Source organism: Leptosomus discolor, chromosome 23 (genome assembly GCF_034619465.1).
Source record: "Leptosomus discolor isolate bLepDis1 chromosome 23, bLepDis1.hap2, whole genome shotgun sequence".
NCBI lineage: Eukaryota > Metazoa > Chordata > Aves > Leptosomiformes > Leptosomidae > Leptosomus > Leptosomus discolor.
The window spans coordinates 3845950-3990128 of NC_141413.1; the positions used below are offsets into that span (position 1 = coordinate 3845950).

At 45.0% G+C, this 144179-nt stretch overlaps 1 protein-coding gene across 1 annotated transcript; it reads right to left on the bottom strand.

The window, feature by feature from the left end:
• Positions 1-4457: 4457 nt before the first annotated feature.
• ANTXR1 (ANTXR cell adhesion molecule 1) lies at positions 4458-109927 on the bottom strand. The gene is made up of 18 exons (XM_086477108.1): positions 109776-109927; positions 99486-99557; positions 98722-98793; positions 96070-96151; positions 94787-94820; positions 92784-92863; positions 90968-91036; positions 88811-88891; positions 81637-81697; positions 78193-78291; positions 67620-67689; positions 67250-67328; positions 49964-50059; positions 39776-39817; positions 31559-31654; positions 30884-31051; positions 23116-23196; positions 4458-4730 (listed from the first exon to the last, which is right to left on the bottom strand). The coding sequence occupies exons 1-18, from the start codon at positions 109925-109927 to the stop codon at positions 4458-4460; spliced, it is 1707 nt and encodes a 568-aa protein (XP_086333234.1).
• Between the last annotated feature and the right edge of the window lie 34252 nt (positions 109928-144179).

Genomic DNA, 144179 nt, shown 5'->3' on the forward strand with positions numbered 1-144179 from the left:
GGAAGAAAGAAGGACTGTCAGTGAACGTGAGAGGAAACATGCTTAGTTATTTCTAGTAGTCGTTAAAGGATTTCTTTGTAAAGGTGGCTGAGTTAGCTGCGCAAATTGAGAAGTTACCCTGTGTTTGGAAGGCGAGGCTCCGGGTATCAGCGGAGGAGCAGACAGTTTAGCCTTTGTCACCTCTGAATATAAATAGCTTTTGTGTCAGGCAGAGGTGCTCTGGGCTGTCGGGAAGAAAACCACCAAGTCTGAATTCTCCAGGATGTTGGAAAGCCAGTTTTATGAGAAAACTTGTTGACCAGGATTCTCCCGCTTCCTTCACTTTGCCTAGTCAATGAATCTTATAGAGCCCAACACAAATTTGTGTAGTTCTTTAATAGTAACATCAAGGTCAGCAAGAATAATGACTGAATTTAACAAATGACACATGCAACAAACAGGGGGAGTAAAAACATCATTGCACAGCACTGGCTGAACTGACAGAATGTAATTCAACATCAAAACAGAAGGCTTGTTTCTTCTCCTTTGCTGCATCAGCACCACATAGAAGGCAATGTTACCGACTGGGTACCCTCAAATCTTGCCAGAGCTCTCAGAAGCCAGACACTCCCCCGCTTCCCCAAAATAAACAGTGACAGAAGATGCCTTCACACACCAAGGAGTAGAGAGAGAATTCGGATGACCGCTTGCGGGTGAGTGCTTCAAAACACAGCCAGCAACAATTTGTAACATCTTAGCAATTAAAAAGAAAAAAAAAAAAAAAAATCTGAATCTTTGTCGAATGCAGCTGCTTAGTCCTGTGAGGCTGCAAGACAAGCTGACAGTTTTGGAGGAATGAAAAACAACGGGAGTAATCAAGGTGACCTATTTCGAGCAAATGAAACAACTGTTTATTTAATGCCATCAGACATGTGTTTATTGCTGTTTAGACCAGCCTATACAGGAGCACGTGCAACCAGTGAATGGTGAGACCTGCTGAAGTGTTTTGGAACTGCAGAGCAGGTGTAGTGCCACTCAACTCCTTTCGAGCTATAACAAATGTTTCCTTACAAACTGGCTAGTGTGGATTGATAGCCTGTGTAATGTGTTTCTAGGAAAGTTTTATAGACAGAGAATACATAGGGTACCATATATCAGTACATGGTACACCAGCTAATTCAACCTCATTTACATAGCATTAATTGTCAGTGGAAGCTGATTTAAATTCAGGACCAAATTTGCACTCTTGATTGCCGTACGTTACGTCCCTAAGTTAATCTTCAGGGACCGGCGTAAAGGCGTACGATACCCAAAAGCACGTGCGGGACTGCCGGGGAGCCGTGCTAGCAGCCACTTTCGGGTCGATCCTAAATACAAGACCAGGTACAACGTCTGCCACCGAGGGTGCGCTCGTTTTCCTGTGAACGTGAGCAGGAGTTGACCAAAACCGATGCACTGGCCGCAGGCGGGTGCCCTGCTTCGGCGTCCCGTTACCCCACACCCGCTTCGTTTGTCTCTGGCCATGTCCCGCCCCGGATCGATGTGCCAAACTCCTTGACAAGGGATGAAGGGAGGAGCCTGGAGCTCTAGGGCTTCAGTTAATGCTATGTAAAACAGGTGTTCGTCACTACAGGAAATATTTGTACATTTATAAAAAAGCAATACAACCATAAAGAAAAAAATACAACAAGCACAGCTTGATACGATAACATGCCATGAAATGTCATTGGCTTTATAATAATTTACTACAACTTGAAAAATGTTCTTTTATCCACACTGGATAGGAAATGCTTCCATCTAACATATGGTAAGCATGCAGTAACAATATGTACAACAAAAAATTTGGAGCTTGTTTTTTATGCATAAACTGGATGATTACGTAGGGGGTATTTTAAAATCACGATTTTTCTAGCCTGATCAGGGTTTTACTTTGCTTGCTTAATATCGTAGGGGTTTTCCCCCTTAGTTTGAGGAGAATGAAAATTTCTATGTACATCTGCAAGAAGTTAGCTTTAGTCACGGAGTATCCACTGCTTTTATTTTTTCCCCAGCAGTAGGTTTAGATTTATTAGGTAATTGACCCTTAAAAAAAATAAAATTCTCAATGCCGTATTGCTGAAAATCAATCTCCTTTCCAAACTTTTTGAAATAGTCTCTGTTAAGAGAAATATCTATTGGTCCTGTATTACACTATTCCCAGTTTTTACACCTTTCATCATGAAACCAAATCAAACAGCTATTGAACTAGATCCCATCCATCACAAGAGGGAGTCCAACCAAACTTGTGTCAGGGCGTTAAAAGCTCCCCGCTCCCACCTGCCAATCACAAAGTCATCTTGCTGAACTAACCACGGCCTGTAGCTGATACCATCTGACACGGCGAGTAGCAAAATGGTCGGTTTTGCTCCTAATTGGGGACTGCTCTGTGCTGCCTGCAGACAAAACAGTGTTGTGGGTGAATCAATCAGGCTTTTTGCAGAACAGCCAGCCTTGGCTGTAGATTTGAGTCTTCAGATCCGTCGTGACTGACGCATTTAGCTCATCTAATAGATGACAGACATACTGACCTAGCGGTGGGTAAGGCTGGTGAATGACAGTTAGACTGACTCTGAGTCTCATGGTAAGGGTTCATTCACAAACGTCCTTACCAAAAGGGTCCCAGGTCAAGTCTCCACTGAGCCTTTTTCGTCTGTTTCCTTTCCTCCTTGAGCATTTTTTTTCTTTTTCCTTTTTTCTTTTTTGCTAGAAAAGCTAGAATTAGTATTTCCAACAGCACTGAAGTAAGTACTTGGCAAAGCATTTCTTTATCTGGTAAAAAATTACATGATTATGAGAACCCTTAGATATTCATAGAACTGCAGCTACAAAGACGGTTTACCTCTTATGACTTCGCAATTTCCAGAGAGAGAGTCATTTTGTGAGAACTGATCCTGAGAGTAAATTAGAGAGCCAGAGGTCTGATGGAAGTGCTGAGTGACCTCACCTACTTCTAGCACTGTGTGGCAAAGGCAGGTGCTCAGAAGGTTTGCTATAGGATAAGAGATGTGCGTACGCAATATTGTGGAATACGGTGGGGGTCCCACGAAGGCGAGGAGAAAGCATGGAGAAATGCAGCCAGTGCATTTCTTGGACGACCGATCCCCATCTTGCATGTCCGCTGGGTTGGTTTTTGCCTTAGTTAACAACTGCTAATAGAAGTGATGTTGTTGAGAGTCGACAAGAGTGACTAAGCACACTGGCTCTTCTTCACTACGAGTTTGGAAGGCATCTGCTACTTATCCAGGAATGGAAAACAAAAAATAAAAATCCACGTGGAAACATTTCTAGGACGAAAGAATGCAATTTACAGAAAAAACAGAAACGCATCAGTGGTAACCATTTCAAACTGACAATAACAAGGAGCCCAAGCAGACTGGATTTAGAGGAATCGATACACCTAACCTCGTTTATACTCAGAAACTTTCCTTTTAAAATGGAAACCAGCATTAAATTACACTGCTGAACTGCAGAGCTATTAACTAGATGGACGTAATTAGTCTAAACTGAATGCAAAGACTCTTCTGTCAACCATACCTTTCCCAGATTCCTTTGCTCAATTTTTGTGAACTCTGTCCCACTGGGAGCACTGAAGGCCGACCTGTCATCAGTTATTCCTCGTCCTCAGGGGATGGGGTCAAAGCCTTGTGAGATACGGACTGGTTTCTTTTTCCATGTAATTTGTTTTCCTAGTGGCACTCCATTTTCATTCACCTGCACTTCCACGTACCAACATACGCAAATCCAGACACCAGAGACCTACCCCTTCTCCTTTCCGGACCCTCCGAGATGACAATACCTTCCCTTCTCCAATTCATGGTCCATGGGAACAGCTGCCTGCCATCAATTCTTTTCAGGTTTACATGGGTTTCTGTACTTGCAGACCTGCTGTTGTCATTATTTGCTTGGCAGCTGGCATGTGAGTGAGACGTGATCAGCTTTCTGTCATACCTTGAGTCTTGTACCATGAAGTTTGTGCAGATGTCTGCAGGTAGCTAGCCGGGATGTCTGCACTTGGAAGAGTCTTTTGCAGTTCTTCCCTGGGAGAAGTGCCTTTCTGGAGAGCTCACTCCTGTTATTCATTCATTTTTTTAAAACGTATCCTGGAATCACCACGGTAAGGCACAGGGAAGTGTCAGGGACAAAGAGGGGGGAGAGCCTTGCTGAAATGGAACTCAGGTTATTCGCCTTGTTCTTGCAGTCTCTTGGCTTTTCTTGCTTCGATAGTTTGGCGGCACTGATGCACAAGGGATTTTAAACATAAAAGAAAACGAAAGGAGAAAGACGACTACAAAGTCGCTCGTTCTGTTGTCACCCATTTCGAAAACGGTCCGGCTTCCTCTAGCCCCCCCACCCCCACCCCCCCGCAGATGGATGTGATACAGTACTGCTGAAAAAGCCTCTCGAACGCTTGTGGCAGAGACGGGAGCAAGGCTGACCCCCTAGACTGTCGGGCGAGGTGGGGGCCGAGATGGAGGGGGGGCCCGGTTGGGTGGTGGGGCTTGGGGCGGTGGGGGGAGTGGGGGGAGTGTGGAGGATGGGGATGGGGTGTGGGGTGTGGATGAGCTGGGTGGAGGTGGGGTATAGATCGGAGCCGGGGGTGGGGGGTTGTAGATGGGTGCTGGAGGTGGAGATGACGGAGGGTATGCATTGTTGAGCGGGTATTTGGGTGGGGCCTCTGTGTTCTTCACTCTGGTGAAATTGATGCAACGGCCCTAAAACGAAAGAGAACAAAGTGGAAAAGCAGAGTTACTGATCGAGGCAATGGCATCACGGCTGAGATACCTTCCTGGCTGCGCGCAAACCTGACGTCAGCTTAAGCGAGCCTGGGCACACCGCGTTGTTCCCTCTCTTTCTCAGAGACAGATGTTATAAGAGCAAGTCCTGTGCCGAGCAACCAAGAGGTTAAACCCTAACAACAGCTTCTGCAGTGAAGGAGGATGGAACCCTCTCATACTCTTTTCTGACTTCAGGATGTTTAAATAGAGCATCGAGTACTTCAAGTCATACTGAAGCTGCAAGAGCTGGCAAGAGCTGTTCCTGTTCTTCAGAGCTGGTGTCTGATGAATGACCTGTGGTCCCTGCCTCTACAGATGCCTCTTCCCAGACCTCAGTCTTAAACTCCCAACAGCATGAAATCTGGACTTGGCACCTTGGGAGGCTCTCTCCCCTTCAAATACCTGGCTTTTGTGTCCTGTTTCCAGCCATTTACCAATGAGGCAAAAGGGAAGATTTGTTTAACTATGACAGTTTCTTGCTCAGAATTTTTCCTGAAATACACCCATTCTTCATTAGGATGTCTTGATATTCTAGTGCTTGTGAGGAGCCAATAAACTGCTTTTCTCACTCTTTGGTGCTAAGCTACAGTTTGTTGTACATTTTCAAACAAAACCTTTGCCCTCGGAGCTGTTGTGTTTTTTGGTTTTTTTTCTCCTAAGTTCCACCTGTGAAAGATCCCACTGTAAATACTCAAATGTCAGAATCAGCACTATTGTGTTATGGATTCATTCTTTTAGATATGAAATCATCCAAAAGGGCACTAGAGGATTTCTAAGTCCATACTTTGTTTTTGGATTTGTGAGCATGAGCTTATTTTCTGGTTTCCTATCCCAAAGTAAATGTTTTTTCTGGTGAAAAAATGCCAAATGGAGCATTGAGCCCATGCAGGCTGGAGTCGATGTGATGGGGTAACAACATCAGCTATTTTAATCCTCTGCACAGCTCTGTCTTCTCCCTGCTGTACCCAGCCTACAGAGAAATGCTTTGCAGAAGAGGGACCCAAAGTGAAGCAAGGGAGATGTTGGTAGAAAGGCAGAAGGGTGCTGGAGAAGGATTTGACAGGGACGAGAGGAGCTGGCGTGGAAGGGGCTGACGCTTAAAGAGATACAGACAGCTCCTCTCTGAGAGCTCTGCCAATTATCTCATCATGCTCTGTGGATATGAAGAAACATCTGCCTGAGCCTTAGCCGTTCAGAGGAGGAAAGTGGATTCCTTGCTGAAGTGATGAAGCACGCGGAGCAGCCCACAGCTGAGCGCAGCCTGTCTTGTGCAAGCCACGGTCGTTTAAGGAAAACAAAGATTTCACAGCGCCTTGAACTGCATCGAGTTCAAGATGAGAGCATCACCTCGGGGTCGCTCTGAGCACAGCAGCAGCTCAACCCTCTCTGCATGGCTCAGCCCTGGCCTTCTGTCAGCAGAAAGAACCTCTGGCTTCAACTCAGGCTCTCCTTGAGGAATCAGGCTCCGGGGCAGAGCAGAGACCCACGTAACGGTCATGAATATGCCCATGGTAGTGCCCCTCCTTGAGGATTAATGCTCTCTCAGTTGAGGCTTGTTCTTACAGCACGACAACGCAGAGGGGAAAAGGGAGGAGAAGGCTGACCGCGGCTGTGCGCGCTGCGCTGCCGTTAGCGTCCCTGCAGCGGGGACGTGTTCTCCGTCCCTCGCACAGGACAAAACGCCAATACAAAATGAAGTGCCAGCGTGGGTGACACCCCTCACCAGAAACACTACGCTCCGTCCACAGCACCCCAGCATCTCGGCTGCTGGCCAGAAAAGGGGGCACCACCTGACAGGCAGAGGAAAGCCTGAAATAAGCACGTTGTGGTCTCAGCTCTGAACGTCCCTGGTTCTATTTGCTCTTTGTAGGCTGTGTCTCTGGTTTAATGTTGCTTTAGTGCACTTTGCTGTGATTTGAAGTAAATACTGCAGGGCAGGCCTGCGAGTGAGTAAAAGTCTGAACCCAAGATTAATCAATTCTACTCAGAACCCCCCCCGTATGAGAATGTTTTCCTTGTTCTAGTTCCATGTCTCCTGCAATGCAACTTTAGTAGTTTCAGACTATTATTTGCACTAGTTTTGTTTTCTTTATTTATGTTAAGAATAAAATAAACCTGAACAAAAAGCAGCAGTCCAGAAATCCCAGCCAGAGAACAAAAAGTTGCAATTGTTTTTGTGTGGAGAGATACTCTGTCTGGATGCTCCGAGGGTGAGGTTATGGTGCTGCTGATCCAAATGGAACTGAGCACCGCCCTAAAAGCATTCAAGAGGATGCAATGAGGCTCACAAATCTTTGGGTTTGGGCCGGGGCAGGGCTTGAGGGCTAAAAGCCATCTGGTGCTCATGGCAATGCCCAAGGCACGGTCCGAAAGGGTAAGGGAGTACCTCCCACGCACTGGTAAAGATTTGACTTCGCACTGATCAAAACTGGCATGGGGAAATCAGCAGTGCCATTATCACAAGGCAGGGGCTAGCAATCCATACCAACAGCTAGCCATGCTGTGCTTACACTTGTTTTTGTAGTCAGCTACAACCTAGAGAGGCTGGGTTTGTGACATTAGTCCATGACAGTAGCTTACATCCATGACTAATCATAACTCTTTTTCTCCAGCAACAGGGTTGCTTTGAAATTAGAGAGCTCTTTTTGCAAAAGTGATTAAGTCTCCACTGTCCTTGATAACTATGTTTTAACATGGGCTTGTTGGACATGCTGTCTGGTTTGAACAAGTGGTTGGACTGGAGTCCGAGCCTAAGCCGCTGAGACACAGACCAGAGAACAGACGGCACGGGAGCGCAGACATGAGAGCCAGACTTGACCCAGAGCTAGCACAGCATGCAGCTGTACTCATCAGATAGCTCTTCCCCATTCCCTTGGGCGTTACGCTGGTCTAACTTCAGAGTTCAAACCTTCTTCCCCTTAAGACAGCACACAGTGTGCCTTTTTCTCAGCTCAAGCATGCCATTCCCTATCTCCACCTATTTCCTTTGCTGCCTGGGTCAGCTGCTCTACAGCAAATTGACAGTGACCTGTTTGGCAACACTTTCTACTACTGTGCAATGGGTAATTCTGCAGGGCATCCAACACGTGTGAAGGGCAGATACACACTTCAGGCTTCCTCCTCCTTTCACGTGAACTGACAGACCAAGGGAGTTCTTGTGTTTCATTGCTTGACATTTCTCTCACCCATGCAGATGCGGGGAGGGGAGGAGAATGCCAGATAGGAGTTTTCAGTCCAGATGGACTGAGACGGACTTTGGCAGCTACACTGCCTCGGAGGAGATGGAGAAGCCAACATCTCCTAGGGGAGGAAAATTGTCAGATTGAATGACAAGGAGATATCCAGGAAACAAATTACTACGCCGTTGCACATGAGAAGCAGGAGGTGTTTTACTAGTGCCCTGGGTACAAATACAAAGCAGACCCAGGAGGAAGAGCGCGACTTCAAGCAAAAAGCTGAGATGCTCTCATCTTGTATCTAGCCCTATGATAACAGACACAAAAGCGCAGGGGTTGTGCTAGCCAGAGTGTGACCACAAACAAGTAATCCTAGAGCTGCGGAAGAGCCAGCTTTCTCTGAAATGAGTGGCAAGGGATGTGTTTTCCCACCTGCACTTACCGGAAGGGGGCCCCGATTCACAGCTGGGCTTTGTACCATGCAATTGCAATAGAAAAATAAAACATCAGCATCACTGACCTACTCCATGGTTCAGAGCTGTTTTATCTGGAAAACTATCTGGATGAAGATTAAGGTGGCTGGCTCATCATCCATCCATTCAAGCTTTTACAGGGCTCTCCACTGTCAGCACAGTTTAGTTCATCCCACAGATAACAGAAATGATGGATATTCTGATTCTAAGTCAACGTGAGCAGTAACAGACCCTCTAAATAAATGGGCCCAAATGTCTTGTTCAGCCTTGGGATCTGGATGCAAAACCAGAGGGAGTGCCCGAGGTACTACAGGTGAGTGCAGGATCTCTCTACAATCAGTGGAAACATAAGCACCTTCACATGACTGTGATTTTAGGAGGGTCTCAATGGCCACCAGTTAGCAGCCCCTCTTGGCTATCCCCCAAGGTTTATCACCTCATTTAGGTGTCCAAATGTAGATGGCGTGGGTGGGAAGATGGTGACAGAACATCCAGGAGGCAGGAAATGAACCCATTTCCACTAAACGCTACTTTGCATCCTTAAACAGAAGTCACCTTTCACCCCAGGAGAAAAAAATTCCTTAACCAGATTATATCCCAGCCTGGAGAACAAGAGGAGCCAACTCTACTAGTCTTTCTAGCAGGGAGACAGTAGTCGGAAATCTAAAATGTAGGAACGTAGGGAACAGACTATATGCTAAAAGGCTGCTGTGTTGAACTCCTTGGTTTTATTTCCCTTTCTGCAGCCACAACGCTTCAGGGGGGAGAGTCACTGCTGTGCCTCAGAAGAGACAATTGAAGCAATATGGAGACATTATTAGATCTGAAATTTAGTGGAATCAGCAAAATCAGTGAGGGCAATTCACTCTTGAATTTTATGTTGTTTTCCTAGAGAGCACTGCTCGCAGGCATATGCATAATGAATTCTGCTCGGAGTGGCCATGCTCTTTCACCTTCAACAGCTAATTGTCTCAGGGATGAAGGCAGGCAGCACTGCCTTTAGGACAACAAAGAACTCAGCCGTGGGAGGCTCATCTCCTCTGACCATGGGCCTCGCCCTGTGAGCTCTTTGCATGTGGAGTGCCCTGGGGTTGCACACTTGATCCAAGCTTTTCCTTTTGTTCTTCACATCTGGTTGACTGAGGAACACTGCCAGGGTTGAAAGAGAAGGGTGGGATGTGGGGTGAGGGGGGCATTAGGCTACTGAGGTTGTAGCCACAGGGTGGTGGTTGCTGAGCGTTCAAGAGAGTGAGCTGAAGCATTTGTGTCTTGGACACGGATCTGGCAAGCAGGGGGGCAAGGAGCAGCAGACGCCTCAGCCAAGTTGTGGTATTTCCTAGGAACTCCACAGCCTTGTCCAAGCCACTACCCACCTCCTCTTGCCTCTCTTTCTCCATTTATCTGAGTCTGGAAACTAACTGAGAGAGGGACTGTCACTTAGAGCAGCGCACAATGAATGCACAGAGCATTGACTGGGACTCGGCACGTTGAATCCAGCTGCGGGGAGAATGGACTTTCCTCTGGGGACACTGCAGTATCTCTTTCTTTCTCAACCCAGCTAGCTCTCGGGCCCCCATCACAGCAAGACTCAAACTAGAAGGAAGCTTTTTTCCTTGTTTCATTTCAGCCCTGCTCTCTGTGGTTCCAGCTGTCCAGGGTGAGGCTCACACACGCACAGCGGAATGGTAATTTAGACAGGGAAGTCAGTCGCATGCCCTCCACGGTAGTTGTCTCTAACAGAGAAAGATGGAGCACATTTTTCTGAAGTGAAGATGAAAAATGTTTCTGTTTCTCTTGGTTTGCTATCAAGCTGGAATTAATCCTTGGAAATATATCAACATTTTAAGATCATAAAACACTCGGACTGGCTTCTGCGCTCCTGGGTTTAAAAAGAGGCATTGGAAAAGATATGATCCTTAATGCTGTTTTGTATGGGTCATTAGTAATTCAGACTTTCCATAAACAATATCCTGGTTTACCCTGTTGTTACGAGAAAGAGAAGAGAGAAATAAAAAGAAATACAGAAATAAAGAGAAGACGAAGAGAAAAAAGAGAAAAAGGAAAAGAGAGAGAGGGCAAAAAGAAATGTAAAAGTTAACCTGTGATTTGATACCTGATTCTGAATCAAGCCTGCACAAAAACTTGTAGAAGATACTGGCCAAACGAGTAGCAGGCAAACATTAAATACATGTGAGAGTTACCACTAGTCTCTGCAAAGAGATGATTTACTAAACTGTAGCTACTTTAAAAGCAAAGCACATACATGGATGTGAGAAACTAACACTAAACTCTCCAAGCCAAACCCTCCCTACCACGGATCCCGGGTGCTTGACTTGAACCCAGTCCAGGCCTGAAACTTCCACAAACATCTGTGAGAGTGACGAGTGGGGAGAGAAGGAGGAATAGAGAGTGGAGAGCCACGGTGGATCCGATAGCAGCTCTGAGCCCCACGGGGAGAGGAAGGCGGTGAACTGGCAGTTTGCCTGTCCGCAGCCTGCAAGAGCCAAATGGCACAGCCAGCTCACGCTGCCCCTTCTGTGCTACAGAGAAAAACTGCCTGTAGTCACGGTGGTGTGGGTCCCCTCTTTTGAAAGTGGTCTTTGCACAGGATACTTTACAAAACGTCTCTCCAAAACTGCATGCCTTTGTGCCTGGACAAAGGTGATACTGGGAGAAGACCAGGGTGAGAACAATCAGTACCTGCTTCCCACCAATATTTTATCACTTGGGAACAGCACTGGTCAGGGAGCCCTTGGGTTCCCAGGGGGTTTTGCGGCTCTAAACCCCCATCAAGATAACCCCTCAAATCCCAGGCAGCTTCTGTGAGCTTGAAATATTCCTGCTTGCATGACCTGAGCTGGCAGCGTGCTGCCTTTTAAATCACACAAGGGTGTCCGGAGAGTTTTAGGAAACTGTTAACCAGCTCCTGGGCTTTGCTAGCCAGGCTCTCTCAGTGAGATCAGTCTGCGTTGAGCGTGCTTGGTAACGCCAGGAAACACTGCCTCCTGCAGCAAGCACGCTAATTATGCGGCTACCTCTGTTAGTCACCAAACAACTATTAAAACTGTCTCATTTCGTGATAAAACATCACCGCAACAAAACCATTCCCATCTGTGTCTCATTACTAAATACAGAGCCTAGAACTCAGTCTTGCTCGTAAAACCTACCATTTCCAAGGCATTCCTGCCACCTTGGCCCCTCAATAAATAATAAATTGGAGGCTTGACCTATTTTCTCCCAAAGTTAAGAGGAAGACTTCCATTGATAAGATCATCACTCCAAGAGGTTTCTAATAACCTGCTCTCTTATTGCAGAGGCATTTTCAGCATTGAAAACTATGGACCGCTACAGTTTACCTTAAAAGACCTGGCGAAAATACTGCAAAGTGATAAAGCTTGGAACAAGATCCAGAGTTTTCTGTCAGGTCTCGGTACTACATGCTATGCTACATTTGACTCTAACTCCCAGGAACAGCGTGGTACAAAATGGTGTGTCCTTTTTAAGCCAGTAAGGAGGTGGGATTTACCCCAAAGGAGAATGATTAACACATCATCAAAACTAGGGACACCTAATCGTCCCTGTGGTCACTGACCTCCAGTTATGTCAGAGGCAGTTTCCTACACTGCAGACAAGCATCCTGTCTACATTCAGAAGGAAAAAAGAAGCAGAAAACCGTAATTTTTTGATGCTTTGATACGGTTTGGTCGATTCAGATGTTAAAGCAATGGTTTGTATTTCTATTTCTATGACCCTGTTCTGTTCAAGCAACCCAAAAGCAGTATATATTGAAGAACAGAGGAAACTCCTTTAAACACCATGAAGTATTGCAACTTTCACAGATCTTTCACAGAGTTTGAAATAAGTAAGAGCTTATTTAACCAGATCAGTAATGCTGGCTTATGACTAAAGCTCACATCTACCTATGTATACAGCCCTGTGCATCTGAGGGCCCCACAGCACGAGGAGTGGTTCTGCCAATTCAACCTCCAGTTGAAATCTTACTCATGAGCTTACTCATAACTTCTCATCTGTGCCTGGCTCTTCAGACCTACCACAACCCTGATAATACCCGTTGCTCTGGCAGCTTCTGGTTCTTGATATCCATAACTACGTTACTCAGGACTGAACCAGCTGGGGAACCTACTGAAAAGAAAATACTCAGAGCAAACTCCTCCAAAAAGTGAAACAACATGATACAGGCTTCTACCTTGCCAAATTTGAGCGTGGGAATGAGCTTAATAGCCTCAATCTTTGGCTCGTGCCAGAGTCCGGGAGCGTGGCTCTTTCAGTGATGAGTGGGCATTCGTATGTCAGCAAACAGGCCTGATTACTTTTGCAGGAGCTAGTTTTGGCTTATTTACGCAGTGGGACGGGTGTCATTTCCAGGAAGATCTGGTCATTCTTCCCATTGTCTTTCTGGAAAGAGGTAGCTAGTCTTGGAGAAACGCTGAGTGACACATCAAAGACGCTGTCTCACACAGGACTGTAATCTTTCATCTGGAGGTTGAATAACAAAACCTACTGGGTATGAGGAAAAGAGAGAAAAATTCAAATGAAAAATGAAACACATTCTTTTGGCAGCGATAACTGGAACAACTAATCGAGGGCCGTGGTAAACATCCCTCTGGAGAGGAAGAGCGAGCCTGCAGGATCTTGCAGCCTGCCGGAATCAGTGATCTGGGGAGGATCTCTCTGGGTGCAAGTTGTCTTTGAGCAAAGAAGACAAGGCATGGTTCAGGGCAGGATCTTCCACAATGTGAACATGAGAAGAACACAACTCAATGGCTGTTTTCATGTCACACGATTCAGGAAAATCACCCTGTGCAGGGCAGCGCTAATGGCTCGAGGAAACGGGAATTACTGTCTGCTGAATATCGTCCTACCAGTACTGAGTGAGAAATAATTCCCTCCCTGCAGTCCCGGTTTCCTAGATTTGCCTTGGCTTCTGGGGCAGATCTCTGACCATCGCTGTTAAAGGCATAACCTTGTAATTCTGTCTAGGGGAAATTTTGCCCTGGATCAAGTATGACTGGGATGCTCCCCTTTATGAGCAGGCTACTCCCTGCTTCAGAAACGGAGGTCCCGCACTTCAAGAGCCAGCTCTGCACTTTGTTTGTACAGTAACAAGCACTCTGCTTTGCAGGAGTCCTGCAAGCTGATGAGCGGATCACCAGGCTTTTGGCTTTGGAGCTGTTAGTTCCAGGAAAAAGAGCTAATGTTTAGGTTAACTTTTCCACAGCTATTAACGGAAAACCACACTGCAATAGTATGTGCGGAAAGATGACAAGTTTGTTCTCAAGCTCTGCAGCCTATCAGCAGAAATCTGCGAGCTTAGACTCAACGATGGGTTAAACAATAGCTCCTTATTGGTGCCTGGGCATTTTTGAGTCTGCAGGAAGAAGAATGATCAAGCAAGCAGCAACATAGCAACGTACAGGTGTGTGTGTAGGTGACTTGGGAGTCCACACAGCTGGTTTTATTCTCAGGTCTCAAAAGGGAACTTGGTCTGGTGTTTACAGCAGAGGAATCTGAAATCTTACCCTCCTGGTTTCTGTTCTTTGTTTCAGGAGGAGGTTTCTATTCACGATGCTGTGAAACAGCATGGTGTGAAATCAGACAATTACCTTAAATCTGAACTTCCTCATCTCTAAAACAGACTTGTAATTCAAAATCAGAAAGGACCCAGGGGACTTCCCAGGATGATAGATTTTGCTCATGTGCTTTTTGATGTTCATAGTTAATTAGCAATACCTACCCTTCCCCATATTACCATTCCTCGTGGCTACTCTATGATTAAACTGATTTCCTGACTCTCAATGAACTCGCTGGAGGTTTGTTGGCACTCCTTCCTCTTCCCACACTCCTCTTCGAAAGAGACTGGGCTTTGCATATCCACTTGCCTGGGGCAAGGGGCAGCACACACAGCACAGCACCCGCGGGCTTCCCTGGGACACCGATTACAGCAGGGGTAAGAGGGAGAGCTGAAGTCCTGGCAGCAGAACAGCGTTACAAGGAGCAGCACGAGGCCAGCTGCAGCTACACTAGTCACTGCACCACCGCGTCCCTTTACAGCTCTTCAGAAACACCAATTCCACGTTTGGAATTTGTGCATGCGTTAACAAAACCAGACCAGGAAGCAGGGCTCTGCAGTTACAGAGTCACACGGCTGTAATGCCAGGAGGGCTGACCAGGGAGGCGTACCCTACCACCACCAACGCCAGGCTTCAGCCTCCCTGTGTGACATGCTGACACAGCGTGAGCCACTCTACTGACTGTCCCACTCCTAGATCCACTGTGCCTTTGTCTTCACCACTTTCATCCCAACTCATTGGGATGCCAGTGGTGAAGGCATCTGACTTCATGCGGGATATTTGTCCAGGGTCCTGCAGGTACCTCACGCTTTCACATCCAGGATGGGGCCTGACCAGGGAGAGCCAAGACTGAATTAAGCTGTAGTTTCAGTCACCCCTTTCTGTGCCTTGGACTACAGGTAAAACATCTGCTGTCGGTGCTTTTGTTTCTGGGTGGCTTTGCGTGCCTAGCAAGTCCCTGAGGGCCCTCTGCTGATGTAAGACCTAGGGTTCCCCTCAGAAGTTCTCAGTGCAGATGGATCCAGACACAGTCCAAATTTTTCAGCTGGGGCTGCTGCTTATTTTTAGGAATTTACTGCAATCCCACAGGAAAGAATGACCTCGCTTTCCCATAAGGGTAAAATCCAGCCCACTGCTGGAAGCTGCATGAGGGAAACAAGACACAAATGCACCATCAACTCAGCAAGAAACATGCATGGGACAGATGGGTTTTCTAGACATCTGTCACAAGGTGATTCTCTCTGCAGCAAAATCCTATTCTTTCTGTTACAGGAATTTCACTTCCTATGTTTTTACTGATTTCTAAGAACCTAAACACCTACTGAACAAATTAGCAATGTTTTGCGTGAGAATTTACATACGTAGACACTTCTCTGCATCTGGTCTCCTGGGTTCTGCAATTCTACCCCTCTTGCACAGCACATAAACATTGCACTGCTCCAGTAAGGGTTTTACTCCAAGAATTATTTCATTTACCCCACAGCTGCAGAACTACTCACACCATGAAGAGGAAAGTTTGAACTGTGCTGTTCCACTGGCTTGTTTTGCCCTCTGCTCTTTGAAACAAACTAGGAACCCCTTTCGTTTCTCAGCTCATTATATGAAGGCTGTCCTTTCCATGAGCCCCACACAGAAATATCCTCTGAGCAGAGAGTCTGCCCAGTCCCTCACTGCTCTGGAAATCTCAAGTCAACACTTAAGTAGGGTAATTTCTTGTCTCAGTTCAAATCTACGGTGAAGCTCAGCACTTGTGATGGTTTCAGTGCTGTACTAAATCTGGACAAACCCTCTTTCATATAGTTTCTCAGAGGAGCAAAATGCCGTCGTGTGCCTGGGGCTAGGGAGAATGGGAGGGGAAGAGGAACTGGAGCGGAAACACAAGCACCTGCCTTTGGATCAAGACGTGAAGTGGTACCGAGTGAGATGGAGAAAGCCCCATTACCATCTAAGTGCTTGCACCCAGATGTCTGTCCTCTGGCAAACAAATAAATAGTCTGAAAGTTTTGCACAGTCAGACACACCTGACGGTCTAATTCCCTGTCCCACTAGTCCAGAAGAGTAACACTCTGACCCAGCAAGAGTTTTGCATTCTCCCCCTCCTCTGGCCTGATCTCCAGAGGCAGTGTCTGCTCCAGGCTCTGACACCCCTGCAGGCACACACATGTACTCAGTTTTGGCTGGAAACTCTGCACTTGCTCCTTCTTCAGAAGCTGCATGGGAGATGTGCTGAGGGAGAACAAACTAGCAAGAAAAGTTGTTCCTTGTGGACACCATTAACAGATTATCCCAGCTGGTGTTCAGCATTCAGATAAATCAGTACTGCCACATTCCCTCAGTGTTTCTCACTGTATCTGTCTGTACCTGCTCTCTCCCCTTGCCTCAGACAAGGGTGAGATTGTGGCTTTATTTTACACCCATGCAGCACATGGCACAACGGGTTTGATTTAAGCTGATACCTGGACACATGAACACACCACTATAATGAGCAAGGAACAAGGCCCCAGGCTGTGTGGGAGCACTGTCCTTCTCTCTTTAGTTTAGATTTAATTTCCTTCCCTTTCAGCACTGTATGGGGAGTGAGAGATGACTAGTTATTTCCCAGACAGGTCTTTGCAAGTACACAGCTTCCTCCATGAGACAGGGGAAGTCTTGGAAAGGAGACTGTTTCCTGAGAATTTGAATTTGCCAGAAATAAAGACACTCACACTCCTCAAACGGCACACAGCCAATGCTAATCTCTGTGAACACCCAATTACGTGCAGCAGATGAAAAGTTTTTCAGGTTTTTCGAAGCATAAGAATGGACAAGAAGGAGGAATGTGGTAATGATTCAGGCTGCTTTTTTCTTCCTCTGCATTTTTTAGGCACAATGATGATTGCCCGCCCAGCTAGGAGTGCTCAGGAGGGCTGTCCCATGAGAATCATGGTCTGCTGATACAGGTCAACTCCTGACCCAGGTGCCAAAGACAGTGTGTGGACAGACCTGGCAAAGCTACCTCCTGGTTCCCACTGAGTTTCCTCTCGTAACACCTCAGCTTGCAAAAGAAAAACGAACCCTAGCGCACCATGGAAGAAACACTGCTGGACTTCTACTTTAAACTACTTGAGCATCATACAGGTCTAAAGTGTACAAACCTTTGAGCCCTGAATCTCTGTACTCTCAGCATCATTTTGTAACCACACGAACCCACGGGCCCCTGTGCAAACTTACACGCATACCTGCAAATACAGTTCTCCCTGCCCACAGCCGTGACTGTGCCAATCCTTGAAATTTATTACCGAGTTCCAGCCATTTTCACAAATGCTTTGGGAAAGAAAATACGTTGGATTAGCCTCATTTAGAGGACAGAAAAAGCCTCTGAGAAATGGAAGATGATTTGGTCAAGGTCACTCTGTGTTTGACAGAGACTGGAGCGACTCCAGGCTTTGCCTCCCAGTGCCCAAACCTGAGATCTCCCTGCTGCTGTGTGAGAATAGCCCAGAAACCTCCAACTCAGTTGGACATCTGAGATCTAGAACTATAATAGCAGGATGCACATTAAAGGAGCTCTCCATCTCTAGGCTCAAGACTTTCAGACCATTATTGCCCCGGGTTGGACAGCTCTTTGCTGTCCCCTGTGGCACGGCTGTGTAGAGGTGGGCTCGCCATCAGCAGCGCTGGAGCTCACGCTCCAGTGATTCTCCAGAAATGCAGTGGGACTTCACATGCAGGAGCAAGTCCTCGCTTTGCAGAATTGGGCCCTTCACAAAAACAAGGGTCACTGGGGACAAATGGCTGATACAACCCGGAGTGGTCATCTGAACTCCTTAGGCTGCACAAAACATTCATAGTGGAGCCTGAAATCAAGTTAATTTGAGGTTTTGACATTCCACTGTAATATAAAAACATTAGGGAGCTTTGTAAGCTTTCGTTGAAAAACTGCTTTTCTGTAGTGAAGATTCATGCAATTTGGCTGTAAATTTGTCTTGTTTCATACTCTGACAGTTCTGTTTATATTAAGATCAATTCTTCATGTCAGCACATGAACACACACACATTCTTCCTTTCATAGTAAAAAGAACAATTGTGATTACTTTAATGGGGACATTTTCATGTCGTTCATAGCCTTGTCCTCTCGTCATAACTAACCACAATTTGTACCAGAGCCGTTATCACTGAGATCTAACAAAATACGAGCTTATGTGATTTCACCAGTAAACTTGCAAAACCATACTAGTTCTGGAAAAAGCTCCTCTCCCTGCATCTTTGTTAATTTGGGCAGGATACATCTTCACACATAATTACACATGGGTTTGTTATATCTTTTCGCCATATTGATACCCATCTATATTTTCCTATACACACACAAAATGAAACACAATTAACGCAATGCAATAAAAATTTAAAATGTAATTTGCTCCCAGATTGAGATGTTCCAAGGCTGAGCTTGAAGCACATTTTAATAATCTCCCTGAACTCCTGACAGAACAATGTTTAGCGAGGAAATGCAACTGATGCTTCAAAGAGACACTAAGCATTTGGATCCTGTGCATAAGCATTCCCTTACTCCATTACAAAAGCGATAAAGTTTTCTAAAAAATATATATATTTTTACATCCCCTATCTGATGATGTTTCAAATGTAAAAATAACCTCATTAATGCTGACAAGAATGCAAACCTAGTCTCTCGAAAATGTGAGAAGACCACAGGAATCCCATGTGACTCTGACTTCCTTGCCTTATTGGAAACATCTGTGTTTGTTGGTAACCTCAGACCATTTCCAGGTTTGACTCCAAAAAAAGAATTTCACAACCTTTTTGTGCATCTCAGCCTCTCTGGGTGCCCCTTCAAAACAGGTCCCGAACATCCCTCTCTTTTCCTTTTGCTTTGAGATAAAAGCTGCATTTTTAAAAGCCTGCTGCAGACCAGACCAAAGATTGCTTCACGGTTTGCTCTTGCAAACACAGACCGACATGTGGCCAGTTGTTGCGGGTATAACAACATGCTGATCAGGACTGGTTGCTGGTATCAAAAGCTATCGCTTTCACAGACCTATAGTGGGAAAAGCCAGGTAAAACTCTGGCTCAGGCCGCTGCCACGCGATGGGTCGGCGTCTCTGGCAGTCCTCCTTGCAGAGGTCTCAGCTCTCTGTTGCCCAGAAACATCTAACCCTGTATCCAGCACTTACTAGTCAGTTATGTCTGTAACTGCACCTTTTGCAGGGAAGAAACAGTCCTAGTACGAGGCATCTCAACCTTGATCAAAGGGTTCCAGGCACGAACAGACACGAGGCAAAGAGAAGGGATTGTCTGAGGTCACACAGAGGAGGATGACTGGAATCTAAGTTTCAGTCCCCACATTAGCCACTGCAAATTTATTAGTCACAACCCTTGAACCAATGTCTTGTAAAAGACTAATGTGAACTTCAGGGCAGGTGATGTCTTCCTTGACAACTTGTCTGGTCCCTCGGAAGCTGCGTGGGCTACAGCAGATAAATCAACAATTAATCAACACCGTGTTTGAAGCTGAATCCATGTCTCATTCTACGCAACTGATCTTTCTGAACAGCTCGGCTAATGTGCTGGCAGCAGATAAAGTAACTGATTATAGCAAGGGATTGCTTATACATGAAAATGATGTAACCCTGGGATTAAGTCCAATTCCTTTTCAGGTTCCAAAGCAAACAGAGATGCCTTTCCGTTATTTTGCATCTGCCTTCACTTTTTTATGTTGACCAGTGGGTGAATTAAGGTGCCTACTTGACAACACCAAGAGTTTGAATCTGCTTCCTTTGCGTCTTCAGGGAAGAGGAGGAGGGACGTACAACTTGCTTTTAGAACAGCTCCTCCTTGTAGCTTTTAGGAACATCACATGGCCAAAGGCTCTTGTCCGCAAATTTCAGGCTACTCTTTACCAGCCGTAAACTTTGCCTGCAAGGGTTTGAATATTCGTCTAGCCTGAGAATGCACCATGTGGTGGGGTTTTAACCTGGTGGCTACGTTTGAGGCTGCTGGCTACCACAGGATGCTTTGCTAATCACAGGGTCTCTCATTCCCAGGTCATGTCTGTGCTGTGAAGACTGCTCGGCTGGCAGCGTGGGCATGCTAGTTTGCTGCTAAGCAACTCCGGAGTATTTATTCAGCTTGTGTTGTGAAGATACACTGAGCAGCTGCATGGTATGACTGGAGCTGAGCTAGGCTGAAACTCCTCTGGGTGACTGCCAGACAGACAAAGCGGAGCCCCCATCGCCTAGCGCTCCTGCAGAGGCCCTGGGTTAGGAGCGACGGGTGGCCTGGTCCCCTGCGGCACAGCAGAGAGCACACACCGCAGCACCCCGTGAAAGGGTGGTACCGGGATGAAGTCAGGCAGTCAGGAAAATGCTGGAAAGCTGAAGGTGCCCGGCCTTGCGCAGCAATACCTCAAAGCCCTGCGGCCGACTGCCTGAAGCTGCCGGGCTTCTGCCCCTGGCAAGGCTGGGTTCACACCAGTGCATCGGGGCTGAAGTTTCAAACCATCTGTGCCTCCACTTGAAAACCACACGACTGGCTTGGAGCTGCCAATACCAGCTCTGATGGGCCCCCTTTGCTGCCCAGCTGGGGAGAGCACTCCTTCACCTACACTTCCCATAGAACAGGATCAAATCCGAATTTGCCAGTGGACAGCTATGAAAGCTCACAGATTTGCCGCTGAAGATTTTGGAACCGGGTGAGGACCAAGTCTGTCCTTGCAGTGCCCCTGGTTCACCCTGCCTGGCCCAAAGCCCAGCTCTGGTAAGATCACTGTCTACTCCTACAAAGGAGAAAGTGAGGTATGAGACTAAAACCAGCATCCAAATCACGGGGAATGTCTATAGTAAGATGGGAGATGACTCCGAAATCTCAAAGCTGAACCCAGTGCTTGAAAGCTAGATTCTTCTTCCTACTTCAACCTGAAGTAGGGAAACGACCCCAACGTTTTTGCTGAATAGGGCAAAGGAAAACCCTGCCTCATTCTGCCATTTCAGCTGTGTAAGCTAATGAATGTCATTTTAGCGTTTTACAGCGAGTTCTCATGCTGGTTTTGCCTGCACTGTTGGGAGTGACATCACCCGGTAGTTATGTCACTACTGTACAGGAATAAACATTAACTGCTCATTTAAGCGATTAAAAACATCAAGAGGGTCACACATGGTTATTCTAAGAAGACAAACACCCAGGGACATAGTTTTGTTTACATGAAGGAAAACAAATGTTCTTAGAGCAGTCTACCCTCCCAAAGTCCGAGAAGCACTTCAGAGCTACACAGGAAAGTGCCCAAACATTTGCAAGTCTTCCAGGAGTCAGCTGGAGAGAAACCATGATTTTAGCAGCTATAAGCCTGGTGCATTTTCAGCCAGCTCCTCTTTCACACTAACTTATACTTGCACCCAAGTTAGAGACCCTTTATAGCACAGCTGAATCATAAAGAGCTTAATTTACTTGGAGGCTGGATCATATAACAGCTCCACGGGCTAATTCTGCTGTTGTTTATGCTGACAGGACGCAGAACTGCATGTCTAGGAGATACCTCACCAAAAAGGGATGGAGCCTGCTGTCAGTTGCTGCTAACTGTACAGGCTTCAGTTAAACTGCTCTGGATTTTCCCCAGCGTAAATGGAAGTGGCATCTTTCATGCAAATAATCAAAAAAAAATTATTCATGGAACAGGCATTCTTCAAACCTCAATTTCTGTGGGAAACTTGCCAGGGATTACCAATCTGTATGTCACAACCCCTCCTCCCAGAAATCAGTACCACTCTCAGTGAAGATATTTTAGCAAATCTTCCCCCAAAGGAATGAAATATTAAGCCTTTTTATTCACAAAAGTTCATTGGTCCTGCATTCAATGGGAAACCTCTGAGGGAGACCAGTGTAACAGAACTATGATTCTCCACCATAAAATGACATTATTGTTTCACATGCAGCTGAGTTTCTTGAAGCCTTCACAATGCTACAGGGTTACTCACGCTTTGGGCCAAGCATATTCCTGAAGCAACTCCAAGCTCCTTTGTTGATTTAGCTCAGAGGTGCTGACTCTGACCAACTGCCTAAGACATTAATATAACTGACATTCTTCCCCATGTGGTGAATATGGACAAGGACTCGGAGATGTTGAATCCCCTGTTGGACTGGGAACAGCCCTGGGTGTCTGGGTGTAACCGTCTAAATTGCAAGGAGTCAGGGGATGTCTTATGGCCACCACGGGGACCTCAATTCACCCACGTTGTGTACCTTGAACACAGACTAAATTTGCCAAGCCCAGGTGCAGCTCCCACTCTCCTTCCCAGCTGACGTCTCTGCATGTCGCCTGCTGGGTGCTCAGTGCTGAACACAACACGGGTGCGTGCTGGCCGCTTCAGTGCTCAGCTAGGTACCTCCAGAGACAGCTGGGGATGACTGTCCTGAAATGGTTTAGGAAGGACCCAGACACTTAACTCCACTGAAAAGGAGGAAATTGGTACCTTGGAGGCGAAAGGTAGCTCTATAGTATCCTGCTGTCATAAATAGTATCATTCTTGTGAAGTGATCTTAGTTCATTCTCTTCAGTGGCTTCTGTTTCCACCCATAAGCACACATTAACGCATAGACATTTGCAGGAGCTCAGTTTTCACTAGAAATATGTAGGAATACTTCCTCTCTCCCACAGAACGGTCCAAACCTCATTCTGCAAACTTTGCTTTGTAAAAGTGCCTGTGAAGTTTAAAATTATGTAGCAAAAAAATATATATATCTATGTATGTTCAGAGTTTTATTCCAGAATGTAAGATTTTTATGAATGAAAATATGTAGAAATATTCTTTACTATTCATAAGAATTACTTATGTAATTAATTGAAAGCAGCTATATTCTCTAAGAGCAAGACTGTACTGGGCTCTTCGATGGGTATTTCTGTCACTGCACCTGGACAGTTTTCATACAGTATCAGTCGAACTGCAGCTGCAAACAAAGCCGGCAGATGTGACCGGGTTTTTGTTTCTAAGCTGCCACGAGTATCTGCCTTCAGTCCCACACGTAGAGGCAGTCAGTGACTTTAGAGGGATTTTCTTTTTCTCTAGCTGTAAAATAATGTTTTGAGGCACGTTACCTTGTCTCCTGGCTGTGGGCGCATCACAGATACACGGTCGTAACCCTTCCGCAGCAAGACCCAGAGAGCATCCAATTTCCCCTGCAATCACAGAAACACAGCGTTAGCTTCTGCGCAAGAACAAGCGCGCTGTGCAAAGGGCGGTGTGGGGACAATGCAGCTGAGACCTACATGTTTCTTAATTAATCATGTCCTGTGCTTGGACAAGATGCTGGGAAGTAATGTTTTCTCTCACAGAAACTTGCTCCAAACTTGCTGCAAGTGCAAAGGAAAAGGCTTTCAAATGAGCAAAAAGCAGGTATGTCTGACAGTCAACAGTACCCACGTGCCCAGCCTTCACGTTTTCTTCTGAAAATCTCCAAAGGTAACACGTGACTTAGATACCTCCTGGGCTGAGAGAGAGTCCAACACCTCCTCAGCTCCTGACATTGTTGCTAGCAAACCACTAAATCAATGCAGAAAGCGATCAGGTGAATGGATACGATGCGTTCCCCAACTATTCTGCCTCCTCCTCTGGCTGGCCGAGTGCCGCGCCTCTAGCTCTAGGTGACCACTGTGACATAGTAGAAATAATTTTGATTTAGATCTCAAAACAATCTGCTGGGGAGAACTGACTGAAATCTCTCCACACAGCCAAGACAGCTGAGTCACAGCCAGGCGCAACGACCCACTTAATCTTTCAGGTCAGCTACACGCTAGCAGGAGAGCCTCAGGTTTCTGCGTCTCACACAAGCTCCCCAGTCCCACCCCATACGTCAGTTAATATTTGCATCTTTTCCAGGCAATTACACACATCTTTCAAAGTCCTCCATTCCTATGAGCTCAGTGGCAGCTGCCCTGCAGACGCCACCCTCAACACATTGCGCTGGTTTTGACAAGCTGCTCACCTCACTGTGTGGTCTCAAACCCAACAGCCCCTACCCCAAGGCACACGTGCGCACATGCACAGACCCAGATGAGTTTTGCTGAAAACCCAACGTGTTGAAATCTCTCGTTGACAGAAAGTTTGGTTGAGATGTGGGGTCGGGCCCTCCCTGCCATTCCTGCAATGCAGAAAGACAGTTGATTCCTGACTGAAATTCAACAGCGACACAAACTGCCAAACCTGCGGTTATTTTCCAAATGAGCTGCACGAGGCCAGAAGGAGCAGCACAGGGCTCTGCAATGTGGAAATACCCACTGAACCGTCTGCTCCAAAACATATGAAGGGCAACGGAGCTGGTGAGGGGTCTGGAAAATATGTCTTTATGAGGAGCACCTGAGGGAACTGGGGTTGTTTGGCCTAGTGAAGAGGAGGCTGAGGGGAGACCTTATTGCTCTCTACAACTACCCCAAAGGAAGCTGTAGTGAGGCTGGTGTTGGTCTCTTCTCCAAGTAACTAACGACAGGACAGGAGGTAATGGCCTCAAGCTGCACCAGGGGAGATTTAGATTGGATATTAGGAAAAATTTCTTTACTGAAAGAGTGGTTGGCCATTGGAACAGGCTGCCCCGGGCGGTGGTGGAGTCACCATCCCTGGAGGTGTTGAAAAGACGTACACGTGTGGTGCTTAGGGACCTGGTTTAGTGGTGGGCTTGATAGTGTTAGGTTAATGGTTGGACATGATGATCTTTAAGGTCTTTTCCAACCAAAATGATTCTGTGATTCTATACATCTGCTGCTGAAGGATTCCCTGCTATATCCCTATTCTAATAGGCCAGGGTTTCACTTTCAAAATGGATTCAGCTTCTGGGAAATCTGCAGAAGGGTTTACATGAGTGCAGCAGGTTGGCTGGCTCAGTGGAAGGCTACAGACACATTACAAGCTGAAGATTAATTTATCAAACTCTCTTCACGTTAACTTCATTTGAGCCTTGGTCTGTTAAGAGTACAATACCCACAGACTTTTCTTGAGAGGGTTAACAACAGACAGTATTTATTAAGCTTTCCATTAGTATTGTTCTGAAAGCTACAAATGCTCTGATGTTAGAGCAGGCACCGTGAGTGAAACCCCTTACCAGTAATAGTCAGAAAACTTTACTGTATCTGCAGAGACAGAGACAAGCCACTCAGAGTGTACAAAGTTGTCCCTTGGTACAAAACTATTTCCTGTGGTTGAGAGGATCAAACCCAAAGACCTCTGACTGGACTCAGAAAATCATGTATGATTGCTACATGTTTCCTGGAAATAAAGACTACAAAAAAATTTATTATAGCAGATTGCCTCATATATACAAATATATGAGGGACAAATATAAAGCAAATGGAAATGTAAGCTGAATATTGCAGGGGTGGTGGGAAAGAGCAAGTAGCTTCATTAACAGTAAGGAAGCGTGTTTTCCTGAGAGCCTGGCTCCCATGGCTGGGAGTAAGCTTCAGGGTCTGTGAAGGTGAGACCTTCCTGACAGCCACAGCATTTATAAGGTCCTGCTGCAACCCTGGTTCTCCGGTATCTAATTAAAGACTCAATGCACCTTCCTTCCATGGGGACAGAGTCCTTCTCTTCCCTCTTCAAGAAACCACTAGGACTGTAATCCTCTTTGAGACCCATATTCCTCAACCAGTGTGTGGAGCCAACAGTTCAGAGCATGCTTGGGAGTTGGAAGGATACATGGGTGGAGACAGACATACATACAGAATGACTATATAGATCTTGTTTCCGTAGGATACTGGGGAAAAGACTTCCTGAGGTGAGAGCCAGGAAAGTCTGTTATTCTCAAAGGAAGAAGCAAGAAACTCCTCTGTCAGACTCTCCTGCATTTGGACAGCACCACCTCTTAGACCTGAGGGAAGCCACCCCTGTCTACCCCAATCCATCTTCCCCCTACATCAGAGCTGGTTGAAGCTCTTGATCTCCTGTCCCCTCTGACAGCTTAAGAAATGAGTACCCTTTTCTTCCATTTCTCCTTCAGGAAACCAGAATAAATTACAACTTTCCATGGAACGACAAAGTCCCTTTTACTCTACAGTCCTAATTTCCAAGAGCCTACCAAGATTTCTTGGGAAAAGCCAAGAGCTCCATCTTTGAGAGTCTGAATGGAGCTTCAGGGTCTGCTTGAGACATCTGGGTGGAAGAGAGGGAGAGTGGATCATGGAAAGGATGATGTTGGCTGAAGAAATGAAAATGGCAATGCATTCATATGGAAACATAAACACTTCTGTGCTCTGTAGTGGATGGGCTGTGTCTCTGTGTTTGGGAACTCCTTTGGAACTGAAGCACAAGGTTGCTTGGAGAAAAAAAAAAAAAAAAGATCTGAAGGCAAATAAAGCTTTGCGTCCTACTAGATATGAAGTCCAGAAAGAAGAAACAATCAGGGCAGATGACAAATGTAGGAGGGCATAGTTTCAGGCACTGCTTTAACATGAATTAATGGTTAATTCAGCACTGTATTGACCTGGTCTAGTGAATGACCTGATACCTACTATGCTCCTGAGATCTGGTATCTGGTGGTGTCAGAAAGAGTTTTATAAGCTGCTAATAAATCCAAGCTGCCCTTGTTCTCTTCTAGCAAGGAAGCAGTCCCACGTCAGCTTTGTAAATAGGGATAGGAGGGACAAAGGCTAGAAAATGTGCCAGGGACAGTGTAAAATCTTAAGTAGCCTCCACTTAGGATTCACTGGGGTTTCTTTTTGAGGGCACCAGTTGTTGCTTCAACCTCAGCCTTGAGGCAAGTCCTGCTCATGAGTTTTTGTGGATGAACAGTGAGTTTACCCTTGTCTTGTGGTCCTTTCTGCATTGTTTCTTAGAGATGGACAGTGGTCCTTTTGAAGTCAAACAAGTACTACAAATGCTTTGAGGAGGAGGAAGAAAGAAGAGGTACTAGGTAGAGAGGTAGATAAAAGCAGAGGTAGCAATAGAGGTAGGAGGAAAGCTGCTAACCAAAGCATACAGAGCTGCATGGCTGTAGCAGGGAGCATGACCTGAACCAAATTAAAACTAAAGGCATGGTCCTTTGCAATCCTTCACTTGCACTGATGTTTTGTGCTGCCCCTCCCTCTGTCAGAAGAGCCAAGGATTTGGCAAGTTTCTTAAGAAGTTTTCAGACTTGGCATTCTCCTTGGCTTATTTGCACTGACTTTTCAAACTGTTGAAATGATATTTTAAAAGTGGGATAATCCAGTTGGCATCATGCTAAGAAGTAGCAGCAAATAAGAATAACAACAACAACAATAATAACCACAATCTGTTAAGTGTCAGTAGCCACATTTGGTAGCAAATAAATCTCTGGAGCATTTCAAAAAGCAATCTATCCACTCTCAGCTGTCTACCTACCTTACAGGCATTACTCTGGGAAGGGTAACAAAGAGAGGGAAGAAAAACACCATCAGATAAACTGGCAAAAGGCAGAACACTCTCAGTAAAAGCTGGCACTTGTGCCGTGTGGAGAAAAGGAGGCCTGTTGGCCAGCAAGATGACTGGCCCTGAAATGTGAATTTCCTGGCTCTTTGTCAGATTCAAGCTACCTTGGTTTGCTGTTGCTGAGATTTAGCTCCTTGCCCTCCTCTTTTACCAATGATTTTTTTTAAGTAGCTTGTTACATGCATGTTTATCCACCTTCCGAAGAGGTGTTTCAACCAGTCCAGTGGAGCGGGTGGAAATTTAACATCTGTGTAACCAAAAGGGCTGAGTGCACTTGGAGCATGGGGATGAGGGAAAATTTAAGCCGAGTATCAGGAGACATTTCCTACGGGTGAGGTCTGGTAGTCTGTGAAATATTCCCCCCTGAGAAGCAGTGGAAGCCTCTGTTATTTTAAAAACCAGACTGGAAAAAAGCAATGAAGGATAGATTCAAGTTAGCAGTCCTGCTTCGGCTGAGAATACAGACCCCATGACCTAACAGGCTATCCCTCCTCGCCTCCCTCTGCCTGTTAGGACTCTGCACAAGGCAAATTCACCTTCATCTGCTCACATCTTCAGGACACGAGCTTCTGCTAAGAACGCTGATGAATTTTGCCAATGTTGCTAATTCCTTACTGCACAGGGAGACCCTTGCTTCACAGAAATGATCCCCTCTGGTTTTGACGAGCGCTCGTGATTGTACACAGGTAAAGTGTTGGAAACAGTCATCCCGTCTGCATACACTGTCTTTTCGGGTGCAGTTCAACAAGGGGTGTGGTAGCAATTAATAATTAGGTAAATTATTGTCCACAGACAGACTCAGGCTCCTAAACACTATCCAGATGTGGAACATCCCAAAGTTATGGCAGTATTTGGATATGGCGTCTTGGATTGGAACTGTGTACTGTACACAATTTGAATGGCGGATAGGAGAGCTATTTCTAAAGGAATTAAGAATACGTATCACCCACGAGATACTCCTAATATTTGTAGGCTCCACTACAACTGAATTCTTGCTGTTACAAAGCAAAGGCTGTTCCTAGTCAGTCAGAACTGAACTTGAACCCTACATACATTGAATCTTTTCTCCAAACCTCTCTTGAACTTTGGAGAATTTCCAGCTGGGACAAAGCTCTGCAACCAACTTGACTCCTCTGTTCAGAACTCATTTCTTACTGTGCAGAAGAAATTCTGAAAAGTAACTGAAAGTCTCCTGAGGCTGTAATCCAACAGCGTGAACTGGTGAAGGAAGAGGGGAGAAACTCAGTAGTGTCTATGGGAAAGGACCCAGCTCTCAAGTAATGATCTCAGGTAGTTGTACCCACATGGATTCCAGCTGCCTAAGCATTTATTCAGGGCTCTTTGTGCTAAAATCAGTATTTCTGCCAGCTCCTCAGTGGTTAGAGTACAGCTTTGTGTGCTGTGAACCCTTCTGACTGCAGCATGCAAAAAGCAACTGAGCTGCATCTCTCAGCTAGATGAGGTCACTTCCACGAGCACGCAGGAGGAGTGAAAATCTCCCAGATGGGACGAGTGTGTTTTACAAATGCTTTGCACTGATGCAAAATGACAATGCAATGCGTTTAGGAACAAAGGAGCAGCTACATGGGATGGTGCTTACTGCATTCCCCACTCTGAACCGAACACAGCTGACTTTCTAACCTGTCCCAGTGTGGGAATGAATAACCTTCATGAGCATATGTTGAAGTCATTATAACACAATTGCAAATGTTGGTAGGCTATGTTTATCAGATGATAATCTTCAAGGGGGAAAAGAGAGAAGGCATTGGACCAAATTTTCAGAGGCTCACATTTCCGTATCCTCCAGAAACCATCCTTACTCCCTTGTGCATCCTTGCCATTGCCATCACTGGATTTGAACCAGCTGCAAGATCAATGACTGAGGAAAGCCAAAACATGTGACTTGCCCCAATTCCTATGGGCACTGCTTGGAGCTGACCAGTAACAAGACACAAAGCAGGGAAACCTGAGTGTACTGCAGTGTAGTATATCTGCATTGCAATAACTGGGCTAATAGAGTACGCCTGGCTAGATTGACTGGTACTGGGGAGGAAGAAAACAGGAGAATAAAATCTCTATTTTCCAGCAGTGAGGCACTTCTGCATTCCCCAGCATAAAGTTCAAGGTGAGCTCTATACACCAAAAGGTTTACTACATGTTACATACACCTTCTTTGCAGACTACTTGCAGGTAAATTGCCTGTAGAGGGTTTTTAAGACCCTAACCAGCATCTCCACCCTTCAAAATGAGATCCAAGCTCCAGTGGTGTGAGGTTTGCACTGGGACATGAATTGGGCATTTTCAGTCTTTTCTAAGACCGATAACTACAGTGCTGCTACAAATAGCCCCAGACTGAAAAGAGAGGAGAAGGGTATTAGCATTTCCCAAAAGAGGTAAACCTGAGAAATAGGAGTGTGGAATTACTTCTTTTTCTTTTCATTAGAGTAGTTATACAGTCGTTAAGATGTCCTTCTTTCCTGAGGACAGCGTAATTTGTCCTGAATGCAAAAGACCAGCTTTCTGTCATCAGAGTGCCCTGGTACCACGCCCTGGATGATGCAGCTAGTATCTGTTTTGTGTGGCTTGTTTCTCTTCATCCACAAGAAGCATTCACATGTGCAACGAAGAGTTCTGCTTCAGTGAAGTACTCAGTTGCTTGTTTCCGTTTTGTACGCTGCCAACCATTTGTACTAGCGAAGACAAACTCAACAACAGCTGCCTGCCCTTGGGACAGATGGCAGAGAAGGAGAGTCCTCCCAGTTCCTGTGGGTGACTGTTGTGCAGCTTTGCGTTGCATGTGACCCCCTATCAGCGTGAATTGGACCTTCCACATCTGAGGCGCTCTTGTTCAGCCAAACACTTCTTGCAGGGCATTCTCTCCTTGTGAGGCAAGCATGCTGCCCCGCAGCCAGCCCGGCCCTGTGACCCACGCCTGCTGGCAGGCATCCATCTGCTGCACTGCAATCCTTGATCTGCTCGGGACAACCCTCCCTGATGACATTTAGCAGCAATTTTCTTCCTATTTTCTCCCCTCTTTCTAAGGAAAGAGGATGCTATTTATTCCCCACATCTCAGGCAATACGCAGCGTGGACTAAAGGATCTGCCCTTGGAAGTGCAGTCGAGTCTGTAAGCACTTTAAAGAAGCTAGCTACGCCATCAGAAGAGATCAGGATCCTGTTTTGGTCTAAGAAGGCAATGTAATCCCCAAACCTAATCAACCTGGTGGGAAATTCCCATTGCCCCACATGGCTCCTTGCTACACCTCCCTAGGCACACGTTCAGGGGGATTCCCTCTTGCACAGCTACTCTAGCAGCATCTTGAGATCACACGTTTGTGGGCAGTTCTACATCTTAGCCTTGGATGTGAAAACACTTAATGCAGATCTCCCAGAAACACCCCGCACAGTACAACGCTGGACTGGACTTACCTTGATCGGAGAGTACCACTTCCGAGGAGAGGAGGGCCTGCGCATGTTGTTCGCAAGGTTCCTGGGTTCGGGGAACTCGTATTCCTGTTCTGGCATCTTGACCCTGGCATTCTTGGCTTTCTCTAACTTAGCACCTTCTTCTGTGGAGCCCTTTTCTCCCCAGCGCACCTGAAAAGATGCCATCAGGGCATATTACAATAGTAGCTGCTGCAGAGAGTTACATCCCTGCTGTAGTCACTGGATCCTTGTCCATATTTTCCCAGTGTCCAAATGCAAGGTGAAGAACAGTATTGGCACGGGCTGTGAAGCTTGTTTCTAGACTAGAGCCCAAACTTTGAACTTCTTCCTTGTGATTTATGACAAACATAAGAGTGGGGAAGGTTATCAGAAAAACTAAAAATATTCCCTTGTAATTTGTATGGCAACCCTGCCACTGTATCCCAGGGGTGGACCAGGATCTTACTGTACTAGAGGAAAAAGATGGCCCCAAACATCATGAATCTATATTCGGCTCCTAAATATTCCTGCATAAAAATGATGTGGGCTCAGATGTACAAAAAAAGCTTAAAGAAGTTTGTGCTATCTCCTGAGTTTCTTTCTGGGTAAATTGCAAGGGGATATCACAGCTCAGTTCACAAATAACATCTTCTGATACATGAACTGCTATCTAATTACCTCCATTCGTTTGATACCACCAACTCCTCGTCCACCATAATAAGAGGCATCTACTGTTGGCCACTTCTTCTTTGGAAGGCCATCATCGTCTTCCTCCTCCAAAACAGAAGGAAAGGGTTGCACTGTTAGGAAGGCATGACTAGAGATGGAAAAGAATAAACAGTCACAGGCTGTGTGGTCCTTTGAGTCTGCTAGACCCAGTGCAGTCCAGGTCCTGGTCTCCCACTGGTTATTTTCCAGAGGATGTACACTCATGAAAAAAAAAAAAAAGTTTCATGATATAAACACCACTGCCACTTGAAAGGTACAGTCCGGCTCCAGCAAGAACGTGATTTTTGCCTTTTTTTAATTTTTTTTTTTTTTTTAAAGAGATTGTCTTTCATCATCTTTTAATTCAGGGAAGTAAATTGTTTCCAAGTTGCAAAATCATTGAAGCAGCCACCAAAACAGCACTCAGCATAGCTCAGGAGTGGGTTCTTTTGGTTGCCAGTCTGGTTGATAAGCTAGCCACGAGTGATGGCAGCAGGGACTCACCTCTTCGCCATCCCTTCCCTTACGCCCATGATTAGGGAGAGAACAGCTACTGCTCTGAGGAGTGTTCCCAGACTCATGTCTCCCCATGCTGGAGGAACCCTCCAGGGCCCAGACAGTCATGGGATTGGTGTTCAGATTTGACAGAATGGGGGAGGAAAGCAAGCAGGTCAGATTTGCTCCTGCGTGATGGCAAATTAGGAGTACCTTTGTAAACAACCCCAGCCTGAATGCCCGCCACGGAGAAGAGGGTTTTTTTGAGATGAGCTGGCCAAGTGTAGTAGGCTGCAAAAGTCTAATGGAAGAGTTACAAGAAAGGAATTAGTTCTTGTAATGAACTTCTGCCTCTGCTCGGGAGACCGCCCATGGAAGCCCATGTGGCTTCAGTGATTTTCATGGGCTTAAGTCAGCAGCAAGTCAGGCCCTGTGTGAAAGGTGAGACTTAATTCTGTACAAATTTGAACGTGTTCTCCCCTTACATGCTGCAGGCAGAAGCCTACGGTACATCACCATACGCCAGTTAAACATGATCAGGACCCTGGCCTTAACCGCATTCAGTTACGGCCAAACACAAACCAAGAAAATCTCCTTAACTTATTTAAAATGAGTCTAGCTAAAGTTCTAGCCAGTGTATTCTATATATTCTATATTTGTTGTGCACTATGTAACAACTCCACATATGCTCTGACCTATATAGTGCCTTTCCCTTTAATTTCTAGGGTTCAGGCTGTGAACTGGCAAAGCAGAAAAGCAGAGTTCATCAAAAACGTGAAGTATTTCCTGTGAAAAATGTGGAGAGAAATGAAAAATGGTCCCACTCTCTCTCTTTTTTTTTTTTTTTCTTTCTTTAATTTTTCACAGGGATTTGGCAAAACTCCAAAACTCAGGAGCCTTCCAAAACTGGAAAAGCCAAAAATACTTTGAAATTGAACTCCCCAGTAGGAAAACTGAGAAACTGGGGGAAAAAATCCAAGACAAACTATGCTTTTCATGTCAAACAAAAACACTTCTGTTTTTCAAAATACACATAAATTTGGCTGCAAAATTTGTCCTGATCTAAAGGAAGAGTGAACAATTGAGTTATAAATACAAGGTTCCTCTCCTTCATAGTTGACCTCTTTCTCTCGCTCTCGTTAGAGCTGCTGAGGCTCTCTGCTGCAACCAAAGAACTTAATATCTCCGCATGAAGTTTTCCATGAGGACTTTTTAAAAAAATTGGAATCAAAGCCACCTAAATATTTTCCTTCAGCAATTCTCTTTCTCTCTCTTCAGTTTAGCACAGACTGGACTTCTCACAACAGGAAATACCAAGGTTTAGGAAATCTTCCCCACAAGCCCTTAAAAGCCCTGCAAGTCACTTCAATCTAAGATAGGAGCGTTTCTGCCAGAACAATAACAGAACCAGCACACGCACAAAAAGACAACAGTGGATGCTTGAAAAACAAAGGAGTCACAAGCTTCCTTCAGGATGAGTCTGTTTACATGTTTTGAAGGGCATGGGAGGTTTTGCAATACAAGCAAAAAAAAAAACCCCACAACACAAACCAAAACAGCACCAGGGATGTCCTACACACTTGGCCAATATGCTCACACCACACGTGAGCAGCTAAAGGAAAGCAGCTGGAAACTTGGGGGTCAGGGTAGGGAGACAGCAGGGAAACGAGAAGGAAGAAGCACACAATCCCCACAGCCAGCATCCTAGCTCACTGCCCCATTCACAAGATCGGAGCGAATAAACCAGCCTGAATTCTCACATCCTGGCTCAGTTTTGCCCACATTTTACTACACTTCGCTACAATGGGGTTTTTGCCTGAGGAAGAACTGCATAAGGAACTTCAGCTCTGACCCAGCAGCAGTATAAAAAACAGCCCCGGAAAATTCAAGTGCATTTAAGGATGCTGGAAACTGACTGTACAGAACTTGGCATCTTTCCACCCCCAAAATCTGCTTTAGATGGAGCTAGAGTTTCTTTTAAAAAATAAGAAGCAGGAGGACAGAGCTACGTTTCATAGTCAGAGATCCAGATTCATAACTGCTGGATTTCAGAAAACAAAGATCTGTGTTTATCTCAGTCCATGCTGAGCTCTGTATACTTTGACCCTGACCTGAGGGAACCTCATCTGTGGGTAACACAAGGATAATTCAGTCTCCACTAGGGACATCTCAACCACTCCGGGTAAGCATTCAAACTAAATTTGGCCAGATATAAAAAAAGTTTGGACAACTTACCCCTCTCCCTGCCCTGATAATTATTTTCACAGTTGTCTCTGCAATGCCTGAATATTGTCAGAATTTAGCATTTATAGAGAGCTCTGCCTCCAAGACACGACAGGACAACCATTCCTCTGAGTAAGAGATGTTATCATCTAGTTTTACAGCTGAGGAAACACGGAGGTGAATACGCTGTCCTCAAGGCTTTTGGATCCTTACTGCCTTTTTCTCCCAATGCCAGACTCATTTCCAAATTGCACGGCCACCTCCCGGACGCAGAGGCATTATTACACTTCAAGGACACCTTGCTTGGTTCTCAAGAAACATTTCCTCCCTGCTGTGGAAGGTTTTGCTTGTTACATTATGCTCTGCCAGGCATCTAAATTGCAACTGCATAAACTCATCGCTTTGGTTTTTCTCGTATCTTTGCCTGTCACTGGCCCAAGCCTACAAAGTATTGTCAGAAAGCACTCACAGGTCACAAGAACGTCTGAGAGGACATGTTCTACTGGTGCTCTACTAAGGAGCAGGCTGAAGAAAGACCTCAACTGTCATGAGGCACCAAAAAATCCACATGTAAGCTTATCCTTGAGACACAAATGCTTAGGAAACCAGCCTTTGTTGGTCTTACTGACCACAGAAACTCCTAGTTTATCTATGGTACAGATTCTTAAAGCTCCTGCCTGAAGCTACATCCCCCAAGTGCACAGCACCGCATGTGCAGAGTTAGGAGAACCCCCATTTTGATGAAGATGAAGAAGAAAGGCTGTTGAGTTACTCTCACTCTATAGCTCAGACACTGAGCTACAGGAAGGTGCAATAAGGTCTTATGAGGTCAAGGGAATTAACACTGGTGCTCCCATTGCAACTGTGATGTGATCAAACCCAACTTTCACAGCCTCTACACTAACCAAGTTTGCTGTGCTGGGCCTGCCTAGATATTTCACATGAAATTTGACTATAAAACCCCACACCTTCGTGGTGTAATACCTACGCCTTATCTGTCGCCAATAACATCCCAAATCTTTCTCTTTCAAACACCTATTTCTTGAAAGGCTCCTTTTCTCCTCCTCCCATATTTTCACAACTCACTGTAAAAGGGGAAGGAAAAGAGCTGGCGTACCACTGTGACCTGGCTTTATTTCAGGAATAACAGAATACATTTCCTGCCTTGGTGTCTACAAAAAATTCCTATCAGATCCTTTCTCTGGAGCTTATTCTGCTATCTCCCCAGCAAGGCTTTTCAGAAGAGAAAGGAAAACAATTTGGAAAAGAGTAATAAACACCAACAAGTGAGGGTGAAAGCAGCCCCCCAGGCAGATGAATCCCTTTTAGCCATTCTCTGGCCTTGTGAATGTTCAGTTGTGGGAGAAAGAGATTAGTTCACAGAGATCAGAGTGGTTCAAGCTGAACAGGTGGTTTCATCCATCGGCTTAGCAATAGCTGCCACGCAGTGAGTTAAATTCCTCCTTTTCAGGCTGGCCTCCCATGACAGTGGTAATTACCTTCAGCATCTCATGACTGTGCTGCTGAATGGTCCTTTCTCTTGTGTGTGTTTGCTTTGGTGTATGTGGGTAAGATGACAACAGACATAAGAATTATCCAATTACGGGCTGGTTGGTGGCTTGGCTCTGGTGCCATGCTAGGGGTGGCTGTGGAGCTTGGGTGATAGAGCAGGATGGAAAAAATGGGTCTGAGCGATGAGGAAAGGGCATGCTCTGGTCATCCGGTAGATCTCCCGCCTGGTTTTGCCAGACTTCAGGGAACTTTGTGTCCCTGAATCCCTTCCGTGGGAGAAAGCGCTGCCATGACAGAAAATGAAGACCCAGCAGTGTATTTTAACATTGCCTGGTCTCTGTTTACAGGGCAAGGAGAACAGAGTGTGTGTCTTGGGGATACTTTGGAGGGCTCCAGTTCATGCACCCTCTGACTGCAGTCAGTGCAGTCCTGTGGGACTGACTACCAGCAGATCTCTGGCATGGGGCAGGTAGTGAACAGGACATTGCTGGAAGCTGCAGAGCCCGGCAGGTCGGGTTTTTCTGATGTAGAAGATGGGTTGCTATAGCAAGAACCAGCTTCAGCCTCATGGTAAAGCTTCTGGTCTGAGGTAAGTAAGAGTTGTTCCAATAAGCCCAGCCTGAAGGTAATGGGACACACGAATAAAAGCAGCTGTGTCTTCCTCCAACAAGGCTAGAAAAAACCTTCCTGTTCACTGGAGGTAGGAGAATGTGGTTTTGATCCACCATCAATGACTAATCACAGGCCAGAAAGGTGCTCACTGGCTCCTCGAGGCATTCACCTCTTCCGACTGGCATTAACTCAATCTTTCCTGGCTGTAAGTAAAACCATCTGTCCTTCATCTGGCCTTAACCTCCTTCAGTATCCTGCATTGTCTGAGGAGCACAGCAGCAAGCTGACGACATTTGCAATTTCTGAATGAATTAATTGGAAGTTTCTAGCCAATAATGATTTCCTTCACCAACAGTGAGCGTGTCTCCAATATGTCTCAAAAGGCCTTTAAAGTAGAGTTCAATAAAACCTTGGGCGGGTTTGACAGCAATGCAACTTTCCCTTCACTGTTACAGTGTAATGCATTTTCCTTGCAGTGCGAAGACATATGGGCCTCAGCTCCCAAATCTGCTGATGCAAGAATTCCTCTTGTCCTTTTTTTGCCAAGATTTTTGGGAGAACCAAAAAAAAAAAAAAAAAAAAATCTTACTGTAACTGTAATGCTGCTGTTGAAGGGATCAGCACTCTTTCATGCCAGAGACGAGCAGTTGCTAGGCTTTCTGCAAGGGAGAAAGCGATCTCCAACACGTAAGAAAACCTGGATTGTAGCAAATCAACTCCATCTTCCATTTGTTTTGAGCAAAGCAGAAATCTGGAGTATCCAGACTTCTGTGAAAGCACCATACTACTGCCAGTCCCATTCTGTGGACCAGGCTCTGTAAGAGTGAGTGAGACCAGTGAAATGGATCTTTTCAGAGCTTCTGCTATTTTCCCACTAGCGGGAAGCTCCTCTGTCTGGGAACAAGTGCATAGCGCAAGCCACAGCTTCAAGCCTTACTAAATTTTTGAGCACTGCTCTGATGATATCCAGTTTTTAATACAGTATAAAGTACATTTTGCCTTTTAAGAAATCTTTAGCTGCTAATTGTATAAGATGGCTATAGGATAACTGAGTATTGAGCTTCGGGGGCGTGCTCTGGTGGGAAGTATGTGTGAAATTATACCATCAGACTAGTCCCTACAATGTTGGCACATTGTTGTAACCAAAGCCCCCCATCCCAGCAACCCAAAACAGTAAGAATAACAGCCAAAAAATTGTACAAATCTCCTCTGGTATTAACGAGGAAGCAGGTAAACTACAGGTAGGAGTTAATGCAATTTTTCAGGCACTGTGCAGTGCCCTACTGTGGGTACAACCAAAGCCTGGACAAGTCTGCATTTAAAGCCATCACCTACAGGGAGCAAGCCTGAGAGCAAGCAGAACAACATTCTGCTTCTATACAAAGAGGATTTGCCCCACATTCTCCACAGTACAAGACCGGGTTAGTTTAAAATAAAAAGCCAGTGGCAAGCTCATTGCCAACGGAAAGCTGTGAAACAGATGAACTGAGGACTGTTTCATCCAAAGTGCTGCACAGACTGTTCCTCTCTGTCAGATTCAGAGCAGAGAGAAAATATAACGTGCCCAGAAATATCTTTACTCCAGCTTACCTAAACTTAACCTGAGGCAAACATAACTGGTAAGCTGCAACCAGTTTATTTTGCAGCAAGTGGTCTGCTTCTGCTGCACTTACTGGTTTGATAAAAGGCTTCCTTATACGTGAAGCACGCCTTCCCTCTTAGCACAGAGATGTAATTTCCCCTTCCAGTCCTTGGCCAGCGAGCCAGCATTCCAGAATGATGTATTTTAATTAATTTCTGCAATTGAATCCCTTGGCTTGGAGGCATGCGCGATGCAGAACAGAGCATGTGCAATTTTAGTTAGTATTTTCCTTTTCATTCAGAGGATAGCAGGTAACAAAGCTAGTGGGTTTACATACAGCCCAAACAGAAATGTTGACTTGGGAAAACAAGCCAGCTGCCCACTTACAGAGGCATGGGGAGCGCTGGATCCAAACACAAATCTCCCTTGGGTCCAGCAGTGTTCAGATTGGGAATTTTCCTTCAGGCCTGTTTTGAAGGGGACGATTGCCACCAAGATGGAGGTGCTAGTATTGGCCTTGGCTCCAGCTGCCCTGAACTATTTCTCTGTGCTCAGTGCAGGCAGAAGCTAGGTTGGTTGGATTCCACCTCTGTAGTGTTGCAGAGGACCGAGGTTTAAGGGTGTCTGTCTGCCTTGGCACAGAGCACGCTCACTGGGCCAGACTTTATGGAGAGCACAAAATGGATCATTTCAGCAAGCTTTTCCACTTGCAAGCTGAAGCAGGCAGTGAATTTGTCTCCAGATGCAAAATGCAAGGCAAATAACCAACCAAATCACTCTGAGCACAGATCTAAGTCTTCTCTTGCTTGCATAGTTAAGAGGAACTGATCCAAACCCCGGTGAAGTCAATGGAAAAACTCCCATTGACATCAATGCACCCTGAACACAGCCCAGTGACTTTTCAATGAAACCCCAAGTGCAAACCAGTGAAAGCAAAGAGACTCATTGTGTGCTGAAAGCAGAAGGACACAGAAAGAGGCAGATGCAAAACCGGGCATGTTTCTGGGCAGAGTCTACTAATTAAGTACTGGTGACATAGCTTTAAATCATGTGTGGCTAGACTCATCTAAAAAGCGTAAGCAGGATTAAGAGGAAAGTTTTAATGTTTCTCTGCCTTAGAACTTCCCTGGCTAGTGCAGCTCTTCTGATGTCAAGACCATTTTACTGGGGTTTGACATCTGCTCAGAATCTGGTCCACTGTTTTCAGACACATTGCGAAGACTGTGGCTGCCTTTACTCACAGCAACCGTAGTCCAAGGGATCAGCCTTGCAAGCTACCGCTCAGGTGCCAAGAGCAGTTATATACGCTAAGCTATCAAAATCATCACCGTGCCATTCCAGGGAGGCAGTTAAGCGTATGTTTAGGTTCCATTAACTTCAAAGTTAAACATACACGGAGGGGTTGTCCTTTGTGTGAATCACAGCCTAACTCTACAGGGCTGTTCCAGCCACGAGGCAGTATTGTCTGCCTCTGTCCTCCTTTCCTACCCGCTCCTGGGGGTGCTGTATATATAGAACTACAGTCACTCAAATAAATAAACACCACATCTCTACCTCTGTAGAAAGCAGAGTGAAAAACACGTAGCAGACATCAGCTGAAAAGCCCCTAGGTTAGCTAAGCCACTGTTTAAGGCTACAGAGCTGAGCACAAAGGTTTAAATGGTCCATACGCTGCCATGCAGCAGAATCACAACCTCTTGTGAGGCGACTGAACAAAAGCTTGTCCTAAACATTGAAGAAATCGGGTTGTCAGTGTTACTCACCTCACTGTCTTCTGCAGGAGGTGGAGGGGGCTCTTTGATGATCTAGAAGGATGAAAGAGAAACAAAACAGTAAATTCAGACTTTGTCCTTCAGCACAATTCAAATGTGAACATCTTGGAACTTAGCTGCAACACCACATGATTACCAGGGGCTATGGGCTGTCACAGTCACTGGGGGTAAAAGGGGAAACAGGAGGCGTCCCAAAGCCCTGCCATATAGACATTTCCTAATTACACCTCCAGGCTCATACTGCTCATTAGGTGACCCCTGCCCTAGGTGACGTAACAGCAAATTCAAAGCCATATATCCTTGATTCTCCAGTCTCCTAATCCCAGTAGGGGCCACCGTCAGTGCTGGCTCTAAGCAACAGATAGCAATCGCTATTTCACCTGAACAGCCATGCTAAAAATCAGCATCTCCTTTGCTAGCCACTGCACACGTGTACAAATCCTGTCTCAAATAATTTACAGCCTGAACAAAGCCTGGAAAGCGAAACCAAGGTGAAGTAAAATGCCCTGGAGACACTGCAAAGCAATAATAAACCCCCAGCCTCTGTCTCCCAGGCCTGTACTTCATATTCCAGAAGGCTGTGCCACCTCATGCTCTCATGAAAAATGCTTTTCCCATTATCAGGCTAATATAGTTCACTTTCATAAGCTTTAAAAAAATATTTAAAAATATATACATTTGAGGCTCTCACAGGGCTTCTAATAAAGCAAGCAGGGTGAGGTTTTAAACCGGTCCAGGATATTCTCCATAGAAACAATTTAAGTTTATGTGGGCGTGAGGCTATTATTTCATGCAAAAAGTTTGCATCTAGGGCTCGGCAGGCAGTTGGCTATTATCACAGCCCTCCCCTCCAAGAGCAACAGAGAGCCTTCCAAAGGGAAAGCAGTTGCATACAGGCACGTCAAATATCTCTCCCTTACACGAGACGCACCCCAACGCACAGCCACTGCAGTCAACGGATTGAATCCAGCCAGCCATGTCAGTGCAACTGCCCCAGGGATGGATTTTCTCCAGTAGTTTTAAGTCCATCTGGATGAGGCAGTTCTTTCTTTACAGACCAGGCCACGAGTCAGATGCTGTCAGGGTGCTGAGCGCCTGTGGAGATAGGACTGCGCGTCCTCAGCTCCTCTCAGGACAGGGTATTAGGTGTAGAGGCTGCCTAAGCATGGGGCACAGATGTGTAGCCTTAAAAATCACCCCTCAAAAAAAAATCATCATAGTCCCAAACAATAGCAGCATGGCTGTTTAAATGCAGAAAGGGAAAATGACAATCACATTAAAGGTCCTGAAGATCTAAATATTTACAACAATTCCTCTCACTCGTGTTTTTCCTTCTCTGATGAGCTCACTGTTTTTATTTTCCTCTGCAAACCCCAAGTCATGCAATGTGGCCATTAATGAAGAGCATGTGCCTCTGGCTAGGGAGGAGATGGGGGCTGGATCAGTCCTTTGTATCTCAGCCCAGAGCAACCAGGGTTGTAGAGCTCTGCCACTACCTGTTCCTGGGCAGCAGCGATTTTTTTGACAGGCCTACGGTGCCCTCAGGGAACCCCTGCTGAAGAGTCCTTGTGCTTAGGAATCAACATTCAATCTCTGTTTATACTCATGGAGGCACAAAGCATATGTGGAAGCATGAAGGGACATTTGAGGAGCGTGGTAGGTGCACCCGCTGCCCTGCTCACAACATGGCTCATCCTGACGCCGCAGGACTGTGGGCCAGGCGGTGGCTGTAGAGCCACTGCCCACGTTAGGGAGAAAGGAGGAGTGATGCCCCAGAGGAGCTCAGGCTGACTAGCCTGAAGAGCTGGTGAGCATCTGCGACAGCATCCCTCTGTCTGCCCTGCGATTCCTAGCTTGTGCTTGGAGCTCTGGGGGTACCAGCTCTTTCCCCGATGGAAAGCAAACGCTGAAAAGTGGATGAAAAGTTGTCTGCACCAGAGCACCGCTCTGCGGAAAGGAAATCTGGGTGTATCAGCACTGTTTACTCAAAGTGCTGCCCCTTGGTTTAAGATGGAGACAGTGTAATCTCTTACATGTCTCTTGACACAACAAATACGACGTGTACAATGCATCAAAACACACAGAACACTTTTCTAGCCATGTTTTCCACGCGTTTTGGTCAGCGTGAGGGGTGGCACTTGTCAACAGACCTCTTTTTGAGCCAAACCCCCCTGGATGCTGAGAAACTTCAGATATCTGACCCAAAATCTACCTACTGGAAGTGGCCTCATTCCCTCTCTAACATTATTCTGGTGGAACATCATGGGTTTCAGTGGAGTTTCTCTCATTTGCATTGGCATGAAACATCAGGATAATCCGTCCAACATATTTGGTCCAGCTAAGCATTCAAACACAACTTCTCAGCCAGTAGTACTAGAAACTCTCGAGATTACAGACTTGGAAACGAAGAGATGACTGTGTTCTTCATACATTTGCATTCCTTCTCATAACATACACGTATACACAAACTAACTGATTTCTATAAACAGATCAAGCTTTTTTCTATTGCAGTCCAAGGGGGAACAAAAAGAGATTCCTTCCATTTTTAAGTGCTAAGCAATTCTAAGAACACCCCGTAAGTTGGCAACATAGATTGGTTAGTTTGGACAGGTCCAGAGACGGGGAAAGTTTAGTCTTCTCTACCTTTGAGCCTATACGAACCTTCAAAGTTCAAACCTTACAAAAAAAATATATTTTCTGTCTCACTGCCCAGGTCTGGAAAGGCTTTTGGTCTACAAACAGTAAAAATCTTTTCCTTCTCCCTTCTGGATTCTTCCAGTTACAGCTGTATATGCATGAGACGTACTCTGGAGTACTGAAGGCAGTGAGGCAAAAGGGATCTTTGTGCCACCTCACACAAGTGAGCAAAGCAAGCACCAAGTGGGAATAACAAGGTCCCAGAGGCAGAGGGCAATGCCTCACACCTGCTCGTTCTGCACCAACAGGAACTATTACTCAAGCGCAAGAAAGAAAATGCCATTACAGGGAACCGAGTGAGGACACAGCCCCCACCGGCCACCACGTTCTGTTCTGGGCTGGACCTCGCGCCTTCCCTCTCCTCGCCAGATGACACACATGGACCTGCCGAACGCGATCAGCTGGGAGCGTGCTGGGCCAAGCAAAATGCTTCGGCTAGTTTAGCTTGGCAAGGCTGAAGTGTTTGTTCATGTGTGCTGCAATTGTTTTGATAACCCCAACTCATTTCTGTGATTGCTGCTGCAACTGTATCTCCTGTCCCTGTGCTTGTAAGAGGACAAATATGATAGTTCAGCAACCACATTCGCTCGCTAGGTGAGGAATACCTGCGGGTTTCTAAATCACTGCCATGCTATAAAACCCCTACAATGCGGTCTTTTGTTGGCAAGTGGTAAAGGCCTGTGGGATGGAGAGGTGGCCACTGGCTTTCCTTGGCAGAGGAAGGAACTTCAAGAGCAGTTGTCAGCACTTCTACACACTTAGCTGTGAAAATTCAGGATAGCAAAGTCATTCTTCGCCTTTCTATCGCCTTTCATGACAGATCTCAACATGCATGTGATTGACACAGGTCTCTGTTAGCTGACCCACCCTGATGTCACAGATGCACGGAGAAGCAGCTGCTTCTGATGAATAACCCAGAGTAAAAGCAGAGGAATGCTATTAGCCACCCCCTAGAAGTTTAAAAGCATTGGAGAAGACCGGTTTTCTGTAGCCATTCAGGCATAAGAGAGCACATGTTGAATCCAAATTTTGCATATTCCAGGAATGTGTCTACAATTTTTTCCATCTTGGGAGACCAGAAAACTCCATCAGTTTACAGTGTCCAGCAAGCCCATACTCAGTAACTGTCCCTGGAGTTTTATATGATAAATTGGGGCAATATGTTTCTTGTCAGTGAAGTGTATCTGCTTTAAGACAGAACAGACCATCATTTAAAATGAAGGCTACACAAGAAAACAGTACAAAACAAGAAATAAAGGACTTTGCCTCTAATTAGGACTAAAATTTGGGAAGGGAGCATGCAGTTAACTGAGCAGATTTTTTTTCCTTATTTACCTTCACTCTTCTGGAAAATACAGAATAAGCAGGGGTTTTAATAGCATAAACTATGACCCATGTGACTCATCTCTTTTTTTTTTTCCTTACATATTTATAGCTTTGACCTCCTCTAAGTCCTGTGACAGAGTTTCATAGTTTAGTTATGAGTTGGGTAAAGGAACATTTCCTTTTTATTTGTTTCATATCTGCCCTGTCTTCTATGTACCCAGTGAATCCTCGGAGATTTGGTCTACACTTCAAAGTTTCTAATACAAGCAGGAGCCTGTCCCTGTCTCTTCATCTGCAATACAACACATTCTTCTTCCTAGACATACTAGTAAAAAGTAAATGCTCATCCTTTTAAGTTAACCTCTCTTGTCAGCCTGGAATCAGATCCAAGAATCTCAATTTTAACTCATTAAAACTAGAAGACAAGGCCGTTTCACACCTAAGACTTCAAGCTGACATGCACAAACCACATTCAGTACAGATCACAGCACATGTCAAAATCATCCACTTATGAAAGCCATGACATCATGGAGGAAAAAAAACCCCTCCATTTAATTAACCCTGGTACAGTTTGCAACTGAAGGGGGCTGGCATGCAGCTCTCCAAGCAATGCATGAAAAAAACGTAGCATCTGCAAAGGTCATTCCTTTTCCTAGGCTATTCCACTTATGCAGACAAACAAGGCCAGAATCAGTGGGGTTTGCTCCAAGTGTCTGACCCACTTTCTTTGGAAGACTATAGAAATGAAATTCATTTTCTGGACTAAAGAAAAACATCATAGCTACTTTCAGCTATATGCAGAAACCCTTGCCCTCACTCACTGATTGCTAGTGAATTTTCTGGTTAAGTAAGACTATGCCCTAAAGATCAGTTTCTCCTTAGCTGAGCTGAGCCAACTTTCTTTGGAAGAGGTAGCCAGGGAAAAAACAAAGGAAGAAGTCCTTTTCATTGAGTTAATGACTTCTCATGCAAGACTGGGGCAAAGAACAAGAGCCTCCCTTGCCTTAAGTATCTGTTGTGGTCTGAAACAAGGGGTGCTGAACCTGGGCAAGATTAATATAACTGGCCTTTGGATTTACATTTGCAAGTTTGGGAATCTTTAAGTCTAGGTGTATCATCCAAAGGCAAACGGCTACCTTCCTAACTTTCGGAAGGCAACGCTTAGCGCTTTCCAAAAGAGGAACTTCATGAAGATCCTCCCGTTTGGACACCCCAGAACTGATGGACACTTTGGCGAATTTGGCTCTAACTTTTCGGTAATGACACATCACAGCAGCACAGCAAAGCACCCCAGCTCAGTGCCTGGCACACGCGCTGTTCTACAAGCCCACCTCACTACCTGGGCTGCTGTAGAGCTGACGGTATTAACCCAGGCAAAATGCCTCTGCTATGCTATTCCCAGGATCCATGCTAGCCTGTTCAAAGACAGCCAGTTACAGAGCATTATATCCATATCTAATCTGACTGCCAGGAGGCTGAGAGGAGCAGTGAACTGCTGTGGGTACTCTGGATGATTAATAAGACTGTCTTTATCCTCCTGCTGCCCTTTGTGCACAGCAACTGCAAAATGAGGTTCTGTTATTTACACTACTTTAAACCTACAATAACAGCACTACCTCCAACTGTTTTGGATTCACTGTGCCATAAACGAAGACACTCATTTGTGCCAGCACGCACGGATTCAGAGCTTGAATGTTACACACCACATTAAGCTCCGATAAATTCAGTGAAACTACCACATTCTATTAGGCGAGTTCTTGCCTCGATAGCTCAGACCCGAACCTAAGGCAGGGACTGTGGGGTCCACCAGCAAATCCTGCCTGCACATTTCTGTCTCCTTCTCTTTTTCTCTTGGTTTGTCTCAACAACTTTTCAGATGATTAATGATCCTGTGCTCCCTTCTCCCAAAATCATCATAACTGCAGAAAAACTGTGCCTCACGCACATGGGAGCGGGTGGGAATCAGAATACGTGGACCCTTGCAAGTAATCTCCATCGAGCCAAGATGCACCATGTAATTTTACGACTCTTCAGGGTTGCTGTAGAGCCTATGCATTTCCTCCCCACCTCTTCCTCCAGTTTAGCCATGATTTTTCATGTGGTTTTAATATATATTTTCTGTATTTTCTCCATCCAGCTTTTTGTTTCCAAAACTCCTGGTCAGCTGCAGCGCAGACTGAGCGCCAAACAAATTGCTGGGTTCTTCCATGCTTCCTTCCAGAAAATAGCTTTAAAGTTAAGACTGGTGTTAGATGCTTAAATACCAACACCTCATTTATATGCCAGCCACACCCCTGTATTTAAAAAAGCTGTAGTATAAAAACGAGTAAGATGGTGTATATATTCTAAGTGGGCAATTAACACAGAGCAGCTCCTCACGCCCTCCCCCCTCAGGCCGCTGTATGGATGCAGAAGGCAGGCAAGGGCTCATGTTTACTTCATAAAACTGTAAGGAGATGGGATGCACGAGCATGTGGGGAAATGCTTTGAGTCTCTGTCTCAGCTGCACCAGGGGGATATTTCCACTCATATCCTCTGCGTTTTATCCCCTGGACTGCCGTAGCGTAGATTCAGCCCAAAGCTCGGGGCAGGCTGAGTGTAGCCACCACTTCAGCCATGCCAGGGCTAATCTTTCACGCAGGTCCTGTTCAGGTGCAAAGCCTGGCCCAAGCAGAACTCACTCAGCCTGCCAATTTTTAGCGTCTATGGGAGACACTTGCTCAGCGTGGTGCTGCACATTGGCACAGGGAAAGTGTCCCAGCACAGACAAGCCTTCCAACTATTGTATTAATTATGCCTCCACTACACAACCAAAACTTTATCCAGCTCCATTTCCAAGCCAATTTAACAACATGCCTGTAAAATCTTCCTTAAGACAGTTCTGGAGGCTTATTATCTATTTGGCTCACATCAATATTAAAATCTATTTGGTTTACATCAGTATTAAACCAAAGCCTTATGTTGGCCTCCTACCCGGAACAATTTCACCCTTGGGCACCTAAACAGCCTCTTGCACACACAGTTACTGCTATGGTCGCTCAGACTCCTTCAGGTTACACTGTGTTCAGGAAAGAGGAGAAATGGGAAGACAACAACAAAATGCCCACTAACATTGACGAGGCCAGGATCTGGCATCCGCTGTCTTGCTGATATGCTCTGCTCAGGAAAAATGGGGTCATCCTGTTACAGACATCTTTGTATTTGCCACCATTCTTCTAATGTGTTGAGGTTGGCAGCTTAGCAGAATTATCTTCCTTTGTTTTCCGTTGTTGTTGAATAAACATCCTTGAAACCTTTTGAAAGGTTAGCACCTGGCTCCCAAGCTTTTCTAATGTTCCCCCACAGATATCAAGGGAAATGTTGCCTGTGCTGGTATTAGGCACAGCAAAGACCTCATTATTGTTCTGATCCACTAAGCAACAATTGTATCTACTGTAAACTGAGTGGTAAATTCCTGACTTCATCCCAGAATACTTCGGAGACCAATAAACTTGGATACACTTGGAAACAGCATTTCTTTATGGGTGCATGCCAAGGAGATAGTGGGTTCCAGATAAATCTCCAGAGTAAGTCTATTGACTTCAGTCCATTTACTCCAGGGATGAAGCTGGCTTGGTGTCTTTCCTGAAGAACTGCTGGATAATAATGATTCCTATTTAATTAAAAAGCATGCCAAGAGGAATTTCAAGGTTTAGAAATGTGCTTGTCACTCAAACAAATTTATCCTTGGTAAGAAAAAAGTTTGTTGGTTTTTTTTTTTTTTTCTTTTTTTTCCCCTGGACACATACACAATTATCTCTGAAACGTCCCTGGGCTTCAATCCACAGCAGTGTCTCTGGGTCTGCGGTTTGATTATTAGAGGTTATTGCTTGCCTGCCTCTCTTGTTTGTTGTGCAAGCCAGTTCCTCTGCCCTTAATTCACTCGGTGCTTCTGACAACACCGCATTCCTTAATGTGCCATTACCAAACTAGTAAACAAGCACTGCTCTGCTCTCTTTCTCCCTACCCTAAGCCAAACAGACCCAGTGCTCCTCTGTGGACTCATCTTTAATTTTACAGAATCTTTGGGGAAGCAGTGAGGTACTTTAGCTGCAGATCTACTGCCAAATATACCTGACTGCCAGCCTGGAGAGATGGAAGAGATTATGTACAGGCTCTTGAATGAAAATATTCCCAGCAAGTAGCAGGATGTGTTTGACTTACATTTGGAAAATATCAGTGAGATAGTCCTCACTTGGAGACCTTGCTAAAAGGGAATGTGGGAGGTAGACGAGAGAGGGTGAGGAAAAGCTTTTATCTACAAGAAATTTTTTAAGTACAGAATTTAAATCTGGAAAATATTAAGCTTATACTTTTTTTTTTTTTTTTCATGTGGACAAGAGACTTTCTACCTCTGCTGCACCCGCCTTGCTTATCTGGACTGCATTTCTCACACTTCAAGAATGCTGTTATATGACCACTTTCCTCAGGTCATTCCGCTGGAGCACTCCCATACTACCCTCTCAATGCATAGCTCCATATTCCCTTTACTCCATGCCCTGATGCTTTAATTTACACCTTTTTCCTATCAGCTTCATCTCTCTCTTGTAAGAGAACCTTAAAACAGCAGCATCACTTAGAGCCTTTCCTCTCTATCACCCCAATTCTCCACCAAATCCCAGTGTAAACAACTGTACAGGGCACATCTCCCTTGACTTCTGAGCAGATGTGCCAACAAAGAACTTGGACCAGCTTCTCTGGGAACGTGCCATCTAGTTTAGACAAATAACTCTAAGCAACCTACCACACTGCTAAATCCTTTGTCCATTTTTAGAACTGACTTTTTTATTATTCTCAAAAGTCCAAATAAATATTTTTTCCCTTCTGGTTTTCAGGTCAGGACAGAGGTGCCAAACTACTGTGAAAAGAAGCATTTTGCCCCCCTAGCATTTCCAGCTAGAAACAGAAATAGACAACAAAGACTCTTCCTGTGAGACCTCCATCCTTGTTCGGGATACAGAAATACAGCCCTACAAAAGGCTCATCCTCAAACGTGACAGCTCCTGCAGTTTGCAGCTCCAAAGCTCTCAGCACTGGGTTTGGTTTGGTACAACATGGTGCAAATTTACAACACTGGGTAAATGACTTAAAATCAGGAATAACGATAGTGACCCAGAAACTGGAGCCAGCTTGGACAGTCTTAAAAGAAGCATCTGAAATATTACACGCAGCCAGTCACCAAAACCAGACTCCAATTCTGCTGACATTTGTACATCCCTAATTCTTGTTCTATATTGGCAGCACAAACAAGACCCTAAGCAAGAGCAGAGCCTCACTGTATTGTATGGTCCACAACAACCGGCCTTTGCCCTGATCTTCATTGGAAAAGGCAGCCCTAGGGGGTGATCAGCAGGGGTATTGACAGGTCCTTGCAGACAAACAGTGTCATGTGTGACAGAAAAGCTTGTCTCAAGTCCTCTGATTTCCCTTCTTGCCTGCCCTGACTTCTTCCTTCTCACCTGTTTTCTCCTGATTTCTGTCTGCCTTTCTAAATTATTAACTCTGTGACTGTGCCTTTTAACTCCACAGAACATTTTCTGAAAAAGCATGGAGGAAAGATATTGCTCAGTCAAGCATAGTCATACTTCTAGTGAAACTGTCATTCGGATATTTCAAAGTGTTTCTCAGACATGGTGAGCAAGGGAAAAAAAGTTAATCTTGCAAAAATTTGCACGCTTAGAAATGTCTTTTCCTTGTACCTGAGGCAGAACAAGGACTCCAGCCTGGGTTCAGCATGCCTGCCCTTCTACAGGACCCCTCTGGCACTGGGACACTGACACAGGAATTAGAAAATCCAGAAAAGCCATTCCTTCCTAAAAAGGCATGGCAACTAATATGCTTCTGCAAACCATTTCCATTCTGTGACCAACGAGTAAGACTGAAAGGCTCCTGACAAGGTCTGTATGATAGCAACATTGCTATTTCATGGGTATAATCCAAAGGTCAGGCAGATGAAACAGAAGCACAAAACAGTGCCAGCAATGGAAGAAACTCCATCTTGTTCCATGACCAGTCCTACGCTCTTTCTTACTGGAGAACTTTGCCTCCTTTCCACTCATCTCTTACATTCAGGCAACACTGAATTGCTGGTTTGTGCTAAAGATCTCTGTCACTTACCACCGTGCAGCAAAGAGGCCAGAACCACCAGAGAAGAACCAACGCCAGCAAGAGGAACAGGATCAACAAAGCAATAGCCAGGATGGTCCCATCTGACTGGAAGAGAAACACAGAGAGTGTGTGAGCACCACTAACACCAAACTCCCCCCTCCACGGTACCTCGCCCGTGCATCCTGCTTCCAGGCAAGTACATGGCCCAGGCTATTGCCACACTCCATTTATTTTTCAGACAAGATGTAGTTTTCCTCCCTCCTCATAGATCCAAATGTGGCACCCACCTCACCCCCACCTCACTGGAAAGAGGCTGAAACCTCTAGTTCAGTTCCCAGAGAATCAGAAGTTTTGTCTCAGTTTTCTGAACCTCAGTTACATAAAGCACTTCTTTCACTTCTGATCACAATTAATGTAACATTCCTGAGAGTATTGTGAAGACTGAAAAACACATTTTAAAAAGAGCTCACAACACAATGTTTCATTGCAGCTTAAGCATTCTCCTTCCTTTGCAACTCTTTTCCTCTCTTGCAGTATAAACTTGAAAGCGATGTTAGAACTTAAGTTTACTCCCAACAGAAAACTTGAAGGTCTCCACGGGCCCATGACTCGGGTCATCCTGCTCCTCTTAGCAGTGCTGAGGCAGGGTAGCTCTGCCGTGATCTTTTCAAGGACTTTCGAACATACACACCACCGCAACAATACACAGGGATTTTCTACATCAGAAGCCATTGACTCTAGCAGATCCCTTCCCCTCTACCTGGGATACCTGCCCCATTTAAAAAGGCATTTGCAGTTCTCCGTTATCAATTAACAATGCAAACTGCCGCCCAAGCCAGCTCAATATAGCAACCAAAACCGAATGCGAGTTATTTCTTGTGGCTTAGATTTAACCCAAATCAGATGTCCTTAGCTTCCCAAGGCATGCCAAGCTCCCTACACCACTCCTCCCCAGTATCATCCTATTCCGAGCTAAGCAAGCAGGCAGTCCTGACTTAAGCCTGTTTGAGACAACGTTGATGTAAGAGCCAGACATTTAAAACACCCCACCCAAGTGTCAAGATCACAACATCAGATTAAGGATGCATTCAAGAGCAGACTGACCTGTAGGACTGGAAAACTGGGTGCCTGCTTAAGTCACTGTAATTCAATGGCCAGATGATCTCCCATCATACCATAATGGGAAGAGTAATGGAAAAAACAATCAGGTTGACTGCATTTTCCAAACTCTCTTCTGGTGCAGAAGGAATTTCTGGAGAACTTGGATCAAGACAACCTGATCTTTGACACTTGGAAACACAAGAGAGGTTGTCCACACAGGAGAAGAATTCACCCGAGACATCTCTGGAAATAGAACTTGGACCCCAACACAAAATAAAAGCGCATTGAGAAGACAGAGCTGTAGTTTTGGTGCTGTTCCTCTAGAGAGTCAGCATAAAGTCACATCCATCATCTGCAAATGGAACCTGTTGATATTCAATGCTTTAGAAAATGTGATCCTGACTCTTTGCTGCCATGAAACTGTAGAAGAAATAAGGCTTTTTATGTCTAATTGTTGTCTGCCCCTTTTGCCTCTATATTGAAACAAATATTTTTGTCATCAAGAATATTCTAAAATCAATTTGCAAAAAATACCAAACAAATTAAATGGCCTTTTAACTGTTTTGTTCTGGAGATTTTGTGGTTTGCCTGTTTGCTTTTAAAAAGCAAATTTATTTTTATACCCCCCCAAGACAATCTGTACAGACCAATTTACGTTACCCTCACACACCTGTTTCCCTGCAAGGCAGCTGATGTGGCCAGCTGATATTCTGTGTATCACAGCAGCAAAACAGTCCGGAGGACACAGAAGGGTTTGATGTGCCAAATCTTACTTTTCTCACTCAGGTAACGCCTCTTACTAAAGCCATCGCTGCCTGGCAAGTCTGCAGGAATAAGCCCTCTTCAGATATCAAAACCAGAACACTCCTCCTGCAGCCCCCCCCCCAAAAAAAATTCTGGTTGGATTCTTTCTCTTGTATTTGAACAAACCTCAAAATATTCCAGACAAATACGAACTCGATTTTCTGGGCTCAGCCATAGGTCCAAAGTGTCAAACAGAGACCCCCTAATCAGGAACTGCAGATCCTGTCCTCATCTGCTCTGACTGTGCTGCCACTGGTGCATACGAGGCTTTGAGGAAACCCTAGCAAGTCAGACCAGGACAAAGCATATACACACAATAAATCCTACTATAATAACCTGAAGTGCCCTGAACCCTGCTTTTGGTTTGGCTTCTATCTTTATTTTGTCAGTTTCTGCTGGAATTTAGCTATCATTCTGTAATAGCTATGGTTTTAAACAGCTATGACTATGCTTAGATAGCAACTGCCACTTATCCAAGCTGAAGAATAAACAAGAAAGAAAATGTGCCTGCTAAAATAGTTTGCAAAAGTTCCACTGACATTTTGAAATCTTCCTCTCAGTCTTATAGCTGGTTAAAAAGGGCTGAAGCATTTTAAATGTCTGCTTTCATTCCATTATATTTTTTAATCAAAATTTGGAAGAACAATACAAATGCTCATGGAAACACTGAACCACGGAATAACTCAATGAGCTGTGTTTAACACTTACTGAGTAAAGGCTGTCATTTCAGAGGAGGAAAACAACTTTCATTTTAAAGACAAAGAGAATTTTAACACTAAACTAGTGGATTTTCCATTTAAAAAAATCCCAAACCTGGGGGAGACAAAGTGTGGCTACCCCCTAAATACACACGGTTACCTGAAATCAGCCCTACTTTCCCATAGGGATTCATCTTGACTATTCACACAGAGATAAAACCGTGGTGCTTATACCCCTAGTGAGGCCAACAGCCTAAAACTCCAGTTTACCTGAACGGCTCGGAACAGTCAGCCAGCCAAGGTACTTGCCAGAGCTTCTGCCAAATGCTAAGTGTAAACATGGGCAACTTGCTTCTTGACAACTGCTGAAGACCTAGGCGACGCTTGGAGTCCTTGTTTTGAAATGCCTTGCTATTGTATCAAGAAATGGTAATACGAAAAAGAGCAGGCTCTTTAGGTGACCTGCCAAAGTGCTACACACTTGACGTGCTAAAACTCCACTGTGTAGACTTTAAAACAAATAAACTGGTAGAGAAAGCAAGGCAGCTGTGCCTTGAAGCCTCCTTTTCCCTGCCAGAGTCTAACAAGGCCAAGAAAATTCTACAAGTATTGCTGGCCATTGAAGTACGCTGGAAAACAACATCTGGAAGATACTGTAAAATACGAAGATATCAAGAAATCTGAAGCAGGACACATTAGAGGCATTTCCTCATACATAGGGGGGTGTGTGTATATAAACATACAGACGCATATGCTTTCACTCAGCAGTTACTGTGGACTTGTTACAGACTATGAGAAGCTAGACCGTACCTGGGGGAATCCTTTTGTCACAAGATGGAAATCTGGCCCACCTCTTGGCCTGCAGGTACTCCTAGAGAGGAGGGGAGGGATGGCCAAGTCTCACCCAGCAAATGGCACAGGCTACTTCCTTCAATCAACCCACAAACATTCAAGTATGTGCCGTCCTACAAAGGAACCCACTCCTCTAAGGCTCCTGCAACCCCTGGGAAGATCCTGTCTGAGAAAAAGGTCAGTATAAACCAGGTGCATGCACGTCCCTTTAACAGTCAGCAAACTGGGATGACCACTCCAGTGGTGGTTGTGACACCGAGGAAATGACTCATCCTCCAGAGTTCTTTTGCTACTGCCTACCGAGATTGCTGCCTAAGACCAAGCTCCTAAAATTTTGCCCCAGGAAGCATGCAGGCGACCACGCAGAGAGACAAAGCTAAGACAGCATCTGTGATTTTAAGCCCCCCATTTCATCTCAGGCGTCCTTAAGGCTTCTAACACAGAAACAAACGTAAATCAGTTCATAAACAAACCAGTTCATTGGAATTTCAGTGGAACTATGGCTTATTTCTCAGGGTTTTCCCAAAACTGCTACTATGCACCAGACGGGCATTTTTTGTTGTGTTTGGTTTCGGTTTTGTCTGTTTTTTCCAATCGTCTTATTTTTGTTTAAGATTTTATTTCCTAGTTTCTCACTTTACGGCACTGGCATTTGCAGCACACGTTAGCTATTCCAGAAAGGTAACCTGGAATAACAATCCCAAAGTGCACAGACCCTCAAAAGTTTTGACTACTGACGTTCAGAGTGATGAATGAAGTACTAGGTGCGTCTAATAAATGTGCTCTGTGGCTGACGAATTAATGCTCTGTTGATTTATAGGGAGAGGGAGGTGGGTAGCATGCATGCTTGTTACCACAGCAGTAAATGGATTTAACTTTAAGCATGTGTTTAAATGTGCTGACCTCATGCTGTGCCTAAGAGGGATGGACTTCTGTTAAATACATGCATCAAGCACTTGGCTTCGGTAGACCTTGAAAGCTGGGTTCAGCAAAAGGATTTAATCCTAACTGCTACAGACCTCACTGGAAAGTAAGAAGCCTAAATATTCTGTTTAATCTGCTTCTGCTCTCAAGATTACAGGCGGTCTGTCCATCCCCGGTGCTATGCAGAAGAACTTGGGGGAGCCTTTCCAGCTGTTAACTGCAGCAGAGGACCTAAGGCTCCGTGCAGCCCCGTGATGTCTCCTCCTGGGCAGGCTGGAAAGCGGCCGTCGTTACTGCTTCAGGGCTAGGGGTGCAGAACCGTCCGCACTGCTACCGGGAACTGGGAAGAGCAGCCTGAAGGCAGCCATACAACCAAGTCTGGCTTCAGACTGGCTCCGCGGCAACAACAAATACCACTTGTCACTGCTAAACCATAGGTGCTTTACAAAGAGGAGAAACACGGTTAATCTCATGCCAGAGACAGGGAAGACATGAATGGCCCCTGTATCCCAGTCCTTTTTTACATTTTCCAAGCAGGAAGAGCAATAATATGCTGAAAGCCTTCAGAGGTGTTAGTAGGAAAAGAATGAAGTGCTTTTAAAAACCTTTATGAAAATCTTGAGTACGGTTTTGAATGAGCATCCAAAATAAGACAGAAGTTTTCTGCCTGGAAAGAAAGGAGAAACAGTTTTAATGTCCTCTAGTCAATAGGGGAGGGGAAGACTAAGGGTGCCTCTGCCTTTTCACACCAGAGAGACTCAGACAGCTTTTATTGTGAAGGAAACTATTTCTGCCCTACTCTCTTGGGGACTCTCCCATCACAGCAACAGAAACTGATGTCTATTATTTATTTTATCACACGCAGGAATTTTTTTAATATAACAGAAACAATCTGGCCTAATTTCTAAAAGGAAATGAAAACTCACTGGAGGCACTGTTCTGCAATGCTAGCCTCTGATCGGTGTCTAACGTGAAGCTGCTTGAGAGGGAGCCAAGCTCAGCAGGGCATGCGAGCAAGAAACACCTGCTCTAGGTCACCCAGTATAGGTGTTCTCAGCTCCCTTCTTCCAAGTTTTTTTACTGTGCTGTGAAATGAGATGCCCCTCTGGCAATGATACGCGTTTCCCTCTCCTTCCAGAGCCGAAAGGCGATGAGGGCCTGTTTACAAAAGACTTTTCCAGCATCCTACACCATTTGCTTTACAGCCCAGTATAAACACCAGCGAAGTCTCACTTCACCACATGCTGTATAAACCCAGAGCAAGAGACAACCCTTGTCCTGAAGAGTTCACACTCCAAATAGAGCGGGCAAACACATGGTGGGAAGGAGGAGTAATCATTACTCCCTCTGTTACCAGGAAAAATCTTCGGTCAGGGAAAACAATTCTCTAATCTTTGATCGCTGTGTTTACACTTACAAAAACAAGCTGAACTTTTCCTTCAGAAGAAATACTCAAAAATTTCCAGAAACAGAAGTGTTAGAAGTGTACTTCTGAAAGGCAGATATGGCAGAACTGACGGCAGAATTCGAGTTTGTCCAGTCCTGGGGATTTCACCTGGGATCCGGCATTGAATAAAATACAGCCTGGTGGGACAGTTTACGACCAAATCCTGCAGATTGATGAGCTTTCCCTCTTCAACTGTATACACTTGCCATCAGCACCGCGATTCAGTAGACTTCAGACGACAGGCAGCTCCCCACTCAGAGGTGCTGAGGTCCAAAGGCCTTTGGTTTTCTAGCTCACTCACACATCCCACCTGGTTTGGTAAAACGCTCCAAATTCTGTTACTGTTCCTGGTACCAAACTCCTGACCCCTGAATTGCCCCACCAAGAGACCTGTTCTGAACCAAAGGCTGAAACGAGTGGCAAGACTTCGTGCCACTGCACATCGTCTCGGGTCTCTACTAGTCAGGCCATTACTTGTTAATCGTCAAACTTCAGGTGTCACAATTTTAACAGCCTCACGGCAGGAAGCAGCGGAGATCAAAGGGAGCAGGGCCTCTTAGCTGCAAGCCTTCAGCCCCCTGACTCCAGATGAGCATCTTGACAATCACACCCTACAGCTACAGGCAGAGGTCACAGCACCTTGTCAGGCTTCAGGCTTTGTCCTGGAGCCTTGGCTTCGTGTCTGGGACATCACGGGCCTGAAATCAGCCAGCACAAAGACTTGAGTGCTCGTTTTAGGCTCCGTCTGCACATGTACTTGCACTGAAAAAAATGCCAGCAGCTCGAGCGCTCCCCGTGACAGCAGCGCACACTTGGTTGTAGATGTTTCTGTTTTGAGCGGGGAAGTACTGAGGAGCTCCTATTCTGAAACAGCCATCTCTTGTCCCCCAGCGCTTGTAGCTAAACAACAAAACCTTTGAGGTGAAACCTAAGCAGTTATTTTGGTTTCCATTTGTGCCCAAAGGCAGTCCTTAACAAGAAGTATGTTAAATCCATTTCAAGAGGCGAATAGCAACTGGAATAATAGCAGACAAAATTCTGTGGAATTAGACTCTGTCATAACAGCAACCATTTACGGCTTGACTTGGGTTTACTTCTTTGTGAGGCAGGAAAGGAAGGAAAACAGCATGCTACAGCTCTGGAATGTCTTCCCTTTGTGCATGTCTATGAGATTTGTAGCATTTAAGCAGCACTTTAAAAAAAATATATATCAGAAGCACCTTCCTTGAGCTAACACTCATGTCTGTCCCCCTCCAAGCTGAACAGAAGTTCCTCACAGGCCATTACAGGTGGCTTGCCATGAGCCTGACAAGGTGAAGAGCACGCCAGCATGAACTGAACCCACACAGCCAGACACGTTTGGGATAACTTGCCTTCTGAAACTCAGTTTAAATTGAAATCAGATTTTCAATAGAAAAACATTTCAATAAAATAAAACGTTTTGTTTCAAGCACGCTGTTTCAAAGTGCTCTGTTTCAACTTGAATGTTAAATGGGATTTCACTATTAGAGGTGTACACGCGTGCAGAGATTATAACAAGTATTTTCTAGCTAATTTTGGCATTGTCACAGGAAAATAGCCTGTATATCCACAAACCATTTTCATACTTCCAAATTAAAACTTTTCAAAACTTTCATTCTGTGATTCTACCCCCACACCCCCAATTTACTGGTCTTTTTTGTGACTTCCTGCTTTCCAAACCATAGGAGCATGCTGTTTGTAATATGCCTACCACACTTCAGGGTATTATAAAACAGCCCATGTAGCAATATTCGAGGGAAATAAACCTACACATTTAACTCTTAGGTTGACCTCTGTTAGCAAAAACATTCACTGCCTATTATACTTGCAGCATAAAGCATTTAAGAGCAATTTCTTTTAGAAACAAACCTGAAATCGTATGCCCCAGAGTTCCCACAGAGCAATACCTCAGCTAATAATATACAGGTCAAGGGCCTAGGAAAGTGCTCATTAAATGTACTCTGCAGTTTCATAAAGCCTCTATTGATACAATAGTGAAGGCACTTTAATTGCCTGCAGACTTAGGAACACTGATAACCAGTAGAGCCTTAATTGTGCAGCCCAGAACAAAGTCACAATTGAAAAAACCCAACTTTAGCACTGAATTACATTCCTTTTCAATAAAAAAAAAAAAAAAATAAAGAACCCACCAACCTTCAGTGAAGGGCATCATTAGTTTCTAATACAAGCCTGCAGTGCTTTCTTGATTTTCTAACTTTCTTTCTCCACAATTAAAGACCAAATCCATCCACTATTCTTTAACTCAAAGGTGCAAATTCCTTCAGTCTTGTAAACAGCCCCAGGAAGAAAACCAGGATACCCAGATGTAGCAAAGCTGTGCCAGTATCCACCTTCTTTTGTCACATGCAAAACCTGTCAAGGTTAAGAGACCGAGTCCTCCTTTTTAGCTGACTTCAATGGCTCCTGCACCCTTGCAACTGGAAATGTGAGACTATTTCTCTCCAGAACGGTAGGCCTGTTCCCCACCTGTCACCTCACCGACTATCCCAAGCCATTTATTAATGGTTTGCCACCAAGATAACTGCTTTATCATAAGATAACCAGTTCTCTGATCTGCCTATGCAAGACCTTCTCTTGCCCCAAGTTGCTGTCAGGCGCAATAAGCCACCGCGTCCGTTCACTTCCACACGTATCGTTTCAACACTTTTTCCACAGCCAAGGACTGGCTTGGCCCAACTGCTAGCCAGCAGCTCTCCTCTGGTTTCCAAAATCCGAAATCCTATCCGGGACTGTGGAAGGGCTAACTGCCTGGCAGCATGCTTAACCACCTTGAGATCTTCCCATCCAGGAGGGGTTTTGGAGCACCAGCATCTGGGGTAAGGAGGGGCTGGTATCTGCTGGCACTGGATAGGACGCTAGCTGACAAGGGCAAGCCCAGTTTAGCATCCTCCAAAGTGCCCTGACCCAACAGGTCCCTTCGGGCACTCCTTGCAAGCGTAACTCCCCTAGCCGTCCTGACGGAGCAGGGCGTGACCTGGGAAGACATCCATTATGAACTGGATACACATGGCAAGCAGAAAGGAGTTTCAATCAATGCTAGTCTAAGGCAGGTCTCATCCTGCCACAGAGACGTCCTCCCAGCCCACGCGTGGGTCCCTCCGTCTTGCCTTCTTACCAGGAAGCCCTGCATGTTCCCACTGGGCGATACGGGGAGCACAGCAGTATCACCCAGTGATGCTCCTGGCTCTTGCAGTCGAGAGCTGCCCAGGAAGACGTTTTACACTGTCACTGCAGCCCTGCAGTTTTCACCTCCCTTCCAGTTTTGAGTCTGAGAGTTACTAGTGCAAGAAGCCATTAGTGGTTTTTCCTCTTCTGGGAGCATTTTAGAAAATGAACAAAGACTTATTTTAATTCCCATCCTGGCTTCTCTCCGAGATGCTCTCTTTTTGCACCGAAGAACTTGGCAGTCAGCAGAGCAGGGCTGACTTCCTGCCTCTAAAGGCTGCCTTGTAAATTATTTCCTCTATTGCACATTCCCTTTCCTGACAGCGCTGGGTGTGCAACCTGCTCTGTGCCCAGCTGCATGCGTGCACGTTCGTAAAGCAGCATTTAATACTTTCTCCCTCTTTCAGTTTTTCAAACTCCTAACACGGGAACAGGAGTAAATCCTTTTTTTAAGAGCTTCCCAACTCCACCAGCCATTAATTGCCAATTCTTTCTCAAGCAGTGGCAAAACCGCTGCAGCGCAGGCTCCCTGGGCATCAGCAGGTGTGAACAAAAGCAACGCACACTCTGTTCACACTGCCGAACCCCGATGCGGGGCAACTTTGCATCAGAAATTGGTGGCATGCTGAGCCTAACAGCTAAGGAAGAAGAGAAGAAGAAATAATTATTTCTTTTTTTTTTTTTTTTTTTTAGTCTTAGCACTTGTGGAAGCTGAGGCTGCTCAGTTCTCATCACATTTGTGGTCCTATGGTTTATATTATTGCTGTTACAAGATGGGGTTTTTATGTTTAGCAGAGAGTAAACCATAGTTCTTGGTGCCTTCAACTATCAAAGGTCCACTGATGTCAGCGGTAAAAATGAAACTACCTTTTAAACTCTCACCATTAATTATCTGTCACCCAGTGAAGATATTCCAGTCTGTCAGACAAAAGGTAGAAAGTGTGCAACCACACGATAACACCTGTAGCAACGTAAGTCATCAACTTCCAGACGGGGACTGAAGACTACATTAATCTTTATTTTCTGCCTTAATGTCTCTTTTGTAAATGCAGGCACATTAAAAAAATTCTAGTATTAAAAGCCAAGAGAGAGGAAACCGATCACAGCAACAAGAATTCAGTCTTTCCTGGTATGTGAAAATACACTGTTGAGGCACTGTAAAGTCACACCTAAATGCATCCAATTGTTTTCTGAAGCCCTTACTGCAATCGCTGACAGCTTTATTCAGTTCCTGGGTACTTTTGGCCTCTGCTAAGCAGAAGAGTCCAGCCCAGCCCACCCTGGGAGACTAAGAGCACTTGGCTGACAGCAAGAGCACTGTAACATCTGAAGTAAATAGCCTTGCTGCCAGGGGTTAGACAGTAGCATTTGGGGGCAGGAGCTGTCTTTGTCTTCTGTGGGTACACAGCACCTGGAGCAAGTCCGATCTGTCCTGTGACTGCAGTACAAAGGCCACGTAAGAAAGAATTATCAGCAGAAGGGGGTGGTGGTGGGGAGGTGTCTAGGCCCCCAGAAGGGGCCTCTGTCTAATTCAGGTCAAGCAAGAGAGTGGCAAATTCTGGTATAAACATTATTTATAACCAAAATACCTCCTTGACCTTCAGAACTGGAGGCCCAGTTGCTAACCAGATGCCCCGGATACATCCACAAGCCTCCTAAAGAATGCTTTCAAGGGCAGCCTCCTCCTGAAATCTCAGTCCAAGCAGTCACAACTGATTCCAAGGGTTAGAGAGAGGAAGGGTTTTAAATCCACAATGGATTCTAGAGAGAAGAGATGACCTTGTCCAAAAGAACACAGGGGAACAAGCCCAGCTTCTCTCTTAGACAGTGTGATGCCACAGTCTTAAGGACATTTCTTTAGAAGCAATGCCCTACCCCTAATATGTGCCTGGCCTTTGCAGGCTTCAGTATTCAGGGCTGCCATTCAGCACCTTCTGCCAGCAGCAGAGGTCACCGGGGTGGCCCTGTATGGTTTTGCTCAGGTAATGCAGTAACAACGCAGCCTCGTTGCCCTCTGTATGGAAGGGGGGATTCCTTCCCTGCTGGGGAACTTTCAAGTGAAAGGAAAATATTATGTAAAAGGTACAGATATTGAAAAGCAAACTTCAGAGAAATAAACTAGTAACTCTCCAAGACACGCAAGCCAAGAGACAAATTCATCAAATACTTCCAGCCAGCTGAGCTTTGTCATACTGGAGATGCTGGCATTTTATCCCCCAGCTAAGCATATAAACAGCACGCTGTCTCCTAACCTTAAGAACATTCATTCCAGCCATTCCCCTGCTCTGTTGGGGTAGTTGCCAGTGGTCACATAGCCCAGGCCAAATAACACCCTAAGCTGCACTCAGGACTTAGTTTAACTGGGTAATATATAAGTTAGGGGGGAGCAGGATTAAACTTCTGTCTGCAGCTCCTGATTTACAGTGTTACCCTTTTGCTTCTGAAATAAACCCAGCCACTGCTAGCAGCTTTACCAGAAGCCAGCCGGTAACGGTCAGTCCAGGGTGTGCAGCCAGCAGAACCTTTGAATGAAAAATAGCACTGGCCATCCCCAGAGAGGGCACAAGCAAGCTTGATACTGAGATGCAGCATCATTCTGCGCTAAGCTAGAGGGTTTCATCTGCACTCCGTAATTTAATAAAACAAATGCTTTGCGCAAGCACAACAGCTCCCGTGTCTGGGCCATTTTTGACAGAAATGGAAAGCCCTGCATTCCTTCAACAAGCAAAAGCCCTTTTTGTCCACAGAGCTCCCCACTGACTTACGGGCCCCTGCCCACGGAGCCCAGCTGCACCCTGCGAGGCTGAGCAGGGCACAGCCCTCCCAGTTTCCTCCCCTCTGAAGTACTTGCCTCTTCTTGCCCTGCACCACTTGGGGGTCTGCGAGAATGTGTGGTGCAGCCCCAAACCACCTGTACGGATGGGATTAAGTGGGGTAGGCTTGCTTCAGCATCTCAAAGCAGTGGGTGCAGTACCCTGGTCTCTCTCCAGCGTGCCTTTATTTTCTTCTCCTGACAGGCAGATAACATGCTCTGACACTGTCATCGTGAGGCCATCTGGCCTTGTCCAGGCATGTTTCCCATTAGACTTCAGAGCCACCAAAACCAGCAGAAAAGTCAAGACAGTAACAAACCACAACAAAAGCGCTACTCCCGAGGAACTAACATAAGGGTGGGAGAGGAAAGCACATCCACCAAAACAAAAGAATTCTCCTCTACTAACCTGGTTCTATCTTTTTTCTGTCTTTCACTCTCCTTTGAGGTTAACATGCACTCTGAAATCTGAGCAGTCCCATGCAATTCCACAATCAACACTTTTTACCATCTCTGGAAAATAACAACTCCACCTTTAACTAAAGGCCACCCCTGTGTGAGATCGGGGAGTCACACTTTGCTCTGACTAATACTTCTTTACACATCAGACAGACCTTGCATTTGGAGTTTCATTTTTGGGCTAATGCGCCTCGGCAAATTCCAGACTGATACTTATCACAGGGGATTTAAAAGGTTTTCCTATGTGTAATCAACTCTCCTGCCTCTAAAAACTCATATTGAAAATCCTGAGGAAGAAAAACAAAATAAATTCCCCAAAGACCTCCTATGGACTGTTTCATACCTCAGGCTTGAAAATAACTGGGCCAACCGAGAAGAATTTTGATTCTTTTTGAAATGGAGATTTCGTTCCACCTGATCCAGCTGAGATCACTTTTATGTGACTACAAGTCTTCCCAAAATGCACTTTAAAAATGGAAATGCTGAAAGATCCTCTGCAACAAAAGCGTCTTTACAAGTCTCTCCCACATCTTCTTCTGTTTTCTTTTGTTAAATGAAAAATCAGTTATCTTTCAACAGAGAGAGAACTGCAGTGAAGTACCAGGAAAGCCTGAAGCCTTACTTTAAAAAACAAAATTTAAGTACTTTGGCAATTTTATTTTGGGAACCTAAGCCAGCAATTCCTTGAGTCCCATGGAAAAGGAGGTACCAAAGCATGTACAGTCATGCCTGTAACTCCGATATTGGAAAGCACGGGCAGCACAGGCTGGGATCTACGTGGCTGAGGAGCAGCTCTGTGGAAAGGGACCGGCAGATCCTCGTGGACAAGCAGCTCCATATGAGCCAACGGTGTGCTGCTGCAGCAAAGCAAGCCAATGGGATGCCTGTTGCATCAACAAGGACATCACCAGCAGAGAGGAAGAAGTCATTATCCCACTCTACTCAGCACTTGTCAGGCCACACCTGAAATACTGTGTCCAGTTTTGGTCCCCGCTACACAAAACAAGACGTGGACAAGCTGGAGAGGGTCCAGAGAAGGGTCACAAAGATGATCCAAGGACTGGGAAGCTCGCCGTATGAGGAAAGGCTGAGAGAACTGGGTTTGTTCAGCCTTGAAAAAAGAAGGCTCAGGGGACACCTTAACACCATGTTCCAGTATTTAAACGGTGGCTACAAAGAAGATGGACACTGCCTTTTTGCAAGGGGTCACATGGAAAAGAGTAGGGGTGATGGGTACAAGTTACCTCAGGGGAGATTCCAATTGGACACAAGAGGAATTTTTTCACAACAAGAACAATCAACCACTGGAATAATCTCCCCAGGGAAGGGGTGGAGTCCCCAGCATGGGACACTTTCAAGATTCAGCTGGACAGGGTGCCGGGCCATCTTGTCTAGACTGTGCTTTTCACAAGGTTGGACCAGACAATCCTTGAGGTCCCTTCCAACCTGGTATTCTGTGCTTCAATTAGGCAAAAGGCAGAATACCACAGAACCCATGCAGTTTCACTTCTGACACCCCTTGCACTTTTTTGGGGGCTGCAAACTTTGAAGCCTGCCACATTTCAGAAAGCAGAAAGCTAAGGAAAACAAGAAGTCCCTCAAAGCACAGCAGACCACCTGCAGTCCAGGAAGTGGATTCCAAAGTACCCAGATTTGAAAGCACAGGTAGAAGCTCTGAGGCTGTTTTAGCTGCATGTATGACTCCTTCAAACAACACAAAAATCCCAAAACCCCAACCAGTGCTCAAATAGTGAGGTCTAATTTGGTGTTGACATATTTGACAAGTAGTATCACTTAATGCTGGAAACAGAGATGTGTTTAAGAGTCTCAGACTAAGGAGGAGACAAAAATCGGCCATTACATATGTCTTCATTCCTAACCTTCCCACATTTTCTCACCCTTGAAATGCTGTAGCAGATTTTACACCTCAAGGGGAAAAATGCAAATAATTACTTCAGTTAGGCAATATGGGCTCAAGCAAAAGCTCTGTCTGTTCCCAGAGGGCGTCAGTTTATACCAGTGAGGTATGTGCATTATTGCATTCAGACACACAAAACAGTGACATTTCCTACAGGGGACAACCGCACAGAACACTTTCTGCCACGCATCCAGTGTCTGAATAGGAAGGCAGCATAGTCTGCGAAAAGCACTTTCAACTGGCAACCTCACAAAAATGATGGCACTGGGCAAGGCAAGAAATCCCAGCATCCTATTTTCAGCAGCTGGCAGTGTGAGAAAACACAATGAGTACAGGAGCACTAAGTGTTCTTCCCTCCCCGCTTCTGGCAATCGCAGGAGTCAGGTCTTGCTGAGCTACAGCACTGAAGCTGCGATGTGCTTCTAGAAAAGGCAAAGGCTTCGAACTCTTGTTTCTTTCCAAAAAGTGACCTAAGATGAAAAGTGTATTTTTTTCTTCCAGTTTTCACTGCTCAATAAAACTGACTTTTATTTAGCTGCCTTGTTCCTACGAGTCTTTAGATATTAAATTAAGGTCAGGACCTACGCTAGTATAAAACAGCTTTGCTCTATTAACCTATGAGAAACTGGCCCAGTTTCCTTAGCATGAAAACTTACACTAAAATTTTTGCTAGAGGGGGTGATAAAAAAAAGCTTGTTAGTTCAACATCTAGGCTCTACCTGTCCTGATCTTCAAATACCTACACTCACAACTTAGGAGTCAAAGTCTGGCTGAGTTTTCTGACTGTTCGCTTTTGGTCTTTACTTGCTGGGAACGTAGCTGTCTGCTTTGGCTATGCTCTTAATTGAATTTTCTCCCCTGGATTACCTCCAGATAGTCCTTGAAAACGGGTAGTTCACAGAACAGGCCAGGTATTGTTTATAGGGAAAATGGGCTATTTGCAGATGATTTACATGTTGCATAGGACGGTTTTGTGGTCCAGCTCCATCAGAAAATAAAGAAATGGTAAAGCTTATCAGGTCATCAACCCCCTTGCTTTGTTCCTTCTCCCATTAAACAGCCATTTCTGGAGAGCAACAGATTGGGGTTCCAGGCATTTGCATCGAAGCAAGTGTGCTGCTGCCATGGTAAGTCACTGCCGATGGCCATCTGGGAAGCTTTTTGACAATGACACTTCAGACCTCTTTCCAAACCTGCTCATTTCTGAAATACAGCACCGAGAGGAAACCCACAGCACTGACTGCCAGTTTGAATGCAGGGAAGAAAACCTTAGTTTTTTCCCCTGCTTGTTACCATCGCTTCATTCCACAGCTTTCTGACTGTCCCATTTCGGCTGCAGACATTCAAACCATCTAACTTTCAGGTCTGCTGTCAATTAAACAAGTAATTTGGTGCACACTTTGTATATGGGTATTTCCAGGACTGGAGCCCTTGTAACCTCAATTAAAGACAGGATTATAGTCTCAGTTCCATCTCTAAAAAGAACTTGAAAAAATAAACACTACTACAAGACAAAATGCCTGTTTACCCAGAAGGAACTCCCTCAGTTAGTGAAGCTTGTGATATAATTTGCAAAGCAGCCACTGAATGTTGCTGCGTGTAGGTTTGGATGGAGGATCTGGACTTGAATTCTGTCTAATTAGCCACACTGCAAATCCAGGTTCCAAGTCTGGAGGCATCAGAGTAGCAGGCCCTGCCATGAAGCACAGGCATTTTCAAAAGTTTCCTTACAGCTATTAAAACAATAGAAAAGGAACAGGTATTTCATCTCCTGTAACCTAGAAATAATACTACTATCCCTGGAAGAAAGCATGTCAGGAAGGAATAATTTTTCACTAAGAATTCTTTCCCAGGTCTTGTCTCATGTGAGCAAAACATAGGAAAATATTCCTGTAATTTGCTGACAACATGCAAATACATTTTTGCCAATGAGCAAAGAGAAATTGAATCAAAAAATTAACAATAAAATACATTCCCTTCTTTTAAGGCACAAGGAAGTCTTTGTAAGTTTTGGAATTTAACCCCTCATGTAAGCTCTGAAAACTGCCTCTTCATTCAATCTTGTCCTTCTTGAATAAGTGTTAAGATCAAGGGACACAAAAGACTTTTCTCATCTTGTGCATCAGCCTTTGTGGACCACAGAAGACTGCTGGAAATCTGATGTTGTACAACATAGCCTTTCAGTTTTTCTGTACAGAAACAGGATGTGCCTTTACTGGACAAGCAGAAAAGCAGGCCACGGACAGATTTTCAAGTCTTTCTGGCAAGATTACTCCGGCTTCCCAAAAAACAGTGTAAGCCAGCACATGGGAGAAGTAACACAGCACCTCAACCATTTCCTGCACAGGTCAGTCTTCCCACAGATGAATGAAGCCGAACACACTGAAGCATGAAGGGCTGCTCTGAAGTCCAAGTCAATTCCTTCATCACCTCCTTTAGCACAAGTCATTTCATGCTCTACTCCCAACAGCCATGACTTAGCAGAAGCAGCATCTTCAGCAACACCGTAAATTATAAATGGTTTCATTGACCTTTGCCTGATCCCACCAGAGACTGGGTGCAGCAGCTCACTACCGGCAGCGAAGGATGCCAGCTATATGCCAGCTACTTCAGTGGAGAATCTCCCACATTTTTTTTGGCAGCCATACCGGTTTTCAGACACAGGGTGTGAGCACAACTGCCATATGCCTTTCACAATTAGCAGCACCGTTGCTGTAGACGAAATGGCCTAGCTCAAAGCCAGCAGACCTACTGCTTGTTCACTGTGCAGCAAACAAGCCGGCAGACACACTTCCGGACCACTGGCTGCTAGTCCTGTTCTGGTCCGCATCCTACAGCGGATCCAGAGTCTGAGGCGCTTACTGGAGACTCAAGAGCTTCGCCACCTTATGGCACACACATTGCACAAAATGTCCTATTGCCACACTCACAAGCTCACCTTTAAAAGAGGAAAACAGGTCCTTTGCACATCGGGCTTACTCAGCCTGGAAGCCCTAATACGGGAGTAACAAACGTCTGTTGTTAAGCACCACCATCCCACTGAATCGTTTTAGGCACATGCATCGGAACTTACACAGTGTGTGCTGGAGATGATGACAGAGCTAGAGATGAAGCTCAGACCATCGTTCATACTGACTTGAAGAGCTGCTTCCCTGAAAAAAACCCACAAGAAACAAGTCAGGCCAGCTAGTCCACAATCCTCTACTAGATAATATCCTCTGGAACCTGGGCTCCTGATGCACAGAAAAGCCTTTTGTACAGGTTAATTTACATGGACAGGGCTCTCTCCCCTGTGCTCCAATGCACAACTGCCCATTAACCCAACAAGCACAGGAGACAACGTCAGAATTAGACGCATGTAAGCACAACAGAATACAGGGAGACGACCCAGACTCATTTTCCCACAGGCAAAGTAAATATTTGAGTACATAGAACAAACATACATGCCAACTTCTCGTAGCACAGGTGCTGGGCAGAGTAAGTAGGTATCTTCCACTACAAAAGGCTTCTCATCTGAAAAAAGAAATATTGGGATTTATTACCAGATTGGTAATACAGGTTTTAAAGACCAAACTTAAAACAATGTTTTTCCTCACGCTTGATACATAAACAACACAAAACACTGTGTGAGGGATAAAAAGCTACTGCACAGCAGTTGTTTTATGGTTACTGCAGGCATCTTCTGCCCATAGAGCTACAGAGTAAGTACAAGGTAACAGCAGATGCAACTCAGGAAAACAAACAAACCAACCCTCACATTTACCCCCGTCCTGAGAAAGATGGGGAAATGGGGCAGCTGACCCTGCTTCCTCATTTCTTTGCAAAGCCCTTGTGAAAAGGGTCTTGTTTTCAGGCTCCCACAGCTCTCTGTCATTCTCACTGTGAAACATCATTCCACGAAGCCCCTTGTGGCGCCGCTCCCGCGGAAGGGCTGAGGAGTACCTGCCCCTGCAGAGCTGAACGCCTCGGGGCAGTCGGAAGCCCTGCACCGCCTGTCACCCGCATGGGGCGAGCAGCACCTTCGCCATCCCTACAGCTGCTCCGGGCTGCTGAAATCTGTCACATGACGTAGCTGAGCCCCAGCAAAACTGAAGACGCAAAGCTTTTTGAAGGGTCAGAGTGAATGACCACAGCCACTCTATACACGAGACCAGATGGAGCCCCAGCAGATTGCACACAATTGGAAATAGCTGCGTTAAGAAAATTGTACGTTACGGAAAATTTCTCATTTCAAGGCAGACTCATCTGAACCTAAATTATACATTCAACTTGAATTATACTATGGTTTTAAAAGTAGAGTGAGAAAAATTATCAATAGGCAATTGCCTGGGAAACAGGAACATTAGCTAATACTCTTCTTTTGTAGACTTAAATCAGAACCTTATACCATCACTCTGGTGAGCAGACAGACAGGGATCTCAAAGAACTTCCCAGCCCGTTTGCCAGCTGACTAGAGGTTGGGCAGATTGGCAGAAAACCAGGCAGACGGGCTGGGTGGTTTTTGCTTTTTTGGCCTGGAAACCACACATTCCCGCAGAAGCGGTTGATTCTGCTGAATCAGCATTTTCCAGGAGTGCGTCACTGCATCAGAAAGCTTTCTACCAGCTGTACTTATAACCATCTCTAGGGCATCCTGTAGAGATGCTTATAGATCTGGAATGAGCTGTTACCAAATATTACCAGCTTCCTAACATTTTCCAGTTAAAATTTTCATTTTTGTTTGAAAGCTCCTCCTCTCCTGACAGATTCCTTCCCTTTCGCCTCTCAAACCTGTAGGTTTCCAATCTCATCTTCCATCCAAATCTTAAACCTCATCTCTATATACCGCAGGGTGGCAGAGACCTTCATCCTATGGGGCCATGTCGAGACACGAGTACAATTCATCACCACCCCACTTTGCTATCTGAAACACACACAGCAAACCCGGGGTTTCCGACCATCTGAAGTCTCTGCACAGTGCCCTGAATTAACTTACCAGGGTGCACAGAACTCTGGCAACGTGGAAGCAAGGTTACAGCGTTCAGCGCATCGCTGACAACAACAGGGAATGGAAAGGAGCAAGGATAAAAGTTTAACCAAATTGTTTAGCCATCTAATGAAGAGCTGAACTAGTCTGACTGTCTGGTCTTTTGTTTTTGAGGAAACTTGTGCAAGTTACAATTCCATTTAAGGTGCCAGTGGAAAGAGGAAAAGCCATGAAGAAACACAAGCCAAAGAGAATGCGGCAACCTTCTCTAAAGTAATCTCTGCATCAGCTGTGAGCCTTGTTCATTCTTCACTTGGCTGTTGAGATAAATTTGTTCACATGGATGGTGTCAAATAATGATTAGGGCAACAGCAGTAGAGGACTACCGATCCTGGCCCCATTCTCAGGGGTTAGCTCAGGAGGGTTCACACAGAAGCAGGGTCACGCAGCACATTTCGCTGTAGTGGATGAGGCATAAAGAGAAGAGATACAGACTGCAAGAGTTTGTCCCCTCAAGCAGAAGCAGGATTCACCAAGTCAAGCATTCTTTCCCAGACATTCCTAAAAGACAGGTTTCCACTGGATACAAAGTTTTAGAAAGCAGTAATATTGCTCTAGTAATTCCTATCACCCATTATAATCCCTATTTCGTACTTTGCTTTGGCAGCAATGTAAAAGATTATTTCCTCAGGCAGGTTAGGAAATGTTTATTTTTTACACTCCATTAAAAAAAAAAAAAAAAAAAGAAATGGTAATGAAAAGTTGTAACCTTCCCTGAAGTTTTCCTTATGTTTCCAGCTTCCAGCAAATCCTATGCCTACACAGACACATTTGAATTTTTGGGTTACCCACAGCAGTTATTTTGTTAAGGACTGTTTGACATGGGCAGACAGCTGAAAGTGAAACATTTCAGCCAGCCATATGGTTTTCACTGTCAGGCTTCGCTTCTGCATCATGGTTCACCTACTAAGAGCAGTCTTCAAGCTTCTGTGACCCCTCTAGATCCCTGCTCCTGCTGTTGGCCTGGAAAGTACCATATTACTGCTGTTTCCCCCAGCCTCAGTGCAAGAATGCATACGAACATTTCCACTATGCTAAATATTAGGAGCAGATGTTTTTAGCACAGGGTATTCTTTTGCTTGGCTCCATACTATCTAGAAGATTGCTGCCTCATTGAAAGAGAGGCAGACAGACAACAGGCATTCAAAGCATGCAATGCAGAGATGCATCGCACATCCCTCACTTCCTATCGCCTGCAGCACAGGCACTGGGTTTCTGGAGAGCTTGCATCACAGGCTCTCAGTTTTGCAACAGAGTTACCACATCAACCAGCGGCATTTCCCACTTTGCACAAGCAAAGCAGATGCACAGGGGTGGTGAATCTGTCCCTACGGTTCTGTTCTCACCCTGATTTATGAAGGTATCATTAATGCCCATAAATTTATGGCATTGTCTCAGTGCACCCGTGCCAAGAGAATGAAGACCAACACCTTATTTTCTCGTTTGCTAACACTGGCACCAAGGGCCAAAGAATTCTCCATGCCAGCATTCACTAGAACAAAAGCTGACAATTTTGCAAGGCCTTTTACTTAGATCTCATTAGCTTTTTGTTTCTCTTCCTTTCCCTTCCCACTCCCAACTTGCATTAAAGTCTATGCCTCTCTAGAAAGTTTATCAGACTCAGAGTCCCAAGAGGGAGCTCATGGCTGGCCAGGCTGGCTACAGGGGGAGATTATTTTGCTTGGAGAATGTTTGTGTTTTACCACAAAAATGAGTGACTATTTTCCTTTGCTCTAAACAAAAGAGGATCCATTTGGTTTGCATAACTCTGGCCATCTGACGCCTTCCTGGAAAACTTACATAGGGAAACCAAACAAAACAACACTTCTCATCTGCTATTGCATCTCTATCTGCAGGATGCATTTGAAAGAACGCCGCTTTTCTCGCCTGCTACAGAAAAAACTTGCTGTATTCCTGTGCACTAAGAGATGGGCCTGACTGCTCCCAAACTCTAGACCTCATGCCAAAATCTGAATTTTGTGGTTTGGACTCCCCTCAGCTGACAGTACTAGTGGAAGAGCTGTGGAAGGCAGGGGGTGGAGCGCTCGACTTGACATCGCTGACTTTGCTGCCCAGGAAGCGATTTCTGTGCGCGGCTTGGCCGCTGGCTGGCCGTGTAAGCGTGAAGAAACCACTTTGCCTCCTTTGCCAGCTTCACAGAGGGATGTTCAGGCCTTGATCGCATCTCAGACACCAATCGAGGGCAGAGCTTGGACATCTTCAGGAAGTATTGCAATGCTGCACTTTTGAGAAAGCCTGCCGACAGCCACGGGCACAATTTGCTGCTTACCTGTGCACCCCTAATGACTCCATCAAGCAAAATAAGGTTCTCGCTGTATAAAAAAACCCCTTAGGACACAGCACAGAGGCAACTAAAACTAGTCAGTCCTGAGGCATAAGCCATTCAGAACAGCATGCAGAAATGGAAAGTGGTCAAACATCTCACAAAAACACCTGCTTTCTGTGGATGCCCTTTCAGCAAGGTAATTCCTACTGCTTGAATTCCTGTAAATCGCTACCCGGCATTCCTACACCTTTTAACAGCTATCTGCAGCCTGTAAAATCTATTATCCCCAGCATTAGTGAACAGTTTCTTTTGCCATTAGCAGGGTGTAACCTTTTGGCAAGCCAGGACTTGGAGTACTTCCCAACTGTAATAATAAAAGCCTCAATATCTGCATGCTGTTTTAACACAGAGGAGCAAACCTCAATAAAAGAGAGGTACAAAAACCCAAAGAAGGTGACCAAGACAGATAGTAGTACTTTCTTTTAGCCATATAACCAAGTTAAGTCAACAGCCTTTGCTTTGGTTAATGGTTCATCCAAGAGCTGACTGGCTTACTGAAAACTGACTGCCAAGATCCCTTACAGAGTAAGAAAGCACAACATTTTCAAACTGCCACCCAATATCGCAAGTGCTGACTGTTGGACTCGCAATATCAGCAATATTTTAGTCCAGAAAAGCCTGCAAAAGCCGTTTGCCAAACTCCACGTATATCACAGACTAACAATTTCCTTCTGTTACCCCTGTATTTATGATCTGCATTCAACAAAAGTACATCTCAGAAAACACTTTGACCTCATCTTCTGCTACTATAGGAGAGAAGACTCTGGTCTGTTAGACTAGTACAGCCAAACTGGGGGTGGGAGTCTGGCTGCTCTCAGGTAAGACTCCCTCAGGAATATCTGTGCTAAGAATGAGGTTTTCCTCTGTACCTCAGCCCACTCCAGATGGGTAGCCTTGAGCTATGTGACTTGAGCACTTCCATTGTCCCTTTGTTGCCTCAGATGAGACAAAATACCTCCATAATTCTCTGCACCACCTACCAAAGCACAACCTCTGTTCCTCCTGGCTGACTCCTCCTCTTATGCCCCTCCTTGTGACAACTCTGCAAGCAAAGTTTTTATTTCAAATCCATTTTGTGGGGAGATAGGAATGTAGAAAGACACTGGAACACTCTCTATGCTAGAGAAACTGCCTACAAGAAAGATCCATAAATAAGAAATGTTTTGTTAATGCTGTAATGAAAACCACATTGAGATCATGCTGTAATTGCTCTGCTTTGTGTAGGGACACATGGGCTTTTCATGCCAAAGCCATTCAGAGCAGCGTTAGGAGATGGGGGGAAGACACAGATAAGCACAGAACAATGGTAAAGCATTCAGAACAATCTCTAGACGGAGAGATGGGATCTGGAAGGAAGGGCTTTTTCTCTGATGGGTTCACCTGCTGTGCATACAACTGCTCAGCAAGCACACATAGCTTCAAGGCTACTAACAGACCTTGGCAAAGCAGCGCGCTATTAATTTGCCGATGGTCACAACTGGCAGCTCAGGAGAGCAGCCCATGCTGCAGTACAACAGGGTCACTCCCAGGCAGGAGTCTTGCTCCGGCACGGCGACAGCTCCACACCAATCTCAGAGCTGTTACCATAAGCTCTGTTATGCTTATTTGCACAGATTTACTCATGTCACAGTGAGAGACCATCTTGGTCCCCCAGCAGCACACAGCATAAATAAATGAGCTTGGTAAAGCGCTCCACATGCACAGAGACTCTCCTCCTCACTCAGCCCAAGTTTCCTGACTGCTCTGTGCTTGTTCCTCCACACTCAGCCTGGGCAGCTACAAAGAAGTCTGCTGGAGGCAAATGCACAGGAATCCTGTTTGAAAAGTTCCTAGACCGTAATTTGTTAAAGGCTAGGAGAGCATCTGAGGGAAGCGTGTCCATTTCTCCTGTTTTCGTATTCTTTGTCCAGCAATGACTTGGGCCACCCTTCAAAACAGGATGCCAAACTCATCTTGGTGTATGTTTTCACCTAGGAAAAATTAGAGGCATAGGTTGTGTCCTTCAAAAAGGTTCACACTCCCAAAAAACCCCTGATGGAGTCTGTACGCACTGATGGGCATTCTCTATTACCGCAGCAGAAAGAGGGAAAAGCTACTATAAGAAAAAAAAAAAATGAAAAGGTTCAGTGGAGGTGACATGATGAAGTGAAGAAATCAGGGATTAGAGACTGGAACCGCAAAGCAAAACATTCCTGTGCTAAGAGTGACCAGGCTGCAAGCAAGTAAAGAAGATACCACAAGAAGATACTGTGCAGCCAGGAAAAAGGAAAGACAAGGGAAACAGGGCAACCTGCTAGGCTTTAAAAACAGAAGATCGTTTTTAGAAGGCATTTGTTGGGCAGTTTGGGATACAGTCCCCTATACAGCTCACTCTCCGCTGATACCTGGCAAAGTCCTGCTCCCACTCTCTTTTCCTCATTTTCCCTCACTGCTAGTACCCAAGGCTGGGGAAAAAAAAAATTAAAAAAATAATCAGGCTACTTTGTGCAAAGGATGCTTTGGCCAAGCATCCAGAGCATTCACTAGAATGCACAAGTTCTAGCCCCACCTCGCTGTGGTGCATGCTGTTTCCTCACCAATCTTTCATCTCTATTCAGTTTCAAATTGCCTAGGATGGAGCTTGCCACTATGCCCAGAGCTATCTTTGCTGGACCTTGCACAGTCTGGCCAGACAATGACATTTTAGCACTACAAAGCAGCCATAAGTCACTGCACTGGATAATTACTTTTAACTCTGTGCAGTCTGAAACCAATTCTCCTAGGTCCTGCTGCTGGCAGAAAACACCCTGCTGTTGAACATGCATCTGATCACAGTTCTGCTCAGCCAAATATTCTTCATGGTTTCTACAGATGTTCCTTTTTTTTTTTATCCCATAGCTATGAACATTATGAGCTGATGCTCTCTTCACCTGCCACTTTTCTCTGCCAATAATCGCAATAAAAATCTATTAGCTCATGCCCTTAACCTCAGCAAGTCCTAGCTGTGCTGGTCTACATCTCATCTGGGATAATTTAAGGTTTCAGGAACTGTTGGCTTAGTGTTATCTTTAAAAATACCCCCCTCCCTGATACAATCAGAGGCTTCAAGGGGTCAAGCAAACAAAAACAGCTGAGCTATCCAATCTCCATAAGGTTTCCATAAAATTCTCATTCGGTTAACTCTTATGTTAAGCTGTTTGCAGCAAAGTGCCACAAAGGCACACCGAGAACACAGACTGGAGCTGCAGGCTCCAGTGAAGCAAAACACTGGAGATAAGTTGCTCTGTATGACAATGTAACAGAGCTGTGCCAGTTCCCACCCAGGGAGACTTGGGTTTGAGAACATCAATGAGCAACCGGTGAGTTCCCTGAATCAGGGAAAGGTTTGAACTCAGAAATGGAGTTTGTGACCTCTTCCAGGTCAACGCATCAAACAATTTAGGGCTGTGCAAAATGAACCGAGAAGTCTTGGTGCAGTGCCAAGGAGAATGAGCTCACTCTTCATCGGTTCAGGACACAATGAACGCATCAGGTCAGAATGCAGGGAACACGTTTGGCCTTTATCCTCATTTTCCACCATCATTTTGTGGACACAGGAAGACAGCTTCAAACAAAAAGAGCCCACGGGCTGCACTGATCTTTCCTAACAGCTACTATGAAAGTATGAAGACAGACAGCATAATAAATTACTCAGCTAGACAAGCAGTCAGCACACAAAAAGAGAGGAAGGAGTCTTCCTCCTCACCCCCACCACCAGCAGGTCACAGTGTTCGGGAGTGAGGTAACCCTTGCAAACATTTCCTCCCATTGACAACACTGGATGTTTTTGTGTCTCCATAGACAGGACACACGGAATAGTGGAAAGCTGATAGATGACATTTTTAGCTTTGTGAAGACTTTAGGATGTTTCCAGGAACTAATGCCTTGCTGCAGAGCCAGCCAGCTCTGGGGAAGCTGAGCTAAGAAGCAATGGGGATGCATTGGCAGGTCACAGCTAGCATGGCCCCAGGTGACAGAGGTAACTTTCAAGCTAATGACAAGGTAGTCCTCTGGAGGAAAAAGTGGAACAGCAAATCAAGTGCTGAAAAGACTTTACACAGGAGAGAAAAGAAGGATAGCATTAATATCACCTCCCCACCTCACAAAGTTGTCAGGATCAGTAGCTACTTTTACCTTCCACCCAGGCTCAGAGTCCTGCCCTGGACTCATGATGCAAAGAGGGCCATAAGAAGGACAACTGTTGGATGGATATGGAGGCAGAAATGAATGAAGAACAAGTGACTGAGAAAGGAGACCTGCATCAAATCTCTGCCTTCTGAAGAGGCCCCATAAACCAGTAGGAAGGGTACTAGACTGGGTCAGGACATCCACATGCTTGCCTGTGATTAGCTCACTTGCAGCAGCTACCTTCAGTACTGTAACTTCAGTTCCCCTGTCTGTAAACCAGGGCTAGTAGAGGTTACTCGTGTCATAAATAGCTTCCAATGTTTTTTCTCTTCAAGATACAGATCTATTTTAAAGCTCCTAAAAAAAAGTTCAAATTAAGCCCAAGATCCAAGTTTTTCAGGCCTTCTGAACTGATGTTCAGAGACCTTTGTGCGGCACCTCCCTGGTGGTCCTAAGACTGAAATGCTGCACACATCGACCCGCTTTCGCTTTAGAGACCATCAGCACAGCACAAGTCTCTCAAAGGGTATCTGGTCTGAGGGATGTTCAGGACTCAAAACAAGGCCAGGCCAAGCTACAGCAGGGGGACGTGGGCACTCCTAAATCTTGCAGCTTTAGGGGCTCCTCTCATGCTGAGTAGTGGTTTTGTAACTCCTATAACTTCCGTTATACATGTACATACATTTCTTAGCGTAAAATACAACTAACTGCTTGAAAAAGCCTCCACTAACTTTTCTCTTGAACTGAAAGTAGCTCCTCCACAAAGTGGAAGTTTTCACCCAGACTGTATGTTTAATACGGGATATTCACGTTTTAACTAGAAAAAGACAACAGATGTGTAAACTAAGAATGCTACGAACTGTCAGCTCCTAGCAACCAAACCTAAAGACTTTTGGGTTTGCACCTCATGGCCTCAGACGTTTGATGAAAAGAACTCTTCTAAATATTTGATCAGCAATTTAATTTCCATTGGACTCTTTCAGGTGGAGAGAGAAGGGCAGGTTTCCTGCAGAGAACCACAGGAGACTTTATAACACATATGATCTAAACGGAACTTCGGATCTGAACTCTGGGGAGAAACCAAACATCATTCAACACCTAAATGCAGCCATGATCCAGATTTAAGGAGTTCTGGCCACATATCGGGTTTGGGTCCGATTTTATGAAGCTTAGAAGGAAGAGCATGAATCTGTGGCTGCCTCTGCTGTTCTTTTCTGAAGTCACCTCTCAGTGGTTCACACAAGTCCAGCACTTATCTCTGGCTGCATGCAGATGCCTCCAAAACAGCTAATGCACCATACGCCCCCACCTCAGTGCTTTTACTTGGATCCCTCTCCTTCCCTATTCCCCCCTCCAGTGCCACCTGCTCCTCCCTGGACACTCAGCCCTCCAGCTCCTGCTCTTCGTGTCCTCAACACTCACCACATCTGAATTAAGCAAACATGAACCACAGCCAGCCAAGCTTTCTGCTTAGTGACACAAGAGTTGGCAATTCCAGAGCCTGGCTGCTACAGAGAGAGGGGGCCAGCATAACAGTACAAACGTCATTCAGAACAAATTACATACACTCACTGTCCTATAAACATACCTGCCCTGAACACTCAGTGGAATTCCTCACAGGGCAAACGGCCTCGGAAACTGTTCCCCTGCTCTGAAGAGCAAATTACACAGATGCTGGAAGCACAAGCAAGTCCAACATTGAGCCATTACGCTTTCACGTATCTAATTTGTAATAGACTAATTCATACATTCATTTTATACTCAAAAGGGTCAGGACCGCCTCCAAAACAATCAGGCAGCATCTGAATAGATTCCATGTTAGAAAAGATTCATTCTGCTGTCACTGGTGGTATTAGCTATGAGTTATGCTTTCTGGTTTCCTGTGTGGGTTTGCAGGCATGACAGATGAGAACAATAGGATCACTAGTTCTTCCAGTTAAATGGCTCTCTGTACACTTCACAAAAAGACTAGACACTCAGGGTCTAATCTGTTTCTCTTACTTTGGTTCTTCTGCTCGGTGAACTCTGTAGAGGAAACATCTTTCCAAGCTGCATCCACAGAAGCACAGCAATGCCTTAGCCCCTTCCAACACAGCTTCCAACAACAGTGTTTATTTAAGCTGCATAACCAGGCCCACTAGTACCACAAAATATGGGTAAGGAGAGAAACAGGCCTGTTCTCACTACATACTTAACCCAGCAAGACACATAGATCTTCACAGGCAAGTTTCTTGTCTTCAGTATTTTGTCCGCTCCACTGCTCAAGCCTATTTATTCACATACTTGCTGTCAGAGTCACAGGATACAATACCATCAGCAATTTTCCTCTAAAAAAGAAAAATACTCTCTTCTGCATTCTGCAAATTTAATAGCTCCTCATCCCATAATTATTACCTTCACAGTCAACACATTTGAAGATCCAAAATGTTTTGCAAGCAAACGCCTGCCAGTGCAGAGTAAGAAAAACCAATAAATTAAAAAAATCAAAACAGCTTACTGAGAGTGACTGTGTCATTGATCCTGAAGCTGCAGAGCACTCTGTCAACATTACGGGCATGTCGAAATCCGTTCCCTCTCACGACAACCTGAAACGACTCTGTAGCAAAAGAGACAGTAGATTATTGATACAGAGAGAGACAAAGAATGGTCATTTAGACAAGGCACATACGTCAAAAGTTTTCACTTGACATCTCTTGAGCTAAAATTTGCAGTTTAATGATTTTTAAGTTTAAAAATTATTAAAAATTTGGCTTCCACTCTCTCTCTACCCAATTTCAACTTGAGGTTTTAGAAACAGCAAATGATACAAACCAGAAACAATTTAACTCACCTGTAGCGAGAACTTTAAGCCCCAGAGACACTGAGATTTCCTCTCCCCAGGCTGCCATTTTAAATAGCAGAAACTTTTGGGTGAAGAAAGGCAAAAGTATCCTGAGAAGCTGAAGTGCTACTTTCCTAGACACCTGCAAAATTGCACCAATTGCCATGAGTTTTGTCACAACCCTCCCTACTAGCCTGCACCCATGACCACGAGTCCCTGCCTGGACTCATTCCCATACAATGACAGGGGATTTAATCAGTTTTCTAATCTTTGGAGAAAGGCTATGATCTCAGAGTCTGCGGGCATTTCTCCAAGTCTTCCTCTCTGCTGTTCTTCCAGATCAACTCTACAAGGTCACTGCAAGCTGTGGCACAAGCAGAAAGCATCAAGGACAGTCCCCAACACCTGAACACTGAACTCCGTGGTCCTTTTTGGAACAAGCAGGACTGAGCAATGAGATCATATCCTCACAAGTCTTTCAGACCACTCTACCATCCCTTGTTACTCCAGCTGCTTGAGCCCAGTACTGGGAAAGGTTTACAAACCTTCTGCAGCCACCAGCGTTAAGACTGCCTTGGAAGGAAAGCACCATTTTCAGACTTTCAGATTTTGAAACAGGGCCATAGTCACAGAAAATTTCTGGCAGCAGACACAGGAACTCAAACTCTGCAGTTCCCCATGGTGAAGGAAACAGCCCCCACAATTCCTGTTACTATCTAGGAGAGGCACTCAGATAATCCCCACTGATGTTTCGCTGGTGAATATGATTTGAACACAAAATGTTTCACTGTCCAAGACTTGCAGGAGTAATCACAGTGCATCAGAAACACCACCCTGGTTTTAAAACTCCCAGAAGCAACAAGGAACCTAGTTTTTGGAGAGTCAAAGTTTTTGCCTTGCACTTTACAGTCCCCATCTTCTTTCATCTCCCTCAAGGACTCACACACTGTACTTGTCAAAAAAGCAGATTTGCTCTGGAATCTGGGCTCCCTTCCAGGTCCCGCTCGTTTACAGCCAAGTTGCAAATCATCCCACCACATCTAGCCAGGGAAGCTGCCTCACAGGCCCATGATGTGTTGTCCAAGAGCATTTGGGAAGAACGAGAAGAAGGGCTCTGTTCTGGAGTGTGGGGGCTAGTGAATACTTAAGAGAAATCACAGAAGTCTCAACTGCTGGGGAATGAGAGTTCAAGTACAGTCAAAGAACAGCATATCAATGATGTCAGATTAACCACAGGGATTCTGTCTCTGCTTGAGACTGAAATGAGCAGATACGGACCCTGCATGTCTGTACCAATGCAAAACCAAATCATCAAGAAACCGGCGTTTCAGGTTGATGCGTTGTTGTTGAAATTCATTACCCAAGTGCCTGGGACCAGTCTGCAGTGCAAGAGGTAGCAGAGCTATACCTGCAACAATTTATTTCAAAAAGACACTAATGCACCTAACTTTCATATTCAATGGCACTGTCATTAGTCTCAAAGCCCTAAGTGACTAAATTAGCTGCAGTTCAAGAGCAACGGAATATTTGCCCAAACTCAGAGATGAGGCCTTGAATTGAGCATCTCAATAACTGTTGACATTTTTCAAGGTTAAGATATTGCTTCTCTTGTGAACTACCGGCCAAATTCCAGTGCGAATGGTTCATATAAAACCCTTCTATCTTTCCTCTCAGCTGGCTCTACTGGATACAGCTGTACATTACCCCTACATTCCCATTAAAACACAATGAATGGGAGTGATAAGATGTATAAACAACTGAGAAGCAAGTCAGAAAGTGTTAAAGATGGTTAATAAGTCATCTTCTACTTATAACATTACATAAGCATCATTGTTTATCATTGTTCATCACATGTAAGTATGTATTTTTTAGAAAAATCTGCGTGTAAAGTGGGTCTGAATGTTCACAGAATTTAATTCCCCAAGCATTTACGGAACATCACTGCACTGTATCAGAGACTGTCATGACAACAATCATCTACCATGCTAAGGTAGACAAAGCCCTGTTTTGTAGCCTCTTTTTAACATAAGAACTATTTAAATGACCAAACAAAATGAGAAATAGATCACTGAGTATTGTAATTCATGTCAATTATGCCATCTCAGCTTCAAAACCCAAAATGACTGTAGCAGCATGCACAGAATGCACTTCTTGGGTATTTAGTGTGGTGCCCTGCACCTGCTGGGAAAATACACCGACCTGTGTATGTTTAGGTATAGAGGCAGTTGCTCCAGGAATAGCTGATGCTGGAAGGATGATTGAAGCAGCTGCTTTGGAAGTGAAAACAAAGAAGTAATGATAACTGGCTTTCTTACTTGGACTACCCATGTAAGAAAAAGGAAGATGCAGAACTTGTCAGGGACCCATCCTTCTCTACAAACCTCAGTGCTGCTCCCAGCCTCTCTTCTTAAGGAGATGCCACACACTCAACAAACAGTAAGGATACACTTCATAAAATGTGAAGGATTCACAGGAAGCAGATGGAAGAGGCCAAAACAGTTCTCAAGCTTTCTTTGAAAAAGACTGGGTTCTGCTGAATGCAGAAATGCTTGCCAGGACTTTAAAGCCACAGTGTGCACGGTGCAGCCATTTTAGAACAAGCACACAAAGAGGGGGCAGTACCATTCACACAGGTCAGCTGGAGGATGATTAAATTCTAGTCCTCGGTCACTGTATCAACCCTAAACGCCTAAGAAGTGTTCAAAGAACATTAGAAGCCTTTAGATTTGACTTTCTTCATAGTTTCCTAAGCAGCACTTCCCTCAACAATCCTCCTCTGACATGATGAATTTGTAAAACTCTAAACCTAAGTCTTGTTTTCTGATTTGGTTTGTAATTTTGCAGCATATCTACTTCAAGTTTGGCACAGTCCAAAACTGGTTTGACAGAAAAATAAGTTAGGCAAACTGTCAAATTCAAGCCTTTTCTGTAAGAAAATCCCCTTTGACATCATTTGGCAGAAATATGAAATGTGAAAGCTACTGTTAGATGAAAGTCACCAAAATAGCAAAAGGTGTAGCTCCAGTTAATTAGTTCCTTTTTCACTCTCCAGCAATTAGAGAGACACAGAAAGATGTATTTTAGGCAACACGAACAACTAGGGCCTCAATTTATACTTACCTCCTGCACATATACTGGAAGGCTCTGCCGCCAGAATTTCTATACAGGATTTCTTCAAAATCTAAAAGCCAGGAAAAAAAGTCATTAAGTATCTCAGACTGGTTTCTATAGAAACACAAATCCGAAAGCGTGAGAGAAAGAGAGCGCAGCTTGTTCTCACATAAATGCTCAACTCAACGTTGCCCTCTGCACTCGCGTCACACTGCGCCACCTTCGCTTTTCACTTTAAGCCAACCACACCGGTGTCGTTGCTCTCCCACAGCAAGCTCCTGCTACGGAGGAAGGCAACGACGCCCTCAGTACCTCAGCACAAGCTCGCCTTGGTCTGTGGTACAAGTCATTATGCAGACTGTGATCTGTAATAGCTAAGGGGCACCCTGAAGTGTTAGCGAGGGAACGTCACTGCCCTCTCTTTGCAGCCCCACTTTCCTCTCCAAAATTATTCTGGAGCCCAAAACTCCAAATAAAATGTCGCAAGTTTGAGCTAAGTTGTTTACTTTTGCATGAAAACATCTTGGGAATATCTACATAATCATTCCTCAAGTCTCAGCATAGGGGTTCAAGCTTCTCGAGTTTTTAATCAGATCTACAAGAGCATACCCGAATGCATCCTCAAAGCTGCACTGTGATTTCAAATCAAGATGTATGGACAATCGTTCTTTAACTGAATTTAAGCAGTATGTCTTCATAAGAATTGGTACTGCCTTTAACCACTTTATGTGGAGACACCGATTTACACAAACACTTCAGCACCAGGCTTGGCAGACTGCTTGCAAGGCAAGAGGAGCAGGCTAGAGCTGGATACTGTTTACTCCCATACGGTGCTAAAATTGCTCAAGCTCTTCTTTGCATGCAGCAGCCTTTCCCCTGCTCTGAAGGCCAACTCAAGTTTTTGCCCGCACACAGTCAGCAAACTTGCGACAGTGGCCGTAAGCCCCCGTGAGAACGGCAGCAGCGACCGAGAGCTGGGGGTGTTCAGCGCCGGGCTGAGCAGCCCCTACACGAGGTAATACTGATCAAAATTTAGGTCAGCTCCAAGAGGCAAGTAAATGTCAGCCAAGCGTCATGACTCAAATCCAACATGAAAATTATTTTCCCAACTTTAAATTGAAACATCTGTAAGGAACGAACAGCAACCAATACAATAAATTCTCTACAAAAAAGATAATATATTTTTTCTCCACAATCATGGCTCTCTGCCCCAAATACCTAATTGCAAGAGGTACAGATAGAGCCATGATTTATTTTTTAACACTTTTAAACAAAAGTCTGCGTTACTCAGAAGCAGGGCTGGTAGAGACTGAAAGAGTACCAAAGGACTGAAGTAACCAGGACCGTCTGAGCTGCTGGCAGCCTGACAAGTGAGGAGAAAGATTTGCAGGAACAAGGTTATACAGGAACTGTCAAGTGGAAAAAAAGAGAAAGTCAACAGTTGGGAACTGAACTGAAAAGCGCTGGAAGAATTTGAAAGGCAGAATAAGGAAAAACGCACAAAAAATAAAGAGCAGTGTAAGAACACTCTTCCCAAGTATCCACCTGTAGCTAGCTATCCACCCATCTCCTGTCAGTCCTCTACTGCCCGCCCCTTACTCACTCCAGGTCTGGCTTCTCTGAAGATACAGCATTTTTCTCCCAAAGTGATTGCCAGGGCTAATGAGAACAATGAAGAGTTGCAGTTTTTCCAAGTATTTTTCCTCCCCACGGAAAAATGTCTCCTTTAAGAAGAGAATCTTTTCACATTTTTCTGAATTCCCCCTTAGAGTCTGCTCCCCTCTCCCTCAGCATACCCACAAGTTTTAATACGTATTTTTCTCCCCATGTCATTTCAGCAATGAAGCGAAAGGTGAGAAGCAGGCAAATGAGTCAGAGGACAAATGCATGAAAAATACAATCAATACTTTCATGGGTTGTTTTTTTTTTTTTTAAAAATCAAGTAAAACCTCACATGATTAAGTTTGAATTTCATGATTCAGTCATTTGCAAACATTCACGCTGTAAGCCAAGTTGGATGGGGGGGGTGGAATAGCAGGTGCCTCAATTAGATGATGCAGAGCTCCCTTCCAGTCCAATCCATTTACGTGACTATAAAAAGCTGGCCTTAATGGCTTTTTATAATGCCAACTGCAATATTTATTTTGATTTAAAATAATGTTTCCAATGCTCCAAGCACCCACCCTAACTTAAAGTGAAAATCAGGAGCAGTAACTACCGCGAAAGAATTCCTTTATGTCTCTTCCTCGTCATAAAAATAAATTCAAAAAGGGCTTTGACATATTCATCGTAGAAGATTTCATCAGATCTCCTGTTCTCTTCTTTCCCAAGGACTGCAGAGCCCTGTGGGGGCCGTGGGGGCACTTGGTTCCCTGCAGGCTGGCTCCTCAGGAAAGCAAAATAACAGGCAAGCGCGGCGATGCAATCTCCCAGCTGAGAGCCTATGAACCGCTCCAACAGCGTACGCGGGAGAACTGACTCCACATCCTCATTCTCACAGGGAGAACCACGACAGTTCTGCTTTACCTGGTAACCGACTGCAGGCCTCGAGGCAGCTTGCCTTGGCCTCCATGCAGAAAAGCACATGAAGCCCGTGCTCACTGTCGGCGAGGAAGCCCCGCATTGTCTCTAGCGGCACACGCTGGATGACCAAGCTCAGATGCCCAAATCAGTCTCCTGTTGTACTCTACGGGGCTCCAATTACCCTCCAGCCTCACACAGGCTCCAGGGAGGATCTCTTGTTAATATTTGTTGACATGCCAAACACAAAATGCAACACATCCTTGTGGAAGCATGGCTTTATTTGTCACAGCCATCTCTGTCAGGACAGGACGGAATCGATCACTACCTGTGACCGATGTAGGTTCCTGCCAGCAATGCATTAAAGCCAAGAGCCAGGAGAGGCCCCGCAGGTCACCCGGGTGCTTTTAGAAATAAAAGGGCAGAAAGGGAGTGAAATTCTGCAGCTGCTGGCAGCTTTCATTTGGTATTCTGCTCCACAAGCATGCAGGCAGATTACTTCACCAGAGCAGCTGCATATTTCTTATACATTTTTTTCACCAAATTTGGGAATTCTAATTAGCAAACAGGATGCTGAAGCTTAATAGAAGGTTATGGTCTAATCAGTGCTAGTGTGAATGACCCACAGTCTGAGGCTAGGTACTCATTATCAAGCTCTGTTGAATTACTAAATAACGAAGTCTGCTGCCAATTACAAAACAGTAATTTATTTATTAAGTGTTTCCTGGCCAGTAATATCTGCATGAGCTAAGTAAAATAAATATATGTAAGTCCTTTTTAAAGATGCATTTGGGGGAAGAAAGAATGAGAAAGCATGACCATATACCACTAAAAGTAATGAGAAACTACACAGTTGAGCCTGGGGGTTCACATCCTCAACTTGAGGTGGGTAAGCTTGCTACCCAAGCCAAGAGGCTTGAGCTGCTGACTTTCTTTTTGGCCTATGTAGAAAGGCTGGCTCTGACAGAAGACAGATTCAGAGCATCTGTGTGAAGCTCCTGCTCTGAATTGCCCTCTGGAGAGCCCATCCTTCCTCACCAGCTGCAGAGGCTCAGAGAGCCCAGCTTGCTGACCCTCTCAGTGTAGGTGTACAGCTCGGACTACACTTTAGCAGGGCACACAGCTGACAGACTCTTTGTGTACATTACGGACTTTGCCCATACAGGACATGTCCTGCAAGGGAAGTAACTTTCTCTCATCTCTCTCCCTGCACCAGGGAATAGACAGTTTATCTATTTGCAAGTGTGGAGGAGTGCATAAAAGCATCACCTCATTCCTCACATTTCGTCTACCAGACGCTCACATCAAGGTCTCACAGAAGCTACCACACTGCACAGACCCAGCGCTGCAGTTTGTGTTACGGAAGTATTCAGAGACGGCATATCCAAGCTAAAACGTCCTGGGGTAAAGGAGTACATCAAACTGCCACATCAATTCTAAGAGTTGAGGCCACAACCTGAAAAATACTGAGGGTAGGTGGACACCATTGCAAGACGAACCAAAAGGAATACACAGGAAATGAAACTGGAAAGGATGAATCATTTGCACAATTTATACAGACAGGAAACAGTTCTGCCAACTAGTTCATACTACTTCATTTCTTATACATCACAACTGCTTCATGAAGCTTCCTGCAACTAACTCTGAGAATCCTTTCTAAGGGACCCCAATCACATCTCTATTTGAGATAAGCTCCGAGCTACTGCCACTGCTGAATGCATGGCAGGGATCAGGGAGTATTCTTCTTCCAGGAGTCTGCTCTTTCAGTCAGTTCCTGTCAAAGGCTCAAAGCAATGACAGGATCCCTTCCTGACTTTCATACTGCTCTGTGTTCCATCGCCCCCAGCACTCCTATCAAAGACACACTGAGCAGTAGCTGAACGTGAGGTTCAGGTTTTCCTTCTAAGACTTGCTCCATTTGCTTTAAATTGACAGGTTATGATCTGCGGAAACTTTTCACAGCAAAGAAAAAATTAATAAATTACTTCAGTTCCTTCCATTTGTTTCCCAGCTCACAGCAATCAGATGTCTGCTTCTCTACAAGATTCTTCCCTCCTAACAACCTCAAATTCCCTGTTAAACATGGGGGAAGCTGAAGTTTTAGCAGTGGCTTTTTCACAACGAGGAAGACAAAGCAACTGGCTTGCTTAGTAAAAAAGTCACATTGGAACTCTCAGGAGAGAAAGGACCAAAACCTACAGTGCACTGAATGACTTTAGCTCCCATTTTTAAGAATCATGTTTTTAAGCATGACTCCAGCATGGGGCTGTATTTTCAGCTCATTTAAGCACAGACTCCAGGGCATGGCCTGAATGGCTTGGTGGAGCTCAGTGGGAGACTGTCCTTCTCGGAAAGCACCGAGCAGATCTCTCTGCAGCTGCTAACTCAAAACTTGCTGGCTCCCACAGAAAAGGAAGGGCAGGTGTACTGGAACATTTGCAGACCCACCACCCTGAACATCTTTGCTCAACAGATGTAGAGGCCCAGCAGAGGCCAGCCTCAAGCTCCACCACTCCCAGCTCCCACCCTCTTCCTCATTCCAGAGGGACTTCTAAGTCCACTGCCTCTGTGCACACAGAGGGTTGAAAAAGATCTACTCCACAGGAGAAGGGGAGGAGGGAAGAGTCAGGCTGCCTCAGCAGAATACAGGGCAGTTCACATCAAATCACTGCAGAGCAGAACAAACCCAGGACTTCACATCTCTAGAGTGATTTCGAACACTAACCTCCCTCAGGCTCATCAGTTGATCTTTCCTTCCCCTGTTGTATCAGCCAGCAGCTAGTAGGCTAAGCAATCCCCTCTACACATGGCTGAGCATCCTTGCTATACCAACTCTTACATAGGAATTGAAAGAAGCTTCCAAATCTCATGGCTCTTTCAGCATTAAAATTCTTTCCTGTGACCACAAATGCTTTGTTTCTTTGCTCCAGGACAGAGGTGACTTGTGAGGACAAGAAAAGGAATGAGGGAGCTTATTTTCCAGCTAGAACAGGTGTCTACAGATTCTTTGCTATTCTACAGAGCGATTAACATCTTCTTACTATTCCCTTCACACATCTCCTTTCTACCTAATCTATTGCAATCACTCCACTGAAACACAAGTGCTCAGGTCACAGACTCACTACTATACAATCACACTTCCTTGTGACTCTCCTTTCCAGGCTGGTAAATCTTGCACCAGTCAGCTGAAGCAGTTCTTGACTAGGTTCTGGAGGCTGAAGTCTTCCCATTCTGTTCAGTATAACTGGAAAGGGAGTCAGAACTGCTGCTGGAACTCATTAAAAACAGCTGCAAAGGGAATGCAGGGCTGGGAAGCAAACTAAGGTTTTTGTTGTTTTGTTGCTTTCTTAAACGACATGCAACACCTGATTGTCCAGGAGAATTGAGGCATTAGCCCCACACTTGGACAGTGCCAGGAAAACTAATAAGCAAGGGATTGTATTCCATCTACACGCGATAGCACTAGGGAAAATTGAGCGTGTGCTGAGGGAACAGTTTTGCTTGGTACTACACGGTCAGAATAGTGTGCACCACTGTAAACACAGAAATCTGAGAGCCCCTTGGTGAACCCACCCACCCTAGCTTCGAGTTGTATACTTCATCTGTGTTTTATCAACTAGAACACTCACCAAAATGAACAAAACACATGTCCTTAAAAGGATTTCCCATCCTCCTTTGTAGCCATGGGAAGTAATCTAATTACAACAGTTAGGGGATATGACTGAGCAAAAGGAACAGAAAAATACTGAAAGCCACCTGAAAACATACTGTTTCCTCGTGAACGCTTGGCACGTTTTACACTTACCGTGAAAATGGCACACACTTTCCTCCTATATTGCCTTTCCTGCTCAGTCAAGGGAAGTGTTGGTCCTAGGTGAAACAGTATTAGGCCACCCAAAGTTTTAGAGCTAGAAAGAGGGATGCCTCATCAGGCAGCCTTATTTGCCAGTAAAGACCACGGAGCCATTTACATGACTCGTACACAAGCCATGGGAAAGGAAACAATCCTTATCCCCCTCCCTCTGCCAGCCAAAGTGCTAGCTCTTATCCCAGCCCCTCAGGAATGGGCCAGCTCTGATATGCTGCACCCAACTCTTTGGGGAAACGCCAGGAATTGATCAATCTGAACTGGGAAACCGAGGTCTGGGTAAGAAAAAAAAAATAGCCCATTTGTCAGGAGCCCAAACGTAGAAAGCACGGGTTTGGGGATTTTGGCATATATAGCAGGATCCCTTCCCCCATTCTAAACAGGTGAGCAGTGCAGCACATCCATCCGGACAGCAAAGATGCTAATCGAGCAGAAGGACAGAGACTAAGCAGGGCCCCAATCCTTCATACAGAACGTGCTCTAACACACCTCCGCTGTCCCAGTCTGTGGCAGCCATTTTACAAACTGTCACCAGGCACCTAGTCCATTCAGTCAGTTACTTCCCATCAAGGAGGGAGACAGACGATAATATTTGGGCTCAAAGCTTCCTGCATTGTGACCTATTGATAAACTCTACCTGGAAGTAGCAATATGAGTACAAACAAAGGTCAGTTTCTTTGGATCAAACGTTTAAGCGATTTATTAGCAGTTAGCAGGTCCTTGACCTTCAACTGTGCAAGCGAACACAAACTAATGTGCGCACACACGCAAACACATGATTAAAAAAATACTTACGGAGTCTATGATCCCCTGAAGGGCTTCAAAACCATCATTCACTGGAAAGACATGATCTTTGCTGTCGGCAATTCTAGCCAGCTGACAGAGCGGTAAAAGTAAATAAAACAGAAATGCAAAGAATGAGAAAAATTAGCCAGCAGGCAGCAAATTAAGACTTCTCCAGATTCCTCCACTTGCAAGTAAAAAAACCCAACCGAATACTCCACGTACTCTGTACGGATCGCTGGTGCGTTACACTTTGTCAAGCATTGAAAAGTTAATCTCTTTAGACTGATTGATTTTAGAAAGCTCTGTATCGGGAATCAGAAAAGGCTTCCCTTAACTTCAAAGGCAAGACAGAATGTGGCTTTCACTGATGCCCATTTTTATTGCAAAAACTGTCTCCCACTTGATTGTAAATCACCCAGCACGGTAACTCCCCAGCCAAAATAGGCCACAGCATCAACATGACAGGCCACTAACACAGCAAAACCCTTCAGCACATACATCACTTAAACCAGGAAACTAATCAAAATGATTGAGTATTTTCACACAGAGAGAAGACTAATGCAAATTATAGCCCATCTGGAGATACAAGCCTCATTCACCTTTCCTGTCAGGGCAGAGATTAGACTATTTGTCCCAGGCTCAACCATCAGAGCACCAAGAAGAGGAAAGCAAGGAGTTATAACAAGAGATAGTTTCCAAGTGAGGGGAAGAAGGGCGCAGAAGAGCATCTGGAAGCCTCCATGACAAGGAAGAGGGCCATTCACGAGGCAGCGGTAAGATGAGGGGAACCAGGGCATCACCTGTAAAGAGCTACATGCAGCTTCACTCGTCAATAGCATGCTACGGGTTAAGGCAAAAATACAAGGCCAATTCAGAAGTAATGAGCTCTCCATGCATCTGCTGGAGCAGAATCAAGTTTTACTGCTGCAAGGCCAACATTTGTTATAGTAATTCTCTCCCCTGGCAGAGGTAGCATCAACCCAGCAGGCCTCTGTGGCGTTTCCTGCAGCATCGCAAATTGGAGGCAGCCACACATTCCTCCCTAAACCCCACTGGCTCCACCTTTCCAACTCATGTCACTCAGAACTCCCATTTCTCGAGCAAAACACCAAACTGCCAGCCTCCTGGTTTGCAGCCAGGGAAATACGCCAGGCAACTTTCCCCTGCCTGCTCCGAGAAGGGTAGTAAAGCAGCTTACTGCTTGTTGGCCAAGACAGAGCAGCTTCTGTAAAGCAGGATGTTTACAGTTTCCCCAACTCATTCCCCACACTCCTCCTCCTAGTGCATTCTGGGGCTGCAGACACAGCCATCTAACTCCAGTTAATTTCTTCAGCATCTAAATGACTTCAAGTAGCAGCTGTCTTTGAGGTCTGCTGCTTTAGATCTAGTCTCTGCCATTTTTATTCCCTCTTTGCTTTTCCCATGACTAACTCTGGGTTACACTAATCTCTAGCTTTGATTCAAAGGAGATTGTTCTAAAACAAGTTTGTTTTGACTCTTTTTTGAATCAGTGTTTGTCTGAAGCTTTGTTAGAAAGCTGAAAACCTGGAAAAGCTCTATTCAATAACTATTTCAGCTCTCCACTTAGGGGCTGTACAAGTGTTTCACTCATTTTAGAAAAATGTTAACTGTTACACTTGGAGTGAAATGTAATTCATGGAGATACTGACATGCATATGAAAAAACTACTAGTCAGGCTATCAAATGGGAAAACACTGTAAAATATTAGTGTACCTAATGGAGCTGTTTGCTTTTTACAGCATAGTCTTGCCATGAAAGAAAAGCTGGACCGAAACCGATGTGTTACATGGAAATACCTCAATTTTACTGGGGGGGCAAAAGTCCCCACAAGCTCCTTCTGCTTACAGCTTAAGCCAGACTGATTTGCTGTTCTTCATGTGCCTTTTCCTCTGCTTTCCTCCACCATCAGCAAGCATCACTGTGGCATGCAGACAGAGGGACAGTTCTCCACAGACAGAGATTCAGACAGAGAGAGGCTTAAACCCAACACCCAGACCAAGACACTTCAAGCACTTCACTTTAGACTGTGAGCCAATGGAAGGAGAGGAAAACCACTTGAGAAAGTGATCCAGGAGCACGCACACGTGCCTGTGTTCAACAAGCACCTTTGCCAAGGACCTCAGTAAACAGGAGCACCTCATTTACCTGGGTCTCATTGAAGTCTTTCACACCAACACAATAGACTGTTGCTCCCAGGTCACGTGACCGGTTAGCCTGGAACAAGGAAAGGAAGGATGACATGGATGCAAATGTGATGGGAGGCAAGTTTCTGGAAAGGTCTTAATCATAAATTTAGTCTTTCTCTGTAAAATAAGCAATGCAGGGGGCTTGTCAAAAGAGAGCTTTGAAAGCTTTCCTCGAAGATTCTGCAACACCAGGTTTTATTTGCTAGTAGAGCAGCTATTTGTCTAGAAAAGCAAATCCCAAGGTATTTGGTGGTTTGGGGTTTTTTAAACCTGATTAGCTCACCTTCCCAGCTACCCCAACTTCCTAACATTTTGTCTGTCCAACAGATGTAAGACAGACTAAATCCATTTTATTTTCATTCTTTAGGACACATCCCAGTCTAACAGTAACCTAAAATGTTTTGGTATTTCCTACTTCAGACATGTGTGCCTGGACTCATGATATCCCCAGGTGAAGAGACATTTCATTCCATCTGCTATAAAACTGCATCACTCCCACTACTTACACAGCACCTCAAACTAACAAAGGCAGAACATCCATAGGTTTGATCTTTCCAGGTTATTTCACTGACATGCAGATGAAGTTGCATTTACTATTCAAAAAGCAACTGTTCTGAATGCTCTTGCCTGTGTAAGTACACAGTAAGTAATTTAACCCCATTTCATTAGAACAGGAACACCTGATCAAAACCCCGTTCCCAGAAAGGATGGTAGCAAGTCAGGTCATATCAGAAGGCTGCAGCAATTCAAAGCAAAGTGCCTTACAAGAAAAGCATCGTTCGTTTTACACCAAGAAACTCAAACCCAAACAACTGAAGCAACTCACAGTATAAGAGCCGAGTTCAGGATCTCCGTTCTGCTAGCACACTAACTGTTCCTCCCAAACCCAAAACAAATGTAGCACTTCTGACCTCTCGACTTGTTCATTCACCTCTAAAAACAAACTTCTTTTTCTCATGGATGTTTTATTTCAGAAGGGAAGAAAAGGAGGTGAACGGTAAGGAGGGGAACTCTAGTTTCACAACATTTGTGCTGCAGCAATACTGATTTTTTTTTTCCTACAAAACCATTCTTTTTGTTGTTGCTGGATTTAAAGCCACACTTTGGACACACTGAGAGGAAAAATTCTGTCCATAGCAAATTCATGTAACAATACCATCTTCCAAGTTCAGGTCATCTTAATTTGTTTCACCTCTTCAGAGATGACTACCAAAAGGAGATCAGTAGCAACATTACACAGCAAAGCTTTCCAGTGCTCAACATATTGTTTCTCTAACGTTTTGCAGAACATGCTAGTTTAACGAGGGCGTTGAGTATACATGCTTGAATCTTGGAAACAGTTGTGGAAATTTTGGATTTGATCATCTGAAGGGCTTTCTGATGTGACAAAAGATTATAGGAACAACAGTCACCCTCTTTCGGCAGTCTTTACTTTTTGTGAAAGAAGAAAAGCCCAATTGAGAAGATTCAGGTATTTCCCAGAAGAATCCAGTAAATACTGAAATTTTTCCGCTGCAAACTATTCCTTCCTCTGGGTTCTTTTTTTTTTTTTTTTTTTTAACTGGAAATTTAAACCTCCCTCCTTTCCTGAACAGTCTGTTTTGATGAGCCAGAAGCGTTGCTGCTGTTAATGTTTATCCTTAAGATTTATGTCTCAAGATGACCAGAGGGAAGTTTTGTTATTAGGGAAAAAGGTTTTCCCTGTCTTTTGTCTTCAAAGCAGCAAGCCCAGACATTTCACTGTCTCCCTGGCTAAAAATGTGAGAGACACTTACCTCCCTCTCAGAGTAGAAAAATAAGTCTTCATGGAGTTCTCCATCTGTCAGCGCAATGATGACACTTGCAGTTCTGTAACCTAAACACACAAACTCCTTTAGTCCCTTGGTTTTGAGTCGTATTTGTCAAACCAGCCTAGACCTGTTAGCACACTTAAAGGACTAGAAGAATGGACAGAAGAAAGGACTAGAACAGTGGACATCAAGCCCATGTCCTTATCTCCCTTCAGCCAACCAGTTCTCAGAAGATGAATTTCTGCACACTTTTTCCACACAGGCATCTGCCTTCAATACCAGTTTTATACCACACTCCTTTGATGTGCAATGATTTTTAATTGACAGCCCCTCGTAACTATTTCAATATTTCAGACCAGTAGATTAGACTGCAGCCATCAAAAAAATGCAAAGTGTTTCTAGCTATTTCCTGATGTTATTAATGCTGTCAATTCAAAAAATCCAGAGATTTTTTTCAGCTTGTGATAAAAATCTCCATTGGGATTTAAACAGATATGGTAGGAAAACGGTCTAAAATCTTCAACCTGCCTACGTAACATACTTCAGCAACATAATAAAACCTTGCAGTCTTCTCCTTGTATTGAGCTTGGGGTTTACAGGTTTATATTAGCTTTCAGGAGTGGCCAAATTGAATTAATTCATATTTCTGACAATGGACTTGCTACAGATCTGAAGGAGCTCTGTAGGTACATCTTGCACAAACACTGTCATGGAACGATAAAGGCTAAATACGTCAAGGTGTGTTAATTATCAGCCTTTTAATTTCTTCAACCATCTAGGGTATTTTCCTGCCATATCAAGTAGCTGTGCCTTTAACAAGCTGTTGCTGAAGAGACAAAAATCCAAATGAGCCACTTCAACTACCACAGAACAGAGATCCGAGACCTAATTGTGTTCGTGCCACTCAGAAATCCCAAATTTTAAAGAACACGGTAATGATGCAACAAGAAAGTCAAGTGCTTGATAAACAATAAGCCACAGGCAGGGTCATTCACGTTGCAGATGCCCAACTCAAGTGCCCAGGCTCCTTCTGTAGGAAATGGAGAAAAGCAAGCGCTTCTTGTACAAACTCAGGAGCCCAAATGACCTCCAGAGACGCCCTTCTCCCTCCATCAACTATTGCAGGAGCCCTAGGACCTACTGCAGGTGGCATAAATGCTCCTTTTAGTGGAGCAAGGACAAATGCACAGAATAAAGACGAAATACACAGGCAAACACCCAGACTTGAGGACCCAGTTGTCCACTGCTTCTTGCATATGGTGGCAACTTATTTACACATACTATGTACACCAACATGTAAAAGCAGCATCAACCCCCAATCGAATCGTTCTAGCTACCTGTTCCATTCCGCTGCAGTCAGATTTTACAGGTGAGCCCCAAAGCTGTGTGGACTTAGTCACTACTTCAGTTTATTCATATGTGGCCCTGCAAAACCATTAGGACTGGCTTTGTACCTGAACATCTGGATGCCTGTCTTTTGGTTTCCAAGAATCAATGGTTATATTTCTACTGCAGGGTTTGAAGTGCAGAAAGTTTTTAAATTAACTTCACAGAAGGAAAGGACAAACGTTTCTGCAACTGTCTGCACTTACTACTGGATTTAGAAATTGCTTATTGAAAAAAAACTTGTACCTAACAGCATCTCTGCATACTCATGTTTCAGAAGGAAGAAGAAATGGTTACCTGAGTCCTCAAGCAAAAACAACAACATAAGGTACCAGACAGTTTTGGTAAGAGTAGGTACTTTCAGTCAGCCTGGCTTCTCGCTTTTGGCCTGAAACACATTCATTCCTGATCTGGATCATTAAAGCTCCACCTGTTCTTTTTCCTTTTCAGGAACAACTAGCCTGAATAGCATTGCATTCCTGTAAGAATAGGAGCCACCCCCAGCTTTCCCGCAATGAAGCTGCATTTCAAATCTATTAAAGTTATCAGCCAAAAAGAAAGAGAAAAAAAAAATAATTCAATGGATCAAGAAAGTCTCTCACCGTGAACATTTTCATAGTAAATCTGTTCACTTGCCTGAAATTAAATCAGAAGATTATTAGCAATTAATGAATAATAATACTTTGTGGGCACCTACACATGCACCAGAAAGAAAGAGAAGATGGCAGTGAGGATGTCAGGTTTGCAGTGTGCACACACCCTCTGCTTTCACAGACATCTCCTTCATAGAACCAATTTCTGGCCTAAGGTTTCGATTGAGTTACTTCAAGGTCTTATCGAAAGTGTAACTCAAACCAAGCCTAAGGCCACTGGCCACCAATAACAGTCTCCCACTATTCTGCTATTTGAAAATGACATTCACCTTCCTCCTTGAGAAACATCCCAGGTCCATTGATAAATATTCTCCAGCACCTCTAGCCCAACTACTCTAATTGCAAATAAACCAACTGCAGAGAGATGTTCTTATGCTTCTGTCTCCCACTTGATCTATGCACAAGCATATCCTGCAAGGTCGAATGGCAAACGCTTCAGTGGGCATCAATTCAAAATCAAAAAGTAGGCCACCCTCAACATATTTGGCTTATGAATTTCATTTCTGTTCTGAATTTGAATTTGGTATTGTAGACTTCTGCAAAGTTCCTGAAGTCACCAAACTGTGGGATTTGGTTCTGGACTCCTAGTTACGGGCCAGCAACTCTGTCAGGTCACCTGAATTTTTGCTGTGTGTTCCTATGCATTTTCAATACGCAGACGGTTCCACAATCCTCCAAAATGCACGTATAGTACATGCATCATCTGTGTACATATACATTACATACGTGTAATGTATATGGGAAGGGGTTCAGGAGTTCAGGTTTAGAGAAACTCCCGAGACTATAAAATACACAGAAGAAGATTAGAGCAGGCAATAGCTTCTGCCCAGCATTATTTGTCCATCAGTGAGAACAGGCTAGAGTCATGGCCTCAGCCCCCACCCAACTCTAACAAGCCTACTATAGCACCCATGCAGGACTTCAGACAGCTTTCCACCCTTCAAGAACATGGTTCCACATGAGATTGCAATATCAAAGTCTTCTGCCTTGTCCTAAGCTGAAAAGGCAGCTCCCCCCATAAAAGCTGAAGGCCAAAAGAAAGATAAATAGTAGGGTCTGCAGCTCCCTAGGACCACCTCCAACACAATGTGTACACCTCAGTGTGCCTATTGCATAGAAGGGAGATAGTCCCACTTACCTACCAGAGAATTAGTAACCAGATTCCTTTGTTTAACACTTCCTGAGGAGCACCCAGACACAGTTTAGAGGCACTATAGCACGCATCTAGTTACCCTTTCAAATCCTTCATGCATGTACGTGTCGCCTCCCGGAAGGACTTTCTGCAGCTCTTCCAGACCTTGGCGTATCTGTTCCCTGCAATGAATGCAGACGCATTGTTAGATCCAAGATCAAATTTATCAGGAGCTGATATCCAGCTGAAGACATGCATGGCAGAACCAGATACAGAGGTGGGGGGGAGGCAGGAAAGAGCTAATCCCATGTTTATATAGGCTGAGGTAATGTTACAGGCTAAGGTAATGTCTGGGTAGATGCCTAGGAAAGTGGGAAATAGAGCAGATGCGCTCCCAGTGTTCCCACAGCCTGGGGAAAGCATTCCAGCAGCAGCATCTCCTAGGTGAATATCCATATATTTCTTTCCGAATAAACATTCCCTGTGTAACCGCGGTCAAACCTCTGATTCAGAAGCAGAGCAGCTCACTTGCACCTGGCTCACTTTCCTCACCTCTGCTTGCCAACCTGACTATACAGGTGTAATCAAACAGCCACCAAAATCTCAAACTATCCTGGCAACTCCAGTTTATTTGGACATTACACCGTCAGCTCCTGTTCAAACTGACTTGAAGATTAAAGCCTTTCCCCAATAGCTCATTACAATTTAGGGTATCTGCTTTAATTTTTTCAGAAATCCCAGGCACAGTGACAGAGCAACTACAGGCTAAATTGGGTGGGCACCCATTTGTTGTTCTATTGAGTTACAGACACCAAGATCTGGAAGCCAACTACATGCCAGAAGTCTTTAATACCAAGATAAACCCCTGCAATGTGTGGGGTGTATCTCTGAGCAAACTACACAATCTTCATGGGAAACAGATTAAGTCACTGCACACAGGACCACACTGACATTGCAAGACCAAACACCAGAAGTCAGTTTTGTCTCTGCATTTTTTAACTACTTCAAGAAATCCAGTTTCTGTGATCATCACGTACTGCATCTCACATTTGTGAGGCTGACTGCAGGGGTGCATTAACATTATCCAGTCAACAGAGCAGTAACTCCCCAAGGGAGAAAAGAGTATCTGCTTTTGCAGTAGCTTGAATTATCAAACATTCAAGAACTCATTCTGTACCTGTGATATTCCAAACTAGACAGACACTGAGCTGTATACCATAGGTGGGCTGGGGGCAGATATTCCCTCTGTTCAGCTACCCATGCGCATTCCAAGACAAAGCTGAACATAAAATCAAGAGCATTTCCTGTGATCAGAACTATTTTTCAAACTTGAAGACTGAAATTTTAAAACAGACAGCAAAGGGCTTTCAAACATGTCAGTCCAGTCCCAGCAGATGCACAGAGCTTTTCCAAAGGGGATGCTAAGCACCCTCAGTCTTCACAGTCAGATGCTGATACACCACATGGAGGCATGGGCAAGGTAGAAAAAGGTTTTGCCACTACTCCATTAAGAAAGGTCAGTGTTAACTGACAGACCAGCATGAAGCCCACACCTCGTTTGTCAGTCCTCCAATAAAAACCAGCAGCTCTCCAGTCAGCTGGCTTTTAGACTAATACCACATCAATATCCTGTTCCCAGTCAACATTTCTAGAACAGCTGGATAAATATGAAATACATTTCCACATGGGAAACACTGAAGTCTCATAGCTTAGAGCTTTAACAGACTAGAGATCTTTGCAATGGGATGTGCTCACAGGGTGGGAGACGGAATGAGGCAGGGAACAGGTTTCCCTCTGGTGCCAAGTTATACGGTTAATTCTCTTTACACTTACTGCTGCAGTAAGTGGCAAGAGATGCTTAGGCTGGCTGGGTTTAATGACATTTTTCAAGGCTGGTAGGTATGTGGACTGCTCTTCAGGGAAGTGGCCAGTTTCCTATTCGTTCCTCTATAGTAGCTGCTCTGGTATGCAATTTCATAGACATCCAATATGTAAAACACATGCTGACTTATACAGGCCTCACATATGTTACATATATTTTTGCTCCACGTGGCAATGAAGTTAGCAGAGGAAGCAAGAGCGATTAAAGGACCTCATCCAGCTCTCCTTGAAGTCAGAGTTAAAAAAAAAATAAATAAATTCCGTCCCATAGATTTTACCGGGATTAACTTGGGGATCTACACAGGGGTGACAGGAACACGCTTCAGAAAGATGGCAATCAAACTGTCATTGGCAAAAAACATACACCCTTGCAACCCATCCTAAACACTGTTTGCGTGTAACCTACCTTCAGACCTCCTAAGAAATCATGTTCACCTCTACCTCAAGAGTACGGGTATCACCTACTGCTTTCAAGTTTACGTTTATGGGAAGGGAGTTTCACCCAGTTGTTCGCAGAAGAAACTCCCTAAGGATGTTTCAAAGGCAATAAGGCTTTTGTTCTCTGATAAAAGCCTGAAAATCTGTGGTAGGCAGACTCCCTCAATGAAAGCAGTTTGAGTAAAAACCCTAACTGCTGACAGAAAGACATTCAGAAGTTAAACTAAGAAGGCAACCTCTGCCTTAAGAGGCCTTAATGCATTCTAGCAGACAGCGTCATATGTGAAAACAGGCAGGTGATTCAAACAATTCAATGGAGAAGCACAAAGGTGTCACAACACTGCTCGCAGTGGACTGGAAATCATTGAGCAAGGAAGGTGAAGGAAGCTACAAGGACACAAAAGCTGCTGTGCACCTTTTAACCTCTTCTTACCTGTCTTCTGTTAACCTCATTAGAATTGTCCCTCTAGTTGAAAAAACAATGAAGGACATCCTCAGCTGAGGGCTGGAGAAGGGGAGAAAAAAGAAGCAAATTATTTTGGTGTCCAGACCAGACCTTACTGTATGTGTAACACCACACAGCACGCTCCAATTTCTACCTGGATTATAACTCCACAGGATGAAAGACAGGACTGAGTAGCAGAAGGTGTTTTGCCCTGGGCTTTCCTAGTCAAGGCAAACCATAGGGAATCCTTCTAAAAGATGTAAATAGCACTTGCATCATGACCTTTGAATTGCCAAAGCAAGAAAAGCTTACCCCCATGGAGACAAAAGAAGACTAATTATGTTTATCATAACATATTCCAACCACTGACCTGGGGATTTTTCATGCAGTCTCAAGGCACTCAGTGCCTGAAAGCCCCAGCCTCAGGCCTCTCCCTGCAGACACAAACTTCTGTACCTCAGGCAGCAGCCAGCCACTCAAACAAGAGGGTTCGCTCCCCACAAAAATACAATTTGATCCATGCAATTCAGGCAGGAAGAAAGGGAACAACTAGCTTATCTACTCCTATGTCCTGCACGACAGAAATCTGGGGAAAAGCAGTCAACGGGATGATCTGAGCAGAGCACGAAGAACTCTCTCCACACCAGAGGACTGGCACCAGCATGTGTTACGGGACTGTAACTGCGAACACATCTCCCAGCCGCTGGCACCCCCCCTCCTTACTCGGTTATCTGCAAAGCACCACTTCTTACCTTATGAACTTGCGGGCCAAGTGTTCCACAAAATGATATATTTCATTCCAATGGTGCAGGACACTTCCTGACCTAGGGAAACAATTATTACAGGAGTATTAGTTTAATTGCTGCTATTGTAGTTTTCTCAGCCTAATGTTTTGTTACACATTGCTCAGCCAGTAATTTCTTTTTATTTTGTTTAACACTCAGTGTCTACATTCTTCCTTTAAAAATATATTAAACTGTAAATGACATTTCCTACTTAACTTTGAAAAGCAAGAATAATCTACACTCCACGCAAGTGTTTGAGGCTACACTTGGCAATAACATACGGCAGTTATGCTAGACCTTTAGCACGGCCTTAAACAAATAAACCCCGAGTGAAGACCTCGTCTTTCTGCACAGTATTTTAGATTAATTCCACCAACTCACTTGTCATACCATTATGCAGAGCTTTCAGCTTTATTTTGAGAATAAAATGGAGCTGGAGTAACAGATTACTAAACTTCTCTAGCGTTTCCACTGTGCTGGAGACTATGAAAGGTAAAACACCTTAGGTCCACCTCTCAACTGTTCTGGCTAATTCATTCACACCTCGGTTAAAAGCAAAACAAACTAATTTCACTCCTCAGGAAAATAAACCATGGACTACAACGAGATTGGATTATTCTTCTTTGTAACAACCAGGAAAAAATTAGGTTAATCAGAATCTTTCAGCACTAAATGCCCCTTCTGGCAAAAACACTTCTATGAACACTGGAATATTAACATTGGGGAAAAATTCCTTCATAGAGTTGGGAAAAAAAATGTGTCATCACTTATTTAATTCAGTGACTACAATTAAAAAAATATTTCTAGGAGAAATCACCATTCCAACTTTAAAAGAACCTTCATCGATCTGCAGCTTGAGGAAGGAAAGATGAACACTGGCGATTCTTTTTTTCATTTCACAGAAAGAAAAGGCATCTGACCTGACTCTGTGGTACCTTGGGGCTGAGCACGCAAACACGAACAGATTCACCCAGGTACCGCACACCCGGCACAGCCAACCCCAGCCCGGCGGCCAAGAGCAGTCCTCCGCTTCCCAGCGGCACAGCAAGCAGGCAAACCATCCTTCCCCATCCTCCTCACACCTGGCGTTCACCCACAGCCATTCGGTAAAAACCTTGGCCTTACCCACTTGCTTGGTGATACCTTGTGCTGGTTTGGTGTCTGGCGGGGTTTTGGCGGGCTTTTGGGAGCGGGGCAGGGCGCTCCTGAGGGGGGCTCCTGTCAGAGGCTTCGAGAAGCTTCTCCGGCTCCGATTTCGGACCCGCCTCTGGGTAAGGCCAGGGCAATGGCGCCTCTGCGAATGACTATTTAAGGGTGAAACAACCTGGTGATTGTCGGCTTTTGTTCTGTCTGTCCGTGTTGGTGAGGGGGATGGGAGAGAGACATCCCTGCGGACACCCGGGTCAGTGAGGGAGGAGAGGGGGAGCTGTGCCGGAGCAGAGGTTCCCCCGCGGTTAAGATGGCGGCTGAGCCCCTGCAGCCCCTGGAGCTCAGCGGCGGCCCAGAGGTCGCCCTGCAGCCCGCGGAGGGCCCCGGGCCGGAGGAGCAGGGACCGGGCCCGGAGCAGCCGCGACTCCGGCCGCGCTGGAGCCGCCGGTCGGTGGGAGGGCGGCAGCGCCGGGAGGGACCGCGCTGGGGCGGGTTGGGGAGCTGCGGCCCCGCGGGAAGGACTCGCGTTGGGGCAGTTCATGGAGGAGGGTCTGCCCTGAGGGGGACCCCGCGGGGGGGCAGGGGAGGGCTGCGAGGGCCCCTCTCACTGAGGGGGAAGGAGCCGCGGAGACCCCTTGTGCCGGCGGGACTGTGAGCAGAGCTGAGCGCAGGAAGGCCGGAGGGGTGGGGGGAGGTGGGTTGTTTTAAGAGCTGGTTGTATCTCTCCATACTCTTGATGGTGGTGGTTGGTTGTATGACATTTGTGGTGTTATCCCTAAGTTGAGGCTGTTTTGCCCCTGACCATCACTGGTGAGGGAGCCCTCCCTGTCCTGGGTCTCGACCCTCAGGCCTTTTGGGTTGTGTCTTCTCCCGCCCATCCCTCAGGGGACGGGGCAGGGGTGAGCGAGAGGCTGCAGAGGGGCTTTTGTTGCCGGCTGGGCAGGCTCAAACCACGACATACCTTAAGCCATTCTCTTTCTGTACGATCCCAATATGTCCAAAGACAGCCTTAGATGACGTGTAATGAGGACCCTTGCACAGGTACAAAAGCTTATGGTCCATCTAGAAAAACAGCGAACTCCCCAGCTCTCGTTGCACCAAATGCACCTCTTTAAAAATAAACTTACAGGCACCCCTGTTTTGTCCAGGATTCTAAGGGACAGATTGCAGAGGAGACTTGATCACAAGCAAACGCTAATAGCGCTAGATTACCTCATGGCTCTGTTTCCCTTCATCAGACTAGGGCTTGAAATCATTACTTGTTCTCCATGCAAATGTGTATCGGAGAGGACCAGAGAAGTAAGGGTCTCTATAAACTAATTAAACCACAGACAATGGGAAAACTGGTGTCTTTTAACAGATGAAGGCAGAGGTACATCAGGACTTGCTCTCAAACAAGAAAGTTATCCCCTGCTGCAAACTAATAGAAACAGAGGCCCACAAAGCTCAGCCCCAGGTGCAAATTCCTCTCAGACATATGGAATAACTGAGACTTTGAATATGAAAGGCAGTGCAGTCCCATCGATGTCCAGTAGTCTAAATCATTTCCAAGAACTGGCTTGGAAAAGAAGTATTTCTTGCCTTTCTATGGCGAGGCATAAAAGAAACACTTGACTTTATAGCAAAGGTTACATGAGTGTCCAGAAAACACTTGAAGCCAAGGTTTTGTTAACCATAAAACAATTACTGCCTCCTTCAGTGAAATGTATGTTGCTTTAGACCATATATCCATGTCTCAAAAAAGTACACCTCATTAATGTTCCGCATGCCTTCTAAACCATCTCGTGGCAGACAAGTGAAGTTAGGACCCTTTCACAAGTATACCCTCACCAGCCTTCTCCTAGCCATCAGATAAGATGGCCATACTACACTTGGTGTTAAGGGAGAACTTGGTGCTCAGCCTCTGTCAACACAGAAGCTCTAGCTTGCCCCTGCTTGCAGCAGGACACTGCCCTAGAAGCTACATGAGCCTTTGAAAGTACGGTTGTTTCTTCCTTTCTGAACAGAAGTTGCTCACTTGAAATTACTATTGCAGCAAGGCAGCTGGGAATGAGATCCAGCCACAAGGCACATAAGGTATGTAGGTCGTCATATAAAACTCCTGTCATTTTCCATGGCTCTGAAAAGTGATGAATTTTTTGAAAACAGCATTTTCTAGAATAAAGCTTAAAACCCAGTATCTCAACTCAATGACATGCCAGTCAATAAGTCAATAGCACATCCTGTTTAAGTGTTCGCCTTTGCAACTGTTTTTCCTCTGGTCTTAAATTGTTTGGGCAGTTTTTTCAGGTGAGCAGTGCTTTTTAATTCCTCACGCAAGTGTGGCTTCAGCTCCTGCTGCACCTCCTCCCCTTCATCATCCTCACTCTATTCTCCTACCAAGAGTTCCATCTTTATGCCCTCTGGAACAAAACCCCAAGCCTCTGAAGTGACAGCTCTTTAAGTGAAACCTTCCCACCCATCTATTAACACACAAAAGGAACAACCTGAAGTTCAAAAGCAGCAGAATGTTAAACATCTATTTTAAGGAAACTTCTTACCATTGCTACAATCATAAACACAAACCCACTGCATCCCACAAGAGGAGGATGGTTTCTGCTTTCAGCTCCAAAGACACTGAAGTGGGGTGATTGGAACAGTCTACAATCCATTTATTCTTCATCTCTACCAGTGCAAGCTATAAAAGGGTCCCAAAATGAAGGTTCACACTTTTGCTGACCACACATCATTCCTTCTAGCACAGCAAGTTTTCCACCTGTAGCTAGACAGCTTGCAGTCTGCTTGCAGTAATTGCTCCATGTAGTCAAACCCAGGTGTCAGTGGCTATAACTGCTCAGGTCTGCATTTAGAAAAAAGTACTCCAACTCATAAAATACATCTTCTGAAACACACTTCAGGCTTCTTACAGTCTTCACTTGGCATAAACCGGACAAAACCAATAAAACTAATCTTTCTGCAGTCAACAGAAAGTTTACAAAACCAGCATTAGCTTATAGCCTTCACCTCCACAGCTCTCAGCTGTGGTACTTGGAAGCCCCACAGTAAGAGACACTTGTCACAGGTAAAGCCCCTCATAAGGCAGGCCAAGAACTCTAAGTAGGACAAGTATTTCTAAAGCCTAACTGTAAGACAATAAAAGCCAAATTTAAAATCGTTATCTCTTCATATTCCCAAAGAGAAATAAGACGATCAGTGAGCCAACAATTTGCAGCTGAATGGTTGATGCTATAAACTTGCAATTTAAGAAAAGGCTCATCACGAAGATGCCAAATTCTCTTGCTGGAGAAAAGCCCAATAAATGGAAATTAAGACTAAGTAAACTATTATGCCTTTAACAAGAAAATGATACATTCTGTGGTCAACTGTGCTGGCATTTTGTACATCTAAACTAAACGCAAGGGTGAGAGGGACACTCCATATGGCTCCATGGTTCCAGACCTGGAGAGCCACTCTCTGGCTAAACCCTGCAGCCCTCCAGCAGCTGCTTTTCTCCTACTGTGACAAGACACACGGTATCCCAAAGCTGCAGCAACTCAGACCTCCTTACAGTTTGTCTTTCTTGCACTTTTTAGGCTCCTCATTTCCATTTCTGTCATCGCACCTTCTCAGAATACCCACACTTTTATTTAACTCACAATCTAGAAGAAAACAGCATCAAGCCCACAAACTCTTATACAAAGACTTCACACCAGTTACGTGCGCTGCAGCTGACAGAAGTACAAAAAGACACCTGATTCAGGAGCCGATGTTGATCCAAATTCTCCTTAAACTTCCACAGTTTTGGACTAACTTCAAGAAGTCTCATAGCTGTCAGAGGTGGCAATGACCCAAGAAGTTTTGCGGCATCTTTTTATTAATCTCTTTAAAAATAACACAAATGAACCAAAAAGTGTCCTTTGTCTTTTCAAATACTTCAGGAGTAATTTTGAAAACACTACATAACAAGAAGATGTTAAAGAGGTGATGCAAGCCTTTGAGGAAACACTACTACCTTGTGCCACACTTCACACGAGATAGCTCACCAGAGATACTGTCAAACGTGTGAGGTTACAGGGTCTTCCAGTTCAGAGCAGGATAAGCCTCTAAGCTCAATCACAGTCCAAGAACATCCTTCTCTTCCTGACTAGCAGGGGATATATATAAAAAAAAAGCTAATAAACAGGGAACCATGGACTGAATTTCCATCGAGCTGTAGATAACATGCAGACTGCTGCAGGCACACGCTTAGACCTGGATGTAAGGTAGCTCCCACCCATGCCTTTTACCAAGGAATAGTTAACTTTAGATTTACCACCGGCTAAAAAACATGTCCACAGGCCTTGACTGGCAAGGATGTCAGGCCAGATATTAGCTCATTGCAATTGCACTGCCTACAGCAGCCGTAGGAATTAATTACATACTTTCAGGCAATAAGCAAAGGACACAAGAATGCGCAAATTTCTCCACCCTTCCTTGCTAGTGTCCCTCAACCCTCATGCTACAACAAACTATGCCTTCTTATGCTTGCAACCCCCTGCCATCCAAACAAAATGCATTCATTGCTCTGGGTTCAGGCCTGTGATTCCAGAAAAAACATCAAGGAGTTACTGACTAGGTCAACGGAGATTGGAGAGGACTTTGAATCTCTTTCCACAGACACTCAATTTTACCATTTCCTGCTCTGGGGGGGGGGGGGTGTGTGCACTAGATGATCTTTTGAGGTCCCTTCCAACCCCTGACATTCTGTGATTACGTGCTAAAGACTTGCATGTCTTCAGGTTAGAGCAGCTAGAATATTATTCAATCTGGAAGGGACCTGTGGTTAACTCTGTTGGAGGGCTCACATTTCCCAGGGGAAGAGTCACTGCTACCAGAAGTGGTTTGCGTAGGTCAGTCTCCCTGCCTGGTGATGCAGAGTGTCTGTCTGCTTTCTATCCCACTGTAGCCCCTATAGTCTTCTACACTCTGTGCAAATCAGGACTTAGTCCTGCTTAAGTCATGGTAACTACAGCTACTAAAGCTAGATTCAAAGAAACACCTATTAGCCTCTCTAGAGCAGGAGTTTCACTTCAATATGACTGGTTAAAAATAGATCAGCTGTCTGGCTGAATAACGAAGGGATCACAGCTTGGATTACTTGCTTCATCTTGCCAAGGATCTTTTAGAGCCAAGTTTTCTTTCACACATGCACAGTTCCTTGCATGTTTTCTGCACATGGGTATAAAATGCTTACTATTTGCACACGACAGGCAAAAGCATAGGAAATAAGACCTTTGACATACAGAGGATACAACAAAACACTACTAGGAAGACTTACTCATTATTCCTTCTTCCCTACCTGCAAATAAATTAATCTGGGAGCTGCCTCATTGTTCCAACTGTGCTCGTGGGGAGTGTTCACATACTACAGCACTAGATACCACATCAGTCAGGGGGTGGGTCATAGTCTTCAATAATTAGTCACATGGATGATATTTTTATAATAACTAGACAACATCAGCAAAACCAAATCTTTGCTTTTTTATCAACATCTCGCTGCTTCCTCGTTCTTCCTTCTTAATGAAGGCCCTGTATCTTATCTCACAGCCAGGCTATAAATTCTTTGGCACCATCTTCTGCCATACGCTTTGCTACCGTTTGGTCAACGATAGCCTCAACCCATGAAACCCCTCAGCACCACAGTAACACAAAAGGACATGCCATCTAGGACCAGCTCTCTCAACAATTCTCCCAAGATCAGCCAGCCTTACCTTCCACAACACTGGGCGCACCTGGGCATGACCTCCATTTTGAGATGCTCAGCACCCGGTATGACTAGATCCTGCATATAACCTAAACAGCAAATAGCCCACAACTGTACTCTAAATAGCATATGGCGTGAGCTGTAGACACCTCCACCTTTTTTTTTTTTTTTTTTGTGCAAAGCGCAAGAGAAATGGATTAATCCATTCTTAATTCGTGTGAACACAATTCCTTCCATGAACCTGCTGTCAGGCAGCTCAGAATTTCAAGTTAGTTGTTTGTGTGTGTAACACTAATTTTGACCTTTTTAAGTTTGCTACATGTCAAGCAACAATTCACGAGAGAGCTGGCAAACCATAGTTTCCTCTAAAGTTGGAGCACTGCACCAACAGCATGACAACTTCAGTTTTACTTGGCAAGCAGCTTGCCCAACAGGGGTGTCTTTGCATCACTTCTGGTACATAACTCTGTTAGCCTGAGGTTCAATGGTCACAGCATGAGAGGCCTTCTCTCTATTGCTACCCAAGCTGAGTAAGAACTCTTGGAAGCGCTAGAAGACATGCAAGCATAGGCACAGAGATTAAGAATGCCATTGTAACCCAGCAAGCCTATCTGGTATCATTCAGTCTTTTGTTCTGTTTGTTACATGCACGTCAAAGCTGTGTAGCCTAACAGGATCATTTCTGAGTGGCTGGTACTGGATTTTTGTCTACTTCATGACCATGAGAAATGGGAGATTTGCTTCAGGTCCTCTGAGCATGCCATCTGCAGGGAGTCACGTTTCCAGCTGTCTGCAGACAGCCAGAGGAAACCTGGTTTCCTTTCCAACAGTTCCCCCAGCAAGTTTGCCAGAGTCTCCTAAGGAGAACGTTGCAGGGAGTTACAGCATCACTTCATGAGAACAGCCTCTAACACAAGCCCCTTCCCCAGCGGGTTACGGGTTCACTTTGAAGGGGCTTCCTGTGGCCAGAAGCCTGCTTTGAGAGCCAGTGCTGTGACAAGGACGGTGTGTAGTGCAGCAGCTGGAACATGTCCTGCGAGCAGCACACATACAAGGTGCTAAATGGACTTCAGTAGTCACTGAATCCAACCAGGCACTGAGGCAGAAGGGTCAGTAGAGGGCACTAGCACTGGTGACTTCCAGCGCTGGGTTTATTATTTTTATACTACTTCTTTGATCCCACAAAGTAGGTTGCTTAATAGTTCAATGGTTTTCTTCCACCACTAAAATTAACATTTCATGTTTCAGAATCTAAATATCTACTGATTCAGTGTCCTTTATCACTTTTAATAAGTTGTAAACATTTTAGGGCTATTTCAAAGAAAAGCAGTGAACCCTCAAACCATTGTTATCATTGCATAGTTTGCCTGGAGACCTCTATAGGCATCACCTCAGGACTTCACTTCAGGATTCAGCAGCATTTTTAAAACATTCTCTAAACAATTAGAAGGTAGAAAAGCCAGGCTAAGTAAGCCTCAAGTTTTTTAGAACTTCAGCTTAGAACTTGAGGAATAAAAGAAAGTTTTAAAGATAAAGGATATGGGATAAACTACACCACAGTAAGTCTCTCATCAGCCTCCTCAAAGGCTAAACAATCAGGTCCATAGCATATTGTACACATTAGCAGCTTAAACACCATAGTTCTCCTCCAAATTCCAGTGGAGACCAAGGACATTTTTACATCAGACCCAGTTCATTTCTGCACCAGAAAAATCCCAGAAATAGGAATCCTGCAACTGTCAAAGACAGATTTTTTTTTTGTTGGTTACCTTGATACATACACTGAGGTAAGCCTGCCTACTTTAAGGTTTGTGCCAAGCTTCGTATTTCTACCCAAATTCATAATCCCTTGAGCAAGCCTGGAAAGTCAGGCGTTTCAGTTACAGGACAGTACAGAACTTGAAATAAGTGGCTGTTAAAATTGCATTAGCTCTGAGGTATAATGCAGCATATCCATCAGATTTGATAAAACCTTCAATTCTGCTTCAACTTTCAGGGAAATGCAGTTTGCAAAAGCTGGCTGCAGTACAAATCATGTACTGTAGCAATAAAAGTGTTCCAACTAATAACTGATCAGCCAAAAAACCAAAATGCATTAGACAGGCAGAACTCTCCACTGAATAAAGTAAAACAAAACAAAACAAAACCCAAACCAACAAAAAAAAACCCAAAAAATCAAACCAAAAAAACTTTCCCCTGGAGCATTAGGACAACTGGCATACCAAACTATCCAGTGTCTCAGTCTTATATTTTACCCAGTATTTTGTAATAAAGGGTTATGTAATTCCAAGTCATTTATACTAATGGAATGTGGGAGCTACTGCAAAACACTCAAGAGGATCAGTCAGAAAGCCTCATCTGCAAGCAGTGCTGGCAACTTGCAAATACTTTCCTGTCTCTGAAATTTATGGTTAATAATGTCAGTACCATGGCTCTGGCATGCATATTCTCCCGTATTTCCAAACCTTTGGTTCAAAATAGCTCTTCTTAATGAAGAAGATTAGGAGAATCATTTTAGCTAGTACTTTGTTCTAAGTTTTTGTAAATTGTTGTATGTTCAGTATGAAGCTTTCCAAAGCTCAGCACATATCTATTCCATATTGCTCCATCTACAATCTGAAGGCCTGTAAAGAGGCAAACTTACCAGTGCCAAGAAGATGACACTATGACAATTAGTGATGAAAAAAGTGAAGTAGGAAGTTATCTTCAGTATAAACAGTTAAACAGTCAAAATATGCATTTGATTAACAGGAAACAAAGAAAATGTGACTCAGCGCTGAGAAAATAAAGCTCTCTTTAAATAAGGCATTCTAGCTGTTTTCCATCACAACGGCCCGAATCAGACCCTCTCAAAGGGAGCAGCCACCTCTCGGAGCCCAGGCTTTACCTGCTAGTTGCTGCTCTAGACCGTTCAGAGCTAAGGAGCCAGCGGTGCAGAAGCAGACCTCCAGGCAGGCAAGCATTTCCTCCATGTCTTCAGATACACAATTAATGCCTGCAAGAATAACTCTCCAACCCCTGCTTTCAGGAGTGCCTCAACCTTCACGGTTCATAAGGAAACCAGAGGTGACCAGAGTGCTGCCCTTCTCCCAACTGCTCTTTTAAGAAAGAACAGAGTCAAGCACACAAAGCTTCTATATCAGCTACAGCAAAATTTATAACAATTTAATTTACAAAGCACAATGGAATTGTACACTAGACCTACTGAAGAAGTTACCCAACAAAACAAAGCCAGAGTAGTAAAGAGTTTCACAGGTCCCTCAGAGGCACGGTGACTTCTACAAAACCCAAATCCAAAGAAAACCTCCTCAGTGTCAATATATGCCAGTCCAGTTCATGTCTACACAAAGATTTCTTTGAAAAATAACAAAGTAGAACCGACTTACTTGTCTAGAATGAAATACAAATCAAATCCTCCGTAACAGGCAGGACCACCATTCTCTCTCTTTCCACCTTGTCCATCACAGGCTAGCATAAAAGTTGCTAGGAAGAGACATTTGAAGCCAAATCTCAAGATGCTTTGCTTTGCAATGGCCATTATATCCAGAGAGGAGGAGAAAAAGAAAGCTCTTCTTCCAAGGCTCCTTTATTTCACAGGTTTCTCCACAAAAGCCATTCAATGACCTTTTAAATGTATATATGGATATTGTATTCCTTAAAACTCCACTTGCAACAGTTGTCCTCAGGAATTGCAAGACTTTCCCCCTTGTTTCCCTTGCACTTCTGTTTCTTGGTTTCAGATTTCAAGATGCACAATACTGTATTTCACTTTTTTTTTTAAAGGGACTTGACCCTCAGTCTAACTCGCGACTCTCTGAAAGCAGCACTATTGTTTTGCAAGAGCGCGAGCAGCCTCCTAACAAATCTTGCTTTGTCACAGACTTCAGAAAATACAGGGAGGGTTTGAGGATTTTTTCACCCCTTAATTATTATTGTTATTATTAAAGACGGTTAAGTTTTATTTTCCCTCAGCAAAAAAAAAAGCTCAGAGAATGCCACCTTGTGGCAAAAACTCGAGCTGCCTGGCGTCTCTGGTTTTTCAGCATATCATTCGTGCACTGAGCATCCTAAACACAAGGCACAGCAGCTTCAGCTGTGAACAGAGGAGAGGGTTGCTCAAGCAGTCCCACAGCACGGTGCAGAGACAGCTTTATTTCCCATGTAGGCAACACCTGAGTCTAAAGGCCTTTAAAAACCTGGAGGGAGTAGCTTCACAAAAGGGACTGTGCCAAGCCACGCTGTGTTCCATCCCTTGTATTTGCTCGGTCCTGGGAAATATCAAGCAACGTCTGGGCCTGTGAAACAGGCTTCCCCTTCTTACCATCCTTCACAAACTCATTTCAGCCAGGGGAGGCCAAACCTTCCATCTCCCAAGAAAACTTGCTGGCAAATGCAGCTTCAGCCACACTTGCATTTTCTGTTGCCTTCCCCAAACAGCAGCACAAGCTCCAAAACCCGAGCAGGAGAGCTCAAAAGCAAGAGCCTTCCCCTGTCAGAGCAGCCCCCTATGCCAGCAAGAGCTAAACTAGAGAACCCAGGAGCAGGGGCTTCCCGGCCTTCCCCTCAAATCCTCTCAGGCTATAGCCACACACCTGTTCTTCCAGTACTAACCACTTACTGGTTCTTGGAGCAGCTTCAGGTGTTGCAGCAAGGGAGGGGAGTGGGTGACACACACTGTGTCAGGTTTCTGACAGAGGAGGCAAGTGCACTTGAGTCAGCCTTTCAGGCTGTTCCTCATTGGTTAAATAGCTACATTTGTCTTCAAAAAATTCTTAGCAAAAGCAAACAATCTGAGGGAAGACCAGGAAAAGCAGCAGGAGAGGTTTCAAGGGAAAGTGGCAAAGAGCATGGGACAAGCTTTTGACAGAGGTGACAGCACCTGGCTTACAAATTAGTCAGGCACCTTGCTGCATTGGGGGTTAAAACCCTGGGAGTGTTCTCCCTCCCGCCTGTCAATGCTCAGCAAACACACCGGCTCCATCACCTCTAACCACGTGGATAGCAGAGAGACACGGGGCAATGGTGCCTCCTCGGTCCTGCTGTCAGCTCCTGACCAGATCTGGCAGAAGCGGAGATCCCTTGGCAGTCAAAGCTGTTCTAGTGCTAGACAGGAGCAGAACCAGGTGTGTTGTAGATGGATGGTTTGGGCTTCCACACCTACACCCAAGGGGAGATGGGGGTGCGGGTGCAGGTTCCACGTTATCGCTGAGTCTGAAAGGAGAGCAGTAACACGGCTCATTACTGCTTCTGCTGTCAGAAAAGTGTATGAGAGCCTTTTGCTCAGGTAGCTGTGGTGCTGCCCAAACTGAGGGTCAGCACCTGTACCAGCCCTGGGTGGGCAAAATGTGAGGGCAGGTGCTGCTTTTTGGGGAGTTGTGAAAAAGAGGCAGAGCTGCCACCTCCTGCTTTGCACATCTGAGTGACCTGCAGCATTTTAGGGGATGAGACTAGTCCTTGGGCTTCTTCTTTTTTTTTTTTTTTTAATATATCTTAAAGGAAATGAGCTGAATGGACAATGTAAAAATAGGAAGGGTAGGAGAAAAGCTTCCTCTCTGGGGACTGATGGGCTGATTTTGTGAAATTTTGGAAAAGTCCTTAGGGCCAGCTTCTGATCTGAGGAACAGCTAGGGCTCCAGCCACAGCCAGAGAAAGCATCTTGTTGTCCCCAGCTTGTGGCCTGTGTCTGCCTGAAGATTAAAAGCAGACTGACAATCTCCTTCACTTGTTCCTAACTGGCCCTGGGATGAACAAATAGGTAGAGTTGTTGTTTTGTTTTGTTTCTTAAAAAAAAAGAAAAAAACCCCTGTACCTCAGGAAAGCAACTTTGGGCTGAAGCTAGCAGAGGGGAAGGAGGGGGAGAGCAGATTCTCTGGGTAGCTGTGGATTCAGATTGACAGAAGGCCCAGGAAAGCTTGGGGAGCAGCCAAGGAATGAGGCATGGGGTGAAGCTTGGAGCACTCTGAGGTGGAGGGAGCTGCTGACAAAAGGAGCCACCATGTGTTGTGCTGTACCTCTGACTCCCTTCAGGGCTAGTCCCCTTCATATGCCTGTTTCAAGAATGTGTCTTTTTGTTTGTGATCTGGTAATAGCAGCATCAGCCCTCTGAGGAAAGCAGCTCCATAATGGGAAGCTCATGTGGGAGACAGGAGGGGGGCATTGGGATTTCTGTCTGTCCCTCCCTCACTAAAAGTGCCAGAAACAAAACCACTATGAAGATGAGAGCTTTTGAGTTTGAGCTGATGCCCTTGGTGTGTGAACAGAATTTGGTGGGGGAAGTGGTATCAGCAGGTTTTCCTGTTTTATCATCTACTCCCTCCCTTCTATATGTCTGGGGGACCTTTCTGAAGCTCACAGCTTGGAAGCAGCTGGTTCTGTGGAAACAGTGGTGTTGCTGGTAGGTGAGACACAGCATAGGAGAGCATTGTGTGGGTTCTGTGAGGACTCACTTGGGTGACTTTGGGGGTGGTTCCATTTGGCCCACAAGTGTCTGGCCTGTGTGGTGGGTAATGGCTTCTGTCAAGGTCTCAAAATAATGTTCTCTAGTATTTGGGGCACTCCAGGAAGCCGTTGCAGCCCTCTGCATGGACAGTTGGGGTGTAATGACTTGCCCACAGTGACCAGTGTTATTATCACAAATATATTATGACTGTACAGGAGTTACTTCCCTGCTGTCAGGGTAGACGTGTCCTTAACTTCACTGGCCGTATCTTCAAACGGTGTAATTCAGCATGATTCTGCTTGCACTGTCTTTGGCGTTGTAGAACACACTTCCCTGGGTACGAGAGGTGTGCCTTTACATTTGTACAATACGTGACTCAGGGCTGACACCCAGTGGCCCAGACGGTGTTTGTGTTCTCTGGATTGCTCTGATTTTTCAAGGGACCAGTAACACCGTTGTCTGTTGCTTTAGCTTACTTTGCTCTGCTTTGATTGTATTTGCCTCTGTTGCAACATGTATGGCTGTGTGCATTATTGTTCTGGTGATTCGAGTTGGTCCCACTAGCTTTTTTGTCAAGGGCTGCTAACTCTGCATGTGTGTACAGCCTCTTCCTGAAGGGGAGTATCAGGCTGTGTACACAGATGAAAATACATTGCTTGTAATGTATTAAATGAAATAGAGGAAACTATGGGGTGGGGAATAGTTGTGCCATAATGGTGGAAGGCCATGCTGTCGCTTTCCAGGTCTTGCTTTTAATTTCTGCCTGAAGCTGCTGAGGAGCAGGGGCTGCAGCCAGAGGAACTGTTGTCCCGTTTGGATGGTGCTGGAGGCGGCAGGGCTGTGTACTAAGGCTCTGCGCTTCTCCACAGCCTTCTCTCCTCTACTCAGTGCTGCATGGGTGTTGCTTTTGATTGCCTTGAACCATTCCCAAGCGCTCTGCCAGGGCTAGAGCATCCTTGCAGCACCTCTGCCAGTGGTTTTTCACGTTCACTTTGAGCCGGACAAAACTCAGCCCCTTCTGCTCAAAGGGGCATCTGTCATTAGCGGTATCTTTCTCTGAAATGGAGGTCAGGCAGAGATGATCAGCCTGGTTCCGAGTGGTCCTGAGTTTGGAGCAAATGCTGAGGAAACCATGATGGACTTCTGGTTTTCAGCCTTTCTGAAGACTGGGTGGCTGAGTTTGTTCTCCCTTCTTAAATGAAAGCACTCAGTTAGAGGTATTTTCTAAGACCCTGAGCTTAAAACTCTGAACACTCTAGTGTCCAAGTCCAAACCACAGCACAGTTGTCCAGATTCTCAGTGCCCTGTGACTCACAAGAATGCAAACTAGATATTCTCCTTAGGAGTCTTTTCAATTTGATCCGACATTTAGCAGCAGCCGTTTAACCCTTGGAGACATGAAGGTGAATGAATCCCAAGCGAGTTAAGTCTTAAGTAGGAAAGATTATCAGTAAGAAAGATTATCTAGAAACACGCATCTAACTTTGAGCCAGTGAATGTGCAAACAGATGAAGCATCGTTGGTTTAAATGAATATTAGGATCAGTTTGGTTTCCACTGGTTTTAAGGCAAAAAGGCTGAGCACATGTGCCCAGCAGGAGGGAGCAGAGCTGCACAGAATGAAAGATTCAGATTTACTGAAAATGCTTCTCATAATCATATGGGATTTATAAATCTACTGCGTTGTTGGATTTGCTGTGTCTGGCTCGGTGCTGTAAAGATGGAGAATATGACCATTTACCTAGGAGGCAAGGCATTGTGCCTTAACTGATCCTGTTCCTACTTCAAGAAGTCTTTCTTTGGAAGAGGTTAATTATACAGACAGGTGCTCCAGACTGGAGTGACAAATGGAAAACTTTTCCCTCTTCAGCCTGTGCTCTGATGTCAAATTATACTTATCCTAACCACGCTTACAGATCTCCTTTGACCGAGTATTTTCTACTCTTTAGTCCCGCACTTATTAGTCCGTGCTACAGATTTCACAGCACAAAGTGCAGAAGGGTCTGTGCTGGGTGTGACTGTGGCTTTTTAAAATCCATATCCTTGTGTATCAGAGCCTGGGAGGCGGCTTTGTGGACATCTGCCATGACCTGCTCTCTGCTGTTCGATGACACCTGCTGGCCTACAGTAACCTTCTGCAGTGCTGGAGGGTGGGGGGGGCTGGAAGGTTTGTACTGAGGCTGTTGTTGCTGTGTGACAAAATCTGCCAGAAACGCTTTGTCAAATGCCCTCGTTAATTCAGCAGAAACAGGACTGATTCCTGGCCTGATTTGTGTCAGAGTTGTGCTACTGGAAGGTGGGACACACAGGGACTCCGGGACCAGCTACCGGGAAAGAGCAAAGACTCTTCTGTCACGTCCCTGGCAGCAGAAATGGAATAGATCTGTCCTCTCCCTTTACAGCGCCGTTGCAGCGTTAAGGAGGGGAAGCTAAGCTGAGTTAGAGGCGCTTGGGAGGAGACAGCTGGGAATCTGGCACGGTCTCGAGTGGGTCAATAACTGTGTTTCCATTGTGCGTGCATCTTTGGAGCAAGGCTTCATCCACCTGAGTGTTCAGTGTGGTGCCTCGAGCCAGTCCTCGCTGTGCACTGGAGAGACTGGAGGACCCTGTTTGAGGAACAGAGCAACTCCGCAAATCCTACCGTTTGGACTCCCCTTCCCCTAAAGAAGGCAAAATTGTTGCACCCTCCTTCTTTCTTTCTACCTTTCATGCCACAGGTGTCACGATTTGGAAGGTGAGGCGTCTTTCCCCCAGAAGGGAAAGGAAGGTCTTCCCTCTGTATGCCCTAGCTGTACTGCCCACCCTCTGACGCCTGCCCACCTCCCTGGGGGTGTGGGCCCCACGTTAAGAGCAGGCTTTTACGAGAGCATTCGCAGGGCTCCAAGGGGGTACAAGGGAGGCAATCGCAATATTTTTCTGGATGCATTCATAGATGACAAAGGGTATAGTAATGAGGAACTAGCCAGAGTTAATCCATGCTAGAGGTCTTTAATTGAAAGATGTGGTCACCAATTGATCTGTTTCAGCATCTGAATCATCAAGGACAAAACTCTCAAAAGAGGAAATGCCAGGGAAGAACAGCGTCGGGGTTGGCTTTGTGCAGCAGCTATCGAGCAGCCGTACTTGGTTCAAGGAAGGTGAGGTTTTCAGAACTGGAAATTCTCACGACAGTAGACAAGTTGCAAAATTTCCAGGATATCAATTCTTTTACATTCTGCTTCATTGATTTCATATTGGGGTGCTTTAAAAACAAGAAAAGAAAAAAAAAAGTTACCATGAGGTTAACACCTAAGATGGTGTGAAGTGATCTGTGCATTCATTGGGAGCCCTCGCTACCTGGCATGTTGCAATCACATTTTTAACCAAATGGAGCCATTTCTGGTAGCAAAGCCGTTCTCAAAGCAAAGGAAGCAGCGAGGAGGTGGAAACGCTGCTATGTTGGAGTGCAGCATCCTGGGCCTGATGGTCTTTCTCATGACAGGGTTTGCAGACAATCAGCTCGCAGTAAGGCTCAGAGGACTTTGCTGGTGCTTCAGGATTAACTCCTCTGAGTAAAACGTAGTTCCTTTGTACTGATGTCAAAAGAATTTCTTTCCCCCCTGCCCCCCCCATACGAGAAATTCTCTTGCAAGAGACCAAAATGTGCTGACGGCACCCACAGCAAGACAGCTGATGTCTACGAGTCTCCACAGCAATAGCTGTCCTCCTCTGAGCGAGCAATGGTTTTGGTAATTGCTGCAATGGAAGTGTTTTGCATGTAGGAGTGAACGATTCTTGTGTAGTCCCCAAACACAACTAGATCTTGTAGTCAGAAATGAATGCTCGCAGAGGCATGCGGCTGGATATTCTTCTGGCTTTCCAGTACAATGGGGCGCTATGACGCTCTCTGCTGTTAGCACCTATTCCAGGGCGTTACACGGTTACACTAGTGCTAGTTCATGAGCCTGTCCTAAGCTGTGATGTTATCGGAGAATTCGCTGAAGTGCAGGGCATGAAGCTCCTAGCTAAGGTGATCGTGCCTCCTCTGGAAAACCTACCGGAATGAAGCCGCTTGGCTTAGTATTGTGAAACATGAGTGTGTGGTGGGACTCCTTGGTAAAGTTATCAGCAATCTCTGCCCTGAAGGGCGGTGGTTCTTAGGACTTTTCTTTTTCTTTACCATGGCATTACGGATGAGGTCAATTTGCAAAATTCTGGGCCAAAACTGAAGCCACCTTAAAGTTTACTAAAACAAGAGTGAGAGTTTGGATCAGATCAGCGATGGAGGTTGTGACTCAACACTGTTGGGATCCTGATCTGCAGAGATACTGAACCATTTCCGCAGTTCCTGAGGTTCTTGATTTGTGTCCCTTTCTATTTGCAGTAGCAGCACTTGTCTCATTCCCCAAGGCAAAAAAATGTCTGGTTAGTTACAGCCATAATCAATTTGCTTGCACTCACCACGAGCTTCAGAAACCTGGAAGATTCTGAGTCCTCTGCACATTTCAGCGACCTCTTCTCCATAAAAATTGACATTATAAAGACTCCTCTGGGGGGTGTAGATGATCTCCTTTGTAGGTTGTCCTTGGAACTGCGTTAACTAAACATCAAAAAACATCATTCAGCAAGATCAGTGCCTCGATCCAGCTCTGCATATTCCTCTGTCTGCAATGACTCAGCGCTTGCTGTTTGGCTCCAACTGTCCTCAGTACAGTCTTTTCATGCCCTATGTGACTATGGGACCCTTAGCCAGCACGAGAGGCAGCTCCTGTGGCAGATCTTTGCAAGGGAGCCGAGGTGGAGGGAGGCTAAAGGGAACTGGATACGCAGTGAAACAGCTGAGCAAGCACCAAGTTGCACAGCCAGGATTTTGACACAGAACCTGCAGCAAAAGTGTTTCCTCAGTTGCTTACCAGCCTCTGCCCTAGAGGCCCTGAGGTTGTACTGTGGCAGCATGGAAGGAGAAGTCTATTCCTTCAGCCTTCTAAAATGGGAACCAAAGAGGGCAGCAGCAACGCTCGGCAGATACCTTTACATGAAAATGAGCTGCAAGTAGGGCTTAGGACCTCTTGGAGAACGCCGAGAGTTTCAGTGAGGCCGTTTCTTCTGAACTGCTCCAGAGAGCTTTGTTTCCAATATATTTGCCTACGGAGTGCTTTGTCATCTGGACAAAGTGTTGGGCTGCCTGTATTTTCTCCTCTGACCTAGTCTTGCTGCCGGTTTGCAGTTCGTTAGTCAGCTACAGCCACAGGACTCCAGTTCTGGCTCACATAATTAACAGGGGGGTGAAGGCTGTCGAGTACAGAGATGCTTTCTTATGCCCAAAAGGAAAAGGGAGCTCTGAACAACAGCATCAGCAAAGCCCTGTTCCGAAATGAAAAATGCAATTTTGTTTTGAAATGGCTTGGACCTATTTTTAGAATTGCGCTCTCCACGAATAATTAATGCCACTGAAGGTTTCCTAATATGAACAGTTTCTTAGCAACCTGCAGACCTAAAATTCCTCAGAGAAAACTTAACTGGGGAGGGAGGGGATAGCAGGGTTGGGGGAATGATGCACCTGCTCTTTGTCTTTTGAGAAACCATCCTCACGGCAAATTCCCAAGGCACATGACTGTTCAGAAACCGAAATCCTGCCCCTTGTGAATGACACACGTGGCAGGGATGACTGGGGTTGCCACAGGCTTTCAAAGTTACACTGGCATTTTATCAGAGTTCCTGAAAGCCCCCTCCAATATGCTTCCTGCTTGCTGCCAAGCAAGGAGTGGAGAGCAGCTTCAGGAGGCACAGAGATGCACCTTAATGCCAGCAAGCCTGGAAGTAGCTAGAGGTGAATGTTTTTGTTCAAGCCTCTACTGATGAACTCCCCCCTTTTTATTCCCTACCATGCTGCCTCGGCCTCTGAAGCCAGGAGTTTTAGAAGGACTCAACTCTTGGGCTTCAAGAGGAGCTGGTGTCTACAACAGGTTAGTATGCTGGACGCCAGGGTAATTGGTGACAGGTCTGTGCTGGTTCTGTGGGCTGAACTTATGCTGATATGGTGCTTAGTTCTTTTGAAAAAGTTTTGGAAGCTTGAAATCTTATTTAAACTGTTTTCCTCATTACAGGATTATTTGTTCTACTGCATCTAGATCTGCCTAAAAAAAAAAGAGGGGTTTTTTAGCCTGCAAAGATGTGAGATTATGAAGTACCATGCCAAAAGTCTAAAATCTCTAAACATAAAACACTATGAAAAAGCAGTCAATCGAAATAATCTTTTATATCATTATAAAAATAATCTGAGCCTTCTACAACATTGTAAAAAGAGGGAAACCCTCCACTGCAAGCATCTGAGACAGAGATCCTAACTTTCCAAAATTCTGCATTTAGTTACTGTGAAATGGCACTGAAATTGATACAGCTTCGTCATCAGTGGTGTGATCTCCATGGCTTTGACCGTAACTGCTGGTTTAAAAGCTCTTAAAACTAGCCATGTCTCTGACACCGGTTGGCTTTGCATTACCGTACAACTTTACAAGGAACTCATCCTTTTTAAACTTACCCTCTCTGCAGTCAGTTTGGCAAGTGCATCCAAGGTCGGGAGCAGCCGTCTGTTCATTTTAGAAATGTAGCAAGCTCTCTCTGACGCCACTTTGGTTGCAACAATGCCCTGTAAGAGAAAGGTATTGACCACGAGGAATTCAGCTTTTCAATAGCAAAGATGGGAATAAAGTCTGTATTGAGAAGTTAGTAAATGCAGGTAGATTTTACCCCCAAACTTGGACTCGAAATGTGAACGTTAGAGAAACAAATCCTGTGTTTTGGTCAGCTTTATAGGAGCTTGTTTCCTTGGACGTTTTCTGAAAAAGCATGCTCTTTGCTACTCACCGTGTTGTAGTTCCAAACGGTTTTCCATGGCCTACGGAAGCCCCTTTCCTGGACAGTTATAGTGCGCAACCCCAAGTTGACGGTCAGAAGTTCGTTGCCTACAATAATGGTGGTTCTAAGAGATTCCTGCGGATTCTGAAAGCAGTAGACATAAGTGAGCACTTTTGGACTTTCCAGTTACTCAGGTCTCTCCCCGAAGCGTTAGAAGGTCACTGCTGTAACAGAATAAGGGCTGGCCCACGGGGAGCAAGCACCTTTAGTGACGGCAGTCTTTTCAAATTGACAGCCAATGAAGGCTGTGTCTTTCTGGAGGAGCAGTAAGAATTCTTTTAGTAGATTCAGTGGGTAATTTCTGTATCTTACAACTGTCACCTGGTGGGTTTAGAGTTCTATGTGTGAGAGAAGTTTTAGATTCCTTTCCTCCAAAGGGATGGGGAAAGAAGCCAGGAATACTCGAGAAGCAGGGGATATAGAAACAGCAGTAACGTGCATGTGTGTGGTGGTACAGACACCTCCCCCCCAGCCACGTTGGGATGTCAGGACCAGACAACATTGTGTTCTTGTCCTGGTGACAAGTGGAGCGAGCTGGGATGATTTGGCGCTTCCTAACCGTACCTGCTCCAGTGGCCGGTGGAAGAGCTGCTGCCCAGGACCTTGCAGTGGTTTGTGAGCTGCCTCAACCTGGAAGAGACCAGAATTACCCGATAAGAATTGTGACCAAATGACAACAATACCAACGAAAGCAAATCATCTCGCACTCCTATGAACAGCGATCCTAAGTGAGACCCTTTGAGCTGTCTGGTATCACAGGAGGCAGTGACCCAGTACCCCTCCCTGAGCTGGGCTGCCTCTCAGGGTAGACTTTGCAAGGATTTTGAAGAGTAGATTCTGTGAGGATTTCCAGGATTGCTCACTGACAGATGCTGATGAAGATGAAGGGTTTAAAGGTGGTCTGCTGACAAATGCTGATGAAGGAGAATAGTGAGTAAAATGTCTACAGTTGGATTTTGTGAGGTTTCAAAGATGTTTTGGTACCAATAATTTAGTACAACTTGCAAAGAGAACAATCCTGATCGTAGGTCAACCACAGAGGTTGTGTGCGATTTGATTTAGGAAACTTTGTCGTAAGTCTCGTGTGAACCTTGCCATTTTCGAATCTTTAACTAAGTCGCTGTGTTGATTATAGCACATTTTATTAAATCACTGATAACTTGCTGATGATTAAGCATTGTTAAAAATCATACAACCTAATCTTGGGATTTACCATGGCAGTGCTAATAAAGCTTAAATCGCTGCTACCTCAAAGAAGTGTAGGACCCATAATCTCTCATTTTGTGACAAGCTGGCGTAGTTCGCAGGATCCCGAAGCAGGGTTCATGGCAAATCCCAGTGGAAGGCTCTCCCTTACCTTTTTCGTCTCCGGTCCCTGTGTGAATCGCGCCAGCTCGATTCTAACTTGATTTTCTTTTCTATGTTTCTTCCATGTAGTAAGTAACAGAGTGAATTTTGCCTTTCAACTTTCCAAAGTTGCACTTTTACAAATCCCCATTAAAATCACGTTTGCTATTATGGTGATTCCTTAAGGGATTTCACCACTCGTCCGCAATAACGCGTAACTGGGTGACTTTACTCACATCGTCAGCAAGGGCTGGAGTCAGCAAGAGTCCAAGAAGGACGGTGGTCACAATCTGAAATGAAAATTGACAAGAGAAGTGGAACTGCGGGTCTGGCTGACCAACGTGGTCCTGAGAATCCCAGTGCCTTTTCCTCCTCTGGTGTTGCAGTGTGCTCCTTGGATCCTTTCTGGCTTTTGTACTGGAGTTGCAATAGCCACCTCAAGGAGCCGTCCTTGCCTTACCCTAGAATAATGCAAGCTAGGCACATAGGAGGTTGCTTCTTTGAGAGCTGAACCTGAAGATGCTTCTGAGCCCTGTGTGGTCGTGTACAGGAATTTGCCACGAATGAGGAGAAGGAACTGAATGATACAAGACAGCGGTTGCCGCACTGATGCATTGCTGCGGTTTTGCAACAGCACTGTCCAAAATGGACCTGGGTTGGGCTTCCTGTCAATTGAATAAGGTATAGTTAAACCTTTAGAGAAAGGCTTACCTCTTCATCTGGCTAGGGTCATAGGGTCTGCGTTGGTCACTCTGGAGGAGAACAATCTCCCCAGAGAGCACCTTTTTGCTCTAGCCAGGCATAGCACTTCTGAGAGGCAAAGGCAATGGAATCAAAGTTGCAGTTTCTAAGGAAAAAAGCGTGCATACTCACAGTGAGTTTCATCTTGCCCGCAGAGCTGCTGCTGATGCAGGTAGAATGAGCAACGGGAACCATCCACCTTATATATGTTTTCAAGTGGGGTTAAGTGTTGAAAGAAAATTAGTTTGTAATTTGTATCCCTGTCTGCCTCTCACTGATAGTAATTTCCTGCTGTAAGTACTTCATAATATGGGGCTTGTACTTCTGCAAACTCGGACCTGCCCGAGTCTGATCATTATCAGATAAGAGCCCATTTGCAGTGAAAAAGTAGTACATGCCAAAAAGTTACTGTGAGATATATTTCATCAGTATTGAAAATCCACCTCAAACTTCAGACCAGAGGCAGCCTAGGGTTTAACAAAAACCCCAAAGCCTTGCAGTAGGCAACATGAGTAAGATCCTTTGTACCTTCCTAAATGCGCCGTATGTTACCACGTAGCCGTCGGGGCCCGGCAAAATTTAGGGCCCAAACACAACATTGCCACTGAAAATGGTTTTACAATAAATAGGCAGTTCAAGCTGAGGTGTTACACACATGTGCAAGTCTGTGATGTCTCTCTGTTATAGTAGGTGGCAACAACAGTTGTTTTTTGTACCTTGCCTCATCTTATTTTCGGTGGTGATTTAGATAGGTATTGAACGAGGGGATCATTCAGTTAGGGAGGTTTTTGCGTACTTGTTTTTTGTGACAAGTTGCTCCGTTTCATTTTGTGTGCAACCAGGTCTGTGGCAGGGGATCACTGTAAAGATTTGAAAATTCCCTCACAAATTTGTCTTGAAATACATGAAGGTATTCAAATGCATTTATCATATTCTATCCTGGCTTTCTAGTTATACACGAGTCCTCTTGAACTTTATCCTGTCACTGCAGCTTTCCAGGTCGTTTTTTAAAATCTAGCTGCAGCTGAATCTTCACATTCTGCCTGCCATGGGCTAAAAGGAAAACCAGAGCGGTAGGAGGTAGGATGAAATCCTGTCGCTTTGTAATGCTGGTGTGGCATGCTGATGGGCGGCCCTCCAGATTGAAACCACTGTTCTGATTGAATTAGAGAAGGTGAAGACCTGGTATCTTCCAGACAGCGCAAGCTGCCAAAGAGACCATTGTGGATCGTGGAAATGCCCTTTATTGGCAAAGCTCAGGCCTCATCCTTCCTGAGGGGTATCTGCTCTTGTGAGGTAAGCAACTCCAGCCTGTGCTGCTGCGAGTATCTATAGCTCTGTACTTCCACGGGCGTGCTGTGAGCCACAGTATTGATGGCTCTTCGCGTTCGCCGGAGTCTTTGCTGTCATGTCTCTCCTTGGCAAGCTCTTTTTGAGTCTTGTTCTCTTCCCAATCAGTTTAGACTTGAATCAGTTTAAGTTTGGACAGTGATCATTGTGAGAGGTAATGACATCCCAATTAGAGCCAGAAAGCACCGGCATGTAACACTGCAGTTAAGTTCCAAGGGTCTGGAAGGAACAACTGCTTTGCTTCATTGCTTCAGCAGTAGTTCCCTGTCTTCTGTAAAGTTTGGATCGTTACTGTAGGACACATGGTGAATCTAAGTTTTCGTGGAATAAAACTTTGGGATGTGTTAAGCATCACAATGTGTAATATTGTATTTAAAACAGGAATCCATGTGCCTGAAGTTAACGGGGTTTTGTGAGAAGCTGACCCTTGCTGCAAAGGTTCTGTGCCCTCTGTTTGAAATTTTGGCCTTAAAGGAGCGCTGTGCAGGCTGCGCTGAGGCAGCCAGGGCTGTGTGGTGCTGCGCTGGGGCACAGGCCCTGCAGGGCCAGATCCCTGCTGCCTCGGAGATGATGGGCTGTTAGAGCGTCTGGCCTGTAGGCTTCAAGGGCTCGAAGGCCCCTGAAAGACACGTCCCAGCAACATGCGATGGGGTTAAGGGAAGAGGACTGCCTGTTTTGTCTCAGGGAAAATGCTGTGCAAATTGGAAAAGGAGAGGAGTTTCTCTGCAGAAACGCCTGGCAACTCACACAGGAACTTTAAATACTGCAAGCACCTGGTTGCTTTTCTTTGGAGGTGCTAAAATACTTTTGGGTGCAGTTTTGTTTTGCTTTTACTGTCAATGAACTATTAAAGCCCCCCGAACCCTTTTCCTGAGCAGGCCAGGCTGCTGCATCCATTATTTAGAGTAACCCTTGACTCTTCCTGCATGGGTGTAGCCTCTAGTGGATGAACTCCTTTTGAACTCCACTGAAGTGGCTTCTCAGCAAGGAGGGAAGGAGAAGATCTGGTGTTTTCCAGAAAGACTGAGTTACTGAAGTGGTCGTTGCAGATGAAGAAACTGGTCCCTTAGGGCGTTTTGCCTTAGTTTTGGCCTAACTGTAATGAAACTCTTTCAGATTTCCAGCTGCCCTTCTCACTGGTTAGGGTTAGCTGCTTTGTTCCCTGTGTTAAACGTTTATCAGACATTGTCAAGTGACATCTGTGTTCAACTCCAAACTGTGTTTCGTACATGTATTAATTCTGTTCTTCACAGCTTGATTTCTGGGTTGGTCAGAGCGATAGTGCGTCTGTCTATGGGTAATGGCCGTATTGCATTGCCATGCTCGTTTTTAAAATAAAACATTGTAATATTAATATGTTAGTAAGAAGTTAAAATAAGAATAACTCAGGCTTATTTCTATAAATCTGGACTTCAGACCGTATAATCTCAACTCCAGTTAACGCAGTAGGTACAGCACTGTTTGCTTTTAGTAGTGACGGATAACTGCTTAAGGCAGCACATGAAATCTCACTGGGAAATTGTACGGGATGAGGTTTAAATGCCAAAATTGGGATTTTGCCAGAGCACTGGTTTAGCCACTTGCCGTTGGAATTACTTGCACTTTTAAAAAGGATTTGTAAAAACTCAGCGCAGACCAGTGTAGGTTGATGATAAATTTTACTGGGAGACAGGAGCCTCCATGCAGAGTAGAGGAAGAGACAGATAAATGATTGCAAATGTGATCAAGTGAAGATTATTGGGAGAACAATCTTGTTTGTGGGTCCACAGTTCTATGAATTTTCTTCCTCAAAGCTTTGTCAGACCCAATTAATGGCAATAATAGATGGGCCGTTCATTAATCTTAACTTTCAAGCATGAAAAATATTCCTCTAGGAAGTTCGATCCTGAAAGAAAAGGAAAAACCGATTAAATTTGGCCTGAGAAAATAAGGGAACAATGTAGCTGGAATTTTCCAACTTAATGTTGGCAATGTACCAGGAAATGTCATGTAAAAATTGAGCTGCTTCTTTCTCCACTTCAGCTACAAGCAGCTGTTAGTGCAATCTTGTTAGACGTGTCTCAGCTGCAGCTTGGGTTATGACTCTCAAAATCATGCTGTGGCAGGACATGCATTGGAGTCTTTCCTGTCTCCTGTTGCTTCCCCTACGCTCTCACCAGAGAGCCGTGCCGTAACCTTACAGAACTCGCAGAGACTGTTGACTTGCACCCAAGTGGTGACTGAGAGAATCTCGCCCTTTCCCCGTTTTCCACGGGCATCGCACCCCCGTAGCAGAGCACTTCTCTCTTTCTCGTTGGAGTAGGCACATGCAGTGAAGTGACGGCCAAAAGCGACATTTCACCCGTGCGGTCCCGAGCCACTTGGCATTTTTACTCTGTCACCCTGCAGAACTCAGTTCGCTGGGTGCCAAGAGAGACTCAAAATAATTTTAAAACTCTCCAGCCTTAACAGTTTTAGGAGAAAGCGATACGTATACTTACAGTGGACTTCATTGTGATGGTAGGCGAGGCAAGATCTGCTGGTAATTGATGTGTACTCTTACTTTTTATACAGTAATAACCCAAAGTTAAATCTTAAAATGGGTTTACCTTATTGGGTCGTGTCCTGTGTTCACAGAATTGTTGACAGGCTTCCTGGGGAAGTGCCCTGATAAGAGGAGGCTTTGATACCAGCCTGATTGAATTCATTGCATACAGGAGCATGAAAGAAAGCTTGTCATGATAAGTTCAATGTCTTCTATAGGAACTTTCAAATGAGGGGGCAAAAAGAAAAAAAAGGGAGCTAGAGAATAGATGCCTAATAAAATTTGCAGTGAGGCTTTGTGCCTGCGTGGCAAAGGACTTGACCTAGTATTTTCTCCATTGCTGATACCGTCTTTTGAATTGAAAGGTGCTTGTTTACCTACTCGATAAGTTCTGCTTATTTAATAGCAGCTGTGGCACCCTGTCTTTCCCTAGTGTGTGGCGCGCCCAGCAGAAAGAAAAGGTTCTTTTGTTTAAATGAATTTAGTGGATGGCAGTGCCAAATAATGGGTCAAATTCTGGGAATTTTCCTAATGTAGATTAAGAGTAATTTTGTAGCTTATTCAAGTCTCATCAGGCTAAATTAGAATGAATTTGAAAATATTTGGCTTTATGGAAATCACAGAGAAATTAAGTTTCCTGAGACAATAAATGTTGCTGTGTTGTAACACCCTGTTACTTGTTCTGAACATTACTCAAATTCCATTTTCTGCTGGCTTGCCTGGTACGGCTAACCTGACTGCAAGTGTAACAGTTGAGGAAACAGTGATTTTATGTGGGGAAAAGCTGGAGAGACTTCACTTAGATCAGAAATATTGAAAGGAAGACGATTACTTTGAGCAATAGCTCAGAGAATGCTACCTTGGGCAAAAACTCGAGCTGCCTGGCGTCTCTGGTTTTTCAGCATATCATTCGTGCACTGAGCATCCTAAACACAAGGCACAGCAGCTTCAGCTGTGAACAGAGGAGAGGGTTGCTCAAGCAGTCCCACAGCACGGTGCAGAGACAGCTTTATTTCCCACGTAGGCAACACCTGAGTCTAAAGGCCTTTAAAAACCTGGAGGGAGTAGCTTCACAAAAGGGACTGTGCCAAGCCACGCTGCGTTCCATCCCTTGTATTTGCTCGGTCCTGGGAAATATCAAGCAACGTCTGGGCCTGTGAAACAGGCTTCCCCCTCTTACCATCCTTCACAAACTCATTTCAGCCAGGGGAGGCCAAACCTTCCATCTCCCAAGAAAACTTGCTGGCAAATGCAGCTTCAGCCACACTTGCATTTTCTGTTGCCTTCCCCAAACAGCAGCACAAGCTCCAAAACCCGAGCAGGAGAGCTCAAAAGCAAGAGCCTTCCCCTGTCAGAGCAGCCCCCTGTGCCAGCAAGAGCTAAACTAGAGAACCCAGGAGCAGGAGCTTCCCAGCCTTCCCCTCAAATCCTCTCAGGCTATAGCCACACACCTGTTCTCCCAGTACTAACCACTTACTGGTTCTTGGAACAGCTTCAGGGTTTGCAGCAAACTGAAGGCAGGACAACACACACCATGTCAGGTTTCTGAGAGGAGAAGCAAGTGCACTTGAGTCAGCCTTTCAGGCTGTTTCTCATTGGGTAAAGAGCTCGATTTGTCTTCAGTGTGGTGGCGGAGCTCCCACCTCCTGCTTTGCACATCTGAGTGACCTGCAGCATTTTAGGGGATGAGACTAGTCCTTGGGCTTCTTTTTTTTGGTATTTTAAAAGAAAATGAGCTGAATGGACAATGTAAAAGTAGGAAAGGTAGGAGAAAAGCTTCCTTTCTGGGGACTGATGGGCTGATTTTGTGAAATTTTGGAAAAGTCCTTAGGGCCAGCTTCTGATCTGAGGAACAGCTAGGGCTCCAGCCACAGCCAGAGAAAGCATCTTGTTGTCCCCAGCTTGTGGCCTGTGTCTGCCTGAAGATTAAAAGCAGACTGACAATCTCCTTCACTTGTTCCTAACTGGCCCTGGGATGAACAAATAGGTAGAGTTGTTGTTTTGTTTTGTTTCTTAAAAAAAAAGAAAAAAACCCTGTACCTCAAGAAAGCAACTTTGGGCTGAAGCTAGCAGAGGGGAAGGAGGGGGAGAGCAGATTCTCTGGGTAGCTGTGGATTCAGATTGACAGAAGGCCCAGGAAAGCTTGGGGAGCAGCCAAGGAATGAGGCATGGGGTGAAGCTTGGAGCACTCTGAGGTGGAGGGAGCTGCTGACAAAAGGAGCCACCATGTGTTGTGCTGTACCTCTGACTCCCTTCAGGGCTAGTCCCCTTCATATGCCTGTTTCAAGAATGTGTCTTTTTGTTTGTGGTCTGGTAATAGCAGCATCAGCCCTCTGAGGAAAGCAGCTCCATAATGGGAAGCTCATGTGGGAGACAGGAGGGGGGCATTGGGATTTCTGTCTGTCCCTCCCTCACTAAAAGTGCCAGAAACAAAACACTATGAAGATGAGAGCTTTTGAGTTTGAGCTGATGCCCTTGGTGTGTGAACAGAATTTGGTGGGGGAAGTGGTATCAGCAGGTTTTCCTGTTTTATCATCTACTCCCTCCCTTCTATGTGTCTGGGGGACCTTTCTGAAGCTCACAGCTTGGAAGCAGCTGGTTCTGTGGAAACAGTGGTGTTGCTGGTAGGTGAGACACAGCATGGGAGAGCATTGTGTGGGTTCTGTGAGGACTCACTTGGGTGACTTTGGGGGTGGTTCCATTTGGCCCACAAGTGTCTGGCCTGTGTGGTGGGTAATGGCTTCTGTCAAGGTCTCAAAATAATGTTCTCTAGTATTTGGGGCACTCCAGGAAGCCGTTGCAGCCCTCTGCATGGACAGTTGGGGTGTAATGACTTGCCCACAGTGACCAGTGTTATTATCACAAATATATTATAACTGTACAGGAGTTACTTCCCTGCTGTCAGGGTAGACGTGTCCTTAAATTCACTGGCCGTATCTTCAAACGGTGTATTTCAGCACAGCTCTGGTGATTCGAGTTGGTCCCACTAGCTTTTTTGTCAAGGGCTGCTAACTCTGCATGTGTGTACAGCCTCTTCCTGAAGGGGAGTATCAGGCTGTGTACACAGATGAAAATACATTGCTTGTAATGTATTAAATGAAATAGGGGAAACTATGGGGTGGGGAATAGTTGTGCCATAATGGTGGAAGGCCATGCTGTCGCTTTCCAGGTCTTGCTTTTAATTTCTGCCTGAAGCTGCTGAGGAGCAGGGGCTGCAGCCAGAGGAACTGTTGTCCTGTTTGGATAGTGCTGGAGGCGGCAGGGCTGTGTACTAAGGCTCTGCGCTTCTCCACAGCCTTCCCTCCTCTACTCAGTGCTGCATGGGTGTTGCTTTTGATTGCCTTGAACCGTTCCCAAGCGCTCTGCCAGGGCTAGAGCATCCTTGCAGCACCTCTGCAAGTGGTTTTTTAAAGTTCACTTTGAGTCGGACAAAACTCAGCCCCTTCTGCTCAAAGGGGCGTCTGTCATTAGCGGTATCTTTCTCTGAAATGGAGGTCAGGCAGAGATGATCAGCCTGGTTCCGAGTGATCCTGAGTTTGGAGCAAATGCTGAGGAAACCATGATGGACTTCTGGTTTTCAGCCTTTCTGAAGACTGGGTGGCTGTGTTTGTTCTCCCTTCTTAAATGAAATCACTCAATTAAAGTTATTTTCTAAGAACCTGAGTTTTTTCTGCTGTCTTTAGTATTGCACTTCGCGCATGCTTCGGTATCACAGCACAAAGTGAAGAAGGGTCTGTGCTTGGTGTGACTGTGGCTTTTTAAAATCCAAATCCTTGTGTATCAGAGCCTGGGAGGCGGCTTTGTGGACATCTGCCATGACCTGCTCTCTGCTGTTCGATGACACCTGCTGGCCTACAGTAACCTTCTGCAGTGCTGGAGGGTGGGGGGGGCTGGAAGGTTTGTACTGAGGCTGTTGTTGCTGTGTGACAAAATCTGCCAGAAACACTTTGTCAAATGCCCTCGTTAATTCAGCAGAAACTGATTCCTGGCCTGATTTGTGTCAGAGTTGTGCTACTGGAAGGTGGGACACGCAGGGACTCCGGGACCAGCTATCGGGAAAGAGCAAAGACTCTTCTGTCGCGTCCCTGGCAGCAGAAATGGAATAGATCTGTCCTCTCCCTTTACAGCGCCGTTGCAGCGTTAAGGAGGGGAAGCTAAGCTGAGTTAGAGGCGCTTGGGAGGAGACAGCTGGGAATCTGGCACGGTCTCGAGTGGGTCAATAACTGTGTTTCCATTGTGCGTGCATCTTTGGAGCAAGGCTTCATCCACCTGAGTGTTCAGTGTGGTGCCTCGAGCCAGTCCTCGCTGTGCACTGGAGAGACTGGAGGACCCTGTTTGAGGAACAGAGCAACTCCGCAAATCCTACCGTTTGGACTCCCCTTCCCCTAAAGAAGGCAAAATTGTTGCACCCTCCTTCTTTCTTTCTACCTTTCATGCCACAGGCGTCACGATTTGGAAGGTGAGGCGTCTTTCCCCCAGAAGGGAAAGGAAGGTCTTCCCTCTGTATGCCCTAGCTGTACTGCCCACCCTCTGACGCCTGCCCACCTCCCTGGGGGTGTGGGCCCCACGTTAAGAGCAGGCTTTTACGAGAGCATTCGCAGGGCTCCAAGGGGGTACAAGGGAGGCAATCGCAATATTTTTCTGGATGCATTCATAGATGACAAAGGGTATAGTAATGAGGAACTAGCCAGAGTTAATCCATGCTAGAGGTCTTTAATTGAAAGATGTGGTCACCAATTGATCTGTTTCAGCATCTGAATCATCAAGGACAAAACTCTCAAAAGAGGAAATGCCAGGGAAGAACAGCGTCGGGGTTGGCTTTGTGCAGCAGCTATCGAGCAGCCGTACTTGGTTCAAGGAAGGTCAGGTTTTTATAACGTGATATTCTCACAGTAGACAAGTTGCAAAATTTCCAGGATATCAATTCTTTTGCATTCTGCTTCACTGCTTTCGTATTGGGGTGCTTTAAAAACAAGAAAAGAAAAAAAAAAGTTACCATGAGGTTAACACCTAAGATGGCGTGAAGTGATCTGTGCATTCATTGGGAGCCCTCGCTACCTGGCATGTTGCAATCACATTTTTAACCAAATGGAGCCATTTCTGGTAGCAAAGCCGTTCTCAAAGCAAAGGAAGCAGCGAGGAGGTGGAAACGCTGCTATGTTGGAGTGCAGCATCCTGGGCCTGATGGTCTTTCTCATGACAGGGTTTGCAGACAATCAGCTCGCAGTAAGGCTCAGAGGACTTTGCTGGTGCTTCAGGATTAACTCCTCTGAGTAAAACGTAGTTCCTTTGTACTGATGTCAAAAGAATTTCTTTCCCCCCTGCCCCCCCCATACGAGAAATTCTCTTGCAAGAGACCAAAATGTGCTGACAGCACCCACAGCAAGACAGCTGATGTCTACGAGTCTCCACAGCAATAGCTGTCCTCCTCTGAGCAAGCAATGGTTTTGGTAATTGCTGCAATGGAAGTGTTTTGCGTATAGGAGTGAACGATTCTTGTGTAGTCCCCAAACACAACTAGATCTTGTAGTCAGAAATGAATGCTCGCAGAGGCATGCGGCTGGATATTCTTCTGGCTTTCCAGTACAATGGGGCGCTATGACGCTCTCTGCTGTTAGCACCTATTCCAGGGCGTTACACGGTTACACTAGTGCTAGTTCATGAGCCTGTCCTAAGCTGTGATGTTATCGGAGAATTCACTGAAGTGCAGGGCATGAAGCTCCTAGCTAAGGTGATCGTGCCTCCTCTGGAAAACCTACCGGGAATGAAGCCGCTTGGCTTAGTATTGTGAAACATGAGTGTGTGGTGGGACTCCTTGGTAAAGTTATCAGCAATCTCTGCCCTGAAGGGCGGTGGTTCTTAGGACTTTTCTTTTTCTTTACCATGGCATTACGGATGAGGTCAATTTGCAAAATTCTGGGCCAAAACTGAAGCCACCTTAAAGTTTACTAAAACAAGAGTGAGAGTTTGGATCAGATCAGCGATGGAGGTTGTGACTCAACACTGTTGGGATCCTGATTTGCAGAGATACTGAACCATTTCTGCAGTTCCTGAGGTTCTTGATTTGTGTCCCTTTCTATTTGCAGTAGCAGCACTTGTCTCATTCCCCAAGGCAAAAAAATGTCTGGTTAGTTACAGCCATAATTCATTTGCTTGTACTCACCAGGAGCTTCAGAAACCTGGAAGATTCTGAGTCCTTCACACATATCAGCGATCTGATCTCCGTAAGCATTGACATTATAAAGACTCCTCTGGGGGGTGTAGATGATCTCCCTTGTAGGTTGTCCTTGGAACTGCGTTAACTAAACATCAAATAACATCATTCAGCAAGATCAGTGCCTCGATCCAGCTCTGCATATTCCTCTGTCTGCAATGACTCAGCGCTTGCTGTTTGGCTCCAACTGTCCTCAGTACAGTCTTTTCATGCCCTATGTGACTATGGGACCCTTAGCCAGCACGGGAGGCAGTTCCTGTGGCAGATCTTTGCAAGGGAGCCGAGGTGGAGGGAGGCTAAAGGGAACTGGATACGCAGTGAAACAGCTGAGCAAGCACCAAGTTGCACAGCCAGGATTTTGACACAGAACCTGCAGCAAAAGTGTTTCCTCAGTCGCTTACCAGCCTCTGCCCTAGAGGCCCTGAGGTTGTACTGTGGCAGCATGGAAGGAGAAGTCTATTCCTTCAGCCTTCTAAAATGGGAACCAAAGAGGGCAGCAGCAACGCTCGGCAGATACCTTTACATGAAAATGAGCTGCAAGTAGGGCTTAGGACCTCTTGGAGAACGCCGAGAGTTTCAGTGAGGCCGTTTCTTCTGAACTGCTCCAGAGAGCTTTGTTTCCAATATATTTGCCTACGGAGTGCTTTGTCATCTGGACAAAGTGTTGGGCTGCCTGTATTTTCTCCTCTGACCTGGTCTTGCTGCTGGTTTGCAGCTCGTTAGTCAGCTACAGCCACAGGACTCCAGTTCTGGCTCACATAATTAACGGGGGGGGAAGGCTGTTGAGTACAGAGATGCTCTCTTATGCCCAAAAGGAAAAGGGAGCTCTGAACAACAGCATCAGCAAAGCCCTGTTCCGAAATGAAAAATGCAATTTTGTTTTGAAATGGCTTGGACCTATTTTTAGAATTGCGCTCTCCACGAATAATTAATGCCACTGAAGGTTTCCTAATATGAACAGTTTCTTAGCAACCTGCAGACCTAAACCTCCTCAGAGAAAACGTAACTGGGGAGGGAGGGGATAGCAGGGTTGTGGGAATGATGCACCTGCTCTTTGTCTTTTGAGAAACCATCCCCACGGCAAATTCCCAAGGCACATGACTGTTCAGAAACCAAAATCCTGCCCCTTGTGAATGACACACGTGGCAGGGATGACTGGGGTTGCCACAGGCTTTCAAAGTTACACTGGCATTTTATCAGAGTTCCTGAAAGCCCCCTCCAATATGCTTCCTGCTTGCTGCCAAGCAAGGAGTGGAGAGCAGCTTCAGGAGGCACAGAGATGCACCTTAATGCCAGCAAGCCTGGAAGTAGCTAGAGGTGAATGTTTTTGTTCAAGCCTCTACTGATGAACTCCCCCCTTTTTCTTCCCTACCATGCTGCCTCGGCCTCTGAAGCCAGGAGTTTTAGAAGGACTCAACTCTTGGGCTTCAAGAGGAGCTGGTGTCTACAACAGGTTAGTATGCTGGACGCCAGGGTAATTTGTGACAGGTCTGTGCCGGTTCTGTGGGCTGAACTTATGCTGATATGGTGCTTAGTTCTTTTGAAAAAGTTTTGGAAGCTTGAAATCTTATTTAAACTGTTTTCCTCATTACAGGATTATTTGTCCTACTGCATCTAGATCTGCCTAAAAAAAAAGAGGGGTTTTTTAGCCTGCAAAGATGTGAGATTATGAAGTACCATGCCAAAAGTCTAAAATCTCTAAACATAAAACACTATGAAAAAGCAGTCAATCGAAATAATCTTTTATATCATTATAATAATAATCTGAGCCTTCTACAACATTGTAAAAAGAGGGAAACCCTCCACTGCAAGCATCTGAGACAGAGATCCTAACTTTCCAAAATTCTGCATTTAGTTACTGTGAAATGGCACTGAAATTGATACAGCTTCGTCATCAGTGGTGTGATCTCCATGGCTTTGACCGTAACTGCTGGTTTAAAAGCTCTTAAAACTAGCCATGTCTCTGACACCGGTTGGCTTTGCATTACCGTACAACTTTACAAGGAACTCGTCCTTTTTAAACTTACCCTCTCTGCAGCCAGTTTGGCAAGTGCATCCAAGGTCGGGAACAGCTCTCTGTTCATATCAGAAATGTAGCAAGCTCTCTCTGATGCCACTTTGGTTGCAACAATGCCCTGTAAAAGAAAGGTATTGACCACGAGGAATTCAGCTTTTCAATAGCAAAGATTGGAATAAAGTCTGTATTGAGAAGTTAGTAAATGCAGGTAGATTTTACCCCCGAACTTGGACTCAAGATGGGAACGTTAGAGAAACAAATCCTGTGTTTTGGTCAGCTTTATAGGAGCTTGTTTCCTTGGACGTTTTCTGAAAAAGCATGCTCTTTGCTACTCACCGTGTTGTAGTTCCAAATGGTTTTCCATGGCCTAGGGAAGCCCCATTGCTGGATAGATATAATGTGCAACCCCAAGTTGATGGTCAGAGCTTCATTGCCTATAACAACGGTGGCTCCAAGAGATAGCGGATTCTGAAAGCAGTAGACATAAGTGAGCACTTTTGGACTTTCCAGTTACTCAGGTCTCTCCCCGAAGCGTTAGAAGGTCACTGCTGTAACAGAATAAGGGCTGGCCCACGGGGAGCAAGCACCTTTAGTGACGGCAGTCTTTTCAAATTGACAGCCAATGAAGGCTGTGTCTTTCTGGAGGAGCAGTAAGAATTCTTTTAGTAGATTCAGTGGGTAATTTCTGTATCTTACAACTGTCACCTGGTGGGTTTAGAGTTCTATGTGTGAGAGAAGTTTTAGATTCCTTTCCTCCAAAGGGATGGGGAAAGAAGCCAGGAATACTCGAGAAGCAGGGGATATAGAAACAGCAGGAATGTGCATGTGTGTGGTGGTACAGACACCTCCCCCCCAGCCATGTTGGGATGTCAGGACCAGACAACATTGTGTTCTTGTCCTGGTGACAAGTGGAGTGAGCTGAGACGATTTGGCGCTTCCTAACCGTACCAGTGGTTCACCGGGGAACGGGTTCAGCCCAGGAATGTTTATTTGCCCAATGCTTAAATCCTCCTGGAAGAGACCAGAATTACCCGATAAGAATTGTGACCAAATGACAACAATACCAACGAAAGCAAATCATCTCGCACTCCTATGAACAGCGATCCTAAGTGAGACCCTTTGAGCTGTCTGGTATCACAGGAGGCAGTGACCCAGTACCCCTCCCTGAGCTGGGCTGCCTCTCAGGGTAGACTTTGCAAGGATTTTGAAGAGTAGACTCTGTGAGGATTTCCAGGATTGCTCACTGACAGATGCTGATGAAGATGAAGGGTTTAAAGGTGGTCTGCTGACGTGTAGGACCCATAACCTCTCATTTTGTGACAAGCTGGCGTAGTTGGCAGGATCCCAGCGGGAGGCTCTCCCTTACTTTTTTCGTCTCCGGTCCTTGTGTGAATCACGCCAGCTCGATTCTAACTTGATTTTCTTTTCTATGTTTCTTCCATGTAGTAAGTAACAGAGTGAATTTTGCCTTTCAACTTTCCAAAGTTGCACTTTTACAAATCCCCATTAAAATCACGTTTGCTATTATGGTGATTCCTTAAGGGATTTCACCACTCGTCCGCAATAACGCGTAACTGGGTGACTTTACTCACATCGTCAGCAAGGGCTGGAGTCAGCAAGAGTCCAAGAAGGACGGTGGTCACAATCTGAAATGAAAATTGACAAGAGAAGTGGAACTGCGGGTCTGGCTGACCAACGTGGTCCTGAGAATCCCGGTGCCTTTTCCTCCTCTGGTGTTGCAGTGTGCTCCTTGGATCCTTTCTGGCTTTTGTACTGGAGTTGCAATAGCCACCTCAAGGAGCCGTCCTTGCCTTACCCTAGAATAATGCAAGCTAGGCACATAGGAGGTTGCTTCTTTGAGAGCTGAACCTGAAGGTGCTTCTGAGCCCTGTGTGGTCGTGTACAGGAATTTGCCACGAATGAGGAGAAGGAACTGAATGATACAAGACAGCGGTTGCCGCACTGATGCATTGCTGCGGTTTTGCAACAGCACTGTCCAAAATGGACCTGGGTTGGGCTTCCTGTCAATTGAATAAGGTATAGTTAAACCTTTAGAGAAAGGCTTACCTCTTCATCTGGCTAGGGTCATAGGGTCTGCGTTGGTCACTCTGGAGGAGAACAATCTCCCCAGAGAGCACCTTTTTGCTCTAGCCAGGCATAGCACTTCTGAGAGGCAAAGGCAATGGAATCAAAGTTGCAGTTTCTAAGGAAAAAAGCGTGCATACTCACAGTGAGTTTCATCTTGCCCGCAGAGCTGCTGCTGATGCAGGTAGAATGAGCAACGTGAACCATCCACCTTATATATGTTTTCAAGTGGGGTTAAGTGTTGAAAGAAAATTAGTTTGTAATTTGTATCCCTGTCTGCCTCTCACTGATAGTAATTTCCTGCTGTAAGTACTTCATAATATGGGGCTTGTACTTCTGCAAACTCGGACCTGCCCGAGTCTGATCATTATCAGATAAGAGCCCATTTGCAGTGAAAAAGTAGTACATGCCAAAAAGTTACTGTGAGATATATTTCATCAGTATTGAAAATCCACCTCAAACTTCAGACCAGAGGCAGCCTAGGGTTGAACAAAAACCCCAAAGCCTTGCAGTAGGCAACATGAGTAAGATCCTTTGTACCTTCCTAAATGGGCCGTATGTTACCATGTAACCGTCGGGGCCCGGCAAAATTTAGGGCCCAAACACAACATTGCCACTGAAAATGGTTTTACAATAAATAGGCAGTTCAAGCTGAGGTGTTACACACATGTGCAAGTCTGTGGATGTCTCTCTGTTATAGTAGGTGGCAACAACAGTTGTTTTTTGTACCTTGCCTCAGCTTATTTTCGGTGGTGATTTAGATAGGTATTGAACGAGGGGATCATTCAGTTAGGGAGGTTTTTGCGTACTTGTTTTTTGTGACAAGTTGCTCCGTTTCATTTTGTGTGCAACCAGGTCTGTGGCAGGGGATCACTGTAAAGATTTGAAAATTCCCTCACAAATTTGTCTTGAAATACATGAAGGTATTCAAATGCATTTGTCATATTCTATCCTGGCTTTCTAGTTATACACGAGTCCTCTTGAACTTTTTCCTGTCACTGCAGCTTTCCAGGTCGTTTTTTAAAATCTAGCTGCAGCTGAATCTTCACATTCTGCCTGCCATGGGCTGAAAGGAAAACCAGAGCGGTAGGAGGTAGGATGAAATCCTGTCGCTTTGTAATGCTGGTGTGGCATGCTGATGGGCGGCCCTCCAGATTGAAACCACTGTTCTGATTGAATTAGGGAAGGTGAAGACCTGGTATCTTCCAGACAGCGCGAGCTGCCAAAGAGACCATTGTGGATTGTGGAAATGCCCTTTATTGGCAAAGCTCAGGCCTCATCCTTCCTGAGGGGTATCTGCTCTTGTGAGGTAAGCAACTCCAGCCTGTGCTGCTGCGAGTATCTATAGCTCTGTACTTCCACGGGCGTGCTGTGAGCCACAGTATTGATGGCTCTTCGCGTTCGCCGGAGTCTTTGCTGTCATGTCTCTCCTTGGCAAGCTCTTTTTGAGTCTTGTTCTCTTCCCAATCAGTTTAGACTTGAATCAGTTTAAGTTTGGACAGTGATCATTGTGAGAGGTAATGACATCCCAATTAGAGCCAGAAAGCACCGGCATGTAACACTGCAGTTAAGTTCCAAGGGTCTGGAAGAAACAACTGCTTTGCTTCATTGCTTCAGCAGTAGTTCCCTGTCTTCTGTAAAGTTTGGATCGTTACTGTAGGACACCTGGTGAATCTAAGTTTTCGTGGAATAAAACTTTGGGATGTGTTAAGCATCACAATGTGTAATATTGTATTTAAAACAGGAATCCATGTGCCTGAAGTTAACGGGGTTTTGTGAGAAGCTGACCCTTGCTGCAAAGGTTCTGTGCCCTCTGTTTGAAATTTTGGCCTTAAAGGAGCGCTGTGCAGGCTGCGCTGAGGCAGCCAGGGCTGTGTGGTGCTGCGCTGGGGCACAGGCCCTGCAGGGCCAGATCCCTGCTGCCTCGGAGATGATGGGCTGTTAGAGCGTCTGGCCTGTAGGCTTCAAGGGCTCGAAGGCCCCTGAAAGACACGTCCCAGCAACATGCGATGGGGTTAAGGGAAGAGGACTGCCTGTTTTGTCTCAGGGAAAATGCTGTGCAAATTGGAAAAGGAGAGGAGTTTCTCTGCAGAAACGCCTGGCAACTCACACAGGAACTTTCAATACTGCAAGCACCTGGTTGCTTTTCCTTGGAGGTGCTAAAATACTTCTGGGTGCAGTTTTGTTTTGCTTTTACTGTCAGTGAACTATTAAAGCCCCCCGAAACCTTTTCCTGAGCAGGCCAGGCTGCTGCATCCATTATTTAGAGTAACCCTTGACTCTTCCTGCATGGGTGTAGCCTCTAGTGGATGAACTCCTTTTGAACTCCACTGAAGTGGCTTCTCAGCAAGGAGGGAAGGAGAAGATCTGGTGTTTTCCTGACAGACTGAGTTACTGAAGTGGTCGTTGCACATGAAGAAACTGGTCCCTTAGGGCGTTTTGCCTTAGTTTTGGCCTAACTGTAATGAAACTCTTTCAGATTTCCAGCTGCCCTTCTCACTGGTTAGGGTTTGCTGCTTTGTTCCCTGTGTTAAACGTTTATCAGACATTGTCAAGTGACATCTGTGTTCAACTCCAAACTGTGTTTCGTACATGTATTAATTCTGTTCTTCACAGCTTGATTTCTGGGTTGGTCAGAGCGATAGTGCGTCTGTCTATGGGTAATGGCCGTATTGCATTGCCATGCTCGTTTTTAAAATAAAACATTGTAATATTAATATGTTAGTAAGAAGTTAAAATAAGAATAACTCAGGCTTATTTCTATAAATCTGGACTTCAGACCGTATAATCTCAACTCCAGTTAACGCAGTAGGTACAGCACTGTTTGCTTTTAGTAGTGACGGATAACTGCTTAAGGCAGCACATGAAATCTCACTGGGAAATTGTACGGGATGAGGTTTAAATGCCAAAATTGGGATTTTGCCAGAGCACTGGTTTAGCCACTTGCCGTTGGAATTACTTGCACTTTTAAAAAGGATTTGTAAAAACTCAGCGCAGACCAGTGTAGGTTGATGATAAATTTTACTGGGAGACAGGAGCCTCCATGCAGAGTAGAGGAAGAGACAGATAAATGATTGCAAATGTGATCAAGTGAAGATTATTGGGAGAACAATCTTGTTTGTGGGTCCACAGTTCTATGAATTTTCTTCCTCAAAGCTTTGTCAGACCCAATTAATGGCAATAATAGATGGGCCGTTCATTAATCTTAACTTTCAAGCATGAAAGATCATCCTCTAGGAAGTTTGATCCTGAAAGAAAAGGAAAAACCGATTAAATTTGGCCTGAGAAAATAAGGGAACAATGTAGCTGGAATTTTCCAACTTAATGTTGGCAATGTACCAGAAAATGTCATGTAAAAATTGAGCTGCTTCTTTCTCCACTTCAGCTACAAGCAGCTGTTAGTGCAATCTTGTTAGACATGTCTCAGCTGCAGCTTGGGTTTTGACTCTCAGAATCATGCTGTGGCAGGGCCTGTGCTGACTACGTACTGTATGTGCATGAAGTTGCCTAAAAAATTCAGACTGGTGTCAATAGCTAGAGGCCAAAACCATCCTGAATAGGCCTAGTCTCCTGGTTGTACGTCGAAGAATGAGAGAGCTGCTGCTTTTCCTTACGCATTCGCTGGTTTATAATAAGTCATAGAAACCCTCTGGATTTCAAGAATTAACTTGCTCGTCTTCACGTAAATCCTCTTCATCCTTACGTGTGATAATCTTTGTTCTGATATACAGAACATTGTTACTGTCGTACTCACCAGGAGCTGGGTAAGCGAAGTAAGAGGGAATTCCTCTGCACAGATCTTGAATGCGGGTTCCGTATGGGCGCAAGCTCTGGAGCCTGTTTCTTGAGACAATGAAGCGAGTGTCGCGGGGTAGAAATTTGTGAGGTCCCTAAGCATCAGAGAAACCAACCCAGAAAAGAGCAATTAGAAGAACGCAAAATGGAGTTCCGAATCTGTGTGCACATCCTTGATAACGCAGGAGGGGTTGTTCAAGCTCAATGCAACTCTTGAAAGACTGAACTCAGAATGATTCAGCCCTGCCAAGAAACTCATTTTCATTTCTTGGAGTCTTTCCTCCTCTTTATGTGTAGGGAACAAGTACTTTTCCTGGGTAGCTGATGAGCTTTCTCACCACTTTCATTCCCCATCCTACCTTGTGACCTTCAAAGTTTGCAGCGTACGGTCCATCAAGCGGAAATCTGTTGTCCAGTTTAGCAATGACGCAGGTGTTTTTTGAAAGTACCTTGGTTGCAACGTAGCCCTGTTAAAATAAAAAAATGCTTTTTGTTGCAAACAATGTGAAAGAGAAGCAGATTGCCAGAGAGAAGCACTGGTTGGGAAAAAAAAAAAAGGCTTTATACAGTAGAAATAATCACAGGGAAGGTAAATACTGTTTGTTCAATTACAGCGTCTTGGTAAATGGGTTGTGGAGGCTGACAAGGGACTTTGGTGAAAGGTAAATTGTGTTCTCCAGTAATGCCACGTGTATGATGTGTTACACCGCTTAAGTCGGGTGAAGGAATTCACTGCTGAAAATATCAGTGATGCAGGCAGTACAGCAGAAACAATAAAATGGTTAAATGAGAACATTTTTAAGCATCTTCTCTGAAAACCTGTAAAGTTTTTTGAAGCTTAGGTGTTTTTCAAAACCCTTTTGGTTATTTTTCTTTTTTTGCGAGTCACGGTGGCAGCTACTCACAGTCTTGCTGTCCCATGCGGATACCCAGCCCTCAGAGTGCTCCTCTGAGCTGCTGCTCCCAGAGTCCTCCCCAGAGTCGGAGTGGTGTGAGTTTTCACCGTGGTACCCCTCGAGGTTTTCCTTGCTATTCTGATTTTTTAAAAAGATTAAAGGAAGTAAGAGTTTAGGTTTGTGGATTGCCAGCAGTCTTTCACTCAATAAAACAGTAGCTCTAGTAAATGCGTTTTGGGAAATAATTGCTCTTAGAGTTTGGATTGAAGGGGAGAGAATTTCGGGCCTTGGAGGGGAGGCTGGGAAGCCGTTAGTACTGTTGTGTCAAACCTTACATTCAGGCTTTGTCTCGCCCTGGTTTTCCTGTGTCTGATGTATCCCCCTTACAAAGACAGACGAGCTCTAACATTGCTGCTCTATTCCCCTCCCATACAGAACACCTCTTAGACCCGGTGGAAAAGAAGTGACTGTTTCATTTGAACACTGGAAAATTTCCTTTGAAGTTAAACACTAAACTGGATGTTCAGAGTCAAACTTGCAAGAAAAGTTTCTAGGAAAATTAAAATAATTCCTTATTGCTCTTTCCCCGGCAGGAACTTGCAGACAGAGGGTTATTTTCAGTATTTCACTGTATTTTGGGGTGAGATCCTTCATGCTAATATTATTTCTCTCCACACAGTTATTTTCACAGTGTTCATGCTAATTTCAAGACAGATTTTGTTGCTGTCATAGCAAGCACTTTTCCCCTTGATATAGCAAGCACTGAAATACTGTCTTAGATATTAAAAAAATGCAGTTTCCTGCTAAGTATCAGACTTTAAAATACAGCTTTATTTTCACAAACTTATTTTTCAGAGCCTAAAGACCACTAGTTCTTAGGGCAACATGTAGCTGTATACTTACCCAGTCAGCAAGAGCTGGAGCCAGGAAAACTCCAAGAAGAGCAGCAATCAGAATCTGAAATGAACGTTTGAAATTCACACCACTTTCACATGCTGACTGCTTATCTTGCATCAAGTTATTTGCTGGCTTAAAATAATTTTGAATTCCTGTTTCACCTTGTGTACATGCTCAGCACTTTTCTGAGGTGGGGTCTAGCTGAAGACTATTTAAATATGCCAAAGAATTTTTTGTTAATGAACTTACAGCAGATCATCACCTCATATAAATTACTCTTAACCTCAGCAGTATACTTGGCACAGGCAAGTAGATAATAAAAAACACTGTGGGTTTTAGGATATGTCCAGCCCCAGTTCAGTAAACTGCTTGGAAAAAGGTGATTGAAATACATTAAGAGAGTGAACTCTTCGCCCTGAGATTTTGATGAGCAGTTTCAGTGACTCGCTGCTTGTGGTTCAGATTTGTCAAAACCACAGCTGATATATTTTTGAGAGATTTAATATTGTTACAATGATAAATTCTTTTGTAATAATAGTTACTGTGAACAATTATTTTCTTGGAGATAATCCCTCTAATACTGAATCGGTCACAAGTTTCGTCTACTTCAAAGGAGGAGTTTTATGAGAAAGGTCCAAGCGTGACTTAGACTATTTAGCAGTAACATTTTAGAAATCATCCTGCAACAATTTCAGGCTGCTGTAAATACCCCTGCTTCACAGTCATGCACTTGGAGTGTCTCCTGGTGCTTCCCCTACGCTCTCACCAGAGAGCCGTGCCATAACCTTACAGAACTCGCAGAGACTGTTGACTTGCACCCAAGTGGTGACTGAGAGAATCTCGCCCTTTCCCCGTTTTCCACGGGCATCGCACCCCCGTAGCAGAGCACTTCTCTCTTTCTCGTTGGAGTAGGCACATGCAGTGAAGTGACGGCCAAAAGCGACATTTCACCCGTGCGGTCCCGAGCCACTTGGCATTTTTACTCTGTCACCCTGCAGAACTCAGTTTGCTGGGTGCCAAGAGAGACTCAAAATAATTTTAAAACTCTCCAGCCTTAACAGTTTTAGGAGAAAGCGATACGTATACTTACAGTGGACTTCATTGTGATGGTAGGCGAGGCAAGATCTGCTGGTAATTGATGTGTACTCTTACTTTTTATACAGCAATAACCCAAAGTTAAATCTTAAAATGGGTTTACCTTATTGGGTCGTGTCCTGTGTTCACAGAATTGTTGACAGGCTTCCTGGGGAAGTGCCCTGATAAGAGGAGGCTTTGATACCAGCCTGATTGAATTCATTACATACAGGAAGATGAAAGAAAGCTTGTCATTGTAAGTTCAATGTCTTCTACAGGAACTTTCAAATGAGGGGGCAAAAAGAAAAAAAACAAGGGAGCTAGAGAATAGACGCCTAATAAAATTTGCAGTGAGGCTTTGTGCCTGCATGGCAAAGGACTTGGCCTAGTATTTTCTCCATTGCTGATACCGTCTTTTAAATCAAGAAAGGTGGTAATCTTGCTATGTTAAAAATATTAAGTCAGTGACCAGAAATCATGAGGTTGGTTTTAAATCATAGAAATTACTGAGTTATTTTGTTAGCCTTCCTTTCTGAGCTCGTTCAGTTAGGATCTGCTCTCCAGTCTTCAGGCATGTATCTTTACAGAGACTCTTCACAAAAGTACTACCTGATTATGGACTAAGGGCTTGCCCGAAAGGAACCGTAAGCTGGAGATAATAAAAAATGAGTGAATAGGAGCCGGAACAGCGGGCATTTTGTGTCAGCTATTATTTAGCAAGTAGTTTTTAACATTTCTCTGAATTTGATCATTATAGACAGAGCCACAGCATAAGAGCTTATTTGCCTTGTTTGTTGCAGAAACTTTGCAAAATGTTTAGTTCTTTTAATGGGCCAGTACAAATGTCTGAGTCCTTTTGCCCAGGAGTATTGTCCGTTGCTGTTTAATAAACAAAGATAGATAGATAGATAGATAGATAGATAGATAAATAGATAGATAGATAGATAGATAATCCCTCAGATAATTTGGGTTTGTTTCTTAGCTGTGCCTGTTAGAGAAGAAGCACTTTCAGAGGTGCTCATTTACCTGCTCCAAAAGTGCTTCTCAATTAACAGCAGCTCTGTCAGTCCCTCTGTATCCTAATTGTGCACTTTACTGGATTTCAGTATGGATTTGTGCACACTAAGTTTCCTCTTTCTTTGCCAGAATGGCATGATGGGGACTCAGTGTCATTATGAATTAATGTCTCTGAGCAAAGCTCTCCACTGTCATCAGCTGCTGAGGCTCATTGTTGCAGCTGTTACTGGAAAGCCAGGGGATCTTTAGCTGAGAAACTGAGGCCAAATTCTCCTTTACACCAGTCAGGGCCACACACTGTCATCTTGCCATGAATTGACGCCTTGCTGGCACTACATGAGGGCAGAGGAGGTAGCAGTCTGCCAGCACTGAGTGGAGAGCTGGTTTTCATCTGTTTTGGACCCACTTTGCAATTTGCATGAGGTCTAAAACACAGTGAATGAAAGTAATAAATTACTTAGGGAAAAGATTTACAGGTCTTCTAATCGGACTGACTTT

Coding starts and splice junctions, on each gene's coding strand:
- ANTXR1 (XM_086477108.1), bottom strand. CDS start 109,927: ATGGCCATTGCAAAGCAAAGCATCTTGAGATTTGGCTTCAAATGTCTC. Junction 92,864..94,786: donor TTACTATGAAAATGTTCACG/GTGAGAGACTTT, acceptor TTGTGTGTTTAG/GTTACAGAACTGCAAGTGTC. Junction 23,197..30,883: donor AGTGGTACTCTCCGATCAAG/GTAAGTCCAGTC, acceptor CTGTGATTGCAG/GGGAAATTGGATGCTCTCTG.